General features: G+C 42.0%; 1 protein-coding gene across 1 annotated transcript; it reads left to right on the top strand.

The window, feature by feature from the left end:
* Positions 1-36,455: 36,455 nt before the first annotated feature.
* LOC126253021 (UDP-glucosyltransferase 2-like) lies at positions 36,456-100,659 on the top strand. The gene is made up of 6 exons (XM_049954082.1): positions 36,456-36,633; positions 42,317-42,495; positions 51,885-52,344; positions 52,425-52,647; positions 80,552-80,771; positions 99,709-100,659. Exons 1-6 carry the CDS (start codon positions 36,460-36,462, stop codon positions 99,983-99,985), a joined length of 1,533 nt encoding a protein of 510 aa, XP_049810039.1. The 5' UTR covers positions 36,456-36,459; the 3' UTR covers positions 99,986-100,659.
* Positions 100,660-144,179: the final 43,520 nt, after the last annotated feature.

Below are 144,179 nucleotides of genomic sequence, written 5' to 3'. Positions count from 1 at the left end.
ACCGGAGGTACAACCACAACGGAGGGGTATCTGTTGAGAGGCCAGACAAACGTGTGGTTCCTGAAGAGGGGCAGCAGCCTTTTCAATAGTTGCAAGGGCAACAGTCTGGATGATTGACTGATCTGGCCTTGTAACAATAACCAAAACGGCCTTGCTGTGCTGGTACTGCGAACGGCTGAAAGCAAGGGGAAACTACGGCCGTAACTTTTCCCGAGGGCATGCAGCTTTACTGTATGATTAAATGATGATGGCGTCCTCTTGGGTAAAATATTCCGGAGGTAAAACAGTCCCCCATTCGGATCTCCGGGCGGGGACTACTCAAGAGGATGTCGTTATCAGGAGAAAGAAAACTGGCATTCTACGAATCGGAGCGTGGAATGTCAGATCCCTTAATCGCGCAGGTAGGTTAGAAAATTTAAAAAGGGAAATGGATAGGTTAAAGTTAGATATAGTGGGAATTAGAGAAGTTCGGTGGCAGGAGGAACAAGACTTCTGGTCAGGTGACTACAGGGTTATCAACACAAAGTCAAATAGGGGTAATGCAGGAGTAGGTTTAATAATGAATAGGAAAATAGGAATGCGGGTAAGCTACTACAAACAGCATAGTGAACGCATTATTGTGGCCAAGATAGATACGAAGCCCACACCTACTACAGTAGTACAAGTTTATATGCCAACTAGCTCTGCAGATGACGAAGAAATTGAAGAAATTTATGATGAAATAAAAGAAATTTAATTGTCATGGGCGACTGGAATTCGAGTGTAGGAAAAGGGAGAGAAGGAAACGTAGTAGGTGAATATGGATTGGGGATAAGAAATGAAAGAGGAAGCCGCCTGGTAGAATTTTGCACAGAGCACAACTTAATCATAGCTAACACTTGGTTTAAGAATCATGATAGAAGGTTGTATACATGGAAGAACCCTGGAGATACTAAAAGGTATCAGATAGATTATATAATGGTAAGACAGAGATTTAGGAACCAGGTTTTAAATTGTAAGACATTTCCAGGGGCAGATGTGGACTCTGACCACAATCTATTGGTTATGACCTGTAGATTAAAACTGAAGAAACTGCAAAAAGGTGGGAATTTAAGGAGATGGGACCTGGATAAACTGAAAGAACCAGAGGTTGTAGAGAGTTTCAGGGAGATCATAAGGGAACAATTGACAGGAATGGGGGAAAGAAATAGAATAGAAGAGGAATAGGTAGCTTTCAGGGATGAAGTAGTGGAGGCAGCAGAGGATCAAATAGGTAAAAAGACGAGGGCTAGTAGACATCCTTGGGTAACAGTAGAAATATTGAATTTAATTGATGAAAGGAGAAAATATAAAAATGCAGTAAATGAAGCAGGCAAAAAGGAATACAAACGTCTCAAAAATGAGATCGACAGGAAGTGCAAAATGGCTAAGCAGGGATGGCTAGAGGACAAATGTAAGGATGTAGAGGCTTTTCTCACTAGGGGTAAGATAGATACTGCCTACAGGAAAATTAAAGAGACCTTTGGAGATAAGAGAACCACTTGTATGAACATCAAGAGCTCAGATGAAAACCCAGTTCTAAGCAAAGAAGGGAAAGCAGAAAGGTGGAAGGAGTATATAGAGGGTCTATACAAGGGCGATGTACTTGAGGACAATATTATGGAAATGGAAGAGGATGTAGATGAAGATGAAATGGGAGATAAGATACTGCGTGAAGAGTTTGACAGAGCACTGAAAGACCTGAGTCGAAACAAGGCCCCCGGAGTAGACAACATTCCATTGGAACTACTGATGGCCTTGGGAGAGCCAGTCCTGACAAAACTCTACCATCTGGTGAGCAAGATGTATGAAACAGGTGAAATACCCTCAGACTTCAAGAATAATATAATAATTCCAATCCCAAAGAAAGCAGGTGTTGACAGATGTGAAAATTACTGGACAATCAGTTTAATAAGCCACAGCTGCAAAATACTAACACGAATTCTTTACAGACGAATGGAAAAACTAGTAGGAGCCGTCCTCGGGGAAGATCAGTTTGGATTCCGTAGAAATACTGGAACACGTGAGGCAATACTGACCTTACGACTTACCTTAGAAGAAAGATTAAGGAAAGGCAAACCTACGTTTCTAGCATTTGTAGACTTAGAGAAAGCTTTTGACAATGTTGACTGGAATACTCTCTTTCAAATTCTAAAGGTGGCAGGGGTAAAATACAGGGAGCGAAAGGCTATTTACAATTTGTACAGAAACCAGATGGCAGTTATAAGAGTCGAGGGACATGAAAGGGAAGCAGCGTTTGGGAAGGGAGTAAGACAGGGTTGTAGCCTCTCCCCGATGTTATTCAATCTGTATATTGAGCAAGCAGTAAAGGAAACAAAAGAAAAAATCGGAGTAGGTATTAAAATCCATGGAGAAGATATAAAAACTTTGAGGTTTGCCGATGACATTGTAATTCTGTCAGAGACAGCAAAGGACTTGGAAGAGCAGTTGAACGCAATGGATGGTGTCTTGAAGGGAGGATATAAGATGAACATCAACAAAAGCAAAACGAGGATATTGGAATGTAGTCGAATTAAGTCGGGTGATGTTGAGGGTATTAGGTTAGGAAATGAGACACTTAAAGTAAAAAAAGGAGTTTTGCTATTTGGGGAGCAAAATAACCGATGATGGTCGAAGTAGAGAGGATATAAAATGTAGACTGGCAATGGCAAGGAAAGCGTTTCTGAAGAAGAGAAATTTGTTAACATCGAGTCATTTCTGAAAGTATTTGTAAGGAGTGTAGCCATGTATGGAAGTGAAACATGGACGGTAAATAGTTTGGACAAGAAGAGAGTAGAAGCTTTCGAAATGTGGTGCTACAGAAGAATGCTGAAGATTAGATGGGTAGATCACATAACTAATGAGGAGGTACTGAATGGGATTGGGGAGACGAGGAGTTTGTGGCACAACTTGACCAGAAGAAGGGATCGTTTGGTAGGACATGTTCTGAGGCATCAAGGGATCACCAATTTAGTATTGGAGGGCATCGTGGAGGGTAAAAATCGTAGGGGGAGACCAAGAGATGAATACACTAAGCAGATTCAGAAGGATGTAGGTTGCAGTAGGTACTGGGAGATGAAGAAGCTTGCACAGGATAGAGTAGCATGGAGAGCTGCATCAAACGAGTCCAAAGTCCATCGTTAAATATGTATGTCACTAAAAACTTGTTCGCTGATGTTACAAGACTGTCATTGTGCATCACGGAGAGGTTTACTCTTGAAATTTCTAGCTAGGACTTCCCGGGGAGGGCCGGAAAAGATACCAAGTACATCTCCGGCAATAAACACGACGAAAAAATTTCGGAAATTAAAGCTTTGCGAAGGTCATTCTTCCCATTTGCCATTTGCTAGTGCAAAAGTGTAGAGTGGATATGTAAGTGGTACCAGGAGTACCCTAAGTGATGCACCATTAGGTCGCTTGCGGAGCATGATGTAGATGCAGAAGTATTGCAAGCCTCCCGATTTAGGAACATAAAAACGATATTGAAAATTATTAGAGAAACTAATGCGAATTTACTAATGAGGAGGTATTGAATAGGATTGGGGAGAAGAGAAGTTTGTGGCACAACTTGACTAGAGGAAGGGATCGGTTGGTAGGACATGTTTTGAGGCATCAAAGGATCACAAATTTAGCATTGGAGGGCAGCGTGGAGGGTAAAAATTGTAGAGGGAGACCAAGAGATGAATACACTAACATTCAGAAGGATGTAGGTTGCAGTAGGTACTGGGAGATGAAGAAGCTTGCACAGGATAGAGTAGCATGGAGAGCTGCATCAAACCAGTCTCAGGACTGAAGACCACAACAACAACAACAATGTGATTGTATGAATACTGTAGTGGACTGACAAGGCAGCCAGTCCATAGTGCCGGGTAGCCGAAAGGGCACACGTACACACACGCCGACTGGCGCGAAGTCTGGAACAGGATTCGTAATTGTGATAAAGAAAAGAACGTAGCTACTAGAACACTTAACTTTTATATCGCCCTTTGGTATACAGCATTCTTGATGATACAAGTGAGACTATCTTGAGATACATGCAATGGTACAAATGGCGCCTTGCTAGGTCGTAGCCATAAACTTAGCTGAAGGCTATTCTAACTGTCTCTCGGCAAATGAGAGAAAGGCTTCGTCATTGTAGTCGCTAGCAACGTCGTCCTACAACTGGGGGCGAGTGCTAGTAAGTCTCTCGAGACCTGCCTTGTGGTGGCGCTCGGTCTGCGATCACACAGTGGCGACACGCGGGTCCGACATGTACTAATGGACCGCGGCTGATTTAAAGCTACCACCTAGCAACACCTAGCGGTGACACCACAAATACCAACACAATGGATTGTTTTTAGCAAGTAAACTAATAAACAGCATGTAAGACCAGTTTGATATAAACTTGCCATTGTTAATTAAAGGGTTAACTACATGGAGAGAATATTGTAGGTAATAGCAGATTTTACTATCAAACCACAATGACAGCCAACGAGAACATCTCTATTGTTGAGAAAAACGGGTTGAGACCAACACAAATAGCTGAAACTGGTTTGAAATGATAGTGCGATAGTAACTTCTGTTCATTCTGTAATGTAATTCTGTTGAGTTCGCCATACCTTTCATCAATTCAAGATCAATTGCGATCAATAGATGTACTCATATTTCGAAACTGAATGCTTCAAATGAAAACTATTATGTAAACTATAACTTAATATTCTACGCAATAATGTTGGTTCTGATGTAACTTATCAGACACCTTCGGCCCCTATATAAAATGTCTTCAAATCATCGGTCTGTTTCCATATAGACCTGTTATCTAGTATTTACCCTATCAGTTATCTTCGCATTGTTCCAATTTCCGTTTTATTGGAAGTCAGAACATCGATGAACTAACCCTGTAAGTACGTTATGAGAGCACACTCCAACTTAGTTTCGAGACTTTTTTAGGAAAGCCTTTTGAGGCGATAGAGCTGTAGTAATCAAAGTATGCCACAATAACTCGGTTGCGATAATTAGTTTTGCGTAAAAGGCGGTTCTATGATTACTGTTAATTAATTGATAGATCGATAAAGACACTTCGAAAGCCCTCATAATACTATGCCCAGAAAAATCCCATCTACAGTTTAGCAATCCTCAGATCGAGCGTACTAGTTTGAAACATATCACAAATACACTCCATTTGATATTCATTTTGTTATTTTTCTAGAAATTTTTTTGTACTCTCTAAGACTGTCCATCCCTTTGCAACCTGGTTTATATTAAAATTATGATTTGCATGAAACAGAACCGACAGTTTGCGATGAACATAAAATATTTTGATTCACTAAATCATGTAAAAAATTGGTCTTAGCCACAATTGGAAAGTGTAGATATGAATTTGACTGATGAAACACTAAGATGGGGCCATGAGAATGACGTCACAGCCTCAGCTTTAGGCGGTGTGGGCGGTTTTGGAGCGTCTCGAGTTCAAATGGTTCAAATGGCTCTGAGCACTATGGGAATTAACATCTGAGGTCATCAGTCTGCTAGAACTAAGAACTACTTAAGCCAAACTAACCTAAGGACATCACACACATCCATGCTCGAGGCAGGATACTAACCTGCGACTGTAGCAGTCGCTCGGTTCCGGACTGAATTGCCTAGAACCGCTCGGCCACCCGGGCCGGCGCGTGTCGAGTAATATGGGCTAAATTCTTCTACTGTATGGAATAATGTGTGGGTAACTGTGACTATCAGGGAAACATCAACAACCTTACCTCGTATATGCAGCAGAAAAAAGCACATGTGCAAGACTCAGCCTCGGCAATTGATCACGCTTGAAGATATTCTGTTTGCGCTTAGTTATGTTCTTCTGAATCTACAGCTTCAGAACATTCTCTCTCACCGATTGTCCCAATCCCCCCTCCCAGTGGAGCCGCTTAATGCCCGTACGCGAAGTACCATGCACTGGAATGTCTAAGAGGTTCGTGTTCATTGTCTCAACGGAACAATAAGCGATAATTCTCTGTTCATTGCATCGAAGTGTGCGTTTCCATCATGGATTTTGAACAGTTTTATGCAGGATTTACAAATGCAGTATAAGTTATCTCTTGTTGAGCGTTATTTTCATTGCTTTAAAAATCTGTCACTGTTGAAGCACACCTGCTAGCCAGAACATTATGACCATCTACCTATCAGACGGTACCTCCACTTTTGGCACGGATGACACCGGCGACGCGTCGTGGCATGAAAGCGGTGATGCCTTGATAGGTCGCTGGAGGGAACTGACAAATCTGTACACACAACTGAGCTAATTACCGTAAATTCCGGGTAGGGGAGCGATGAACTCTGACGCCACGTTCAGTCGCATCCTAGATGTGTTCGATCGAGTTCAGATTTGGCGAGTTGGGGCTGGTTATCTCGTTGAAAAATCCCATTGCCTGCGGGAAACATGATCGTCATGATCTGCAACCACTGTACGATACTCCTTGGTCGTCATGGAATGTCGAACCAGTTCCATTGGACCCGTGGTCGCCCAGGTGAATGTTTTCCAGAGCATAATGTAGCCGTCGACAGCCTGTCTCCGACTCGTAGTACGGGTGTCTAGGAGCTGTTCCCCTGGAAGTTGACGACGGGTTCCTGCCCTTCCATCAGTATGATGAACCAGGTATCGGGAATCATCAGACGGTGCAGCGCTCTGCCACTGCGCCAACGTCAGACGCGATGGTCACATGTCCATTTCAATCGCAGTTACCAAAAATTCAAATGTGTGTGAAATCTTATGGGATTTAACTGCTAAGGTCATCAGTCCCTAAGCTTACACACTACTTACACACTACTTAACCTGCCGCAAAGTCCATGACTGAAGCGCATGAGACCGCTCGGCTAATCCCGCGAGTCAATCGTAGTTACCGATATCATGGTGTTAACATTGGCACATGCGTGGGTCTGCGGCTGTGGAGGCCTCGTTTGGAATTCAGATACACCTGTACTCTGCCAATCATTAAAGTGTAATGTTACTTCTGCCACAGTTGGCCGCCTGTCCTGCTTTACCAGTCTGCACAGCCTAAGACGTCCGACAATTATAATGAGGGGTAGCCGCCAAACCCCATGACGTCTGGACCTGGTTTCATCTTGATTGTGTTGAAGACACTAGTACAGCACTCCTCGACAACCCGAAAAGTCGAACATTTTCCGAAATAATCGTCCCTAGTCTCCGGGCCGTCACCATGTGCCCTCGGTCAAACTTAGATAGACGGCGCGACTTCCCCATTCAACACAAGGACAGCACGCTCACTGATACTCAATGCACCGTGCGAGTGTATGAATAGCAGTCGTTCTTCGCACTCGTTCCTACTATCGCCTGGACTGGTTTATAGCGGATCGGTGGTCGTAATGTCTTGGCTAATAAACGTATAATATTCCACCCGAACAGTGCATGTACGCTGACAGAATTACGGAAGATCTAACGCAGTCTGGAAACACACAGGACAGAATATTCGACAGGACCACATACAGAGGCTATATTCAGAAATGGGTGGTATAGAAAGGGAACACGCGAAAGAAGAAAGTCTCCGAAAAACATAGACAGCAGATAAGCCAGCGCATGAAAATTTTGTTTTATATGTTCTTGACATGGTCAGTCTGCGGGCGATCTGCAGCGTATGGTAACAGAAGAAAACTTCAGATGAAGAGTTTGCTTATAATAATTGTATTGAAAGATAGAGCTGTGCTGTCATCATCGGATCTTATCTTAGCATAAGATTAGGGTTGTGGCACAAACATTCTCCTGGGATTTCTGAAGCTGATATCTTGCTAGTGGTATACTTCGTCATTAAAATATGAGGCCAAGTTGGTCATGTATTCTTGTAAAGATAGCGCAAGTTGACTTTGTTGTTGCACTATACCATAAAAAACAAGATGCACTCAGTGATTATGTACGTTATTTATGAAGTAAAAAACATTCAATCAAAAACTGAAACCGTGGATCTGAAACCCTGGACATTCAACAACCAAAAGGTAATTGCATCTGTAGAAACTGCTGGTAGGAGCTTGCTTCTCGTAAACAATGGAACATACTTACATCTCAATATGTTTTACTCAATTTCTTCATTCCATGCATTACACAGGATGTCCGAGGAGGAACGGTCAATATTCAGGGATGTGACCGAAACGATCATTGGAAGCAACATGTCAGGTAAACAGGGACTCTAAGATTAATTAAGAGTCATGAGCACTCCTTCATCTTCGATACTCTGAAACAAACCTCTTCTAGTGCAGCTCTTTGTTTCCATATTTTGAGAGGTAGTGATATACAAAACGAGAAGAAAATGTGTGGACTTGTTCATCGCTGCTATTGTGAAACACATCTATTTTATTAAACAATTATTCATAGCTCTTAAGGTATTCATTTTAGAGTCCATGCTTTCAAGACTTTTTTTTCTTTTTTTGGTTCATACTTCCTCCTCCCAAAATATGGAAATCAAAGATCTTGCAGTAGAAGAAATTTACTGCATAGTATCAAGGCTGAAGAAGTGCTCATAGCTCTTGATATATGAACATTTGAGCCCATGGTTACAAGACTTAGAATGATGTGCCTCGTCACATACCTGAATACTGAACATTCGTCCTAGGACACCCCGTGTATGGTCGGCTATATAACACGATAAGTATGTGGTTACCTTCCTTCGCTTCCCGCTGGCAGGAAGTACAAATACATCATGATTTTTGTGTAGAGTAAATTTCGCAAATTTCCACGTTCTAGTCGCCCGGGCTCCTCCTGTTTTATTTCATAAGAAGTACTCCGCTGTCCGTTGTAATGGGAGGATGCTGAGGGACTACAGTGTAATTAATCAGCCAGGTATTACAATGATCCTGTTCAGTCCTAGCTGCCTGTCGTACTAGTGATCTCATATGGGGGCACTACTTTTGTGTAACTACAGACATGTTATGAGAGTATGTCCGTTCTTCTAGGATCGTATGGCTAAAGGAGGTGCATCGTTGATCAGTACCTGACAGTTTTTAACGATTGAGATATTTTACTTTCAAAAGTTAGGGAATGGGTACCGAGCTTAAAATGCTTCTGTAATGATGTTCATTGACGTGAACGGTGTCGCAATACTGAGACTGAGAGGAGTGTGATACTTACACACGTTTATGTAAGGTATTTCAAGAAGTAAAATTAAAGCAATAACAATCCTCGGTCTCAAAAACGAAGTCTTTTGACCTAGGTTTCGGCAACTACTAAGAGTGCCTGCATCAGAAGTAAAACACTCCAAGCCACGCGGGGTAGCCCTTAGCCTAAGTTAGTTTAAGTTAGATTAAGTAGTGTGTAAGCCTATGGACCGATGACTTCAGGAGTTTGGTCCCATAGGAACGTACCACAAATTTCCAAATTTTCTAAAACATTCAAACTGACGTCACGTGTGAAACAAATATCAAGCGATAAAGCTTTAGTCACAAAATTTTAAAATAGAAGGCAAGCCACTATGGGTTGCTTACACATGTCGAGCTGGAGTAGCAACAGACTGAGACGTCCGCGTTAGCAGTTGCGGGCAGGTGAGCATTACACCAAAAGTGCCATCTAGTAGCCGCAAATACAAACAGGCACTAAAAAGAAAATTATAGTCTGACCTAACGTGCCGTGAGACACTTACATTAGTAAAATATTAAAATCAGACTATAATAATCCTTAGACCAACGACGAGCGGATGTACAAGGACTTGCCCCATATTATAAAGTGTGGCGGTGAACATTTCACATATAACGCCTGTTTGTTTGATCTGACTCCTTTCCTAGAAAAGTATGCTGATTCAGAATTATATTCCAGTGACAGCGGTTGGAAGCAAAAAACTGTACTGAACCAGTTTTATCTGACAAAATCAGGAGGTTCTTCGCAGAATCGGCGAAGACACGAAATGCGGAAAACATTAGAAGAAGAGGAGAAGGGTCGATATAACTCTTGTTAAGACGTCAGGAAATTACTCGCACACTATTAGAGGGAGTTTTAGATGATGTAAACTGCATAGGAAGACAGATCGGTATACGTCCAACAAATAATTGAGGACTTAGGTTGCAAGTACTACTCCCCTGTGGGGTAATTCGAAGAGGACGCAATATATCATATGTCTGATAACTAAAAAAAAGGTGATAAGAACTCTGTGGCTCTGCATGCTGCTGCTGCCTGCCCCACAGAAGTCTATAAATTAAGTAGTACACCATGCTATCTAAATAGCTAACAGCCCGAAGCTCAACCGTAGTCACTTATCTATGAATATATGGCGCCAGTACAGCAGTGTCTTCATGGTATCTCGCTTCCCACGCCCGGGTTCCCGGGTTCGTTTCCCGGCAGGGTCAGGGATTTTCTCTGCCTCGTGATGCCTGTGTATTGTGTGATGTCCTTAGGTTAGTTAGGTTTAAGTAGTTCTAAGTCCCATAGTGCTCAGAGCCATTTGAACCATATGAACCTTCGTGGTAGAAATTAACCGAGCATTAATTCGTTCAAGATGACAGAATGTGAAACATGATATTTCTTCTTGTTGTCACTATTTTAGTTATGTTCGTGTCTTCGCCGATTCTGTGAAGTACGTCCTTATTCCTTATTTTGTCAGTAAACCTAATTTTCATCATCCTTTTCTTGCACCACATCTCAAATTCTTAGAATTTCTTCTTTTCTGGTTTTCCCACAGTCCATGAATCACTACAACACACCAGCAACAATCTCAAAGATAATGGAATTCACTGAGCCTCAATTCGTTCAAGATGTAAGGAGGTGAGAGATGATAAAAGAAGAGATACAAGAAACTATTTTTAAAGCTAGTAATTAAAATTTCAACAAAACGCAGATTTCTATGTTCCTCGGTGATCGATTGAAGCTGTGTGCAATAACTCATGCTCTATGCCTATTTGAAAAAAGTGTATGGTAAATTTTCACGAGCAAACAATATGAGGAACTTCAAATATTCTTCGTAAACTTGCCGCGTCAAATTCGAATATAATACCAAGCTATTGTTGCATCAATGACAGCTAAAGATTTTATCCGAATCTGATGTGGTAAATTAAGCGATAACTTTGTATCCAAGGACTGCGTCGCGAAAGACTTCGTAGCTATATGAGAAAGAATGGGTGCCTTATCTGTTCGAATATTCAGACACATTTCGATCATATCATGAATAACCGATTTTTGAGGGACATCATATTCGCTGTCGACTATACGGATTATTTACTTCACAACTGCCATTTCCGCCTCTTGGGCTTTTCAAGCGGTGCTGCAAAAGGTTTTGCTTCAGCAGATTTTTCAGTACCACATGAAAATGCCCCAAAGATCGAAACTGCAGTCGTGAAATAAGTAATTAATTCGCTCATCCCTAATAGCCTAAAAAAAGTTCTATGTGACTGAGATACCCGATCATATGATGTTAACCAGTTTCTTTTGCATTACTTGCAACATGACGGATGTGAGGTCCCTCACTTCTTCACATCAGAAATGAGTTCACAATGACAGTAGTTTCTGGCAGGTAGTGACATAGCACAAAACTGTGCTGACGTAAGTCTGTCTCATCTGCCAGACCCTCACTTCTTCACATCACAAATGAGTTCACAATGACAGTAGTTGCTGGCAGATAGTGACATAGCACAAAACTGTGCTGACGTAAGTCTGTCTCATCTGCCAGACCTGTTCTCGAATCAATATTATGGATTACGTAAGGAATTCCGTTCTGTAGCAGAGCTTATAAAATACAAGAACCTAAATTGAGCAATTATTATGGATGAAACGGAACAGATAACAGTGTGAGAAGGTGCTAGTGTAACAGAAGAACGCTGACATGAGGGAAATGGAATGGTCGATCATCTGTTACGTATCGGACATTGACTATCACTGAAAGAAACACTGCCTAGTGCATCGAAAACATCTCATAATGTTGTTTGATTCCTTAGCGTCATGTGTTCATTCACACGTTCTTGAGGCCTTGCCTTCCTAGGCTTCTATCTGTCTTTCATCTGTTTCGTGGGCTTTATTGTGTACCTTCATGAAGTCGACATGATAGTTTCCGGTTTTGGCCACGTAAAAGAGGCAGGACGTGGGTTCCACCCATGCATTCACCTAGTCGGACGTGGAAATTCGCCTTAAATTCACATTCATGCTGCCCGACGCACCGGGTTCGGTTCTTAATCATCCAAGCAGATTCGATTCGGGGCGGGCGTACCACCCCGAATCCCGGAAACGTCGTGCTTGGGACGTTCCTTACCCCTCTCCTCTTGATTAGATTTGGCGAGATGTGGTGGGAAACTCCTCCCTCCCCCTCAAGTGAGGATTACCCTTCAATTTTCAAATAATCATTCTCATTTTATACGCTCATGATTTTATTTCATACCACTAAAAATAGCTAAAACATATCTTCCAAGTACTACATTGCTTTTCTGTGACAATAATAACTACGTCTAAGGTGCTCTGTGACGAGTTTAATGAAATTAAATACCTTGTTCACTGACAAATGGTTCTCCACATATCGCGGTTTTTGCAAATATCATTCGCAAGTAAACAAATGCAAAATAGACAGTGACAGTACCTTCCCTAATTTTTCACTGACGTCACGCAAATTTATGTACTTCCTCGATTATAATGACTGAACACATGACATAAATTTGTCATGGTGGTAGGCAAGAAAGTCATTAGACGTATCCACTGCACATCCACCTCGTGCAGCCGCTCCAGTCTATTGCAAAAGCGCAAAGCAGCCCCTCAGCCCGACCGGTGAGCACACGCGCTGGGCAAACCCTGACCACAAGTGCTCGCGGGGTTGCCTAAAGCACCGATCTATGTTTCTGCAGCTTCACGCACGAAACAAAATATACGCCTCTATTCTACATGCTTCAAATCTTGCAGCGTATGTTATGGATAGTTCGATCTTTCGTCAAAAGTGATGGGTATAATAATTGTACGGCACTTCGTAATAAAAAAAATGGTTCAAATGGCTCTGAGCACTATGGGACTTAACTTCTGAGGTCATCAGTTCCCTAGAACTTAGAACTACTTAAACCTAACTAACCTAAGGACATCACACACATCCATGCCCGAGGCAGGATTCGAACCTGCGACCGTAGCGATCGCGCGGAACCACACTGTAGCGCCTAGAACTGCTCGGCCACTCCGGCCGGCACTTGGTAGTAGCCCATACGTTTGGGATATACCGTGAGTAATTGTAGCAACAGTACGAATGTCTTCTCATTCTGTTTTCCAGCCTCCGGCACAGTCACTTGGAAGTTCAGATAAGATGATGCATGACACGCTCGCACTCCTAATGGCCTGCAGCAGTCATGATTTTCACACTTGATCACAAATTAAAATACAAATTAAAATATGACTAAGAATTCGAAATTTGCAGATGCGAAATTGATAGTCATTTTAGATGTGGCCGAGCGCTTCTAGGCCCTTTAGTCTCGAACCGCGTGACCGCTGCGGTCGCAGGTTCGAAACATGCCTCTGGCATGGATGTGTGATGTCCTTAGCTTAGTTAGGTTTAAGTAGTTCTAAGTTCTAGGGGACGCATGAGGTCCGATGTTAAGTCCCATAGTGCTCAGAGCCATCTGAACCATTTTGAACATGTATAACACCTTCAGCAGATACTGGCTCTCTATGACATGATTTGCATAACAGTGTTATGAACCGGGAACAATAGAAGTGCTCTCCTCCGGCCTTGTGTATACGGCAGCGACTCCGTCCCCGTCCGTTAATACCAAGCGCCATATTTCTCCCAGAATATCGCCTGCTTTCTGAAAGTTCTCCAGGTTTAAGGTGGGATTCGCTGGTCTGCCGTTCTTATTTACATGTGATTCTTATGGGTCGTGAGGAAGAATCATGCTTGGCAATTACCGGCTCACAGACGGCACTCGAATTCTTACTTTGTTAGAGCTTCCAGGGGCACCGTTCATCAAGAGTTTGGAGTCTAAGTCGTTCTTTTTGAAGCGATTTACAGCATGTGCTATTACATTAGGGAACCCCGTATTTTCGTTAAATATTAAGAACAGGTTTTACTTTGCCTCATTGTCCATCATAGATGCTGTAAAAGCCGCACAAGACACAACCCAATAAAGTTTTAAGTGTGAGATGTCGCCGGAGACGAAGAGTCCTTGGCAATGCGCATAGAGACACACGTATGCCGACTGTAACTAACAGCCCGCCGTTGTGACCGAGAGGTTCTAGGCGCTTCAGTCCGGAACCGCACTGCTGCTACGCTCGCGGGTTCGAATCCTGCCTCGGGCATGGATGTGTGTCATGTCCTTAGGTTAGTTAGGTTTAAGTAGTTGTAAGCTCTAGGGGACTGATGACCTCAGATGTTAAGTCCCATAGTGCTCAGAGCCATTTGAACCATTTGTAACTTACAGCTTCAGGGCGCCTCATTCCATTACATTTTTTTCACACATAGCGTACACACTTTAAAATAATTTATTTTAAGAAGCAATCACAAAATCGTGTTACGGTCGAAGAACTCGGTATTCTACGTGCATGAACAATGGTGCCAGTTTGGTTGCTGCTTTTAGTCCAACCGAAACACTCGCTTTATCGCCCTGCGATAAATAAATATCTCTACCAGGACTCAGAAGTGAAGCCACCGTCTCCAGACTGAAGAGACACAAAAATGCAGGTCTGGGTGTGAAACATGATGTTCGGCTTGGGGAAGGCTGACCTTTACGGCGACGGTCATGTGATTCTCCGCCTCGGAGTCTTAACTTTCCTGACGAACAATCGCGTGTATGTGCGATTTATTGATATTTTTAATCTGAGTTCTAGGAGCTCGTGTGTATATCTGCTAAGGTGAGGCAGGTGCGAGCAACATCACTAACGTCCCCGTTTTTTGGCAGGAGCATCGAACATACCTATGTCTACGAAGGTGTTAACAAGATCTGAATGTTGCTCCTCCAAGCGCTGACGTCCTGGGGCAGATCATAGTTCAGTGCTTTAGCTGCTTCCAGATTATGAGAGCAAAATTGTTGCAGTTTAATTCTACGAGATTCCCTCTTCCTTATTGAATAAATGGATTTGTTTCTTTTGAACCGTTTTCTTCACGCTAATCATTTTTCTGTCGTTGCTCTACTGCATTTTATGTTCCCTACTGTCAGCAGTTAAAGACATCTTGCGACGCTCTGTAACATCAAGTTTAGTGCGATCCTCAGAATTTTTTTTTCAGCACGTCTTGCACGAGAGTATGACGTTTGAGAGCTTTGGAAGAGATCCTGATTGCATTTTCGTCATCATTAATTTGAATAAATCGCATTTTGCGTTTGTAGAAACTTAAAATTTAAAATTTTGTTTAAATATGGAATATTTGGACACTGATTTATTTGTAATGACAGAATGGTAAGAGTACGTAGGCACCCCAGCCAGCCTCCGGGTGTTAAACGTTACCGTAGACATGTATAAAGAGACAATGAAGAAGCATCTTCACTATCATTATCTAGTTACATAACATCAACTGGCGCAGATGTTAAGGGATTTTCTTTAGTAGAAGATGACGTAGAGGTCCTAGCCTGATCTCAAACTTCGTGAGAAATATTTTTCCTGTTATCGAAAATCGTAAAACGACAGTGACAAAAATTATTCCTTTGGTTGTTACTTCTTTAGTTCGTTTTATATGCAAATATATATACGAGAGCTGTACAGTAGGCATATTTCTGTGAAATAATATTATTTTATTGACGTTGTACAACGCAAGTTCAGAATATTTTCCTTTCATGGTGGCTCGCAGATTCCGCGCGATATTACAGTACCTGTCTACTTTCACTGGGATGTTGTGGCAGGTTGTGAACGGGAAAAACTGCCTCACCGTCCTAAAAGCTTGTTGCCATAAACTTCCCTGCCGAATGTGTGACCATAGCCATATTTGTACCACTTTCGCCAGTTCGCCTGTATATTTTAATCCTTGTTTAAACTATTTATTTAAAGCACTCTACTAACTAACTAACATAGTTCATTTAGAAATAAACGTTACACAAAAATAAGAGATTAAAAACTAAAAACACGATATGCGTATTTCTTGTGAAGTATTTTCCGTGATACGCGGTGCGGCAGAAAACTGGGCCAACGTAGATATAGGGAAACAGTCCGAGGATCGTACTGTAAAACATTATCAAACACAACAATGAAACCTGTGCATATTTCCATCATTCAGTTCACTGCTTAACTGTTGAAAATGATCTCCTGCAGGTAGTTAGCAATGGTATGCTGACTCAGACAGTGTCCAATGTAAATCGTTGACGACACGCTCAAGCATCAGTATAGGAATATTTCTGATTTCTGCACTAATGCTCTCTTTCATTCTTGCAATGGTGTGTAGACTCCAGGCACGGCCAAATGAAGTAATCACAGACCGATAAGAGGGAGACCTGGTTGCCAGAAGCTCTTCGCACTGCGGCCATTAAAATCTGAGCGCAGTGGGATGTAGCACCATCAAGCTGAAACCAGTACTCATTTGCAGGAAACTGTTCAAGCTCAGGCGCGAGGATGTTAAAGCCATTGCAGCGTATAACTGAGATATGACAGTGGATGCTCGCCCATCCTCATCTTAAAAAAAGTATAGGGCTGATTGTGCATTATGCTCACTGAGAAAACAGGTCACCGCAATGCAACATTATGACTGTTTAATAAATGAAGACTGAGTTCGTGAGGATTTAGTGACGTAACCACTGAGACGAAAACGTGCTTCGTCATTCATTCATGAAATTTTATTTTTCTAAGGCGTCATCACTGTCACAAAGTTTAGGCAACTATTCAACAGACATACTCATTCAGTTTTCATAATTGCTCTAATTTAATTGTTGCGTAGCCTGCATTTTGTACGATTGAAACTTTAAATCATCTCGTAAAATTCTGTGCACATTACGACTGGACATTAAGAGGACTGCCGCAATTTCTCACACAGAACGATTTCGACTGTTGGTCACTACATTTTGCACCTTCTTTTTTCGCTTCCGTGAGCGGCAATTTCCATGCCATCCTGGCAATTTCAGCTTAAGTGCATCGCCTTTTGCTTCAAAGTATTTCGCCCATAACACGGTTGCCTGTGTCGATGGTACGGGATCATTCCGTCGGAAGTGACTGGCTTCAGGAGAAGGGTGTTGATGAGGGCTGAGCAGGGGAAGGGGTGGTGGAAGGTCGTTCGGGCTTGTCACGTGATGATGTTATTGATATAAAGGGTATGACTTCGCCACAGAATGTGAATAAACTGCGCCAGGATGACCAAAGTATACAAAATGTGTTAAGAGTCTCCACAATCAGTATTACTCACTACATTGCGCGTTACGACAGTTGTTTATTTTATACCTCGGAAAAAATATATTATGTTAACGTGGCACACAGATTATACACCATGGCAGTTATATTCATTTCCTGAGATAAATTAACGCTCTACCCAGGTCGCCCAGCAGGGGTCTCAGGGCTATGCAACATACTAGTGCACGGAAATGTGGCATGGCCATAACTTGAATAATAAGTAAAAATTAGTATTAACAGGTCAAAAGTTACAAATGCAGTGTGTATGTTCAGATAAAAACCAAATAAAAAAATAGATGTATAACATACAAGGAACACGGATAGTGTACTCAAAATGAAACCCAAAGTAAGTGCTGATCCAGTAAATTTGGAATAGGATTCCAACTGTAGTTGCCTTTTTTTTCCTTAAGCGACAGGAGGTTTCTGCCCCAATACCCATTATCTAGTATATGTCAGTTATGGTGGGAGAACACAGAACATCTCAATTAATACCCATCCATTACAAAAAGTTAAAAATTTCGTTCATTTCGATATTTGTGCTATAGTGTAAAGCAATTTTGCCCCTAGAGAAGTAGCAAAGACGCCATTTGAAATTTAAAAATGACATGAAATGCTACTTAGTCACAGTGAAGATCCTAGATTTTAAATCTGTAGCACTTAAAAGTGGTTTTGATGCACCATCTTTTGTAACTTATCTGTTTTCTTTAAGAGGAAAGAATAATTTTTACAGTCAAAGACCCGTTTATACCCTACAAATTGAAACAATTTCTATTCATATTTCAGCGCTAATTCATATTTAAAACAATTATTTCTACATTACGTCACTTTTGTTGTTGTTACATGAGTTGCCGGTCTACGTCTGCGCGCTTCCAGAACCAATACCGCGCGCTTCGACTTGTGTAAAATTTACTTCCTAATTTTCCTCGAGCGTAATTATTTTATAGTCACCCTGCAAAATACTGCATATGGCGTTGTTCACGTGATTGTACTTTTCTGAGCAAAGGAAAGTACTAAGTTGAATGTTGTGAACCGTAGCTGTCCTATCTTTCACTTCGTGGGTGTCTATATTGTGATCCTGAGTAATCAGTTTGTGTAATTACGGAACTTCTGTCTCCATAATATATGTCGCCAATAATATGTGAACTGCATTTGAGTAAACCCCTTACCAAGTTAACCAGAAAACCTAAAACGTTATGCTAAAGAAACTGTCCTGTGAAATCTGTGTTGTGCAGTGGAGGGAGCAGTATTGCAATTCGTGACGTCACAGTTCATGACTTGTAATTTCAACAAACAAATACATTCGTGAGGACGATAATGGTAAAGTTTCTTAGTCAGAATCCAGCTGTGTTCTGCAGACGACGAAGGGCAATGTTTTATGCAAGTTTCTACTGAGACTCTTATGTTGTGCTACATCCTTATTATGCCTTGGTTGGGAATTAATGTTCTTCCCACAACATCTGCATCAAAGTTAACAGCGAACAAAGCGCCACAGAGATGAAGCACACTGGACGTGCATCTGTGAAGAGGACAGGTCAGATCCCCATCCGGTCGTTAACGGTGAAGGTGTCCCATGAAAACCTCCAGAAAAATACCGTGAAGGTTACTGTGAAAAGACACTGTCGAATTCTTTCTCCATATTTCTCCACAAGATTTAGTGTTTGCACTCCAGTGACCTCAATGTCGACAGGTCTTTAAACCCGAATATTCCTTCCTTTAGAAAATTTACGCTGTCATGGAAACTTCTGAAGATCTTCGTGTCCGATGGAAAATATGAACACGTGCCACCAGAAGTATTTGAACTGTTGGATGATAGAGTTAATAAGATGGATGAAGTATGACTCAAAGTAATGATATGCGTAAGTGATAGGGATGAAATTTCAGTGAAAATTGCTAATAGGACTTGCAACGTGGTATAGTGTTAAAAGCAGAAACAGTAAACAGGAAAACCGTTCAAATCGACAAACAAAGAGACTATCGACAAATATTATTGACGAATTAGCGTCCAGTAGTTAAAAAACAATACAGTGATTTGAGAAATTCAGAATTTGTTATTGCAGTTGAAGAGCAAATTAGTTTCCTTACAGATTTCGTTTCCTAACAAAACTGTTAACAAATCCATTCACGCTTTATAATGATGCTGTATTTACATTAACATTTAGCATGAACTCATTTTTCTATTTAACATCAGCTTACAGGAATATCTCCATCCTGAAGTCTCCATTCAATTACAGACTGAGAGTTGCGTTGGAATTTGATCAGAAGAGAACACTGAGTAATTTCAATGTATTACGATACGATGCGTCAGAGAAAGAGAACATCTGTAAGTCGCCCTTTGACAAGAGATGGACGTTAAGATCGTAGTGTCACACATGGTAAATCCTATCGAGAATTCAACATATTGCATCATCTCCTTTGATAAGAGACGCACTTTAAGATTAGAGTGCTACAAATGATAAGGTCTTACGATAGTACTACGTATTGTATCATCAGCCTTGAACCCAAGGCTGATGGTGCGATATGCAATATTCAGTTCCATATCGATGAGTGTCCACAGTTAAAGGAGAGTGAATGAGTCTAACTTAAGCTAACGTGTACCAAGACAACTGAATTTGCTGTTTTAAGTAATTATCCTGATCGTGTACAATGAGATATAACGGCGTTTATTCAGGTGTTTCGAATGTTTCCATGCTGTAGATACACGATATTCTTTATTGCTAAGACTAGAAACACATATTTGGCTGTTAGTTTACTGCCTAAATCATGTGAAGGGCTATGTTGCGTGTTGAAATAATAGAAGAATAGATAATAGCATGCATAAGAGTATCACTGATGCGTAACGCCTTCCCATACGCCATAAACTCATTACACTTGCAGTTCTGAAATAATGACCAATAGAAAAGAAAACACATTGGGTACCACAAACGTCAATGTTAAGTAGTAATCATCGAACTTCTGAGGAGTGTACAATAATAGAGCTCAGAGGCTAAACTGCACAAAGTTAGAAAATCGTTGGTTAAAATACGTTAATTTAGAATTTAATTAAGTTGGACCTGAATCTGCTAAGCTATCGTTACCGCTTGGTATAAGTTATTTCATTTATGAATCATATTAACGTTTTTTGGCATTTAGTTTAGTGTGCGCTATTTTTGGGAAAATATGTGCGCGATCAAAGGGAAACATTGTACCAAATGATATCACCTGAAATTACACAGATAATCCTGAAATGACACGCCATATGTCTGACCATTGGTGTTACCTTAATTCTGAATTCCGGTGGTATTATGAAATTAGGAATTTAAGAGGTGAAAGTGTTGGATGCTGTTAAATACATATTTTGGGTGAACTGTAATTAAGGACACATGATGTACATCATTTCGAGGAGTAAAGTCTGCCGAATGATTAAGCAATGTCGAAAATACATGCAGCATAATAAAGTATTGTTTAATTGCAGCTTTTGAGGGTATAAAATGTATTTCAATCGGTAATATTAATATCGAACGTTCTTAGAGATATCTTCAAATAATTCAGCAACGTATTAATTCTGTTCATGCTGTACTAACAGAATACATTTCTCCTCTTAGTCATCGGTGTAATGTGATACACATGTTGTGGTAGGTTCTCCATATAATGTACCTGGCGTCAGTGTTTCCACTATTTCAGATTCACATTGTATCCACTTGGCTAATACAAGGCTGTGATGTCTCTGGCTCACAGTTCACAAGCGTAGTGCTGCACCATCCCCATGATATTACACACCCGCTTTGTTCACAAGCAAATTTGTGTGTATGTATATAAGTTGTATATCTTTTGCTCTCCCAATTACGGACCAGTATTATACCACCATAAAAATGAAAAAATCAACCAGTATGTAGCCCATAGCCACAATCGTGTTCTCGTAATTCGATCTCTGTGCCTCAGAGCCGCTATCACGATCTGATAGCTCTGTCGCCGTTCCCAAGAGATATTACAATGGTTATACTACTCTGACCCACTAATACACCATCTAAGTTCTCGCAGCTCGATATCCAGGTCCCATGCTCTGCCACCTATGCTCTATTAGCCTTCCTCCGTGATCTCGTAGTTTGATCTATGTAACCAATGAATGTACACTACGTCAATTTGTGAGCAGCAGTTGTCTAGTTTTAGAGGCCCACAAATTTACGCATACCATTCTTATTGTGCTCGCTTTTTCACGATGTATGAAGTGCTTATCAATATAATTTGATCCCTAATATAACTGCTAAATGATGCGCCGATGTTTTTGTGTTCCTATTCAATCACATATCTAACTTGTCTTTGATCTGATAAAGCCATTACGGCACCTTCCAAAGACCAATGATCAGGGTAGAGCGTATGCAAAGATAGTGGAAGTTGCATGCTGTACTGTAACCTATAGTAAACTTGTGTAATCCTTATACAACACAAGTCTACCAGAATCCGATGATCAGGCCAACTGCATATATTATTATAGACCCTACCTCCTTGCTACGTTTACTATTTAAATGCAGACGTTGTGAGTTGCATGTACTGAAACACATGTGTATCAACCTTGTAGCTATTCCATGTAGATGGTAACTTTGTTACGTACTACCTGAGTATCCGGCATTGTCCGAGTATGCATTTATTCCAGTTTTCTAATAGTCCATCCCCTCGTTATCCCTTTCTCTGTCCATAGCCTTCTTCATACCCATTGTCCATCATTTCTATACCCTATCTGTGTCCATCTCCTCCACCCCTGCATTCTCTCTCTGTATCCTCCTGCCCCTTTCTATCTCCCTCACCCCATCTCTCTGCCCACCTCTGCCCACCCCCATCTCTATGTCAATCTGTCTTCCTCTCTTTCTCTGCAAATTTCCTACTCCTCTCTCTCTCCATATCCACCTCCACTAACACTCTGCCTACCTCTTTCCCCTATTTCTCTCTATCGCCTCCTTTTCCTTCTCCGTCCATCTCCTCTTCTCCCCTCGCACTGTCCATCTTTTCTTCACCCTCTCTGTGTCGATCTGCTCCTCCCCCCTCGTTATCTGACCATCTACCCCTTCCTTCTTTTCGTGATATCACGCTCACCGCTGTAACAGGGTGGTGGTTCTTATCACCACGGTCTTTCTGTCTCCATCGTAAGTAATATGCGTATCACATTTCATTGAAATCGTTCCAGGGGCTCAGGATGAACTCTTTACCCACATTCTACTCTCATTTCACATGTATCTCTAGCGAATTTCGCCACTCAGTTTCATTTTCATAAAGCTCAATGTTTATAATGTCGTATCTCCTTATCTATGTGCTGTCCAGTGATACAAATTTTCAGCTACATCCCGTGGTATGTGTAGCCACTGTCTGTGAAATCTGTTGTGATTAGAGACAGTAGTAAAGGAGTAATAAATTAAAACGTCTTGCATGATGCTGGAGGTTCTCACGCATCGCAGTCTTTATGATGTCATATCTCCAGTACTGTGACTCGTACAGTGATATACTTTCCTTGGTACATTCAGCGGCATTCGTGCACATTATCACCGTAATGTATTGCAAGCAGAGTTAGTAGAAAGAAGTAATAAATTAAAACATCATAAATGGTGCCGCAGATTCTCACGAATCTCCGTGTTTATGACGAGTCATATCTTCTGAACAATGTGTCGTGCGATTACACATTTTGTAGGTACATTTCACGACGTGCATGGATACAGTCTGGAGTGAGGATGAAAGAGCAGGGTAGCTCACAACACGTGAATTTCCGGACTCAAGTCCTCCATTATTTGAAAGTGAGAGCACTTAGTGACTTCCATCAATTTCATATACAACATTTTTCGAAACTTTTTCTCTGAAAGATAGAAAGTTTAGGGATTATTACTTTTTCGCTGTTGATGCAGTAAAACCGACATATGGATCATGACGTTTTAATTTATTTTTTGCAAACTGTATTCACTATAAATTTTTCACACAATATTCACATATACCACTAAATGCACCAGCAAAATTGTGTCAATGGACAATATATGTCAGGAGATATTAGGCATTATAAACACTAAGATGCGTTGAATACTGCCGCATTGTACATGTCTTTGAAATTTATTACTTGTTTGCTGCTAGCTCTCTTCGCAACACATTTCGCAGACAGTACTCACATATGCCGCTGAATGTACCTACGCAATTATATCACAGTATGACACATAGATCAGGAGATATACGTCACAAACACTTAGTTGCGCGAAAAACTGTGGTATCGTGCATGAAGTTCAAATTCATTTCTTTTTGCTATTTATAGTACTCACAACATGTTTCGCAGACAGTATTCACATGTGCTGCTGAATGTACATACATAAATAAATCATTGTACGACACATAGTTCCAGAAATATGACTTTATACAGGGTGTTTCAAAAATGACCGGTATATTTGAAACGGCAATAAAAACTAAACGAGCAGCGATAGAAATACACCGTTTGTTGCAATATGCTTGGGACAACAGTACATTTTCAGGCAGACAAACTTTCGAAATTACAGTAGTTACAATTTTCAACAACAGATGGCGCTGCGGTCTAAGAAACTCTATAGTACGATATTTTCCACATATCCACCATGCGTAGCAATAATATGGCGTAGTCTCTGAATGAAATTACCCCAAACCTTTGACAACGTGTCTGGCGGAATGGCTTCACATGCAGATGAGATGTACTGCTTCAGCTGTTCAATTGTTTCTGGATTCTGGCGGTACTCCTGGTCTTTCAAGTGTCCCTACAGAAAGAAGACACAGGGGTTCATGTCTGGCGAATAGGGAGGCCAATCCACGCCGCCTCCTGTATGTTTCGGATAGCCCAAAGCAATCACACGATCATCGAAATATTCATTCAGGAAATTAAAGACGTCGGCCGTGCGATGTGGCCGGGCACCATCTTGCATAAACCACGAGGTGTTCGCAGTGTCGTCTAAGGCAGTTTATACCGCCACAAATTCACGAAGAATGTCCAGATAGCGTGATGCAGTAACCGTTTCGGATCTGAAAAATGGGCCAATGATTCCTGTGGAAGAAATGGCGGCCCAGACCAGTACTTTTTGAGGATGCAGGGACGATGGGACTGCAACATGGGGCTTTTCGGTTCCCCATATGCGCCAGTTCTGTTTATTGACCAAATGCTGCCCACATGCATATCGCCGTCATCAATCCTGTGCACTATATCGTTAGCGAATGTATCTCGTGTAGCAATGGTAGCGGCGCTGAGGGGTTGCCGCGTTTGAATTTTGTATGGATAGAGGTGTAAACTCTGGCGCATGAGACGATACGTGGAAGTTGGCGTCATTTGGACCGCAGCTGCAACACGGCGAACGGAAACCCGAGGCCGCTGTTGGATCACCTGCTGCACTAGCTGCGCGTTGCCCTCTGTGGTTGCCGTACGCGGTCGCCCTACCTTTCCAGCACGTTCATCCGTCACGTTCCCAGTCCGTTGAAATTTTTCAAACAGATCCTTTATTGTATCGCTTTTCGGTCCTTTGGTTACATTAAATCTCCGTCTTGTTGCAACAACACTGTGTTCTAGGCGGTGGAAATCCAACACCAGAAAAATCCTCTGTTCTAAGGAATAAACCATATTGTCTACAGCACACTTGCACGTTGTGAACAGCACACGCTTACAGCAGAAAGACGACGTAAGAATGGCGCACCCACAGACTGCGTTGTCTTCTACACTCCTGGAAATGGAAAAAAGAACACATTGACACCGGTGTGTCAGACCCACCATACTTGCTCCGGACACTGCGAGAGGGCTGTACAAGCAATGGTCACACGCACGGCACAGCGGACACACCAGGAACCGCGGTGTTGGCCGTCGAATGGCGCTAGCTGCGCAGCATTTGTGCACCGCCGCCGTCAGTGTCAGCCAGTTTGCCGTGGCATACGGAGCTCCATCGCAGTCTTTAACACTGGTAGCATGCCGCGACAGCGTGGACGTGAACCGTATGTGCAGTTGACGGACTTTGAGCGAGGGCGTATAGTGGGCATGCGGGAGGCCGGGTGGACGTACCGCCGAATTGCTCAACACGTGGGGCGTGAGGTCTCCACAGTACATCGATGTTGTCGCCAGTGGTCGGAGGAAGGTGCACGTGCCCGTCGACCTGGGACTGGACCGCAGCGACGCACGGATGCATGCCAAGACCGTAGGATCCTACGCAGTGCCGTAGGGGACCGCACCGCCACTTCCCAGCAAATTAGGGACACTGTTGCTCCTGGGGTATCGGCGAGGACCATTCGCAACCGTCTCCATGAAGCTGGGCTACGGTCCCGCACACCGTTAGGCCGTCTTCCGCTCACGCCCCAACATCGTGCAGCCCGCCTCCAGTGGTGTCACGACAGGCGTGAATGGAGAGACGAATGGAGACGTGTCGTCTTCAGCGATGAGAGTCGCTTCTGCCGTGGTGCCAATGATGGTCGTATGCGTGTTTGGCGCCGTGCAGGTGAGCGCCACAATCTGGACTGCATACGACCGAGGCACACAGGGCCAACACCCGGCATCATGGTGTGGGGAGCGATCTCGTACACTGGCCGTACACCACTGGTGATCGTCGAGGGGACACTGAATAGTGCACGGTACATCCAAACCGTCATCGAACCCATCGTTCTACCATGGTTCTGTCAGTGTGATCATGTGATGTATCTGACCCCAGGAATGTGACAATAAAGTTTCCCCTTCCTGGGACAATGAATTCACGGTGTTCTTATTTCAATTTCCAGGAGTGTATATCTTTCACATCACTTGCAGCGCCATCTGTTGTTGAAAACTGTAACTATTGTGATTTCGAAAGTTTGTCCGCCTGAAAATGTACTGTTGTCCCAAGCATATTGCAACAAACGGTGTATTTCTATCGCTGCTCGTTTAGTTTTTATTGCCGTTTCAAATATACCGGTCATTTTTGAAACACCCTGTAAATACTGAGATGTATGAATTTTTAATACATCTGTTCTTTATTACTAGGATATTCCTACAGCAGGATCAACTTAAGGAAATCCTTAGGACTTCGTAGCGCTTTTGACACCTTTCAACTGCGAAGCACAGACGTCTATAGGCGAGAACTCTACAGAGCTCTGAAGAGGTATTACCATAGAGAAGTTTACTAAATCGCGTTGTAGCTCCTGGACATGTAACTAGAGATATTGTATAACTAAGTTCTGAGTTAAATTCACTTTGGAAAGAATATTTGTTTTTATAGTATGTTTATTACTTTGATACCGTACTTGTACATTCGTACATTATGTGTATATATCTTGTACTACGTTTCCTAATTTCAAAGGTTCCTTCACGAATCCATGGATATGAAATTTTTTCGGTATTGGCCAACAAACAAAGTTCATTTTTCGCTTTCGCTTCTAGTAGAAAATTAGCAAAATGAGTACCAGGGCAATGCTGGGCTTGTCAGCCTATTAATATCATCTTTTTATAATAAGTATGAATTTTAACTTTTATTATAAAGAGGTTTTAAAGCTACAGCCATTCCAAATTTTAAAGTATTGTAAAATGTACAATAGCTTATTTACTTAATATGTTCTACGGTTTTGTGCAATTCCAAGCAGACCTGCTAAATTTTTGTAGTAGTATTCCCCCTGTAATGTAAGCGGTGGGAAATGGGGGAGGGTAAGGGCTTCCATTACTGCAGATAATGGTTCAAAAATGGTTCAAATGGCTCTGAGCACTATGGGACTTAACATCTGAGGACATCAGTCCCCTAGAACTTAGAACTACTTAAACCTAACTAACCTAAGGACATCACACACATCCATGCCCGAGGGAGGATTCGAATCTGCGACCGTAACAGTCACGCGGTTCCGGACTGAAGCGCCTAGAACCGCTCGGCCACCGCGGTCGGCTGCAGATAATGTCCTAGGACATTCCATTTCTTTGAAACGGCCAGCTGGACTGAAATTCCGATTTGTTCCAGTTTTAAAACAGCCTGTATGAATGAAATTCTATTTTTTATCGTTTTTGTGGGCAAGTAACTGTTTCTTTCCGTATTCATAAACTGAATGAGTGAACGAAGTTATGAGTTGTTTTGAAGCAGTATATGTGAATGAGATTTCGAACCGTTCCATCTATTTAAACAGTGTGGATGAAATTTCGAACTCTTCCATTTTTTAAATAGTCTGTGTGAATGGAATTACCAACAGCTCCATTTTTCCAAACGGTCTTTGCAAATGAAATTCAAACGTCGACAAGTTCTGTTTCTTCAGATGGTCTGTGTGGTAAAAATTTCGATCCGACCCGTTTCTTAAATTGTGTGTGTGAGTGTAATTCTGAACCACTTAGTTTTTAAACTGTGTGAAAGGAATTCCGATTCATTCTGTATTTTCTTGTAAACGGTCTGTGTGAATGAAACTCCGAGCTCTAACGACATTTAGGTGGCTTGTGGGAATGAAACTCCCACGTCTTCTATTTGTCTGAATAATTTGTGTGATAGGAATTCCAATCCACTTCATTTCTCTTAAACGGTCTGTCTGATTGATATTTCCACTCGTTTTGTTTTTTATTTATTTATTTTTTATTTTTTAAATCGGTCTGTGTGAATGAAGTCCCGAGAATATCCAATTTTTTCAAAAGTGTAAATGGCACTCTGACCTGTGTCGCTTTTAGGCTTCCGTACGTCTGTCGGCAAAAGCAGTTGCTACATAAGATCATTTCATTTCCTTTCTGTCTGATTGTCCGACTCTTTAAGAAGCATTTTTCTCGTGAAATTGTAGTATGAGTTTGAAATTTATGTTACTTACTAAAATATGCAGCCCCTTGACAGTGCAAAAATGACATCATCTAAGGCGCTTCAATAAAGAGATATGGCCATGACATGTTTCGATGAAATATTTCGATAATCGCAAACTCACTCTATGTGGCTTATAGGACACATGCCGTTGAACTTGAATCATGTGATTTGACAAATGAAGGAAAAATATCTGGAAACTGGCAATTTGTAGTCATATTACACAAAATATAAAATTTTTGTCATTTGTTGTCCATATGTTTGTACGTTTGTCTGTTAAGGCCCCTTTTCTTAGGAATGAGTAAAAGTATTAAGTTGAAATATATAAATAGTAAGGTCTGCGGCCCCTTGACGGTGTAAAAAATTTAACATTCTACGTCAATGCAGTCAGAAGATACGGCGATGTATGTCACGTATTTTGAGACTTACAATCTCCCTCTGTGACACCTATAGATGAACTACACACATACATGTTGGACCTGGTGATCTATCCGTGAAGTGTGCGCCTGGAAACCGACAGGGCACGGGATCGAATCTCAGCTGGACCACTTCTTACCGATGTGAAGAATTGCTAAAAATACGATGTTGTTCAGATTCCTCGCTAAACTCTAGGCCCCCTTTCACCGTTATGAAAACTGGGCTAGATTAGGGACATGCAGGTTGCCGATGTGGAGTTGAATAGAAAGTCTTGCACCAGCGCATATGCTTTTGTGCATATCATAATGTGTGTAAGACCTATAGTGTTATCTCTACCTGTAAGAACATCTTTTTAACTGTTTTGTTTATGTAAGATATTTTCGATGTTTGATGTGTACAACAAGTAGTGTGTGATGCTTTGTGTGTGCGAGACTCCGCACAAATAGACCATTAGAAAATTGTAAATACAATTTCTTCTAAATTTCGCCACCAACTTCACCAAAAGAATTCGTAACCAACTATAAAACGCGTGTTCCTTATATTTGCAGTAAGAGTCAACGAAATGAAGCAGACTCTCAGAGATTGACAACATCAATTGAAATGGCTTAATACACACAATAAACGCGCTTGAAAAAGGGAATCATTTCCCGAAACGCGCTCTTGTTAAAAGTTAATCTTGACCGGTAGCAGAAGATTTATTTATAAACAAACGTACAGTTTTCACAGTCGCAGGTTTTCAAAATCCATTTATACTGGATCAAATCAGATCTCTGTGAATGAATTTCGGATTGTTCCTGTGACGCCCTGCTAATCCCACAGGACAGGACAAGTAGTTTAAATTTTGGAAAGGGGCCGAAATAAGCGGTTGTCAGTTACACTCGAACATACAACTTCATTTATTTGGCCAAACATTACAAGAGCTAAGAAAATTTAAGAAAAGAAACACAGAATTACTTTTTGGAACTTAATAACTGGCTGAATACGCCATACAATCTCATGCCTTAAGGCCAAGACCACTTTAATTTAAAATCGGCTGAAAGCCAATAACTTAAAACTGAAACCAAAATCAGAAACTTAAAACGCAGAAGGTCTCATTTTAAATCAGTTCTTTTAATTAGGCTGAAGGCCAAAACAATCTGACACCTTAAGAGCAAAACAAATTTAATTTAAAAATCGACTGAAGGCCCATCAGAATAAATTTTTAAAAGAGCAAAGGCATTATCTTAAAACAGTTATTTATTTAGGCTGAAGGCCCCAACAATCTAACACCTTAAGAGCAAAACAACTTTAATTTAAAAATCGGCTTGAAGCCGTACAAATACAAACAACAAGAACAATAAGAAAAGGCAGTGCACCCAACGGCGCTCACAAGTTCCGAGGGCCAGGTAAGTCAGGCAGTCGACCCAACCATGCTCGATCCGACGACAACCCAACCGACAGACGGTCAACGGACACACCCACATAACAACTTCCGCTCCACCTGACCAGCACACAACAGGTAGTTCAATGGAACAAGGTAGGAGGTACTGGTGCCCACAACCAATTATACATTGAGCAGTCAAACTACACACCGTGCTGGACAGCGACAACATGATGAGGAAAATACACTGCCTGAATTTACGTCAACAGCCAGGGCAGGTAACCGGAACGTTAACGGCCACGAGGCAGAAGATTCCGCTGGTGCAATTCAATTCAAAATAACCAAGTACAGTTAAACTCCACCGGAGGATGGCTAAAATTTGCGAACTTGAAGACACACGTTGTTCCTCGCGGGAATGTCCCAACAGCCGACAACGAAATCCAAACGACACAAAGTGAACAGTCTTGACTTGCTGGTAGATTAAGTCAAAACTCAACTTTCGTGTCCAGGATCGCTGAGCCACGGACCTCGTACAACGGGAATAGCACTCCACACTCCGCTCGCGGGTGGACGCAGCCAGCGGCCTCGGCAAAACTATGCGTCGCGGAGATTTCCTCGCTGTTCCACGCCAACCGACCAACTGCTGGCACACAGCACAGCTGGAAACTACAAGCGCCAGGCCAAAGATAGTACTAGGAGCGAATATCGATGCACACCACTTCTGCCACTCTCGGAGAGGCAGGATAACAGCATAATCACGATAACTGCGGGTGACTAAACACAGAATAGCAACAAAGGTTTAATCCAATGCATAACATGAGCCAGCCACGGCTCAGTCCCTTTCTCTTGTAAAAGGCTTGCGTGAATGAAATTCTGAGCGTTTCAGTTTCTTTAAACAATCTGTATGGTTAAAAATTCGACTGGAATGGTAATCTGACCTATCCAAATTTCTTAAATATATGCACATGAAATTCTGATTGGTATCTTTTTTTAGGTGTATGTGGAATGACGACGTTGTAACTGCGATAGCTGTGTTTGTACCAGGTGGTTGTAGTTAATCTGACAGTGCTCTATGTGATGCGCCGGCCAGTGTGGCCGAGCGTTGCTAGGCGCTTCAATCTGGAACCGCGCGACCGCTACGGTTTCAGGTTCGAATCCTGCCTCGGGCATGGATGTGTGTTATGCCCTTAGATTAGTTAGGTTTAAGTAGTTCTACGGGACTGCTGACCAGAGCTGTTAAGTCCCATAGTGCTCTGAGCCATTTTTTCTATGTGCTGCAGTATTGCCTATACACATCTGGCGACGCTGAAAAATCGTAATACGATCATTAATCGGTACGTACAGGGAGTGTGCTGAAAATGTTAATATTTCCACTCTCTGCCACTAGGCAAAAATATAGTACTATAAGCAGTCAGAATATGTTGTTGGTTTAGGAGATGGGGAGGAAAGGGCAAACACATAATAACGGTAGTTGGTTCTGGCTCGTTTATTATGATATTGTCAAAGTTTGAACATCAATATCGTTTCACAACACAACAAGACATGCCATCGTGTGCTGTATTTCAGATTAGGAAGAATTCGGATGCATCCCTGATAGACACGTTCTTTCAGATATTCACACAAATATTTTCTTTTTTTAAAAAAAAGAAGGTGGAGCCCCTCCACGCCCACACCGGCATGATGGCCAACATAAAAGGTGTACTGCCATCTCTGTATAAGGATTAATTTTCACTAAAGTGAGGTCTCGCAGTATTTGGGTACTGCGATTTTTGCGTGTGTCCGTTTAGGCTAAACCATTACTATGCACTCATCAGGAGATAGATTGGGTCGGAAATAGATTGGATCTCTCCCCACAACCAGATGCCACATGGATTTATGTCCAGGTTAAAAAATGTTTCCAATGGCCCTGAGCACTATGGAACTCCTGAGGTCATCAGTCCCCTAGAACGTAGAACTACTGAAACCTAACTAACCTAAGGACATCACACACATCCATGCCCGAGGCAGGATTCGAACCTGCGAACGTAGCGGTCAGGCGGTTCCAGACTGTAGCGCCTAGAACCGCTCGGCCACCCCGACCGGCTTATGTCCAGGGATCAGGAAGGCCAAACATCTCGAAAGAAATCTTTCATCTGGAAAGTGTTGTGAGGTGTTGTCGAATCTTGCATGAAAATAGTGGTCTGAACACAGTTGCGTTCTTCCAAAGTGAAATCACGTGTTGTGCGAGGAGGTCCACATAAAACTCGGATGTCTATATATCTGACAGGCCCGAGAGGTGTCATCTAATCCATGCAAAATGGGCAGAGATTGGAGGAGCTTGTGAAACTACATTACTTAGTCACATAAGCAGCGGCATTGGACGTTTCCGCACAACACGTGGCGGAGTAGAAGCCGTATGCGACAGTTATGTGCATTCACGGCAACAAACAGAGTAAACTGTGCCTTTTCCGACCAATGAATATATCCCGACCACATTTCATCAATTTCCATATGTGCCAAAAAATGCGAAGCTTAAAATCACGGCGTTGTAATCTATCTGCGGGCTTCATCTGGTGCACATTCTGGATATTGTAGGTAAAACTGTAAAATACTCCACAAAGTGGTTTGAAACGTTGACCAGACGAGAGCCAATCCTGTGGACAGTTCGAGCACTGGCTGCATAATTTGATGCGTTTGCTCCACGGTCGGCTGTAGCTATAACTTATCCTCTACTGCGGTTGGAAAGGGCCGCCTCACTCTCCCTTCTTCACCAGCTAATTCTCCCGCTCCCTGTATTTCTTGATCATATTCTCTAGATTATTTGTTACCATTGGGCTTCTTCGCAGCTCTTTATGTCATCCACATTCCTGCAATTCAGCTATGTATTGCTGAAGAAACATCTTTACCACCACCGCACTTTCTTTCTTCTAAGCAGCCTTCACGTTTCGTACTTAAAATATAAAACTTCTTAATCCTTAAAACAGCACTCCGACGTCAAAACATGAAACATTTCACATCCTGTGCACCTCAGTTTCATTGCACGAATGAATTGTCTTTAAAGTCATGTGTTGAAATATGAGTGAATTACAGGAAAGCGGCGTTGCTGCAAAAAAGGCAAGCAAAACCAGAGTCTGTATTGGAAAATTTATCAAAACCCTTTTCTCAAAAGCTACAGATATTCATTCAAGAAAGACAGCTCTTCAAAAAGAAGATATGCCCAGACAAAGAAGTTGTTAAAAGGAAAGAATACATATTTATGAAAGTAGACCGTGTAGAACAAGAAGAAAAATAGAAGAAGATGAGGAGGAAAATGGCGACGATGATCAGCAGGAGTCGCGAAAAACTATTAGAGCAGAGACTGGCGGGGCTACACTGTCAGACTACTTTTTAGTAAACCAAGATACTTAATGCGTGACACTCTATGAGATTTTAACCGTCAGCAAGAGTGTAGATGATTTTTATTCGTTGGATACAACGTTTATAATTCACAATGTAACATATCCGGAAACCAGAGGATTATATATTGCTTACATCATCTTCAAAATATTCATATTTTACATTATATTCATATAATAATATTCAAAATATTCTCAGGGCTATTAAAGCTCATCAGAAAGTATACCTCTCCTACAGACGAATGAATTCCAGCACGTGGATCCTTACGCCTGATGGAGATAAAACAGGCAGGCCAACATTGAGAGGTGATGTACATATTGTCATGGGAGAGAACGCGGTTTCATGCCTTAATCTTGCTGAACCTAAGAATGGATACAATAAATCTCGCCAGGTTTTATCAGAGGACAAGAGACAATTCAAGAATATCCATTTCGACATTCCATCAGACCCGTGTTTGCTGAGGTTGATTCAAAAAACGGCTATTCTAAAAGGAAAATGAGAGGGACAAGAAGTAAATAAAACGAAGACAAGAATAAGAGGAAGATGAAGAAGGAAAATACATTAAATCAAAAGAAAACACCATATTTATTAAAGCAGATGGTGGAAGTACTGGGGAAGAAGAAAAGGATGCTTAGGCTGATAATGATAAAGTAGAAGAGGAGTAACAACACTATTACGCTAAGGAGAATGATGTTCACAACTGGAAGAGAGTAACCAACGACTCAGAAACATATATTATCTATTTTCAAACAACTTACCGAAATTCTGCCAGGTAATATTTACAGCGACCGCCGATGTTTCGACGAGAGTACACCCAGCCATTTTCAAGGCACAAACTGCAAAATTAGAGTGCTTTGCTAAGCATGATCTGTTTGATGATGGTTTGTGTAAGGCGAGTGTATATCGCATTTCTTGTAGCTGTGGAATGGCATATATTGGTCGGACTATCAGGACCGTGAAGGACGGATGTACTGAGCACAAACGGCACACATGATTACAGCAGCTAAGTAGATCTGCTGTCGCCGAACATTGTTTGGACACTGGTCACCCTATGTTACATAACATTACCGAGACATTGGCATGCGCATCCAGCTAGTGGGACAGTGTTATTTACGAAGCTGTTGAGATTAAATTAGCGAGCAACCTTATAAACAGGGATGGAGGTTTTTGTTTAAACTCTGCTAGGAATCTTGCTCTCTCCCTTTTAATAAAGAGAAGGACAGAGTCAATGTTAGCTCACCTGCTAGTTCGTAGTCTTTCACTATCGATGCCTCGGACTTCGGTCATCCTTGGTGGCACTAGAGTAGAGTGTGTGTGTGTTAGCTTTCCTGAATTACTTTAAGAACCAAGGTTTTAAATATGCTTGTAGATCGCCTATCCGTTGCAGTTTGTGCCTTGAAAATGGCGGTGTGTACTCCCGCCGAAATATCGGCGGTCGCTGTAAATATTACATGGCAGAATTTCTGTAAGCGTTTGAAAATTGTATACGCCAGGAGAAACGCAGATCTCACTATATTGACTACGTCCACTGGTATAAACCTGATGAATTGGTGGAGAAGGTATATCGCTACATTTGAAGTTAGTAGGGGATAATTCACGAGACCATTACATACCGTCTGAAGAAGAATTTGATATATAGTGATTTTTGCTTGACGATTATAATACCACTCTGAAATAATAAAGTGAAACACTTAGTTGCAAAATGGGAAACTGCATATGACAACGTTCGTTCAGTTGAAAGGCATTCACAAAAGGTGCATTTCTCAAACTCCAAAATACGGAAACTTGTAATTATTAGGTGTGATTTTGTTTAGGGAACAGCGCACTTTGGAAACAGATAGTGAGAGATTGTATTCCCTTTGAAAGAAGAGTTGAATGTAGAAGCACAATTATAGTGACAATATTTCAGACTGGTCATCACAGAAGGCGAGAGTTTAGCAGATACACATGTGTTAATGTAACGATCTGTATCTGCTACAGATGGCAGTCTGGCAACATGCGTTGAAGATAAATAACTGTGTATACTAATTTTTTTTATGCAACTGTCTTACAACATAAGGTATCAAATGATTTCTGCTACAAAACAAAGATAACTAATTTTAGTGTATGAATGGAAAGTAAAAAGAAAAACATTAAATCGGTTTTATTATGTGAAAATGTAAAAATATTATAATAACAGTTTCATGTGGAGTATTTTTCTCCCTTCATTCGCTCTGTGATGTATCATAAAGTTAATGCCTAACTCAAGCAAGCATTGATGTCTATGACACATAAACATTTTTAATAGAGAATAAAAGAGAAATTTATGTTTGGTAAATAATTCAGATATGCGTGAGAACAGGTATAGTATTTGACATAAACATTTCTGTTGATGTATAAAACAGAGAGAGAGAGATGTGTAAAATAAAGTGATGAGGCAGAATTTTAGATGTTTACGTATTTTTGACATTAGAAATACTGCTAGAGAGAACACTATGAACACAGTTCAAAAGGCGAGAAAGCGTATCTGAGACCCCCACCCCCCCTTTCCCTATCGGTCTCTCTCTCTCTCTCTCTGTGTGTGTGTGTGTGTGTGTGTGTGTGTGAGTGTGAGCTTAAGTGACGTGACTGCCTGTTTCATTTTGAATAGTGGCCAAAAATTTTTAAAAAGTATCCCACTAGTGCCAATTTAAAAAAAGTATCCCAGTAGTGGCATCTTGTAGTTTTTAAGTCTTCCACAAATACCATCATACAGTTGTTATAAATTGTCTCGCCAACGCCTTCTAGCAGTTTTAAATGTCCCTCACACCATCAGCTTCCATTTTATAAATTTCTCACCCTCCACCTTCTTGATGACATCATTTTTTTAAGGTAAATGGTTACATCAAGGGGGTGTCTGATAAACAGCTGATTATATATTTTCTAAAACTTACATAGTGAGACCGTGGCTGTGTACAATTAATGTAGGTTGATTCTTAATAAGAAGATAACAGCAACCAGCCACTATTAATACTGCTATTTATTTAAGTAAATAATTAAGTAAATAATTAATACTGCTATTTATTTAAGTAAATAGCAGTATTAACAGTGGCTGGTTGCTGTTATCGTCTTTGTAAGAATCAACCTACATTAACACCTGGTGATCTTCAGCAGTCGCTTGAACATCAGAGTGGATCAAAGGCGCTATAGATGCATTACTTACTCTCACTGTGGTATCAGTGTTATCACCTCAGGAACAGGTCTAGTGTCTTACCATGTCCTCTGTGTTTTACATTAAATGTGTTCAGCACTGTAAAAGTTTCTCGCAACTGACGCTGTGCTATTTGTGTCATCTGCAGTGCTCCACCATGAAGCTCAGACTATTGCTGCTACCACTGCTGGTCCACGTGTGCTCATGTGCGAGAATCCTGGGCATCAACCCGACGCCCTCCATCAGCCACCAGCTGCCCTTCCTCATCATCATGCGAGCTCTTGCTGAAAAGGGACACCAGGTCACCATCATCACCACTAATCCTATGAAGGTAACTAAATCTTCCTTCCACTGATCAGTAGTCGAAAAAACACAGCCTGCCAGAGATTTAAGACAGCCTACCCGATCTAGCAGTTAAGTCGTCTGTCATTAACATTTATTTATTTTATTTGTGTTTGGGACTGAAAATTCGTGTAATCAAAAATTGCACATCTTGACCTCATGGGTTTCAAATCCATATCATACGAGGATTTTCCAGAAAGAAAAGCACCACATTTTTTTTCCTCAGCCGAAAACAATGCTACGAATGCCAAACGTTACGTATGTGTTATTTGAAGTCTCCTGAGTAAGCGCTCCAAGTTTCCACCACTTCCGACAGATAGCGTAGCTGCAGGACAGTTTTAGAATGACGCCTGTAGGTGCTGAACGTTACAAGCAACGTGCCGTCATAGAATTTCACACTGCAGGGGAAGAAACTGTGGGGAATATTCACAAACACCTGTGCAAAGTCTACGGAGCATATGTTGTCAACAGAAGTACAGTTAGTCGCTGGGCACGGAGGGTGACGTCATCAGAAGGTGGTTAGGCGGAGCTCCACAATTGGCGGCGGTTGGGGAGACCATTGACGGCTGTCACACTTGATATGTTGCGGTGAACTGATTTGGTCATTCGCGATGACAGACGCATTCGTGGAAGACATTTTGAGGACGACGAGGAGATGATTTACACAGTGAAGCACAAGACAAGGACTGGTACCCTTGGAGGAATACCATAGAATGGGATGGAGATTTCGTGGAAAAGTAGGGTGCGTAGATGAAACAACATTATTTCGTATGTGTAATTCTCGTTATGTTTGATAAAGAATTCTTGTAGAAAAAAATGCGGTGCATTACATTCTGGACAACCCTCGTAACTAAAATTTATAGCAGATCGCATATCTTCTGGTTCAGAATGTCAACAACGTGTTTACATGTATGTCAAATGAAAACTTCCCTGATATGATTTTTCATGTCCGCAGTCCGGAAGTTTTGGGTGATATTCACTGGTTTCTGCTGTTTTCATCAAAGAATTCTTTAAGAAAAAAAATCCGTCTTCAAACCCAGAAGACATTGGAAGCTTACTCTGTGAAACTGAGCCCCCGTCCCCCCCGTCCCTCCTATACATTGCAGAATAAGAAAGAAAACTCAGGTGTGTGGCCAAAGAATGAGCGAAAGTGGCTTGTTTCATTACATACGCAGCTGCCTACTGAAATAAAACACATGCCTGAATCAAATTATCCATTGTATCCTACATATATCGGTGACGATATTTAACGATTGTTATGGAGTCTTAAGTCACTCAGTCTAAATACAATTATATTTCACATACAGCAAATTTATGGGCCCCGATCACTCTCTCTCTCACTCCCATATCCCTGCCGCTGCCTAGGCATTTGTCTGTTTCTTTCATCTTGTTCATTTTAAGAAAGTTGTAGTTACTTAGTTACGTGACACTCTAATGTTTGAGACTCCTTCGGACATCCATCTTTTGTACTCGACCGCCTATAACGGAGTTAGTTTGCCATGTACTACTCATGGTTGCCGTAAACATATCACTCCACAATCATCCAAATGTTCACAGCTGACGAATGTTCACAGTTAACTTTACAAAACTGTTTCCCATGAATATTCAGTCACTGTCATGACTCCAAAACATCTTATTCTATCAGTTTGTATTTAATAATGAAAGTTAATCTTTTGTATGCACTTTCGGGCAGCAGTCCGAATGTCATTCTTGGCCGTTTGCCACTGACTGACTCACTCCAACGCGAAACCGTAGCGGCAAGGATCTTTCAGCTTTTCAGCGATACAGTAGACAACGGCACTAAGCCTCTAAACTCGATCTTCAGTAAGGGCAGCGATAATGATAGATATATCTGACTTCCTTAAAAATGAAGTAAAAACAGTATTGGCCATAATAAAATAATTCTTTGCAATGACAACATTTCGATGAGAATGTGACGATCTTGAAACCGTTTATATTGAAATATACACACCAAATGTATGTCAGTAAAGATAGAGTTTATCCGTTTTATCCTTTTCTGTGGCCATGACGCATACTATCGCTCATAGCCAGCACAGTATCAGTGGTTTCGTTGGATGTATGCGTCTGCTACCTTCTGTGGCTTGTATCTTACGATAATGATGAGTTTGAGGCCGGAGAGTGTTATGATGCTGTTAGATAATGCCTCATCCACTAAATGGTACCTCTCATCTGCAAATATCATGTACTTCATTAATTGTGTGAAAGCTGTTGTGGATATAATATATGGAACCTTATAGTTAATACTGACATGGACACGTACTATGACTGTCTGTCCTGAAAAGACTGTAAGCCTCGAATACTTTTGGACTTTTCTCGTGAACTTGATGGAAACGGATGCTCTGTTTAGCTCGACAGATTGTAGCAACACCGAATTTCCTGGCATAACGCGGTAAACCACAAAGGACTTCCGTGAAATTGGGGAACGGGTTGGTTCAAATGGCTCTGAGCACTATGGGACTTAACTTCTAAGGTCATCAGTCTCCTAGAACTTAGAACTACTTAAACCTAACTAACCTAAGGACATCAAACACATCCATGCCCGAGGCAGGATTCGAACCTGCGACCGCAGCGGTCGCGCGACTCCAGACTGCAGGGCTAGAACCGCTCGGCCACTCCGGACGGCTGGGGAACGGGCATTACCTAAAGGCGTACAGAAAGAAACACATCGAGTTGAAATGGAAGGAAAAGAGTGATGTCATGATGGACAGTACGATCAGTGACGATACGTTTCAAGAAGTAAATCCAAATAATGGTATCGTGCGAAAGCCAAGTGTAGTCACGTATTACACCAAGAAAATGGAAGGTGTGGACGAGAGCGATTCCTAGTTGAAAAGCTGTCAGATAAACATAAGACTACCGGAAAAATATTATCGGAAGGTTTTTTGACATTTATTCCACAGTTCATGTCGGAATACAGACGTCCTGTACAAAAACATGGTGGCGAATATGGTAGACTGACATTCATAATTATTCTCGGAGAACAGTTGGCCACATCGTGTCCCCCACAGGTATCATTAGTTCGAAGAGCAGCTACTACACCAAATGCGGCTTGCCTTATAACAAGGAATTTTCCAAACCTTTTTCCAAGGACAACGGAAAGAAAGTTCAACAACAGGCAGTAGAGTAAGCGCGATAAGGCGTGAATTCGTTCTGTGGAGCAACATGTTTAAAACCAGGATTTATGTGAATGTAAAATTTCATTCTCTCCTTTAATAGATCCTATTCCTTCTAAATTCCGATAACAGAAAGAAATGCTTAAATCAGAAGGCAACGCACGTGACGCGTCTGCGCCAGCCTAAGGGGTTAAACGACTTAAATGATCCCTAAGCGTACGGCATAGACGTAACGATATGCGCCATCCAACGGAAGAGAATTTCAGAGCTGTTACGTCGACTGGATGTTAAAAACGTATTAGCATGAGGACAGGCATGTAGAAACGTATTTCAAATATTTGAGACAGCTTCTAGACCGCAGTGCAAGTGAAAATACTGCCAAAGACAACTGTAGCACTGTATATCACGTCCCCGAGATAAATGTGACTAATTTATCAACCTGATAATAAGTAAAATAGGCGTTGGAAAATAATAGGTTACATCATTGTAACACTGCGATACAAAACATCAAACCCATCATGGTACTCTCCAATATAAAATAAATAGGATAAACAGTCCAAATTTAATAGATAGTATGAACATAGTTCTCTGCAGTCATGAATCCCTTTTTGCTATTAAGACTAATTTTCATGCAATTTTAAAGTATTTTACCTAGACCACTGATGTTTTCCTGGAGAAATTACCTACCTGACTTCACCTGACACAGTGCAGGCTCACTGAACGCCACCTACTGCTTTGACTGCTGTTTCGTCTTCGACGTCACATCCTTAACTCACCCTTCAGCCACAGCAACACATCACCCAGAATCAGATGCATTGTTTCTAAATGCTAGAGTGAGGTGGCGCTATGGCTGAGACACTGAACTCTTATGTGGAAGGACGATGGTTCAAATTGCCGCACCACCATCTGATTTAGTGGTTTCTTTTACGTCCTCATAACTCCTAAGGCTAATGCTTGGATGTTTGCTTTGAAAAGGCACTGCTGATGTCCTTGCCCATCTTCCACCAGGCCAAGCTTTCAGTCCTTTCTTAACGACGACGACGTCATAGGACGTTAAATCCCAGTACTCCTACTTCCCAAAAACCTCGTATATAGCTGTATTATATTGTTAAATTTACCAGCTTTTCATTCGTATTTACGGTTTCGAGATATATTTCATGAAGATCGTCTTCAAAAGTACTCAATGTTTTTTTTTCGGTGACGTTTTCTTTCGGTGACCTACTTCTTAACAATTGAATACGAAAGAACACCCGCTTCATAAGCTTACATGAATTTAGGATGAATTTCAGCGGGCTAGTGACCGTGTGTAATACAGAAATCCATCCCTCAACGGAATTCCAATTTACAGCGAAATATATATAACATTAATTCTTCATAAATCCGTTGAAGCAACATTACTATTCTGCATATCAAGTTGACACATATTTTACTTTATTCCACAACCTGTACTAAGAAAATATTAAAATATCTTTAGTGATACCTTGCGAACCTCTGTGACAACATAACAAAATTTCCCTTTGCGCTCGTGCATACTTGAATCCGTGTCACTTGCTGTAGTACTGAATAGGCTCTTTAAGTTACTAATGAATCGCTAATGGGTTGCCTCAACTCAACAACAAATAATTTCATCAGCGCATAAAATTTTATCATAAGTATCCCTTACGCTTTCACTACCAGTCTTTGTCCACTTTACCTCTGTGTGGTCCTTGATATTTATTTCATTCGTTATTTTTCTAAGCATATAAGAATCGGTCCGTTTTCAAGTTATTTCGTTTGCTTATCAGAGTAGGTATTTTTTCTGACGTCGAGCTTCCGTAGCTTCTGTTGTACTTGTACATTCTGCCGCTACAGTGACACATTTCCACATTCCTTCTCAGGTTACGGCTTCATGACTTACACTGTATATCTCAGGTCACAATATTTCAGTTTTAGTTATTTTGTTCAACCGACGTGAATGTCCACAAGGAGACTGATTATTCATAATCAACACTGCAGTACTGCCTTCAGTTGGTGTAGGTTTGGAGGTTTAAGGAAGACATTGTTTGCTGCGCTATAGTTCATGATATTCACCACAATATACACCGGCTCTGATTCGAGCACTACCATGCCATTGCGTGGAGGTCATTTTATTCATAGAAGCGGTATTGTCGAAAGGAGACCAGTACTGAGCTTTGTAAGAATCAGATGGCTCAACGAATATGAAATGTGTTTGTGTTTTGTTACATAATTGATGCAGAGGTTGTGACTAACCTTTACTACTATTGGGTAAGTCTTTATCACAACTTAATCTAATTTTTGTGTATGCAAACCAATCACGATGGCGTGAAGGAAATAACGAAACACCTTCTGTGAGCACCAAGAGATAATACAGAAAAAATGGTGTTCCCTAAAATAGTATCACCTGTGATCTAGATATGCAGTACGTGGCTTTAAAAAGCGTCAGCGTGAAGTATATTATTTTAGTTGTTGTCTTCGAAATAACAATCTCGTCTTAAGATATTCCTTTAAAGAAGGTTATGTACAGTTTTTGTGTTGCAGGATCCTCCACCAAACGTAACTCAGATAGATATGTCATTTATGTACGACAAATGGAAGAAAGACATCAACTTCTACCAAATGTCTCAACTGTCTAGACATGAAATGATGGAAATGATGATAAAACTTGGTAAGACGGATTGTGACGCACAGCTCAAAACTCCAAGCATAAAAGAACTTCAGTAAGTAATATAACTTTTTTTACAGAAATACTCTATTGCTGATGGTATAACGTAACATAAGGCATTTAAGATTTACTCATCGTTAAAGCGCGATCGTTAAATGCTTAGAGATATCAAAAATTTGATGATTTTTTAGTCTTCAGAGTGACTGCCTCCACACAGAACACTTGCAATCGTGAAAGGTTATGTCTTTCTCTGCGGTAACATTACAGTTCTGAAATTTATTTTCCAATGTGGTTCAAAATAGTTCCTTATAGTTTCACATTAGTGGCACAGTCTGAGAAAGCAACCTGTTTCCTTTTATGTATTATAGTTATCCTAGTCACATCGAGGTACTTTCAGTAGTACTCAGCGGCTGGCTGTCCGCTGTTCTCCACTTCTTCTTGCCCTGTAACAGTGTTCTGCTCTGTTTAACTTGTATCATCCCACATCATCCGCAAACTCTGTTTCAGAGGCAACAAAAGTGAAAGACAGTAACCCTAACCCAATGCCGATACAAAATGTTTACCTCTTTTTTACATGCATTGCAGCGCACATTCCACAAAAGGCAGAAAATTTAACATGCGTCCATTTTTCAATGTAATTGCCTTCTTCGATTTTCTTATTTACTACTCAATTCACTTTCATATACAATCGTACTGTATCAGTACTGGCACGACACTTTTTTACCTAAATGTCAGTGATATGCTCCTAACACTAGCATCCTTGAAATGAGAACATTCCCTTCATATGTGCCAAACCCTTTCCAAAATCTCTCCTTCTCCAGTTGTCATGTTATATGTATACTCTCATTTTCGTATTAGTCTTTAGTTTGACGTAGCTCTCCACCATATTTCATCCTGTAATAGGCTCTCCACGTCCACACAACTGTACAAACATACTTCCAGTTGACCTTGCTTTTATAGTGAAGCCCTTGCCTCCCTATAAACACTTGCTTCCATTATCAGACTGGAGGTTCCTTAATACCTTAGCATGCTTCGCGTCAACTGACTCTTTTTTTTAGTCAAGTTGTGGCATGAATTGCTTCTTTACCTCCTCATTCGATTGCTAGAATATCCACCTAGTCGTCAGCAGTCCTTCGAAGCACAGCATTTCAAAGGCTCTCTTTCTTTTTGAGGTGTTTATCGTCCGCATTTCGCATCCGTACAAAGCTACACTCCTGAGAACTATTCTTACCTTTAGGAACGAGTTACTGGTACATATATTGCTGACTGATTGTATCAAATTTCGGTTACTGTGATTGTGAATGTAATACCCTCTCTGTTCTATCCATGATCAATTATTTTGATGTCTAAACAACAAAACCCGTTTACTGTATTTAGTACATCACCCTTGACTGATTACACTAGTTTTATTTTTGTTAATGCTAATCTTATAAACCCATTCCCTTCAGCTGCTATTCCAAGGCGTTTGCGGTTCTGACAGATTCACAGTATCATCGGTAAGCCTCGAACCTTTAATATTCTCGCGGTGAAAATTATTTTCTTTTCTTTCAACATGTTTTCAGTATATACAGTGAATACTGTTAGCGTTCACAACTACTCTTTCCGTTTCATGTCTTACGATTAGTTGTAACTATAGCCTGGTTTTGTAAGAGTCTTAGCTTACCTTTCGCGTCTGTATTTCATCTCTGCTTGTTTCGGAATCTTCCATGTCCTATTCCTATGTCTTTTGCCTCTTCAGCAAACTTAGAATATTTTAAAATGGTTACAATTGCGTGTACGTTCCACCTGGCTGCTAGATGCTAACCGTTACAACTCCGCCATGCCATGTCACTGTTTGTCGCTTCCATTCACAAACACACCGTTAATTGGAAAAAAATCTGTCTTAATCACTTTTCCTCGATGACTGATAATCACTGTCGTCCTACTTCCCACACTATGCACAGGCATGCAAGTGCTGACACCTTTCCCATTCACGCATGTATGGCCATGTTGTATCTACCCAATATCCTTCCAAATACGTTCACCATATTCAGCGGGTGCCAGCACAGGATGTTTTGTAGTACCTATCACTCGAAACTTGGGGACTCATTCCTTAATTATAGAACCAATGCGATACAACTAGACTTAAAATTTTATCAATAATTTTAGGTCAAACGATTCCAAGTCATGCAAGAAAAGCACCTTTTCTACGAAAGAGCGTGCTACAAAGAGTGATTCGGACATGGAAACAAGAGAATGCTAGGCCAACACAACAGTCGGTGAAAGTGTAGGGGATGAAAATGCACAAACCGAAGCAGAGTCTGTACTACCACCATCTCCTCATTGTCGACATTGTACGAGGGCTGTTCAATAAAGAATAATCATAATTTTTTGACAGCATATCTTTATTCATAATTTTGATGGTCCTTCTCAAAGTATTCTCCCACGAATGCGATGCACTTGTCCCCATTTTTCCGCCAGTCATCAAAAACCATGCTGGAAACCATTTTTTGATAGGTCCTTCAAAATTTCCTCCGCAGCGTACACCACTGCTTCTGATGATTGATAATGCCTCCCATGAAGCCGTTTCTTCATGTTGGGGAATAGAAAAGAGTCACATGGGGCTAAACCCGGACTATAGGGAGCGTGAGGGATGCACTTCACGTTGATTTTTGCAAGATACTCAGTTACAACATTGGCAATATGTGGCCGTATATTATAGTGGTGCAGCATACAGCCTGTTTCACGGAAATATGGTCTTTTGCGCCTGATACGGACTTGCAATGTTTTCAGGACATCCCTGTATTATTGTCCAGTTACTGATGTGTGTGCAGGTACAACATGCTGACAAATTATTCCATGAATATCAATGAATGAGATGACCATAACTTGTCCCGCAGAAGCAACCACTTTTGCTCTTCTGGCAGTTGGTGATGAAGGAGATTGCCACGCTGAGCTTTGTTATTTGCTCTCAGTATCAAAATGATGCAGCAAAGTTTCATCAGCAGTGATTACATTTGAAAGAAACTCCGGATCTTCCTCTCACATCAACTGTAACTGCATGCAGACCTGCACGCGAATGTCCTTTTGCTCTGGAATCAACAGTTGTGGAGCCCATCACACACAAACACGTGTCATGTATACGGTTTGTGGCACCAAAGTGTAGGTGGCACCCAATGAAATGTTCAGTATTTCAGAAAGTGATCTTAAGGTAATTCTTTGATCCTCTCTCACAATGACAGCAGCAGTGTTGATGTTTTCTTCCGTAAGAGCTGTAATTGGAGCAGCGGGTCCACTTTCCTTTGGAATTGATTGTCTCCCCTCTTTAAACATTTCAAACCACCTTCGAGTTGTGCTGTAGGGAAGAACAGACCATCCATAGGCCTCCTGTAACACTGCATAGGCCTCAAGATTTGTTACCTTCTCCATTGCAGCGGTAGGCGATACTGAACATGTCTGACCTTGCCTGCCTCTCATAGGCAGGAACCAGGAGTTCTAACAAGGACACTACTAGGGCGTGTTTGTTGTACATTAAGCTAAGAAAATATCACAGGATTAAATTTTAGCCTGAGAAATTATGACCACAGAAAAAGTTATGATCATTCTTTAATGAACAGCTCTCGTAGTACAGTGGCTAATCTGCAGACACGAATTCCAGGTGTGGAACTGGACAAGGAAAAAATATCGCAAAGATTACTAGGACTACAGCGACTGCAGTAACAAGTAAAGATTTATTTCAGGCAGACTCTTTAGTGTCTCTTAAGAGGAGGGGACAGAAAGAGGAACTTGCCCACTCCTGGAATCTGGATGTACATTAATTCTCTAGAATTTCTAGCAGCCATTGTTTCCGAATCCACTAAACTACGATGGAAAATACTACAACTTTAGCAGTCACTATGTATCTTGCGTTTTCTTATTAGTCACTGTACTCACTGGAATTATTGCGATTCCTTGGAACGGCTGTGGATTAGCAATTTTTCTGCACTGAAGGTGGACGCGAACTTTTGCAGAACAGAATGAAGTTTCTCTCGTTCAGCCTTCACTGTGCCGCAGAAAGGACTCGGTTCAGGAGCACCTTGGTGCAGAAATTCCGTCGCCATTCCTCAAAACATCATAAACATGGCAGCTACCTATGTGCCAGCCATCCATTACAGACTCTCACAAGAGCTGCTTGATGGCGTTGCAATCATGACAGTAGTTGGCATTTGTCTGTGGACTAGGAAACACATGCTGGCTTACTGACTCGGAGTTACGCATTATAAAGCGAACGGGAGAACACATCCATGCTGCACTGTATGCGTGTACGTCTATACTTCATCACAAGCTCATCAGTCGTAAAAGGAAAATTCCGTTTTCGCGCTAGAAGAGGGGGAAAAATATGCTCACCAGGATAGGGACCTTCTCAAAGTCTGTGGACATCACAGCACGATACGCAGTCACAGAGCTACGAATTCTGCTCTCCCAGATGGCATGCTGCATAGTAAGGTGACAAACTGGAGAGACGAGGAATACCTTAGTGCTGTCCTAGGGTGCTGGAAGTCGATTATATCAGCCAATTTGAACAACGTTACGTACGATTTGCCACATTCACTGTCGCATATTGTCCACGTACTACGCTTTATGTTTCACACACACAGATGAAGATCCTACGAGCAGCAATGCCTTCATGACTATATAGCCCTCCTAAGGTACGCAAGGATAGAATTCCTGTACGACTTGTAGTTAATAACATTGGCGCACCTATATGCAGACGTCAATATACCTGAAACCCATTCTCAGCGATTACTTGGGGAAATACGAACGTCACATTCGCAACTCCACCTCAATTAATTGCGGCTCCTCTATAGGAGGGTACTTTCTCCTCTTTAGGAGAATTACACTTTCTGATTCCTCGAACCCATCGCAGAAAGTTCGACGATTGTTTCACAGAATTTTTCTGGTATTAACTTATATCCTGTTTGGCGGAAAATATGATGAACAAACCGATGGTTCGTTATCGCCTGTCGTGGTGAATCTATTCGTGGAACGTTTTGAAGCAGAGACACTACAATGAGTGAAGCTGAGACCTACTTGTTTCCATCGGTATTGCACGACACCATTAGGATGTGAAGACATCGAGTGGAAAAGTTTCCAGACTTACTTTAACATTTGAATTCTTTGCATCGATTCACGGGGAAATCTGAAAGAGATGATCCTCGATGTGTTAGTCAAGAGCAGAAAGGATGAATACCAAGGTCACAGTGTATAATGAACATTTACACACAGTAATCTTTATCTCCACCCCTGGAGCCATCAACATCAGACACAAAGAAATTCGGTGCTAAGGTTCAAATGGCTCTGAGCACTATGGGGCTTAACATCTATGGTCATCAGTCCCCTAGAACTTAGAACTACTTAAACCTAACTAACCTAAGGACAGCACACAACACCCAGTCATCACGAGGCAGAGAAAATCCCTGACTCCGCCGGGAATCGAACCCGGGAACCCGGGCGTGGGAAGCGAGAACGCTACCGCACGACCACGAGCTGCGGACCGGTGCTAAGGGCTCTGGTCCATAGAGGTCGAACACTTTCAGACAAGGATATTCTCGCCCTATAATTATAACACGTGCGACTGGTTTTATGACGCAGTGGGTACTCAGAGCGTCAAAATGAACAGGGGATGCATTTAAAATCAAGAACATTTGAGAAAGAGGTTGAGACTGAGACAGAGAAAAAGCAGCCACCGTCACATGTCTGCCTTATGTTGGCCCAACACCCTGAAAATATCGATAGACTCGTACCGAAACGTGACATCCAGTTTATCTCCCTCCCTTCAACTACGGTAAGAAGTATTACTCGTAATGTTAAAGACGATCTGAGTCTCCGAAAACCTAACTAACCTACACACATCCATGCCCGAGGGAGGATTCGAAACTCCGACCGTCGCGGTCGTGCGGTTCCAGACTGAAGCGCCTAGAGCGGCTCGGCCACATCGGCCGGCTGGAGGAGAGAGGCCAAGAATATCAGCGACACACACGATTATAACAACAAAGCAAGCCAGCTGTCTCCGAGCAGTGCCTCGAATATAATGATGAAATGAAATACGACGAGACCATTATCGTGGTGCAAACAACAACTTTTTGGGATAACATAACTGAGGAGTCTATCGAAATAAAGACATCAGAAAATCTAATAAATGAGGATGGAGATTTCAATGGAAATAACACTTGGGTCCAAAACATAATTTATTAAAATATCGCCGAAGATCTCATCCATCAGAGTTAGAATACGCAGAGGGAATGGGCGTTTCGCGCAGTATCAGTGCGTGCTCCACAAAACGTAAGAGCATCAGAGGGCGCAGTGGACAACGTCAATCTAACTCGGCTTTAAATAGTGCCGTGAGCCCAACAATAGCTCAGTCTGGCTGGATGAGGTAGCGAGCAAACACAATAACAAAACTCGCAGCACCTGAAGAAGGACGCTGAGTTGACCGTCTAAATATTGTGCAGAAAATGTAAACAATAGCTCAGCTGAACAACCGGCTTCTCACTATTTCGGTGGCATCCATGTTCGTGTTAATAACATGAAGGACTTACTTCGCATGTACTGTTGAAATATGCTTTCCGTTCAGGTAGCTAAGTAATAAATTTTCAGTCTTTTGACCTCCAAAAAGTTTTGTGCACTTTTATCAAATTTAGTTTTTGGGGCGCGACATGTTTTTAGATTCATCGATTCAGCTATGTCAAAAATGGCAGTTTCGAATCTTGCCAATTCGTAGAAAAATTTCTGTGAATGGCTATGGGGAGACGCGTAACACTTTTATGAAACAAAGAACCACAGTTACGCTTGGATTATTGTCCAGTTCGGATATTTTGCAATGATGACCGAAATTTGAGCATATGAGGGTGTACAACATGTGATGGAAGAAAATCATAATCTTAGAAATACTCGTAAATACAAACATTGGTACAAATCGTTTTACTTGAAACTTGTTTTTACTGAAGAGAGTTGCCAAAATTTCTTTATATTAAAAGATTTTAGTATCTAAGGAGAACTCAGATTTCGAAATAAGTTCAAAAATTTTGAAGAAGTATTGGAATTATTTTTTGTCATAAGGTCTTTCGGGCATTTTTTAAGAAAAGAAAATCCACTATTACAGCTTGGAAGAACGCTGACAATAAGAAGGGACAGGATGATAGGATATGTTTTAAGACAACAGAAAGAAACTTCAAGGTAGTATGGGGAGCTGAAGAGGGTAAAATCTGTAGAGGAAGAAAGAAATTGGATTATATCAAACTAATAATTGATGACTTTGATGCAAATGTTATTCTAAGATGAAGAGGGTGGTTCACGATATAAAGTCGTGGTGGGTTGTAGCAAACCTGTCAGAAGACTGATGATCCAAAACAGAGAATATGATTCCCTGAATCGGCATCACGAGGCTGAGTGTACCCCGTTCAGATTTTCCTTCAAGAAGAAATCCTTGGTAGCGCTCGGAACTGAACGAGGGTTCCCTGTACATCAATTATATGCGTACGCCACTCAGTTACAGATGAAATCTTGATGGGTGTAGTAATACCGTATATTAGAGGTAAACATAACGCTATTCGCCCATAACTAGCCACTACTATGAAATACACGTAATATACACTGCAGTGCCAAAGAAACTGATATGAGCCTGTGTATTCAAATACAGAGAAATGTAAAGAGGCAGAATACGGCACTGCGATCGGCAACGCCTATATAAGACAAGAAGTGTCTGGCGCAGTTGTTAGATCGTTTACTGCTGCTACAACGGCAGATAATCAGGATTTACGTGAGTTCGAACGTGATGTTATACTCGGCGCACGAGCGGTGGGACACAGCATCTCCGAGGTAGCGATGAAGTGAGATTTTCCCATGCGACCATTTCGCGAGTGTACCGTGAATATGAGGAATCCGGTAAAACACCAAATCTCGGTCATTGCTGCGGCCGGAAACAGATCCTGAAAGAACGGGACAAACGACCAGAGCGAGAGAGAAGGAGAATCGTTCAACGCGACAGAAGTGCAACCCTTCCGCAAATTGTTGCACATTTCAGTGCTGGGCCGTCAACAAGCGTCAGTGTGCGAACCATTGAACGAAACATCATCTACATGGGCTTTCGGAGCCGAAGGCCTATTGGTGTAACCTTGATAATTGCGTGACACAAATCTTTATGCCTCGCCTGGGCTCGCCGACACCGACATTGGACTTTTGGAAATATGCTCGCGGGTCAGACGAGTCTGTAACAAATTGTAGCTAACGGATGGATGCGTACGGCTACGGAGTGAACCTCATCAATCCACGGTCCCTCCATGTCAGCAGGGGACTGTTCAAGATGGTGGAGGCTCTGTAATGGTGTGGGGCGTGTGCAGTGGGAGTGATATGGGACCTCTGATAAGTCTAAATACGCCTCTGACAGGTAAGACGCACGTAAGCATCCTGTCTGATCAGTGGAATCCAGTCATGTCCATTGTGCGTTCCGACGGACTTGTCCAATTCCAACAGTACAATGCCACAACCCACACGTCCAGAATTGCTACAATGTGGCTCCAGGAACACTTTTATTTGTTTAAACACTTCCACTGGCCACAAAACTCACCAGAAGTGGACATTATTGAGCTTATGTGGGATGCCTTGCAGCGTGCTGTTCAGTAGAGGTCTCCATATCCTCGTACTCTTACGGATTTATGGACAGCCCTGCAGGATTCATGGCGTCAGTTCCCTCCAGAACTGATTCAGACATTAATCGAATTCATGCCACGTTGTGTTGTGGCTCTTCTGCGTGCTCGCGGGGGCCCTACATGATATTAGGGAGGTGTACCAATTTCTTTGCCTCTTCAGTGAATATTCTGCTTTATTTGTAAAATTAGAAACCTCTGGAGACACGGTTTCGATTTCCTGTTCACTCAACGCTATGCTTTGACAGGTATTTTCCACTCGCAATATCACCATCCTCATTTCATGGTTACATGCGTCCGTCAATGAACTACTGCAAACTTTTGCATTTCAATAACATAAAAAGTGCTGAGTGATCGATGTTTCCTAAAACGATGTACTGACGTTTCTGCGAGTATGACTTGAATTATCCTGTCTGTCATTCGCCGAATCCAAAAGTCAAGATACCTATGAGGCATAGGTATACCAAACCAAGGTACATAAAACTCAGTGAAAGGAAATGTTATAATGATTTACATCAGTAATTGAGGCTATTGTAGTTGACTTTCCTGATTCGATGTGCGAAGCCTCTATGGCTTAGTTTTCATGTTTCGGACATTAGAAACTTTTTCCTAAATGGAATTTACACAACAGGTGTTTCATGTTGATCTCACCATCTGCGTGTGTTTTGGCCTCTGATTTCTGATACTTAGGGTACACATTACTTTACAGAATACCATGTTTATTACTGATAAAACTTTATAATAATTGCATGGCGCTTTGATTTCTTATGTTCTGTTGTAGATTTCAACGGGAATTCGATGTGGTGATAATGGAAATGTTCTTGTACATGTGTTACTTCGGCCTTGTTCATATACTGGGACACCCACCAGTGGTAGGTTTCTGGTCAGCAGAGTTATTCCCACAGCTGCATCGAATGATGGGCAACCCTATTAATCCAGCATACTTCCCGGATATTGGGGATAGCTACACGGATCACATGACATTCTGGGAAAGAGCTACCAATGCGTATCACGTACTGGATGATATTAGAATAACATCCGTATCACTGGTAGCGTCTCAAGACGAAGTAATGAGAGCTCATTTCGGGAGTGATTGTCCTAGCACAGGCATAATGCAGTACAACCTTAGCCTTTTACTCGCTAACAGTCATTTCTGTTCTGGCTATCCGCTACCTATGCAGCCTAATGTGATACAGATGACAGGACTTCATATCAAAGGAGCACAAAACCCGCTGCCGAAGGTACGTACCTACCTGGACTTCATTCCTTTGCGATTGTAGAATGACTAAATTCAGCAGTAATGGTGTGACTGGTATTACAGGATATACAATCTTTCCTGGATGGAGCGAAACATGGATTCATATACTTCAGTCTCGGTTCCAACGTAAAGAGCAACACCCTTCCTGAAGTCACACGTAAAGCCTTGATGGCGGCTTTTTCGGAACTGCCTCAGAGGGTCCTTTGGAAATTCGAAGATGATACTCTGCCGGGAAAACCAAGCAACGTAATGATTTCAAAGTGGCTCCCACAAGAAGAGGTATTGGGTAAGTGATTCTCTCAAATTTTAACTTTTTTAATGGGTTATTACAGATACAAACAAGTATATAAATGAGCAAGAACGGTCCAAAGGGCTAGTGAATTGGGTTTCGTGTTCGTGACCACATTCAGTGTAATTAAGATGAAAAACGAAATGGATCATAAGCGTTTCATTATGAAGCACCAGTCGTATAATTATCAACATTAATAGAGATGATCATCACATTATAGGTATTAAACTTTCATTCCTTTCGGAAATAATGTGCGTCATCAATATCTGTACGACGTGTAACTCACAGGGATACAAATACACATTTCTATTCGTTGTGGTGCCTTTACCTTTCTGGAGGCCAGACGTCACTTTGTTGAAATATGCCATGAAGGGTATGCAAAAGGGTTTACCATGACTGCCACAAACAAGCGGATACTCAACCTCATTCCAGTAATTATCAAGTTACTCCCCTCGTTACATCCAGTACATCTCCACACCACTATTATGTATCTCGAGTACCGTTGCTTACTGTGATCATCCACACGGACGTCTACAGTTAAGTTGGCGTTCACGTGACGGCCACAGACAGAAGCGATAGTAGTCACTGAACACCACAGGATACCACTCGTTCTCACAGACGAATCTAGCTCTACACCACTCATGTTGCCATTGACTGTGCTACTGCGTCAGAGGCAAATCGCGCATGGAAATTCTGAATGTCAACCCGCTTCTAGTAATCCGCTTCCGACACTCCGTGATGATATAGTGTAATATACGCTGGATTTTGACTCTTGTCATACCTCTCTTCGTTATAGCCAGTCGAACAATTCCAAGACTTTGTCGTGGAGTTGTGTATGTGGAAGAAAACATGACTACTATGTTTACCTAACTTTTGCCCATCATCTCAGCGCTCAGTGTGCAGTCACTGAATTACGGCAGTCTGTCTGCGCAAACTGTCGACGTGATACTCCAATGCCTCTCATGCCAACAATTCGACCTCTATCAAATCCCAAAAGGTACATGTACATGTTCTCCGGTCTTGCTGTGTTCGACTCCCACCCCAAGAATTCCAGGAACGTCCCACTTTAATCAACACTTGTACGATCCGAAACTCATGAAGTTATTTCATTCGTCATTTATATGCTTCGAAACAGAAGTACCAGTGACCTATGCCGGAATTATTTTACTTTATTTACTCACGAACTCCCTTCACATTATTTACTGACGAGCTTCCTTCACATTTCCTTTAGTGTTCTTATTTGTTTGATTCATCAGCTAATTCCTGATCAGTTTGCATGGCTGAAGGACGGCATGGTGAGAGTCGTCTCCTTGGAAATTGTGATCTTTCATAGAATCTTCGTGAGAAATCCCAGGAAGTTCCCAACGTGAGTTTCTGTCTTTCTAGGAAAATAGAGAAGAACGGGAAAAGATGTGAAAGAGGCAGAGTACCACAATATGGTTGACCAGAATGGCATGTCCGTTCACCCTTCCACAAACCGGATGGATGAGTGGTCTTTGGAGTCACCATGTTTAGACACTCGCACACTGCCTGTGGTACTGTATGGTTACAGTTAGAGTGGGTGCCGTAAATTTCGTCGTAATGAGAGGACTGAAATAGTTAAGTAGAATATTGAATTACGCTGTTCTTCTGCAGGTAGTAATTGAAAATTGGGATATCTACAAGGGCTGTTCGGAAAGTAAGGAACGGTTTGTCCCCAAGTGGAAACTGTTGTGGCGTAGTAAGACAACCACGCCACTTTGAAGTAGCCGAAAGGCACGCGTTACTGACGCAGGCTAGAGATAGGTCTGAAACAGGATACGTAATGAATGCTATAAAGAAAAGTACGTAGCTCCTGGAATACTTAACTTTTAATCCATCCTTGTTGTATACATCGTTCTCGATGAGACATGCTTTATACGATAAGTATCAATTGCTATTTAAGGCTAATGGCGCCTTGCTAGGTCGTAGCCATGGACTTAGCTGAAGGCTATTCTAACTATCTGCTCGGCAAATGAGCGAGGCTTCGTCCGTGTAGTCGCTAGCAACGTCGTCCGTACAACTGGGGCGAGTGCTAGTAAGTCTCTCGAGACCTGCCGTGTGGTGGCGCTCGGTCTGCGATCCTGACAGTGGCGACACGCGGGTCCGACATATACTAATGGACCGCGGCCGATTTAAAGCTACCACCTAGCAAGTGTGGTGTCCGGCGGTGACACCACAGAAACCACAGTGAAAATCCGATCTCGTGATTAATCTACTACCATGAAAGGTATCACGTGTGTACTGATTAATCTGAAATGCTTTCCTGTGAAAATATAAAACTGCTCAAGAAAGTTATTAATGGTTAGTAAGCTGTATGGTCATTGTCTCCTCAACCCACGAAGCATGGCAGCGCTGTTGATGAACCAAATTGTTCTTTAGTGTGTTTGTAATACGAAAGAGCTTATGTCGGAACTAATTAAAAAAAAAACTCTGCGTGTGAACTTATTAATGCATAAGAACATCACATAGTGCTATGCCCTTCCTATTGAATGGTTGAGATATGAAGTGTGCGCGTGTTAAATTTGATCAGCAACTCATCGTGTGAAGTTTATTCAGTCAAGGTAAGCATATGGCTAGTAGGAAATGCAAAAATTGTCTTTTGGTTAACGCACCAGGGACTAAGGTGGAGGAAATGATACTAACGACGGCTTTGATTGCTTCCAGTGGTGGGATACTTGTGTGTGGACGGGTTCAGTCAAGATGCGGATAGTTCCAGTTTGATGTGCTAATTTTTGTACCTATGGAAGGAGGCAACTCTCTGTCCACTACGAGTGGAGCGAATGATTTTGCACCTTTTGGATGGGATCAATACCTGCTCTCCCTACCCAGATCGAGTTAGTTACAGTTGATGAGTACTCCCCACGTTAATCTTAAGGGCATTTATATGAAAGGGAATTAATGCAGAATTGAATAAAAGGTACCCTTCCGGTACTCAACAGTTAATGATATTTCCTTTCCCCGTCACATTCTCAAATGTCAAAATCAATAGGAGCATAGTAAAGTCATGAGCTAGTGTACTGTGGGCGCCACTCGCTACACGCAGTATTCATATGTGAAAAGAAGCTCTCAAAATTCTGTTTCCCGCCAAGCTTGCGATAGACAGAATAATAAATTTAAAATGAGTTTAAACTTGGAATCCATTTGTTCTTAACCGAGATTCGAAATTTATCCTAGATACCAATCCATCCGCCATTATAGGCTGTTATATAGAGTCAATGTAGAGTACGATCGCTGTGGTGAAAATGTGGCTGAAGTGAGATAAGGGGCCAGTGGCGCGAAAGAAGAGGTTCACTGTGCGTCGTCTTCTCATTTGCAGATTTATAAAGCGTTCTCTGTGTTTTCATTAAACAGAGATGACCACAGACTGGATGTGGTACTTTTATTAGTTCAGGCTTGAACATTCTTACAATTAGAACAAAAACTCACTGAGAACGTGTTAGTCAGCGGGCCTATGCACCTGTCACACCCTCACTCGTCCAATTCCTCTACCTAAGGGACCTGCCTTAGATACAAGAAATGTAGGGGAAAGTAACGGAAAAAAGTAAGACAATCAAAATTTTTACTAAAACGCTCCCGTGGCAACGATTTGTTTGTATTGAATTTTTTTGATCTCTGGCTGCCAACTATTGACAAATACATATACATTTCTAATGATAATAGCGAATTTTCGAGACACCTGTCGTATTTTATTTTATCACTCCAAAAAAGAAATTTTCGTATGACTATGCTGACGGGGTTTATAATTGTCAATAATATTTCTCTCGAGTAAGATTTCTGGGTTGCATCATTGGAAACTGATAACTAATCTCATAAGAAACTAACGCTGTACAAAAATAACCATGCATGAAATGAATGGAGATGGATCTTTATCTGGTATCAGCCACCGGGTGTGGACCTCTGGAGTGAGTAGTGTATTACGATAGCTGTAGCTCGGTGTCTTCACATCTTAGAATATGGGGATGAATGTCCGTCTCTTGAAATTAGCATTCGATGTGGACGTAAATTTACAGCTGTCAGGTAGTTTGTGACTCTTGAGCGTAGGAAAATTCTGAGTTTGGCCTGATGTCTGGCTCAATGGGAATACCAGGCAGTAGGTGATATAGATCTGCCACGTCAGAGGGATGATCTACGCGCTACGCAGAGGTTAAAACTTTCATTCTGTGGACATGATCGGGATAACACCCGTGAGCATTTCGCATTCTTATGATTGAGGTGTTATGTCATCTTGAAGGTTTCGACATGGATTACGATGTTATCTTGGAAACGTTAGTTTCAGTTCTTCCAATGTTGTGTTCTCACGTCATATGTGAGGTTTCCCAGAATCGGTACCATATATCACATGCGTCTTTCGTCACAAATTTTACGAAGTCTGTAGAAAGTTAAGGTATGAAGAAAGGTATTCCATCAGTGATACTACTCTGTCCTAACTGGTCGGCTGTTTCTGTCATTCCAGAATAACTTTTTATCAAGGGATGTTACAGTCATACGTAATGTAAGGTACACGATAAATTAATTTCTGTTAATCCTGGAGAGAATACTTAGTTTTCTGGTTACAGCACAGTTGTTCTACCTTTTTTCGCGATCGATTCTCGAATCTGTCGTTATCAGGATATTATTTTGAAACTATGCAGAGTATATATCTATGTCTCACTTATTGCTAAAACCTGGACCGTAAATCAGCTGGTTTTAGGGGGAAGATGGTTCACGGCTGCAGTTTCTTTAGTGGTAGAGAAGCATGCACATCCAGTTCCTTGAATCGACTGATGTCAATACATGTCGCATTGTCGAGCACTCGGACAAAAATCTAAATAATACTCTATGTGATCAAAAGTATTCGGACAACCCGGAAACATACGTTCTTCATATTAGGTGCATTGTGGTGCCACCTACTGATAGGTACTCTATATCAGAGACCTCAGTAGTCATTAGACGTCGTGAGAGAGGAGAATGGGGCGCTCCGGGTAACTTACGGACTTCGAACGTGGTCAGGTGATTGGTTGTCACTTGGGTCATACGTCTGTACGCGAGATTTCCACACTCCTATTCATCCCTAGATCCACTGTTTCCCATGTGACAGTGAAGTGGAAACGAGAAAGGACACGTGCAGCACAAAAGCGTACAGGCCGACATCGTCTGTTGAGTGACAGAGACCGCCGACAGTTCAAGACGTTCGTAATGTGTAATAGGCAGACATATTTCCAGGCCATCACTCAGGAATTACAAACTGCATCAGGATCCACTGCAAGTACTATGACAGTTAGGCGGAAGGTGAGAAAACGTGGATTTCATGGTCGAGCGGTTGCTGATACGAGTGGCTACTGGTAAACCACACATCACGCCGGTAAATGTCAAACGACGACTCGCTTGGAGTAAGGATCGTAAACATCGGACGATTGAACAGTGGAAAAACGTTGTGTGGAGTGACGAATCACGGTAGACAATGAGGCGATCCGATGGCAGGGTGTGGATATGGCGAACGCCCGGTGAACGTCATCTGCCAGCGTGTGTAATGACAACAGTCAAGCTTAGAGGCGGTGGTATTATGGTGTGGTCGTGTTTTTCATGGAGGGGGCTTGCACCCCTGTTGTGCTATCACAACACAGGCCTACATCGGTGTTTCAAGCACCTTCTTGCTTCCCACTGTTGAAGAGCAATTCGCTGATGGCGATTGCATCTTTCAACACGATCGAGCACCTGTTCATAACGCACGGCCTGTGTCGGAGTGGATACACGACAAAAACACCCCTGTAATGGACTGGCCTGCACAGAGTCCTGACCTGAATCCAACGGAACACCTTTGGGACGTTTCGGGAAGCAGAATTCGTGCCAGGCCTCACCGACTGATATCGATACCTCTTCTGAGTGCAGCACTAGGTGAAGAATGGGCTGCCATTACCCAAGAAACCTTTCAGCACCTGATGGAACGTGTGCCTGCATTAGTGGAAGCTGTCATCAAGGACAACACCATATTGAATTCCAGCATTACTGATAGAGGGCGCCACGAACATGTAAATAATTTAGAAGCAGGTGTACTGATATTTTTGATCACATAGTGTATTTAGTTCGTCGCTGGAGAAGTTGATAAGTGCTTTTCTTGATACTGTATGGATGGTTTGTAACAGAGAATCTTGTACCCAAGTCTGTGCCGAATGATGCATTCTACCTGACGGTAGCTGAAGACTAACTGAAGTTTTTATTTTCTCTGTTGTGTGTCCCTGACGCTGAACATTTATCTGAACATACTGAATCCCTGAGGAAGTTAGTATGTTGATTTAGCTGCTCTTCAATTTCTGGGTTAATAAATACCTAGGAATTTTGAAAGGCATTCATCAGCAACATATTTCTCGGGATGGATTTCATAGTGCCCGGACCAACTATAATAGAACGGGTCTGCAGGTGTCAGTTTTGTTCAGGATTAGTTTTGTTCAGGACATAGCCATACATTTCAGAATTGCTATACATAACGGTATCATAGTGCAGCTCCGATCGAAAGAGGCCTCAGCACAGTGAGAGTAATACCGTTGCGTCAGCTTCCAGCCACATTCGACCCACAGCACGTTATATGTTGAGTGCTTTCCTGTCACATATTTCATTTATTTATTTAACCTGATCTTATTAGGTCCATAAGTTCTTCTCTTACATCGGGCCAAGGTTTCACACATGAAGTGCTTTTTTACATTATAGCTAAGTAAGAAATAACAATTTTAATATGACAGACAATATTAAAATCAGTTGAGGCAAGTGTTTAACTCATCTCATTCTGTCCAAGCCTAGACTAACTTTTCACAAGAACGTTATGTGACCCTATGTAAAGTGAGAGCATTATTTCTTCCACTGACATCTTGAGAAGAGGAAGCAGATGATATCATGTTCGGTTCGTATGAACAGACATAACCAATTACAAACTTGTACTCACACCACTCTTCATTTTCAGCAAAAGCTCTTTTCTGCATCGAAAATAAGCTCGTAATAGGATGCAGTTTTAATCAGCACGCAGAGAAATACTCGAGTATTATTTTGGTAACATTGGCTCAAGGTGGTTATGATGTAATATATTTCATTTCGATCAGTGCGACATTTGTCTAAAACTAGAGCATCATGAAGAAGATAAATGACACAGATATCCCACAATACTCACGGTTCAAGGGTATTATCGACGAAGGTATACCATCTGGCATGCATCAGAAAATAGTGCAATGCCACCAGAATTGTGAATGGCCAACAAAATGGCGTGGTCCTTCAGTTTGGCAGTTCCTCTCTCCTCCTTTCCAAACGTCACGGATGCTCTCCACCGCACCTTGTGCGATTAACACTAACGCTGCATATTGTGGCCCGCTTCTGCGTGTTACTGCACCTATTAGCTTAACGTGGCAGTTACAGTTAAACATAATACTGTGGCTTGAGTCCTATTTTCCGTATTGGCATCTCTATCGACACCTCTCAATTAAAATCTTTCTCGAGCGGCCAGATTTAAAATAAAAAGCCGGACAGTTGCGGATGTGACTCCTCCTCTGAGGGTTCCGTGCAAACTTAATCATTATATACGTAACTATAATACTTTCGTATGGCTCATTGGCATTATACAGGGTGTCAATTTTAAGTTGACAAACGAGAATATCTCCAAAATTAAGGTTCACACGAAAAAATGTGTAGAATCCCAAGTTTATTATTTTCGATGGGGACAGCTGCTGGTGCTAAAATTAGCTCGCCACCTTAGGCCCCTGGGGGTGGGGCGGGAGGCAACTTTAAAATTTCAAATAGGAACCAAATTTTTAATTGCAAAATCGAATTATGCATAAAAACTACTTACATTTTTATTAAACATTTCTTTTGATTCATTGTAGTTGGCGCTGTAATTCAATAAAACTCATGTTCTTGTTTTTGCGTGGAAAACGGTTGCAGATAAATAAAAAATACTTATTTACTTCGTAAATTTTGATTCACTAAAACTAAAAGTCTCCCTCTCATCCCATAGGGTGGGATCTGAGAGAGAGGAATTAGAGTTTTACAAATGTTGACCCAAATATTAATTTTTGCCGGAGATTCGTTTAAGTTTTCTTTGTTTCGTGGTCATGAGGCTTTTAATTATCAAACAAATCATCTGACTAGCTAACTACCCAACCAAACATCCTACTTACTAACGAGTGAACTCATTAACTAAAAAGCTAACTGATTCAAGAACCTATTTTTTTATAATAAATATTAATATCTGGGTCACCATTTGTAAAACCCGAATGCCTCTCTCTCGAACCCCACCGTATGGAGAGAGAGAGAGAGAGAGAGAGAGAGTTGTAGTTTAAGTGAATCAATATTTACGAAGTAAATAAGCATTTTTTATTTGTCCGTAACCATTTTACACGCAAGAATGAGAACATGGATTTTCTTGAAATACAGCGCCAACTACCAAGAATCAAAACAAGTGCTTAAGACAAATTGTACGTAATTTACTATGTAGAATCTGATTATGCAATAAAAATGGGGTTTCCCACTTGAAATTTTGAAGTTGCCTCCCGCCCCATACACAGGGGCCTGGGATGGCGGGCTAAGTTTAGCACCAGCAGATGTTCCTCTCAAAAATAATTAACTTTGTGTTGTACACATATTTTCGTGTGAAGCTTCTTTTTTCGAGTTAATCTGGTTTGTCAACTTAAAATTTACACCCAGTATAAGTCTTTCTATTTGATACCACTTCAGCGACTTCAATGTCGTTCAACTACGGCAGTTTCCGAACTTGGAAAAAGGGATTTTAAGTTTAAAGTGGAATCCGAAGAACGTGTGTTTCTGGAGAATTTTCACATTGTTGAGGGTTGAATGCTGGTTTAGAAGTACGAGGTGCATACAAGTTCTAAGGCCTCCGATTTTTTTTTTGTCCGGGCTGGAAAGAGATAGAAACATGCGCATTGTTTTAAAATGAGGCCGCGTTCATTGTCAATACGTCCCAGAGATGGCAGCACCGTACGGAAGATGGAATTTTACCGCCAGCGGCGAGAATTAGAACTGTTTTAATACTTAAAATGGCGACGTTTTCCTTACTTGAACAGCATGCAATCATTCGTTTTCTGAATTTGTGTGTTGTCAAACCAATTGAAATTCATCGACAGTTGAAGGAGACATGTGGTGATGGAGTTATGGATGTTTCGAAAGTGCGTTCGTGGGTGCGACAGTTTAATGACGGCAGAACATCATGTGATAACAAACCGAAACAACCTCGGGCTCGCACAAGCCGGTCTGACGACATGATCAAGAAAGTGAAGAGAATTCTTTTGGGGGATCGCCGAATGACTGTTGAACAGATCGCTCCAGAGTTGGCATTTCTGTGTATTCTGTGCACACAATCCTGCATGACGACCTGAAAATGCGAAAAGTGTCATCCAGGTGGGTGCCACGAATCCTGACGGACGACCACATGGCTGCCCGTGTGGCATGTTGCCAAGCAATGTTGACGCGCAACGACAGCATGAATGTGACTTTCTATTCGTCGGTTGTGACAATGGGTGAGACGTGGATGCCATTTTTCAATCCAGAAACAAAGCGCCAGTCAGCTCAATGGAAGCACACGGATTCACCGCCACCAAAAAAATTTCGGGTAACCGCCAGTGCTGAAAAAATGATGGTGTCCATGTTGTGGGACAGCGAGGGCGTAATCCTTACACATTGCGTTCCAAAGGGCACTACGGTAACAGGGGCATCCTACGAAAATGTTTTGAAGAACAAATTCCTTCCTGCACTGCAACAAAAACGTCCGGGATGGGCTGCGCGTGTGCTGTTTCACCAAGACAACGCACCCGCACATCGAGCTAACGTTACGCAACAGTTTCTTCGTGATAACAACTCTGAACTGATTCCTCATGCTCCCTACTCACCTGACCTGGCTCCTAGTGACTTTTGGCTTTTTCCAACAATGAAAGACACTCTCCGTGGCCGCACATTCACCAGCCGTGCTGCTATTACCTCAGCGATTTTCCAGTGGTCAAAACAGACTCCTAAAGAAGCCTTCGCCGCTGCCATGGAATCATGGCGCCAGCATTGTGAAAAATGTGTACGTCTGCAGGGCGATTACGTCGAGAAGTAACGCCAGTTTCATCGATTTCGGGTGAGTAGTTAATGAGAAAAAAAATCGGAGGCCTTAGAACTTGAATGCAGCTCGTAAGAGTGAGCCATTCTTGCTCCGACCGAGATCCGATCCCGCGGCCTTTAGGTTTCCAGGCATGCACTTTATCTCTAGACCTACCGGTCCGACATTATATATATATATATATATATATATATATATATATATATATATATATATATATATATATATATATATATTTCTTATTCTTACCATTTCGTCAATATTACTTTCGATCGTTGTCGTCCAGAAGTAGTCGTGCTATAATTATTCGGTTATAACTGTATAGGCACTTATCCGAATGTTCAATATTCTTCGGTACAGATGTCTTCCCCAAAACAACGGGGAATATTAGGTGCATGAGTCATTTAGAACTCTTAATTAACTGGAATCGTAGTTTCGTATATATAAAGAAATAGTTAGCACAGTTTGAAATAAATAAACTGTATCTGACATAAATTTCGATACCAAATCACGTAAGAACGGCCGACAGCTCATTATGTGAAGTAAAGTTACTGTATGATTATTAACTGTTATAAACTGTAATTACGAACTAATTGTTAAACTGTAATTAGGTGAGAACCAAACCAAGGTCACTGACTTGAGCTCAGATGCAAGAACATAGTAATACCAGGAATTAAAGTCAATCAGAAAACGAGCAGAATAATTTGTACTGGAATCATACACGTAAAAGTTAATCGGTTGCTAAACAGTTCGCCTGATGGATAGCTTTGCGTTACTCGCTGTAATACCAACCGTCACAGATTTCAGAAATGGAGATGTTCGTAAGTACTTCTTTTCTATTATAGTAAGTTATTTCTGGAAAGTTCAAAATGATTCATTTACCCACGCAATAAGCAATTGCTAGCAGAGTTTGAAATGAACACAAAAATCATAAACTGCATTATTCATAAGTAATGTTTCTCCAATAATCATTTAAATTATGATTTTACTCGTTTAGTGTAATACTCTTTTTATAATCACTTTCTCATAATTTCTTTCTCCTGAAAATAGAAAAGGATTAGTGGTGCACTGCCTGGTATCATTTGCAGATCAGCTTTCACTTTTGGCATGCATGTGGTCTATGTGCATGGTCACACATTTACATATGTAATTTATTTCATTTTTCTATTCGTCTCGTAAGGTAAAAAACACCATTTTGTGCTCTAACAAACGTCCACCTATGTCTGTTTCACCTGAACTTAAATGGCAAGTCTACGCTCATCTGAAGTCACTAATTAGATATACAATATATCTTCTAAAACTAATTTCTACACATTCAATGACAGCAAAAATAAAAATAGAAACGAAAATAAAACTGATTACAAAAAACGATCATTTGCCAATATTATAAACATTAATTATTCCAGCACTGGTGTTTCAAGTCCAAAATGTTATGCCCATCTTATCTTTTACTGCGTGGGTATATAGGGCAGAAAACATTAGGGTGTAGAATGTTTTCAATTTCTTACAGTTCATAACAAATAAATTTGTATTTAGAGATTTCATTGTCCATTTCATTAGCTTTTTCGTGAGTTTTCATGAGGACACTCTTCCATATCCTGAATTTTACCTATTTTGAATTAGAATCACGTCTGTTAATTCGTGCCTCAGCAGGTTTCAGTAAAGTGTCAACCTAGATTGTAATTCAGGTACTATGCTCTTCCCCTAACACTCCATCCAGGCTCGAATGAATTCTGAGATTGAAGTATTTGAACCGAACAGTATAACTCTATATTGATAGCATTTTCCTGCAAAAATGAATGCTGTCCATTTTCTTGATTCCTTTAAAAAGAGATATCTGACAACATCCAGCAGTGAGACTGAGACTATGCCGCACATTGTGAAACTTTTGCAAAACTTCATCTAAACATTCAGGACGATCCGTTCCACGCTTCACAACCTTATTAACATCACGTCATCTGTCCAGTTTCCAACACCATTATCTTTTTTCTCTACGAAAACGAGTGGATTATTGTATTCATTCTTAGATCGTGCTACAACGCCCCATCCCTCTATGTGGTTTGACTCTTTCTCCACTGCTTCTTTCCTAGCTAATGATACCTGGTAACTGATCGAACAAACACCTCCTTGGGTAACGTTCCCATACCTGACAGCGTTTCTCTGCAAATATCTCCGTGTCATTAATCAGAAAATTACACAACTCCTCTATCTGCTCCGTAGAAATACGCTAAACGTTTAACACTACAGTGGCAAATCCATCATGGGAGGGAGTTATCATGTTCACATTTCTGACATGATAACACTCGGGCTCTACACTCACCATTAATTCAAAGGGAACATAATTAGATTTAACACTGTATCTTAATCGTCAGCCGTCCTTTCAACTTCATCGATTGTTATTTCTAATTTACTTTCTCACAAGACATTCTTATCCTAGTGAATAATCACCTTGTGTTTCATCATCGAGTCCATGCAGTCAATAATTGTACGCTTGCTCAAAGAAGATGCTCTTAATAGACAATTATACCAAGACTTCAGTCTTGACTCATTTACTACAGACACTAGTGGCACATATTACTTTTACTTCCATAACAGGCATTTCAGCTATATCTGTTACAGTTTCAATATGCTCATAAACGGGCTGAGTCAGAACACTAAATTGGCTACCACTACCCATTAACACCGGTGTTTCTGTTCCACATACTCCGCTAGGTATACTAATTTGATCGCGTCAATTCGACTTGCTGCCTTTACCTTCAGTTAAAAGATCTTACTTCACTTCCAAATCAGTCCACAAAACGTCATCTCATTTAAACATTTTATGTGTTTTTTCCTACCATCTCCTGTTCCCACCCTTCTTTTGATGCAAAACCCGTTTAAATTTCGACGTATTTAAATGATTGGCAGGCTCACTGTCCTCATCACTGTTGTCTGAGCGAACAACTTCAACTTCACTTCGCATACATTGCAGTAACTCGCTTCGCTCAAAAAATTTCATTTGGCTTTCAGAACCTACATAATCTTGCCGTATGCTACAGTTTCTGGCTCTCCATTCACATCGGTCGATTTCGGCTTTATTGCAAATGGCATCAACAAAACTTCTATACATGTGCACTTCACGTGCCCCATCCTTCTTGTTGTGTCTAGACCATACAGCCCAGACACAATGCTGTAGCCGATAGGGCACGCAAGGCTAACGCAGACGGGCGTGAAGTCTGGAACATGAGACTTATAAATGCACTAAAGAAAAATACGTAGCCTTTTTAATACTTAACTTTATTCTCTTGTTGGAATACATCTCTCCTGCATACTCGTAAGCTATTGGCACTGATACAAATGGCGCCTTGCTAGGTGGTCGCCATTTAACTTAGCAGAGGGCTATTCTACTGTCTATCTCTCGGCAAATGAGAGCAAGGCTTAGCACGTCCAATCGCTAGCTATGTTGTCCGTACAACTGGGGGCGAGGTCTCCTCAGTCTCTCGAGACCTGCCTTGTGGTGGCGCTAGGTTTGCGATCCCACAGTGGCGACACGCGGGTCCGACATGTACTACAGGACCGCGGCCGATTTAAATTACCACCTAGTAAGTGTGGTGTCTAGCGGTGACACCACATTCCTCCCCCGCAAATCGGCGAACGGTCGTGAGATAAGGCTTCCGCCCGCCGTGGGGAGGACCGCATGTTGACGTATGCGATGAGGTGGGGAGCCTAACAACAGGCGAGGCTGTGCCACCCGCACCCGGCCATTCGGTCCGAGGGGAGCTAGGAAACGCCTGAAAACCTAGTCCAGGGTGCACGTCAACATGCGGTGTATGCGCACGTAATGAGACAGGAGGGGCCGAAGGGTCGACCTCCATTGCGTCGGGGAATCCGACGCGCGATGACGACATCTGGTCTGGAGCGGGCAAGAGGTCCATGGCGGAGGACGGCTGGTCACGGGAAGCGAGCGGCGGCGCGTGACCCAGGGAGGCGCCGGGCGGTTGCAGCGAAGCGTCCACTGCGGGCGGCGCCGGCGGCGGCTGCGGAGGCGGCGCGACGCCATGAGGCAAAAGGGAAGGCAGCGTCGGTAACACCTGGGGATGAGACGAGCCAGTAGATGGGTCCCCAAGGCGCTGACCGGACGGCTCCGTCGCTGAAAGCAGACGGGGAGCGGCAGAACCCAGGCGACGACAGAGGCGCAGCTGATTGAGATGCCGACGCACCTCACCAGAGGCCCCCAAAACCAAATACATCGCGCGGCCGAGGCAGCGAAGAATGCGCCCTGCGAGCCAACGCTGTGAACCGCGATAATTGCGATAATAGACAACGTCGCCAGGAGCAAAAGCAGGAGTCTGCCGCTGCACAGGAACCTGATGTGGCGGATGCAGCAAAGACATCAAGGTGCGATGAGAACGACCATGGAGCAATTCAGCCGGCGAGCGACCATCGCGGGGCTGAGAGCGATACGAAGACAAAAAGAGCAACAAAGCGTCCTCCCGAGAATGCGACTCTTTCAATTTCAAAATCTGTGACTTGAAAGTCCGGACCAATCGTTCAGCGGCACCGTTTGACTGAGGCGAAAACGGTGCAGATGTCAGATGTTGAATACCATTGGCCTCGCAGAAGGACTGAAATTCTGCGGACATGAATTGTGGGCCATTGTTGGAAACAATAGTCTGCGGAAGACCTTCAATGCAAAAGATAGCAGACAAGGCTTGGATTGTGGCAGAAGACGTCGTGGAAGACATCCGGACAACAAAAGGAAAATCACTGAAAGCATCGACCACAACCAACCATCGAGCATTCCAGAATGGACCAGCAAAATCGATGTGCAAGCGTTGCCAAGGGGAAGTGGCTTTCGGCCATGCAAAGAATTGCCGCGGCGGTGCGGATTGCTGTTCGGCACACGCCACGCAAGAGGAGCACATATTCGTAATCGCAGCATCGATTCCAAACCAAGTACAGTGCTGACGAGCAAGTTGTTTCGTACGCACTATACCCCAATGTCCTTGGTGAAGAAGCTTTAAGACAGAGGACTGTAACGAACGTGGGACCACGACTCTGGATTGATCATTATCGGAACGCAACAACAAAACACCACGTCGTACAAAAAGTCTCTCCTTGTGAGCAAAAAAACGGCGAACCAAAGGCTCCTCGAACCGTGACTTTGACAAGGGCCATTGCGTAGCAACAAAACGCAAAACAGTAGCAAGGACAGGGTCAGAAGCTGTGGCTGTAGCTACACGACGAAAATCAATCGGAAACGATTCGACCACGTCATCGGTTTCCGAATCAATGAACATGCAAGCAAGTTCGGAAGAATCGAATGCTTTATCCTCAGCAACAGGCAAACGGGACAACGCATCAGCGTTTCCGTGCTTAGCAGTGGACCGATACAAGATATCATAGCGGTACTGCGAGAGAAAAAGAGACCAGCGAATGAATTTCTGCGCTGTACGTGGAGGTACAGGCGTGTTCGGATGAAAAAGCGATGTCAAAGGTTTGTGGTCCGTGATGATTGTAAAGTGACGACCATACAAGAAATCATGAAACTTTGTAACACCAAACACGAGAGCTAAAGCTTCTTTCTCTATCTGGGAATAATTTCTTTGCACAGATGAGAGCAATTTGGACGCAAAGGCAATAGGGCGATCATGCAAGCCATCCTTGTGCGCAAGCACAGCACCGATCCCGAAATCCGATGCATCCACCATCAACAAAAGGGGTTTCTGGGGATCGAATGGCGTAAGGCACGTATTTGAAAGTAACGCCGATTTCAACTGGCGAAAAGCGCGTTCGCATTCCGTCGTCCATACGAACGGAACACCTTTACGGCGTAAGCGATGAAGCGGAGCTGAAATGGAAGAAGCATGGCGCACAAACTTTGCATAATAATTAATTTTACCCAGCACACTCTGTAGTTGTTTAACATCCCGTTGCGAAGGCAACTCCTGTATGGCACGGAGGTGCTCTGGACTCGGATGTATACCTTGGGCATATATGACATGCCCCAGGTAGGGTAAGTCCCGAGCAAAAAACACACATTTGTCCTTCCTCAAGCGAAGACCATTCTGATGCAAGACCTGAAATAATGTTCGGAGATTTTGCAAATGTTCGGCTTCTGTCTTTCCTGAGATCACAATATCGTCCAGATAGTTCACAGCAGTAGGGACCGACGCAGAAACAGTTTGTAAATATTGCTGAAACAAAGCAGGGGCGGATGCACACCCGAATGGCAGTCTTTTGAAGCGATACAAGCCAAGATGCGTGTTTACCACCAAGACGCGCTGGGATTCCGCGTCCACAGGTATTTGCAAGTACGCATCTGCTAGGTCCAATTTTGAAAAATATTTTCCCGGGCACAGTTTGTCAAAAAGATCTTCCGGGCGGGGCAAAGGAAAAGTGGCAGTCACAAGTTGTGGATTCACTGTTGCCTTGAAGTCCACACAAAGTCTCAGTTTACCGGAAGTTTTTGGCAAAATTACTAAGGGTGAGGCCCAGAGAGAAGCCTGCACACGTTCAATTACACCTTGAGATTCTAAATCGGCTAATGTTCTGGCGACCTCATCACGCAATGCGTGGGGAACATTGCGCGCTCTGAAAAATTTCGGTTGCGCGTTTTCTTGCAGTTCCAAATGCGCTTCATAGTTCTTAGCGCAACCAAGGCCCGGTGCAAAAATGTCTGCAAATTCTTCACAAAGACTAGAAACACTGGCGGAAGGCACAGTCTGATTCACTGATAGGACCTGATTTACTATAGACATATTAAACAGTTGAAATAAATCTAAACCAAACAAGTTCACTGCAGTAGAAGAACGAAGAACGTAAAATGAAACAAGTTTCGTTTGTCCCTTGTATGTTGCAAGAAGGCTGCACTGTCCTAACACAGGTATATGCTGTCCAGAGTAACTATGTAACTTAACATTTGCGGCACGCAATGGCGGTTTGCCCAGTTGTTTGTACGTGTCGTGATTGAGCAATGAAACTGCAGCTCCGGTATCTCGCTGGAAGGGTATCACTTTGCCTTCAAAGTCTAAGTCCACAAAAAGTTTATTGTCCTGCTGACGACAAGAGCGACTGTCACGTGCAATTTGAACTGATACAGGTACAGAAGCACTTGCGACTTCACGGGATTTTCGGCGACGTCGACGCACACTGTTTGTGGGACGAACACAGTCACCGTTAGCTAAAGTGTCACTGGACGGGTGGGAATGAACTACATGAATGTCCAAGGGCGAAGGTCCACGAGCCTGATTGTCCTGGGTTCGATTCCGGCGCGAAACAAAGGGCCTGGAATTATTGTAATTGTCTGATCTAAGCTTTTTCTGGCAAACACTTTGAACATGTCCTTTCTTTTGACAGTAAAAGCAAATAGCTTGGCGTGACGGGCAATTTTCACGCGAATGTCTAGCTGCACACCGCGGGCATGATTTCACTACAGTTGCTTGCTTACGCGGCGCACGTGTTTGCAAGGTAGGCTGCCGCCGCTGTGACGGGCGCGAGGGCCGCGCAGCGTCCCGTGCAGCGGGCCCGGCGGGCCGGTTAATGTGACACACTGCTGGCGAAGTTTCAAATGAGTCCTGAGCAGAGTCAAGTGTGTCTTGCCTATCCAATATGTCTATCACTTGTTGAAGGGAGGGATTTACTAGTTTCAAAATCTGTTCCCGTATGCGAACATCAGAAACGTTCTGTGCAATTGCATCACGCACCATAGTATCTGAATAAGGGAGGCCACATTCACATTCAAACGCACACTCCCTAGTAAGTCCTTGCAATGTCGCAACCCACTCCCTATTAGTCTGACCGGCTGTACGTTTTGTACGAAAGAACGTATACCGTTTTGCAACAACATTTACTGTTTCTTTGAAATAGGCATCTAACGCCGACAAAATTTCTTCGTAGGACAGAGTTGCTACGTCGCGCCGGGGAAACAACTTCACTATCACACGGTAGGTAGACACACCGACACAAGAAAGCAAAAACGGCTGCCGCTCGATACCTTGAATTCTGTAGGCTGCTAGATGAAAGTGGAACTGGCGAGACCATTCCGGCCAGGACTCAAAGGATGAGTCAAAATGACGGAAGGGCGGTGCAATGGCGTGTTGTGGCTGCGGTAGCGATGAAGCGGCGGCTGCCGCATCGTGTTGCAGCACACGTTGACCCTGGACGAGCTGTCCCAGGGCATCCAATAACGCCTGCGACTGCTGATGCTGCAAGCGAAAAAATTCGGACAGTACATCCGGAGATTGTGGCGAAGCCATGACACAAACGAATTAATACAACTCTTTTCCTCGTCGCCAATAATGTTGTGTCTAGACCATACAGCCCAGACACAATGCTGTAGTCGATAGGGCACGCAAGGCTAACGCAGACGGGCGTGAAGTCTGGAACATGAGACTTATAAATGCACTAAAGAAAAATACGTAGCCTTTTTAATACTTAACTTTATTCTCTTGTTGGAATACATCTCTCCTGCATACTCGTAAGCTATTGGCACTGATACAAATGGCGCCTTGCTAGGTGGTCGCCATTTAACTTAGCAGAGGGCTATTCTACTGTCTATCTCTCGGCAAATGAGAGCAAGGCTTAGCACGTCCAATCGCTAGCTATGTTGTCCGTACAACTGGGGGCGAGGTCTCCTCAGTCTCTCGAGACCTGCCTTGTGGTGGCGCTAGGTTTGCGATCCCACAGTGGCGACACGCGGGTCCGACATGTACTACAGGACCGCGGCCGATTTAAGTTACCACCTAGTAAGTGTGGTGTCTAGCGGTGACACCACACTTCTCATTATACTCATATTCAGAAATCTCAGCAATATAACTCATTATACGCTTATTAACTTTACCTACGAGGGTGAGTCAAATGAAAATCTTAAATCTGTAATAACAAATAGAAATTTCGCGCAGTTATACTGTAAGTTGGTAACCGTGCTACAAACAGCGTGTAGAATGGCCTGTATGTCGCAGCATAGTGCAGATCCACACATACCGTCGCAGTATCACTATAAAGATGGCCGCCCCACTTGCGACTTGCACCAGGGAAGAACAGCGTTCTATTATTCGGTTTTTGCGTGGTGAAGGTGTGAAACCAATTGAAATTCATCGACGAATGTTGGTTCAGTACGGTGATGCATGTTTGTCACAGCAGCAAGTCTACGGATGGATTAGGAAGTTCGCAAATGGTGTGACTTCAGTGGAAGATGCTCCTCGTCCAAGTCAGGCACAACGAGTTGTGACTCCACAGAACATTGCAGCGGTTGAAGCCATAGTGAAGGAAAACCGCCGATTGACACTGAATGACACTGCAGCATGTTCACAGATTAGTCAAGAGTCAGCACACCACATTGTGCATGACGTGCTCCAGTGTCACAAAGTGTCTGCAAGATGGGTGCCACGGGCGCTGACTCCTGAAATGGGAGAACGACATGTTGATGCTTGTCAAGAACTTCTTCGGCGCTTTGAACTACAAAGTGATGGCTTCTTTGCAAGAATCGTTACTCGGGACGAAACCTGGGTTCACTTCCACCAACCGGAAACGAAGAGAGCGAGCAAGGAATGGCGCCATTCCTCATCACCAAATCTAAAGAAGTTTCGAACAGAACCTTCAGCAGGAAAGGTTATGCTGACTCTTATGGGACGAAAAAGGTGTCATTTTATAGCATTACATGCCTAGAAGGACCACTGTCACCATTGCATCATACACAGATCTCTTAAAAAATCTTCTGCGGCCTGCAGTCAAATCAGAGCGACGTGGATTGCTGTCAGCAGGTGTCCATTTGCAACATGACAATGCAAGGCCACGCACTGCCTGTACAACAGTTACAACAATCACAGACCTGCATTCTAAGTGTCTTCCTCATCCAGCATACTCACCAGTGATTTCCCTATGTTTGGACCACTCAAAGACGCAGTGGGAGGAAAGAAGTTCCGTTCTGATGAAGAGGTACGCCAGGTGGTGCGTGAGTGGTTGCGCGGACTACTAAAAGAATTTTTTTCTAAAGGAATGTATACACTTTGTAAGAGCTGGAGGATTTGCATTAAGCGTGAGGGACATTATGTTGAAAAGTGAGACAGCTTTGTACCACTTCTGCACAATAAATAATATTCAAAAAATATTTAAGGTTTTAATTTGACTCACCGTCGTATATTGCACAGATTGCTCACTCCATTCGTCTCACACATTTCGTGATTATCATTACTCTTCGTATTCTGAACTCTCTTCCCACCAAAACTAATTTTCACATTTCTTTTCCATTCTTCTAACCCATCATACATTTTACCTAATTACATCAGCCGTTTCCTGTCATTACCTACAGTTTCGAGTTTATTAACAGAGACAATAGTCTTCTTTGCATCCGAACACCGGGCTATTATTGGCGCCGCCTAATTACCCGTACGCACCGGACCGGGTGTTGTTTCGATAATTCTCACAATTTCATTCGCTACCACATCTGATTTATCATGTATACGAACGTCAACGTGGTAACGAATATTTTTACTCTCTCTAGGCTTTTCAGCTGACATTCTTTTATTTTCCAGACGTCAAATTCACTATCGCCTTACCTACTTGCTTTTGTACTTCACAAATTTATGATTCAAGCTAATTTATAACTTTCAGGTTTTACGTTGTACATCAGTGTTGAACATAGTTACTGCCTCCTTAACGTAGTTTCCGTTTTGTTCAGAATCTTCACGATCTGTCCCTTCAAGCTCTTAGCACATCGATCGAGTTCATTACCGATTTATTCCTGTATATCATTGACTGCATTAATACCCTAGTCTACTTTCCCCTGAAAACCCCCGTGAATAGAAATGACATTCTGAGTTACTTTACTACTCAGTGCACCGGAAAAATCCTCCGTCTGCTATCTTCTTTCACGCTTTAGTAATTCCTTTAATGGCTCCAGTTTACTCTTAAATTTACCATCTAGCTCATTTATCTTATCAGTTGGTTTACCGTCCATTTGTTGGGTTAAAGATTTTATCTGCTCACCGACTCTGATATCCAAAGACCATATTTTATTATCCAACTGACTACGTACTTACTGACACAAACAACTTATTTTATTGCTCAGTGATTGGTCTGAAGCAGGTATTTAATTTCTTAACTAACACGTATCACTGATGAAAGATTTGGCTGAAGAAGATATTGCGTCAATTATAATTTGAGCGAAAGCTTTCAAACAGTTTGGTTCCGAACCATATGACTGACCTAATGTTGGTTTCGTTTTACTTTCTAATTTTTCCGTATGATATGTCTCGTTGGAATTCTCATGATAAGAATCGTCAATCTCTTGTATTATGGTTACATTATTTACATCAACCATATCTCCTGCACTACTTATTCTACTATCCTAAGTCAGCTCGCCGTCAAACAATTGTAAGCTCGGCTCAATAATTTTTAGTTACCGCCCCGCCTGCATTATGGGATTCAGCATCTTTGCTTCCTGTGTTGTTCGAACAGAATCTTCACTGACTAGCATTAAATTCAAAATCAGATTTTAATTTTGCTAGGCTCAGGACAATGTACGAGCGATTATTATTCTAGTCACTAAGTTCGTCACGTATAGTGGACCGAAACTTCTGGCTAATTAAAATTTTTAAAGACACGTGCCCCAATTATTTCCTGTTGTTTGGGAAAGGTATCTGTTACGAAGAATAATGGAAATCTTGATAAATGCATATACAGCCACAACAGCATCATAACTACATGACCACTTTTGAACGACAACGATCGAAGGTAAAAATAAGAAATAATTAGTGCAATCTGGAATAAATAAACTGAATCTGTTATAATTTTAGATACCAAATTGTTTAAGAACTCCCGCAAGCTCGTTGTGAAAGCAAAAAATTACTGTATGATGATTAACTGTTTACAAATTTTAATTATGAACTAATCACTGAATTATAATTAGGTGAGAACTGAATCAAAAGCATTGACTTGAACTCGGATGTAAAACCACATTTAATACCAGAAATTGAAGCTAATCAGAAAATGAGCAAAACAATTTTTGCTGAACTCATCCATGTAAAAGTTAATTGTTTGCAAAACACTTTTGTTAATAAATAACTTTGCATTACTCACTGTTATGCTGTTACAGATTTTAGAAATGCAGATGTTCATAAATAATTGTTTTTTATTATGGTAAGCTATTTCTGGAAAGTTCGTAATGTTTTATCTAGCGAAGAATAAGTAATATTACACTACACTGTTACGTAATATCAATGAATACGAAAACATTAAAAGAATTATTTTGAAATAATGTTTTGTTAATATTAATTTAATTTATGCTTTTACTCTTTTATTGTCAGGCATTATAGTTCAACTAGTTGTTCTAGCAAGCACCAAACTTCAGTGCTATTAAATAACAATTTTGGATTATATTTTGTTTCGGTAATAGCACTTCTTTGTCTACGTACCGAAATTGATAAAAGCACATCACTTTCCCTGTTTTACTGTTCTTGTAGTGGTAACAGTTTCGGAGTCAGTAATGATGACAGTGCAGGACCCTGTTAGTTAAATGATTGAGATAACGGTCATTAACACTGTAACAGTTGCTGTTACTCAGATTATAATGCTGACTAGCCTTGTACACTCTAAAGATGAAACTGGTCTGATCTTACATTGAATAGTTGCTTTTGGTGCGATGGAAGGCATTATACGTCGACAATATGTGGCATCAGGCTCTCCTTTATCGTCGCTCCACATAACTCTTTTTGAATATTAATTTCGCATGTTGACAATGTCTTGTGCCCATTTACAACAACATAATATGTCTTGCCACATACACGAAATTTTACATTTTATTTCTTACACACCCTCGCATCGCTTCTGCACTTGACCACTTGTCGCTAGCGACTGTCTCTGAGGACTGCGTCTGCCCGACGAACCCAGAGACAGTATTCCTTATTTGGAACGGATTCTTTGGCTCTATACAATAGCAAATATCCCAGACTAGGCCACCGATTTTACTGCATCTTAGTTGGAACATTCTTTTTTATCTAGTTTGTTTGAATTAATTCTTTAACGTTTAGTTATACAACATTAATATAATAATGAAAGGTATGTATGATAGAATTTACTTCGCAGTTACGTTATTGTTACAAAAACTATAAAAAAATTGTATTAGGCACTGTGTTCTTGTGTTTCTACTTAATCTACACGTTCTAATGACTGACTTTGCGAGTACGAGATATGTGACATAAATAACCTAAATTTTGATTACATTCACTTACAATAACACGTGTTTTACACAGCCAGGGAGACGTAGACCCTAGTAACCGGCCAAATTTCAACTTTATACTTGCAGCTGTTCAGAGGAAACGGTGTCTTAAGAGATGGACGAACAACAAATGGCAAAAATACACTTTAATGGGGCATGATTACAGATTAACAGTTTTCGGATTTTTGTCTCTTCTCTTGTAGCGTGAAATCATGCTTCTTGTCAAATTCCATAATTTTAGGCCAACGGGAAATATCGTACTGTTCTGATGAGTGAGTTCACAAATATCGAATTACTTGACTTAAATTGCCATTTCTTTTGAGTGCCTTAATTTAGGACCTCCACGATTTCATTCCGCCAAGAGACCACAGACCTTAATATGCAACATAAATCTTAACTTGATACCTTCGTGAGTTCCTCGCCAAAGATAGGGTCTTACGAGACAGGCAGAGTGATCCTTTAACTGATCTGTCTCTACCGACTGACGTACGGACGATAAAACAGACACGTCACATTTAGGTATCTTCGCTGTGTAATATATGAAAAAAAAGACGTCAAATAATCCTTCCACATGGTAGAAAAATGGTGCTGAGGACGAGCACTTCGTCTAGAGGCATATTGCTGACAATGAAGTACTTATGCCACAGTCATCACAGGAAATACACACACCTAAAAAAAGGTTTGCGTCACCTCGGTTCCGCGAGTTACGGAACCTGTACAGAAAAATGGAATAGAGATCAACATAAACATCATTTACGCTCTTTTTATTGCTCACGAAAACCACACTTGCATGTTGTACCACCATACAGCAAGATCTTCAGAGGTGATGGTCCAGATTGCTGTACACACTCATACCTCTAACACCCAGTAGCACGTCCTCTTGCATTGATGCATACCTGCATTCGTGGCATACTATCCGCAGGTTCATCAAGGCACTGTTTTCCCAGATTGTCCCACTCCTCAACGGCGATTCGGAGTAGATCCCTCAGAGTGGCTGGTGGGCCACGTCGTCCTTAAACGGCCCTTTTCAATCTATCCCAAGCTTCCTCGATAGGGTTCATGCTTGGAGAACATGATGGCCACTCTAGTCAAGCGTTGTTATCGTGAAGGAAGTTATTCACAAGATGTTCACGATGGGGGCGCCAATTGTCGTCCGTGAATACGAATGTCTAGCCAGTATTCTGCCGATATGGTTGCACTATCTGTCGGGGAATCGCATTCACGTATCGTACAACCATTACGGCGCCTCCCATGACCACCAGCGGCGTACGTCGGCCCCACATAATGCCACTCCAAAACAGCAGGGAACCTCCACCTTGCTGCAATCGCTGCACAGTGTGTCTAAGGCGTTCAGCCTGACCAGGTTGCCTCCAAACACTTGTCCGACGATCGTCTGGCTTAAGGCAAATGCGACACTCATCGGTAAAGAGAACGTGATGCCAATCCTGAGCGGTCCATTCAGCACGTTGTTGGGCCCATCGGTATGTTCTTTGTACCACGCTACATGGATCGTGGTTGCACCGATGGACCTCGCTATGGACGTCGGGAGTAAAGTTGCGCATCATACAGGCTACTGCCCACAGATTGAGTCGTAACACGACATCCTGCACGAAAAGCATTACTCAACATTGTGGCCTTGCTGTCAGTGTTCCTTCGAGCCATAATTCGTAGGTAGCGGTCATCCACTGCAGTAGTAGCCCTTGGGCGGCTTGAGTGAAGCATGTCATCGACAGTTCCTGTTGTCTCAGTATTTCCTCGGTGTCCAAACAACATCGCTTTGGTTCACTCCGATACGAATGGGCACTTCCCTTGTTGAGAGCCCTTCCTGGCACAAACTAATAATGCGGACGCCATCGAACCGCGGTAATGACCGTCTAGGCATGGTTGAACTACAGACAACAAGAGCCATCTACCACCTTCCTGGAGGAATGACTGGATCTGATCGGCTGTCCGAGCCCCCCCCCCCACACACACACACACACCTCCCACCCCGTCTAATAGGCGCTGCTCATGCATGGTTGTTTATATCTTTCGGAGGGTTTATTGACATCTCCGAACAGTCAAAGGGACTGTGTCTGTGATCCAGTATACACAGGCAACGTCTGTCTTCAGGAGTTCTTGGAACTGGGGTGATGCAAATATGTTTTTGATGTTTGTACCTTATTAGCAGGCCACCGTATCACTTTTACTTCTATATATCCAAAACTGTTTGTATAAGTGGCCCAACTATACTTATTCTGTTAAGCACTGATATGTTGTGTCTGCGCTTGCTGCATCCAAATGAAGGTTAAATGATTTAAAATTGCTTTACCGAGTATACTAAATTCTGTCATAAAGGAAGCAACTGATTTGGTACCTTGAATTCTCATGCTGCAAAGTAATTATCTCGACAACGATGTGACAAGTAAACCTGAATTGCCTTGCTCTAACCACTTCCTGCAGCCCCACTAAAACATGTCAATTAATGAGTATGGTGCTTCGTGACGGCATATACTACCTTAGTCTAAAAAAAAAAAAAAAACCCTTCAGGATGGTGAACCGACCGCGCCACGATCCAGGTCACATAAATACTATCTATGAGTGTCGTCTTTTGTTTTTCATGGACGACTATGCGGATTCCAGTTCCTCATAAGACGCAAATTTCTTAATTTCTAAATCGGATTTAGTAGAATGAATGTTTCAGCGCTCGGCACATTTCATTCAGTAAATTACATTAAACTGAGTTTCTGCTTGCATATATTTGTAGTGAGATAGATATGGTATGCATTGCCTTACTAAAGAATGATCATTAGTTTGGTTGCTATTTTAACTGGTTTCTCAAGCTTACCTTTTCATACTTACCAGTGCAATATATTGCAGAGAGACAATCGATTAAATCCATTTCTATGCGCAAGAATGGATACATTATCGAGCGACATGGTGCATTACGTAAAAGCACTTGACTCAAACTGAGATGACTTTAGATTAAACTACCTGAGCCCGATTTAGATGCTGGCTCTCGTGTTTTCTCCGAACCATTTCAGACGTAGTGGCAATACTTTCTTTAGAAACGCTCGCTTACGAGTTCCTATGTCCAATTTGTGGTTCAGTCTTGGACCAGTATAGGTTTTTTTGCCATCACGAATGAACATGTAGTCGCTCCCTTTCCTCCTACTAGTCAGGCATAACGTCGGATTCATATGAAGCCCGCCGTAATGATATTTGTGCAGGACTGTGCGTTTCGACAGTTCACCTCCCCGACTACACTACGTTACGAAATTTAGTAACATTTGTTACGTCGGTGCCATTTGTTACGTTATATATATGAAAAAATTATTACTTATATATATTTTTACATTCAATTTATCTGGTGAATTTTTCTTTTGTTAGCGCATGATTCTCTAAGGGATATTATCTTTTCTTATCACTTTTACTTATGAGCATAAGTAAATATGAAACGGGTTCTTGAAGGGCCGCTGTTATTCATGTACCAGCTTTAGATTTTGAACGTGATGACTAAAATATAGTAACCGTTAACTGAATTGAATGTAATTTTGTTAATTTATATGTATTGTTTGCGAAGCAAGGCTCGAGAGAATTTCGATTGTTGCCGTGGAGCGGCCAAGATAAAACTTACTGAAGTCATGGAATCTGTATAATTAAAAAAAATGAGCTTTAATGTAAATTAATTAACTGTTGCAATTTGAAAATGTTCTTACAACGAAATCTCTCGCATTTACAGTTACTGTTAACACTGAAAAATAAATTAATACTTCGGCGCGTAATGGCCGACCAGAGGCTGCATCGGAAGATGAGCTTCCCGCAGCGCAAATTACTGAAAAACTGCTTATTAAAAATAATTAGCCGCTGTGAGCATTTGAGGTGGCCACTATTAAAAAGAAATTCATTTTTTGATAACAATAATTAGTTTATTTTAGCAGAATACAGAATAACTTACATAAATATGTGTAGCCTCTCAATGCCTGCCTTCCGTAACGCGAAACAAAATAGTGTGTGTATGAAAGAACGTCCTTCCTCCTCGGCCGTACAGTCGCGTCTCTTTTCGATCCTTTTCTATTTTCATAGACATATTTTAAATAAAGATGTTACTTTTAAATTATTGCTTCAAATCAGTATTAACTACGGTTTACAACCGATAAAAATGTCAATATTTATGTGACTTACCGTCACACATTCTCCCTCTTTGCAGAACTTAAGCTTTTAATGTTACTGTGCACTGGTCAGAAGAATATCATTCTGAAAGTCAACGTTTCGTCCTCATCTGGGAAGGATATCTTGAAGGGTGCATAATAGCCCGGAATGCTGTTACATTTGTGTATCCTCGTCTTCATCCTACTCGTAATAATGTGCACAGCTCTACAGTTCTGACTGATAACAGCAAGCAGTTCTTATTCATTAACCATGTCAAGGTTCATGGATTCAATCATATTAGTGGCATTCGTATCAAAACGGCCATACGTTTAAAATACTCTGTATTGTGGTTACTATTTAAAGATCTACCCTTTCAATACTGATTATTACGCAAGTTATTTGTGCATTGTAGCAATCTAAGCTACGTTTTTGTGTATGCTACACCAACAACATGTTTCGTCATCCTTCTGTTCCAGCTCACCCAAGAATTCGACTTTTTATCACTCAGGGAGGACTTCAAAGCTTCAATGAGGCATCATATTACGGCGTACCTCTCATCGGAATACCTTTTTTTGGTGACCAGGGGTACAACGTGGCCAAAATGGTCAGTGCAGGAATTGGAGTGAAACTGGATTTTAAGGTTATTACCAAAGAGTCTACCTTAGAAGCAGTGAAGACAGTTTTGGAAAATCCGAGGTAAGTCACAAAGAACATTCCATGACGGAACTTTCTCTTTTCTGGGATAAATTATTGGCTCCTTTGCTGGGTGTAAGTATGACACGAACATTGGAAACGTATAGTACACCAGTAAATAGACTATACCAATGAATTCAGAACAATGTTTAAAGCTAACAACACAATGGATTGTGAGGGTACAGAACAGCATGTGCACCTGCAGTAATAAGGGCACCAGGTGGATATGAGTACAGTCTTCAGCGCTCCCATATTTGTTCAAGATGGCGTCAAAAGATGTGGCAGCATCACACTGATGAGATCACCAGACGGTGTTTAGGGATTTCCCCTCCACACGCCTCCTCCCCCCCCTCCCCCTCCTGTCCTGAGTCTCGTTCTTCTTCACCCTCCACTCCCTTCCCCCTTACACATCTGGGAATTGGTGAGAAATGGTCAGTCTGAGTTGCCAGTGTGGAAAGCCATCGGGTGTTTCTTTATCTTTATTTAGAGAACATTTGGTGCATCCTGTTGGAAAATTTTCCTGTGCCACCATAAATTGGTAGGAGAAACTTAAAGGACATTTCGAAACTGCACTGCAACACCTGATACTGTGAAAAATGTAGCCCCATCCAGAACGTCCCAGGCGATTTGCAATAGTGGCAGCTTATTTTGATGAGAGACATCTGCTTTGTGACATGTGGATCAAAGACATTCCTAGAAAGGCTGGCTGCTTAGCAATATGTTTCCTGTCTTCCCATCTCTGTTCTGCATGATGGCAGTCATGAAGGATATGAAAAATACCTGACATAATATAATAATATCATACCAACGGACGTTAGATTCATATTGTTTTATTAGGCAACCAGTTTCGACGTTCCAGTCGTGAAATCTTCAAGCTTGTCGTATGAGTGTCACCAAGAACCACGTGTGCATATATAAGACAAGGCATAAATACTTATATCTGGTTCTGTAGATATCTGAACCTCAAGAGCATGAGTGCTCTTCAAACAAGTGACAGTAGCTGTCAAATAAAAAATCCTAACTTGTCTGTACCTGCAGACCTAGTTTCTACACATGTAGAAGCCATCCTATTGGTTCCTTCCCAAATTCAGGCCTGGCTTTTTCCCCTGTATAAGCATTCCTACAGGTTCCCGCCAAATTAGCGGGCACAGATAGAACATGTGTAAATCCTACCACCTCCACACTCATTGTCATTTTGGTCTAATCTGTGGTTACAGCCGTGTGTATGTGTGTGTGTTACTTTTTCTTGTGGGCTCGTCATCTGTATCTGTGGAAGTTTCGTAATGAAACGTTCATCGACATCAAAGAGCAGCATTGGCAGTGACAGCAAACGCCTGAGGCTGTCAGAGCAGGAACTGCCATGTAAGTGCATGCTTTATTTCACAGTATGAGTTCAGATTTCGTAGTTAAACCGAACTTTGAAGAATGTGCCTATGAAATCGATGTGTTAATGTAATACTTTTAGTATATTTTCACATGGTAGCCATCCCTACATCCCGGATGTTGTTTTTGGCCTGAAACAGCATCTCCTTCTTCTTGTCCAAACTAATGACCTCGCAACGTGAGCTCACCATGACGTACCTCCTTGCTCTTCCCCACAGCCAACTTTGTCGACTGGAAGGTTTAGTCATCCTCGTCTAGCAGTAGTAGTATTATTGATTTTATGGCTAGCAGCAGTTTTCTCTTCTATCTTACTAGTGAAAGACTCCAGATCAGTAACTTAATGCTGCAGTTAAACTGAGGTGATTGAGGATGCGTTTGAGGATCATCCCATTTTCTCACATACATAATCCAGCAGAAGGTCACAGTTATTCAACTAGTGTTCTTAAAGCGCACTTCTCTGTTCTGGAAACAGAGCTCCTTAAAACTGCGGTACTCTATGTTGTAATCTCATGCATCCCGCCCAAACAGAACTCTGCCGTTGAAAAGACGGGTATTGCGTATATTTGTGGGGAAAATGGCGTGGTATCCGGAGTACCTCAATCACTAAGTGGTCTCATGAATTCACCTAGAGTGCTACAAAGGCCAAGTTTTCCAACATAGAAGTTAGAAGCTCAGGTAAAGCACTAGGGTGAGTACTACATCTCGACATCCAGACACATGTCTTTGGCTCGATAAATGTTTGGTCGAGCTATATCCCAATTCCTAAGGGGATAGTCTGTAAGCCGGCATGAATTAGTGTTCAAAAAATAAAAATATGAGTTTTGTTTTATATGGTGAATTCTCGATTGCGAGAGGAGTTACAAGAAAGAACCGCAGCTTATTATTGACAAGGCAGAGATATTGACGTTCTTGAATTTCTTAACTTTGATGGTATCGAGTTCCCCGTTAAGGTCCTGGACATTCCTAAATTTTAGGCTCAGAATACTCAGATAACCGCTCATGTTTATGCTCTGAAGGAGTGCAAATCAGATAGCAGTAATGTTACAAACGAAATTTTGGAGACGGCTTCATTATTCTTAATTTAATGGTCAATGAACTCTGCATAAAAACATAGTGCTATTCTGCAAGGGGAATAGTAATAATAATATTAGCTATGTGTGGGTCAAAGGTATGTCCTTACTCCTTTCATCCCAATTCAGCATAAACAACATATTTGCTTAAGATGCCTCCATGATTTTTCCAAAAGCGAGATATTGGAAAACCATCTTGTGAATCGTTCAACCAAGAAACCGGTAGGCGTCGTCATGCCGACAGAGGGAAACAGGTTCTGAAAGTTTAAGAATGCTGGCCATTAGATTAGGTGTCCTTTGTAGTGTTTACTGACATTGCGTGCCTCCTTGATCCTGTAACACCTTGTGATGGCAACGCTACAGCCTCACGTAGTTCACAGAAAAATACGTACCATGTGTGCATGTGTACCAGATTGTGCGTACGTATGGTTCTAGCCTTAATCACCACAAAGCAGCCGGCCGCGGTGGTCTAGCGGTTCTAGGCGCTCAGTCCGTAACCGCGCTACTGCTACGGTCGCAGGTTCGAATCCTGCCTCAGGCATGGATATGTGTGATGTCCTTAGGTTAGTTAGGTTTAAGTAGTTCTAAGTTCTAGGGGACTGATGACCACAGATGTTAAGTCCCATAGTGCTCAGAGCCATTTTTGAACCACAAAGCATTTGTCGCAGATAATCCTGTGGCTTGGCTGTTCACTGAGCTCGAAAAATTTTCACTGGAGGTTGATAAGCTCCACAGCAGCAATGTTCTCAAATACAAGTAGCAGGAAAATGATGATCTGTACAATACTGAGATTGACTTTAATATTTGAAAGTTCCGTGGTCCAGCTCACAACGCATGAAACCTGAAGTATAGCATACCGCGACACATGTTCGTTTTCTTTCACGATATCAGTGGGTATGCATCTCACTTTCTTGTTGAACTCTTGGCTGAATTTGGTATGGGGAATGATGAGGTTGATGTCCTTCCTGAGAGTGTAGAAAAATATATGTAATTCTCTAAACGAATGACGCCAAGAATTACCCTCCACTTCCTAGACTCGCTTCGTTTTATGCAAACGCCACTCCATAAACTTGCTGAAACACTGCACCAGAACGCAAAGTTTCAGCTCGTACAAGGAAGTGGGTTTTCCCATACAGGTGACAGGACTGCATGGAAAAACTCGAGGAAACCGGTCTATCTGACATAGCTGCATTCACCAGTAATCTTACAGGCAATGCCTATTGAATGCAGAGTATAAGCATGCTGTGAATGTATGTCTGGAGTTCAACATCTTAATATAGGGGAGTATTCAGAAGTTTAACTTGACAGAGAAGAGCGGTTGCTTGCTGATGTTTTTGAGAGCTGTTGGAGTGTATGCATCTCATATACTCTGGATCCTGCCTTTTATTACACAGCACCTGGATTGTCTTGGGACACTATGCTCCAGGAATCGAAAGTCAACATCGAATTTTTGATATGCCAATTGCTGCGAATGGCGGGATTCGATGACTGTCTGAAGAATACGCCGGACTAGGTGAAAAAGTCCATTGTTTGGGGCTAATTCTGGTGTAGGGTATGTTGTGGAAGCAGAACTCACATACGCTCTTAGTTTGCATGATGTACACAGCTATTTGGCGCTATGTCCAGAGCAAGTAGTTCCATGAGGAGGCTGTATCCACAAATTGATGACAGTCCTATGTACTTCACTATTGTGGTCTCTAACAGTGTCTCATCTTGGGGATAGAGCTGACTAGAATCACCCACACTATACATTCAAGCAATCACCAGGTTTTTAAATTTAATAATGATGCAATTTTCAACAAAACAATGGAGAATTAGAGATAACCCTACGAAAGTCATGTGAGATCAAAATGGGACGGGTGTTATAAGTAAGTGTATCGCCAGGAAAAATTTCAAATGGAACACAATCATGAAAAAGAACATTGTTGCCATACGGATAACGAAGGTCGCAGTACAGTTCATGATCTATGTGGCTATGTGCATGTCAGACCTGTCCTAAACCCACATGTGCCGATTTCATTATGAGTTTGTGGAAACCTATTTCACTGATTCGGAGTTATTAGTTACTTTAAATGAATACAGATAGCTTCGTTTATAGAGTGAATTTCTGTGATCCATATGAAGTAATGATTGGCCAGGCCAATTCCACTGATACGTATTCATAAGTGGCAAATAATCTTTATAGAATTATTCTACAGAAGAAGACGTTTATTGGCCTTAGGAAAGGCGGGACAACAGTATTGCCGTCTGTGGAATTTGTCGGATTCAGATAGAAGACGTGGGCATATCGTACATTGGGACCTGTTTATCATACGTAATAAATTTCTCAGTCAGTACTCGGATATGATTGTGAGAAAAACGTCGCGTAAGATCAAGAAAAGCGTAGCCGTACATGATGGTACACTCCTGGAAATTGAAATAAGAACACCGTGAATTCATTGTCCAAGGAAGGGGAAACTTTATTGACACATTCCTGGGGTCAGATACATCACATGATCACACTGACAGAACCACAGGCACATAGACACAGGCAACAGAGCATGTACAATGTCGGCACTAGTACAGTGTATATCCACCTTTCGCAGCAATGCAGGCTGCTATTCTCCCATGGAGACGATCGTAGAGATGCTGGATGTAGTCCTGTGGAACGGCTTGCCATGCCATTTCCACCTGGCGCCTCAGTTGGACCAGCGTTCGTGCTGGACGTGCAGACCGCGTGAGACGACGCTTCATCCAGTCCCAAACATGCTCAATGGGGGACAGATCCGGAGATCTTGCTGGCCAGGGTAGTTGACTTACACCTTCTAGAGCACGTTGGGTGGCACGGGATACATGCGGACGTGCATTGTCCTGTTGGAACAGCAAGTTCCCTTGTCGGTCTAGGAATGGTAGAACGATGGGTTCGATGACGGTTTGGATGTACCGTGCACTATTCAGTGTCCCCTCGACGATCACCAGTGGTGTACGGCCAGTGTAGGAGATCGCTCCCCACACCATGATGCCGGGTGTTGGCCCTGTGTGCCTCGGTCGTATGCAGTCCTGATTGTGGCGCTCACCTGCACGGCGCCAAACACGCATACGACCATCATTGGCACCAAGGCAGAAGCGACTCTCATCGCTCAAGACGATAAGTCTTCATTCGTCCCTCCATTCACGCCTGTCGCGACACCACTGGAGGCGGGCTGCACGATGTTGGGGCGTGAGCGGAAGACGGCCTAACGGTGTGCGGGACCGTAGCCCAGCTTCATGGAGACGGTTGCGAATGGTCCTCGCCGATACCCCAGGAGCAACAGTGTCCCTAATTTGCTGGGAAGTGGCGGTGCGGTCCCCTACGGCACTGCGTAGGATCCTACGGTCTTGGCGTGCATCCGTGCGTCGCTGCGGTCCGGTCCCAGGTCGACGGGCACGTGCACCTTCCGCCGACCACTGGCGACAACATCGATGTACTGTGGAGACCTCACGCCCCACGTGTTGAGCAATTCGGCGGTACGTCCACCCGGCCTCCCGCATGCCCACTATACGCCCTCGCTCAAAGTCCGTCAACTGCACATACGGTTCACGTCCACGCTGTTGCGGCATGCTACCAGTGTTAAAGACTGCGATGGAGCTCCGTATGCCACGGCAAACTGGCTGACACTGACGGCGGCGGTGCACAAATGCTGCGCAGCTAGCGCCATTGGACGGCCAACACCGCGGTTCCTGGTGTGTCCGCTGTGCCGTGCGTGTGATCATTGCTTGTACAGCCCTCTCGCAGTGTCCGGAGCAAGTATGGTGGGTCTGACACACCGGTGTCAATGTGTTCTTTTTTCCATTTCCAGGAGTGTATTTGATAATGGCAGGATCGTAATTAGGAATGTGTGTAATAAATTTGCGATATTGCTGCTCGCATTTTTCACGACCCTATTAATGTCACATGAATGTGGAACCATTGTTAATTAAGCCGTATTAAACGATATGCAGTAGTTATTATTTGTGACTAACGACAGTGTAAACATCTACGCTGATAAATTGCGCAATCGCGTTTTAACGTTGATGGAGTGCAGAGGGAAAGAAGTCGTGAATTGCTAAAACGTGATTTTCAACCGCAACAAACAGCAGCTAAAAACAGCAGTCACCGAATAGTGCCATTCACAGATATCACAGACATCAACATGTCATAGTTTAATTCATTCACACTACGCAGGATCTCAGCAACCCAACGCGAGTAGCACCTGAGAGGAAAAACGTGCGCTCGTGCTTCCAGGAACACACTCTCACGTTACGCAATCTGAATTGGGAAATTGGCTCTTTTGCTGGAAGATAAGTATAAACATGGACAATGTGATGACGTCTGTCACACCTTGGTCACAACAGATAGTATCGGCTTCCCTTACGCGTCAGCACAAGAAAGCGCGCACACAACAGTGCGTGCAACGATAGCATTGAACACATATAAATAAAGGTTTTGCGCCTTGAAGCATGATGGCCGTACAGGATGTGAATAAAAATATGGAAACACCAAAAATCACAACACGTTACCGTGCATGACAAGGTGTAGGAAAACTGTTGACTTTGGAAACACTTTTCAGGCGTCTTGGAATAGTTAAATGCAGATCCTGTACTGTTTACAAGGAAAAGTATACCACACTTCCTGTAAAATAGTGCTAACTTCAGGTCGGTTATGGAGGTGTACAGCGATTCCTCAAACCTTTCTTCCAAGAAGACCACAAAGTATCAATAATATTGAGATCTAGTGACTGTGTTACCAAGGGATGATCCAAAAATTCGTCCTCGCGCTTGAAAAACCGACCTTGGACTATGCGAGTTGTGTTTACTGAGGCCCGTCGTTTTGGCACGAAACATCATGACTGGGGAACACACATTACACCATGGGATTGATCTGTTCAGCCAAAATCGTCACTCAGTCCTCGGCTGTAATGTGTTCTTGCAGAGTTCCATTCTTCCGTTGCTCCACGGTCCCAGCGCCAAGTTTCCCTTTTATGCGCATTTGTATTACTGTTGTTGTTGTTGTTGTGGTCTTCAGACCAGCGCCTGGTTTGATGCAGCTCTCCATGCTACTCTATCTTGTGCCAGCTGCATCTCCCAGTACGTACTGCAGCCTACATCCTTCTGAATCTGCTTAGTGTATTCATCTCTTGGTCTCCCTCTACGATTTAAACCCTCCACGCTGCCCTCCAATACTAAATTGGTGATCACTTGATGCCTCGTAACATGTCCCACCAATCGATCCATTCTTCTAGTCAAGGTGTGCCACAAACTCCACCCCAATTCTTTTCAACACCTCCTCATTAGTTATGTGATCTACCCATCTAATCTTCAGCATTCTTCTGTAGCACCACATTTTGAAGGCTTCTATTCTCTTCTTGTCCAAACTATTTATCGTCCATCTTTCACTTGCATACATGGCTGCACTCCATACAAATACTTTCAGAACCGACTTTCTGACACTGAAATCTAAACTCGATGTTAACAAATTTCTCTTCATCAGAGACGCTTTCCTTGCCATTGCCAGTCTACATTTTATGTCGTCTCTACTTCGACCATTATCAGTTACTTTGCTCCCCAATTAGCAAAACTCATTTACTACATTAAGAGTCTCATTTCCTAATCTAATTCCCTCAGCATCACCCGAGTTAACTCGACTATATTCCATTATCGTCGTTTTGCTTTTGTTGATGTTCATCATATATCCTCCTTTCAAGACACTGTCCAATCCGTCCAGCTGCTCTTCCAAGTCCTTTGCCTCTCCATTTTCTGCGATCCATTGCTTCCTTCTTAAGGCTGCTGTATGTTGTCCCGTTCATCATGTGATCCAGTATCTGGAATCTCTTCCTTCCTCGCTTCCTTTTCCCTTCTACATAACCTTCTAAAACTGTTTTTATCAGTCCGTCATTCTTTCTTAATATATGCCCAATCCAATTTCTTTTTCTTCTCTTTATTACATCCAGTAACTGTCTTTTCTCTCCCGCTCTTCTCAGTACCTCTTCATTTCTTACTCTGTCCATCCAACTTATTCTTTCCATCTTCCGCCATGTCCAGATCTCAAATGCCTCCATCGTTTCTCTGTCTTTTTTCCTCATAGTCAATGTGTCATGTTTTTTAATACCTAATCTGCGTTTTTCTTTTGTTTCCTTTACTGCTCGCTCAATATATATATTGAATAACATCGGGGAGAGGCTAAAAACTTGTCTCATTCCCTTCCCAAACACTGTATCCCTTTCATGTCCATCGCCTCTTATAACAGAAATCTGGTTTCTGTGCCAATTGTAAATAGCCTTTCGCTCCCAGTATTTTACCCCTGCCACCTGCACAATTTGAAAGAGAGTATTCCAGTCAACATTGTCAAAAGCTTTCTCTAAGTCTACAAATGCTAGAAACGTAGGTTTGCCTTTTCTTCATCTAGCTCCTAAGATAGCCGTAGGGTCAGTATTGCCTCACGTGTTCCTACATTTCTGCGGAATCCTAACTGATCTTCCCCGAGGTCGGCTTCTACCAGTTTTTCCATTCGTCTGTAAGGAATTCACTTTAGTATTTTGCAGCCGTGACTTATTAAACTGATAGTTCAATAATTTTCACATCTGTCAACACCTGCTTTCTTTGGGATTGGAATTATTATATTCTTCTTGAAGTCTGAGGGTATTTGTCTCTCTCATACATTTTGCTCACCAGATTGTAGAGTTTTGTCAGGACTGGCTCTCCCAAGGCTGTCAGGAGTCCTAATGGATGTTATCTACTCCCGGGGCCTTATTTCGACATAGGTCTTCCAGTGCTCTATCAAACTCTTCACGCAGTATCATATCTCCCATTTCATCTTCATCTTCATCTACATCCTCTTCCATTTCCATTATATTGCCCTCAAGTACATCGCCATTGTATAGACCCTTTATATACACCTTCCACCTTTGTGATTTCCCTTCTTTGCTTAGAACTGGGTTTCCATCTGAGCTCTTGATATTCATACAAGTGCTTCTCTTTTCTCCAAAGGTCTCTCCAATTTTCCTGTAGGCAATATCTATCTTACCCCTAGTGAGTTAAGCCTGTACATCCTTACATTTGTCCTCTAGCCATCCCTGCTTAGCCATTTTGCACTTCCTGTCAATCTCATTTTTGAGACGTTTGTATTCCTTTTCACCTGCTTCATTTACTGCATTTTATATTTTCTCTTTTCATCAATTAAATTCAATATTTCTACTAGCCCTCGTTCAAAAATGGCTCAAATGGCTCTGAGCACTATGGGACTCAACATCTGTGGTCATAAGTCCCCTAGAACTTAGAACTACTTAAACCTAACTAACCTAAGGACATCACACACATCCATGCCCGAGGCAGGATTCGAACCTGCGACCGTAGCAGTCGCGCGGTTCCTGACTGAGCGCCTAGAACCGCTAGACCACCGCGGCCGGCGTACTAGCCCTCGTCTTTTTACCTACTTGATCCTTGATGCCTTCACTACTTCATCCCTCAAAGCCACCCATTCTTCATCTACTGTATTTCTTTCCCCCATTCTTGTCAATTGTTCCCTTATGCTCTCCCTGAAACTCTGTACAATCTCTGGTTTTTTCCCTTTTATCCAGGCCCCATCTCCTTAAATTGCCACCTTTTTTCAGTTTCTTCAGTTTTAATCTGGAGTTCATAACCAATATATTGTGGTCAGAGTCCACATCTGCCCCTGGAAATGTCTTACAATTTAAAACCTGGTTCCTAAATCTCTGTCTTACCATTATATAATCTATCTGAATCCTGTCAGTATCTCCAGGCTTTAATTCCTGCTCGCCCTTCGGTTCTCTGCTTATGGCGCTCCATTCCTGTTATCTTGGTGCTTATACAGTGTGCGAGTGTCACCTTCAGCTCCGCATTGACATTTTCATTTATCGTCCTCTTATTTTACATCTCAATCTTCATTAACGACCGTCTGCCATGCTCAGTGAACATGCACTTTCATCCGCGTTGTGGCTTTCTGGATGATGTTTCCGCCGTTCCCCTGCACGCTGTATAAATTTTCGACGCGGTGGCACTTGAAACGCCAAACACTTTAGCTTCGATGCACCCACCATAAGGTCACTAACAATTTGCCCATATTCGGAATCACTTATCCCCGACATAATACACATGCAACTGTCAGAATACATCTCCGACCACGACTGACACTTGTAACGTATTTAGGAGACTGCACAGGTGCGTCAAACCCGCAGGATAAGCTAGGGTCTGCTTTATGTTCGAGCGTTCATTTGGCTGGTTGTTTTCCTATTTTTTGCCCAGTCCCTCCAACTGCCTAACGAGCTTCCTGGCAGAATGACTGCTGTCAAAGTACATTAGTTGTCGTCAAACACTTGCAGGACTGCCGTAATGATCTGAGGTGTCTGGGGTGTACAACATGGTCATCTCAGATTTCTATAGGTTTCAGTGTGGACAGCAGCCGTTACATTTCGGTCTTGTTACAGATGATGACTGTGCCTTATCTTCCTCGTCTCTGATACATCATATTTCAACAACATAATGCTGCACCACCTGTACCCTAAGATTCTCATCTTCAGAACCTTTCCGACAGTTTACCTGGCCAGATATCTCTCAGATATCGCAGCTTCCCCATGTATCAGTCATCCACAATCCTGTTGATCACCCCTACGAAAAAGGTACCATCTACTATTGGTGCCTCACAGCACTGGTTACGTCATGTGCGTAGCGCAGCTAGTACTACTGCTCCGAGGAAAGAATCTTGAAGCTAGAAAAGATGGCCACTAAGGCCAGAGTTATCGCAAGAGCCGTACAAGCTTCGTCAATAAGTTAGAGATTCGGAGTACTACGGACATCATTACACCATACATGTTCACACTACAAAGAAACGAAGTATGCTGCCTTGCAGCAACGAGTGGCGTTTCTACATTCTGGCATTATGTGAAATGACATGCAGCAGTGACATCTAGAGTGTTCAGTGAAATTTTAATCTCTCCTTGTTTCAGGCATTTTTTAGTTGTTGTTGTTTTTGTTGTAGTTCTCATTTATTAAACACAGTGGAGTGCAACTAGGACTGGTGTATTCTGTTCCTGATATTTGCCTTCTTCTTAATTGTTGTTTGATGATCATTTGAGTGACGGTTTTTGCTTGAGTATATTTTAGGTGTTAGTGTTCTCGGACAAGCTTGATTGTTGTGTGTATACCCAATGCACTGTTGAGTTATTATCTTTGGTAACTGGTTTCTTGCCTGTCATTGTTATAATGTGGTAAAATTGAACATAAAGACTATTTCACTGTGTGCTTCATTGTGTTTTTGCATTTTGGCAAAATTTACACAGAATGCCTTGCTTGAGTAACCTCGTACATGTGATAGGATTTCTTGATACTAATTAACAAATACGTTTAAATATAGCTATTTACAACCACCCAACTCCCAGACACTTTCTGCTTATATTGTTTCCTGCACCTTGCCAGAAAAGACACCAAAAAATTTTAACAAAGGAAATAGTCTATTACATATTTGGAGGCATAGGAAAGGCACAGAATGTAGTACTTTGATAAAAAATTTTACTGATCAGGAGTAATGCTGTCCTCATATCCAATAGAAATGCTGTTGGAGCCATATATTCAGGTGTAGGATCTTAAGAAATTTTGTTAATGTGTTTTGAGAGGAATTCAAAATTAGGAAACGGATACGACAGGTTTCATAAGGGATGGAAGAAGTATTAGCGACATGGAGGAGTAAATACGGCACACTAGGAATGACAATGCAAGGAAATAAACTATGTTATCTCTTACTGCTGATGACCAGGTGATAATTGTTGAAAATGGTGAGATGGATTAAGTAATTCATTCGAGAGGTTTAAAAATAAACGCAGACAAAATTGAGTGTGCAGAAGTATTTGGTTACGAGCAGTATCATTAAATGCAGGTAATTTTAAAATTCTGGTAATTTTATTAGTTAATGTTGTTTTAAGTACTCTGGTCAGCCAAGATATCTGCAACTGGGAAAAATGTGGAAGATATTAAATAAGACTGGACAAAACAAACATGTTATTCGACAACTGAAGTCAATCCTTTCCAATAATGAGATAAGAAACCAAACATAAAATTCAATTCGATGGCAGAAAGCGTGTCGAAACGGAGCAAAAGATTGGCTAGCGATGGAAACTGTTAACTGTAAACGAAGTACTGTAGTCTCATGATTAGAGAATATCAGAAATAAAGAAAACATGAAAATGATGTAAATGGAAAAAAAGTGTATCAGAGCTACTGAGAAAAAGTGATTACTATATTTTGGCAATTTGAAATGAAATGATGATGATAGATGGTCAGGAAACGTATGGATGTGAACTAAGAGTACTTTTTAGTAATAATAGCTGAGTACTCATCCTAGTACAGGTATGAATTAATTCAAAATCTATTGGTTCGATACCTCTTTTCTCTGTCCATCTTTTCCACTCCACTCTTTTCATCTCCTCCTGTCACTCCTTCTGCCCTCTGTCCATCTGCTATTCAGCCTCAGTCTGTCCATCTGTAGCTACCCACACTCTCTGTCATTCTTCTCCTCCTCACTCTCTTTGATAATCTGCACATTCTTCTTCGGTTAATCTGCTCTTTCTACCTCCTTCTTTCCCATTTTCTCCTTTCTCTTCTGTCTCATCCTCACTCTCTTTACCTGCTTCACCACATCTCTCTGCCCATCTCTTTCTCCCTGTATCCATGTATTCCTAGCATCACTCTCTGTCCATCTCTTCTTCGCTCACTCTATCCATCTCATTCTCCCCATCTCTCCTCATATCCTGTTTCCATCCTCTACTTCCTCCTCCCATTCTTTCTTTGTACCTCCACATCATCGCTTCATCTGTCCATTTCCCCTCCCCCTTCTCCATGTCCTCCTTGTTCACATCTGTGTCCATGTCCTCCTTCACTCTCTCTTGTCCATCTCTTCCTTCCACCATCTCTCTCCACATTATCACCCCCACCCAGAGAGGTGGTACGCTGGTTTTTAGCCCAACAATATTTCTTTCCCGATAGTAAACAATACGTGTACCAAGTTTGGTTGAAATCAATCCAGAGATTTAGGAGGAGTTTTCTACCAGTGTATTTGTATTTTATACATTTCACACCATTTGCACATATATTTCACCTGCCTCTGTAGCGAATTTCGCCCTGTCTTTTTGTTTTCACACAGCTGAATATTTATGACGTCATATCTCCAGAAGTTTTTGTCCTATAATGACAGAACTTTGTAGTTATACTTGGACATATGGGGATACTGATTCCGAAATTTGTTGCAAAGGAGTAATAACTTTAAACGTACCAGTTGCGAATGATGGGACAATTAGCTTTCGCATTATTTACAACGTCATATGTCCCAATATATAACGTTGTAGGTACATTCAGTGTCATATGTACACACTACTGGCCATTAAAATTGCTACACCAAGAAGAAATGCAGATGATAAACGGGTATTCATTGGACAAATATATTATACTAGAACTGACACGTGATTACATTTTCACGCAATTTGGGTGCATAGATCCTGTGAAATGAGTACCCAGAACAACCACCTCTGGCCGTAATAATGGCCTTCATACGCCTGGCCATTGAGTCAAACAGAACTTGGATGGCGTGTACAGGTACAGCTGCCCATGCAGCTTTCAACACGATACCACAGTTCATCAAGAGTAGTGACTGGCGTGTCGTGACGAGCAAGTTTGCTCGGCCACCATTGAGCAGACGTTTTAAATTGGTGAAAGATCTGGAGAATGTGCTGGTCAGGGCAGCAGTCGAACATTTTTTTTGTATCCAGAAAGGTCCGTACAGGACCTGATAAATGCGGTCGTGCATTATCCTGCTGAAATGTAGGGTATCGCAGGGATCGAATAAAGGGTAGAGCCACAGGTCGTAACACATCTGAAATGTAACGTCCTCTGTTCAAACTGCGAACAGGAGGTGACTGAGACGTGTAACCAATGGTACCCCATAATATCACGCCGGGTGATACGCCAGTGTAGCGATGATGAATACACGCTTCCAATGTGCGTTCACCGCGATGTCGCCAAACACGGATGCGACTATCACGATACTGTAAACAGAACCTAGATTCTTCCGAAAAAATGACGCTCTGCCATACGTGCACCCAGGTTCGTCGTTGAGTACACAATCGCAGGCACTCTTGTCTGTAATGTAGCGTCAAGGGTAACCACAGCCATGGTCTCCGAGCTGACAGTCCATGCTGCTGCAAACGTCGTGGAACTATTCGTGCAGATGATTGTTGTCTTGCAAACGTCCCCATCTGTTGACTCAGGGATCGAGACGTGGCTCCACGATCCGTTACAGCCATGCGGATAAGATGCCTGACATCTCGACTGCTAGTGATACAGCCCATAGGGATCCAGGACGGCGTTCCATATTGCTCTCCTGAACCCACCGATTCCATATTCTGCTAACAGTCATTGGATCTCGACCAACACGAGCAGCAATGTCGCGATACGATAAACCGCAATCGCGATAGGCTATAATCCGACCTTTATCAAAGTCCGAAAGGTGATGGTACACATTACTCCTCCTTACACGAGGTATCACAACAGCGTTTCACCAGGCAACGCCGGTCAACTTCTGTTTGTGTATGAGAAATCGGTTGGAAAGTTTGCTCATGTCAGCACGTTGTAGGTGTCACCACCGGCGCCAAACTTTTGTGAATGCTCGGAAAAGCTTATCATTTGCATATAACAACATCTTCTTCCTGTCGGTTAAATTTCGCGTCTGTAGCACGTCATCTTCGTGGGGTAGCAATTTTAATGACCAGTAGTGTATTTTGTGTATGATAAATGTGTTGCGAATTAGTCTTAAGGAAGGAAAGGAAGCAACAAATTGAAATTTCATGCTTGATGCTGCAGTTTTACTGCAGGAATAGCGTAAATGTAAGAGTGACCCCACCTCTTTCATAGTTAGCAATTGTTTCCACGTAGTAAGTGTTGCATATACCCAGTGGTCTAGGTGCAGCCGGCACGGCAGCTCAGCGTGTTCGGTCAGAGGGTTAGCAGCCCTCTGTAATAAAAAAAACTGAGCCAATCGATCACCAACGAACTTCAACGGATGTCTTACGACGTCCGCAACGACCAATCACAACGATTAAAAAAAAGAAAAGAAAAGTGTAGCGTCTTTGATTCATAATCAAAACGTCTTCGGTCCCGGATTCGATCCCCGCCACTGCCTTAATTTTGATAAATAATCAGCATTGGCGGCCGAAGACTTCCGGCATAAGAAGTCAGCTTCATTCTGCCAAAGGCCTTGTCAAAGAGGGCGGAGGAGCGGATAGAGGTTCAGGGCACTCTCTTGTCCTAGGGGTGGGAAATTGCCCCTAAAGGCGGAAGAATCAGTAATGATCAACGACATGAGGATGCAGAAGGCAATGGAAACCACTGCATTAAAGACACGTAACGTGTATCCACATGACATGTGGCCTGTAATTGAAGAAGTGTCATGATGATCTCTCCATTGGCAAAAGATTCCGGAATCGTCCCCCATTCGGATCTCCGGGAGGGGACTGCCAAGGGGGAGGTTACCATGAGAAAAAGATTGAATAATCAACGAAAGGATAACGTTCTACGAGTCGGGGCGTGGAATGTCAGAAGCTTGAACGTGGTAGGGAAACTAGAAAATCTAAAAAGGGAAATGCAAAGGCTCAATCTAGATATAGTAGGGGTCAGTGAAGTGAAGTGGAAGGAAGACAAGGATTTCTGGTCAGATGGGTATCGAGTAATATCAACAGCAGCAGAAAATGGTATAACAGGTGTAGGATTCGTTATGAATAGAAAGGTAGGGCAGGGGGGTGTGTTACTGTGAACAGTTCAGTGACCGGGTTGTACTAATCAGAATCGACAGCAGACCAACACCGACAACGATAGTTCAGGTATACATGCCGACGTCGCAAGCTGAAGATGAACAGATAGAGAAAGTGTATGAGGATATTGAAAGGGTAATGCAGTATGTAAAGGGGGACGAAAATCTAATAGTCATGGGCGACTGGAATGCAGTTGTAGGGGAAGAAGTAGAAGAAAAGGTTACAGGAGAATATGGGCTTGGGACGAGGAGTGAAAGACGAGAAAGACTAATTGAGTTCTGTAACAAGTCAGCTAGTAATAGCGAATGCCCTGTTCAAGGATCACAAGAGGAGGAAGTATACTTGTAAAAGGCCGGGAGATACGGGAAGATTTCAATTAGATTACATCATGGTCAGACAGAGATTCCGAAATCAGATACTGGATTGTAAGGCGTACCCAGGAGCAGATGTAGACTCAGGTCACAATATAGTAGTGATGAAGAGTAGGCTAAAGCTCAAGACATTAGTCAGGAGGAATCAATACGCAAAGAAGTGGGATACGGAAGTACTAAGGAATGACGAGATACGTCTGAAGTTCTCTAACGCTATAGATACAGCAATAAGGAATAGCGCAGTAGGCAGTACAGTTGAAGAGGAATGGACATCTCTAAAAAGGGCCATCACAGAAGTTGGGAAGGAAAACATAGGTACAAAGAAGGTAGCTGCGAAGAAACCATGGCTAACAGAAGAAATACTTCAGTTGATTGATGAAAGGAAGAAGTACAAACATGTTCCGGGAAAATCAGGAATACAGAAATACAAGTCGCTGAGGAATGAAATAAATAGGAAGTGCAGGGAAGCTAAGACGAAATGGATGCAGGAAAAATGTGAAGACATCGAAAATGATATGATTGTCGGAAGGACAGACTCAGCATACAGAAAAGTCGAAACAACCTTTGGTGACATTAAAAGCAACGGTGGTAACATTAAGAGTGCAACGGGAATTCCACTGTTAAATGCAGAGGAGAGTGCAGATAGGTGGAAAGAATACATTGAAAGCCTCTATGAGGGTGAAGATTTGTCTGATGTGATAGAAGAAGAAACAGGAGTCGATTTAGAAGAGATAGGGGATCCAGTATTAGAATCGGAATTTAAAAGAGCTTTGGAGGACTTACGGTCGAATAAGGCAGAAGGGATAGATAACATTCCATTTCTAAAATCATTGGGGGAAGTGGCAACAAAACGACTATTCACGTTGGTGTGTAGAATATATGAGTCTGGCGACATACCATCTGACTTTCGGAAAAGCAGCATCCACACAATTCCGAAGACGGCAAGAGCTGACAAGTGCGAGAATTATCGCACAATCAGCTTAACAGCCCATGCATCGAAGCTGCTTACAAGAATAATATACAGAAGACTGGAAAAGGAAATTTTGAATGCGCTAGGTGACGATCTGTTTGGCTTTAGGAAAAGTAAAGGGACGAGAGAGGCAATTCTGACGTTACGGCTAATAATGGAAGCAAGGCTAAAGAAAAATCAAGACACTTTCATAGGATTTGTCGACCTAGAAAAAGCGTTCGACAATATGAAATGGTGCAAGCTGTTCGAGATTCTGAAAAAAAGTAGGGGTAAGCTATAGGAAGAGACGGGTCATATACAATATGTACAACAACCAAGAGGGAATAATAAGAGTGGACGATCAAGAACGAAGTGCTCGTATTAAGAAGGGTGTAAGACAAGGCTGTAGCCTTTCGCCCCTACTCTTCAATCTGTACATCGAGGAAGCAATGATGGAAATAAAATAAAGGTTCAGGAGTGGAATTAAAATACAAGGTGAAAGGATATCAATGATACGATTCGCTGATGACATTGACATCCTGAGTGAAAGTGAAGAAGAATTAAATGATCCGCTGAACGGAATGAACAGTCTAATGAGTACACAGTATGGTTTGAGAGTGAATCGGAGGAAGACGAAGGTAATGAGAAGTAGTAGAAATGAGAACAGCGAGAAACTTAACATCAGGATTGATGTTACCTATGCAGTAAAATAACCAATGACGGACGGAGCAAGGAGGACATCAAAAGCAGACTCGCTATGGCAAAAAAAGGCATTTGTGGCCAAGAGAAATCTACTAATATCAAATACCGGCCTTAATGTGAGGAAGAAATTTCTGAGGATGTACGTCTGGAGTACAGCATTGTATGGTAGTGAAACATGGACTGTGGGAAAACCGGAACAGAAGAGAATTGAAGCATTTGTGATGTGGTGCTATAGACGAATGTTGAAAATTAGGTGGACTGATAAGGTAAGGAATGAGGAGGTTCTACGCAGAATCGGAGAGGAAAGGAATATGTGGAAAACGCTGATAAGGAGAACGGACAGGATGATAGGACATCTGCTAAGACATGAGGGAATGACTTCCATGGTACTAGAGGGAGCTGTAGAGGGCAAAAACTGTAGAGGAAGACAGAAGAGGTTAGCGCAGGAAGGGAATTCGTGGCGGGCCGCATCAAACCAGTCAGTAGACTGATGATAAAAAAAAAAAAAAATACCATGTTCGGCTATTATAGGTCCAGTGGTGGAGGAGGGCATATGGAACATTCATCCATACATACTTACATCTTTCTAACACGTGTGGATGTGTGTGCATATGTTGCGTGAACTTCTCTGTGTATAATTTCCGTTTCCTGTTGCAGCTACCGCGAGAACATGAAGCGCTTTTCCGCCATCTACCGGGAGCACCAGTCGACGTCACTGGAGAACGCGCTGTGGTGGGTGGAGTACGTGATCCGCCACAGAGGCGCCCCGCACCTGCGGCCCGCGGCCCTGGACCTCCACTGGTGGCAGCTGCTGCTGCTCGACGTCGTCGGCTTCGTCGTCGCGGCAGCGGCGGCGGTCACGTTTGTGCTCTACAAGCTGACGCGCCGTCTGCTGGCACTCATCTGCAGGCCCAGCAAACAGAAGAAACAGTGACGCAGCTGCCATGGGACTGGCGCAATCATCACGCTGTGCTTCGAACGTATTTTGTCGCAGTCTGGCACCCCTTCCGAGTTTTACTCGTACTGTGAAACAAACGACGCTCCAGAGGAGTGTGCTGTGACGTAGCAGATCTTTGTGACTTTCATCATGCACGCAAAATGTGAGACTCAGATGTTGGTGCATCATACGTATGAACTAGCACAGCATACGTAAGGGAGTTAGGAACCATCTCTGGGAGACTGTCCATAGTAATGAATGTGCGCAGCATACCTGAATGCGTATTTATCCAACTGGAAACTACTACGAGGAAAGTGCTCGATGTGTCCAGTTCCTGTTACCATTCTTCTAGTCTACATCATTTTTATTATACCTTAGTTTCAGTACTTACTGTTATATGATAAGAGAGTACCGCTCTGCCCATAGCTTCAGTTGTGTGTATCTCCAGTCACCGCATTAGTATCATCATTGCAGCCGTAATATAACACTTCATCTCTCATCTGCGCATGTCTGAAATGTGTTTGGTTAATTTATCAAGGTATAATTTCATTTCTGCTGCGTTAAATGATTTTCTTTATTTGTAAGTTCTTGTTTTTCTCGTCACATAGGCACCAGAGTGCATCTTGCACTGCTCACGAAAGCGAGTAATACAGAAAGAAAGTTTGTTGTGATCATTTTGTGTGAATTATGTCGTAACGTTAACATATCTATACTAACTACATTTACCATGACATTACAGTTGAATAATCTGCGTTCGTCACTCCTTACACTGTTACTCTTACACTCACAGCACGCAAAACAGTTACCACGAAGAAACAGTATGGTGTCGTCCTACACAAATCTGATTTCATCTAAGTAGAAGACTTCCTCGAATATTTTTCGTTACATTTACGCATTTACAGTATTCAGTTTATATTTCATGCCTTAAACAAAATCTGGTCAGTCTGTTGCTGTTATGCTATAAGGCCACATTCTTCACAAGGCTGTTAAAAACACATTGTAAATGTGACTAACTTTGCGGTGACTAGTTTCTATTTAATTTTCACTGTTTCTCAGTAACTTAAAATGTCACACTTTTATCCTGTGCCGTAATGACACTGTTCATGAAAATACATGCAAATGACCAAAAAGACAACTTTTTATTTATGAAAGTTTAAGAATGCGTCAGTGTGGAGACGATCTGAAAGTTATACTATTCTGGAAGAATCAAGTTAACCTAGTTCTCTAGCAATTCCTTTTAGTACTATGACCGAACAAGCATTAACAAGTTGTTTCATGGCCAGGAGATTAACACCATAGTTCTCCCTGTCCTTTGTAGAATTTTGTTAGTTAAAATCGTGCATAAAATGAAATGCTTCGACATAAAAAATGTTGTAATTAAGAAATGGCTTAAATGGCTCTGAGAACTATGGGAATTAAAATCTGATGTCATCAGTCCCCTGGAACTTAGAACTACTTAAACCTAACTAATCTAAGGACATCACACACATCCATGCCCGAGACAGCATTCGAACATGCGACATTAGCAGTCCAGCGGCTCCGGACTGAAGGGCTAGGACCGCTCGGCCACTGTGGTTGGTTTTGTAATTAAGAACTTATAACAATATACTGTAATGGTGATTACAATGGAAAAGCTGTTTGCCACTTTGTTACTATATATCCTGCTCATTAGCAACAACTGTGACATAAACATTGACTATAAATTGTGTAAGGTTTCTTATTTAGTCTGTTCGCTTTCTACGTGGCAGTGAATTTATGATATTTCGTCAAAAGGTGACTTTATATCATTGCGAAATAGGCCAAGACACTTTCTGTGAGCTCATAAGAAAAGTATCACTGTAAGCCTATCCACTTTGGAAGCTTACTCCCGTAAAAACATAGTATGCAGCTAACAAGAGTCAGAAGGTAATCCTCTTGCTGTCAGGGTATGCCATCTTCAATTGCTGAACCTTGAAATATCAGTGATACACAATTTCTTTTGTAATTTGTTGATGCTGTGAATATAAGTGTATTCTTCATATCACTGAGCCCTCTGAACTGATAGTGGACAGCCGAATTATAAATTTATAGTTTGATGAAAAATATTAATAAAAAGGAACTAATAAGTTACGAGAGTGCACCCAAATCATCTCGTCGACAACAGCCAATATTTCTACAGGAACATACTCTCGCATTTTCAAGGTGTAACTGCATCATATAAGTTCTGTGCAAAGGAAACACTAGCACCATCACACAAACCAAACATGACCGGCATTGGAACTTACTGACAGTGGAATTAATAATCAGTACATGAGACAATAGTAATACAGTCCCTGTGATTTTTGACAACGAAGAGAGAGCAGGATTTCACGCAGAACCTGTTTTCTTAGTAACACTATTCCAATGGCTGGAAGTGGATGCCAACGCCAAATCTCCGTGTTGATATATTCTATAGGGTGACCGGTGCCAAGACGATGTTATGCATTAGAGGATTCGCTCGGCCGTTGTAAGCATATGTGCTGCTTATGGTCAGTACACCGTTCCTCCATACTCCTGATAGCTTGACCAGTATATGACATGCCACAACTGCAACTGAGTATTAAGTAATCATATATACAGAAATGCTACTTTTTCTGTTTTAAAATCGGCATCGTTGGTTTGTGTGATGGCGCTAGTGTTTACAATGTGTGTGTGTGTGTGTGTGTGTGTGTGTGTGTGTGTGTGTGTGTGTGTGTGTGCGCCTTCGCGTGGGTATTATCATTCTTGAGTTTCCCCGCTAACTGGGCTTTTGAAATTCACTTGCACAGCGCTTACTAGCTGCAGTTATGCCTTGCAAATTGCATGGAGTGCTCCTCTTGAAATTTCGGCGGATGTCGACGATGTCACCCGGGTGCATTCCCGTAAATAGTCCAGGAGAAACTAAGGTATCACAATAAGACACTAATTTATCATAGTGTATTTCCTACTGGTGTTTCTCGGTTTCACTATAAAATAAATAGGCTGTGGTAATGCAAGTGCACTCCTCGACTGGGTTACTCATAAGAGAGTTAAACTTAGCATCACACCTTGTGCTCCTGTGGAAAAATGTATGTTTTTCGCTGTACGTGTCTAATAATAAAAGAATTCTTTACTGTTTCTTACATTTTCCATGTTGATTGCATCTTAAAAGCTGTATAGCTTCAGTCACATACGTTCCTTAGGCGTACAATTATTATCAGATAAAAGTTCGTGTTCATTAGCTAGCTTTCCATCAATTCTATACGGTCTATACTACAAAAGAACGGCAGTGTTTTGCATCTGACACTATGAGACTATTTATTGAACTGTGACTTTCATCTAGCCTGAACTAACCTCTATCGCTAAACACGTTATGTCATTAATATAAATTATATGAAAGATGTAACTGATATGGAAGCCAGAGTAAAAAATTCAGAATTGATAACGAAACCTATTTCTTTTTTCTTCTTCTTCTTCTTCTTCGCGGATGGATCACTTAGGTCCACGCGTAATCAACATTTGTTGGCCTTCCTTTTTTCCCAGTATTCCTTCATAAGCAACGAATGAGCTTGCTTTCGTTGCGTAGACCACGTACGTCGGTTAGTTTTTCTCTCTTCTTCCTCAAAACCCCGTGTGTTTGTGACTTTTCTGATTTAATTTCTGCCATGTAGATTTGGAGACCTTAGTCCTCTCAGGTTTATTTTTTCGTCTGTTTGTACCAGTCCGGTCTTGTAGTTTTGTTCTTTAAAAATGTATGGATTTTGTGCTTTTTGAGTCCATTCTTTCTAAATGCCCCATGAATTGGATTCTTCTCATGCGCATTGTGTCTGTTATTTTGTAGAAATTTTTATATATTTCTGCATTGGGTTTTGGATAATACACACCATCTTTAGTTCTTGGTCCGACGATTTTCCTCATTATTTTACGTTCTTTCACTTCTAATTCGCGTTTTAGTGTTATGTGTTGAAGGTTTAGTGTCTCAGATGCGTAGAGAGCTTCGGGTTTAATTACTGTTGTGTAGTGTCGCATTTTAGAGTTGCACGAGAGACTCTTTTTGTTGTAAACGTTTTTTGTTAACTGAAAAGCCGGCTCCATTTTCTGGACTCTTGATCTGACAGATTTCTTTTCATTACAATTTTCTGCAATCCTTTCAACGAAATATTTAAATTCTTTTACTTGAGGGGTGTAGTTATTACCAATTTTGAGATCAGAAGGTGCATCTTCGATGCCAGTCATAAATTTTGTTTTTCCAAACTAAATTTGTAATCCTATTTTTGCTACCTGCTCTTATAATAATTCTAGCTGTTTCTGTGCATCGGTAATGTCTTGTGCGATCAGTGCCATGTCACCAGCAAACGCTAAAGAGACTAATTCTATGCCCTCACATCTTCGTCCCAGTCTGTGTGCTGGTGCACGTGCTTTTCTCCATTCTCCAACAGCTTTTTCAAGAGAACAATTGAAGAGCACTGCGGACAGTACAAACATTCCCTTGTCGTACTTCTGTGTCTATTTAAGATTCAGTGCTCAAGTCTCCCATAAATTTTCTTTGGATTTGGTCTCTGTGAGTGTTTCTTTTATGATTCTTGTTGTCTTTTGTTCTACTCCAAATTCTGCTAATACTTCAAAAAGGGATTCTCGGCCTATACTGTCATATGCTTTTTTAAAGTAGACAGACGTGGTGACACAACTTTTGTTTGAAGTACTATGCAAATATTTCATCGAGATTTTCTAGTTAAGCGTTTGTTCTACGTGTGATCGACGTTTTTGAATCCACCTTGGTATTCGACTAGTTTTTAATCCAGCTGAGGTTCTGCTCGGTTTAGTAGGGCTTTAGACAAAATTTTGTATGTTATTGACAATAAAGAGATTCCACGATAGTTGTTGGGGCCTGTTTTACTTCCTTTGTTTGCTGTCTTCCCCTCTGAGGGGATTTTTTCAGTTTTCCAGGTATAATGTATAATTTCTGTGAGTTTTGGAATAAGATTTTCTCCTGCATTTTTTTCCATAATTCTGCGATGATTTGGTCTTCTCCTGATGCTTTGTTGTTTTTGAGTCACTGAATTATCTCTTTAACCCATTACTAGCCATTGTCCCTTTTTTGGGACGCGTATATTTTACTTATTTGTACGTAAGCAATGGAGCTTTTAGCCTTGATTGTTGCACCTGTAGGTTCAACTAACTGCTATAATGCCTGTAAATGTAAAATAAATAACTTTTTTCGAAGTACTTCACGTCAGGAAAATTATAAAGTTTCCGATTTTTTGTTCTCGAACTTGGCGGCACTGTATGTCTGCTGGTAGTTCCTGTACGACAATGAGCTGTGATTTAGTTGTCTGGTCGTGTTTGCTATGAACATATGGATGTCCATGTAAGATCAAGTATACTTCAAATTTTTTCAGGTAAGTGCAATTGCGATATATTTTATGTGTCCCAATAATGGGACAATGACATGTTACACTATCATTTCTTGTTGATGTGCCCTATTCTTGTATACACGTATTATACAGAGAAGAATTGCATTTTACGTTCATTATATCTGCTTTTTTTTCATGTTCTATTCGAATTTTAAGATTCCATCAGGATAAAAACGTGCCGCTTGGACTTAACACTTGAAGACATTGTAGCAGAACCAGCGAACCATCAAGAGCGTGACGATGAAGATGATGACGTAGAACTGGAGATTATTCCACCAAATGCAGATGTAATAGTAGATGAAGAAGACATTGACGAAAATGTATTGAAAAACGAGTCTGTTGCACAAGATGTAGCCGGTACGTTAGAGAGAAGCTCTCACTTTTGGATGTCCGACAGAGAATAGTGATGTTTTACCTACCAAAGAAAACAGGATCAGTACCAAAACGCAGAGGACCACAATTGATGGGAGGACGAGTGAGCACAGATGTACGACTAGATTCAGGAAATCATTTCATTGTGCCAAGTAAAACACAGAAGAGAGTAAAACACAAAAGAGATGTGCTTACTGCAAGAAAAAAACAACTAAAATTTGTGATAGGTGCAATGTTGGTGTACAAGAAATATGTTTTGCTTCATTTCATACTGAATAGACATTCAATAATATTGAAACATTCTTTATTTATTGCTTGTGTTATTTCTTACAATATTATGCATGGAGAATAAGGCTGTGAATTTGGATAGCGCACTTGGCCGATGTCCCAAAAATGGGACGGTCTGTAGTTTTTGTTCTAATAAACTGAAAATTTTCAAAACAACTTTTTATTCAATTCATCACTCAATGTAACGCATTTATGTATAAAAGTTTGCAAGAAATGATCCGATAGAGTTTTGGCCAGTAATGGGTTAATCTCCTGTAAACTTGTTGGCTTTAAGTCTGGGTTTCGTTGTGTGTGATGGAACTCAAATTCTTCTGCAGGCTTTTCACAATTCAGTAATTTAGAAAGTATTTTGCAAGAATTTCACAGTTTTCGGTGTTGGTATGGCAATTTCCCCATGTTCATTTTTTAATTGGAGTGTTGGAGGAGAGTACTTTGATAATTTTTGTTTGAATACTCTGTAGAAATTTCGAGAACTGTTTTTCTTCAAATCATTTTCTATGTCTTGTAATTTTTTGTCTTCGTGTTGTTTATCGACTGTACGTATTGCTTTTGTGACTGTTTTCCTGGTATCTTTGAGATCTTCCAGGGTCTTTAGATTTTTGTTGCACAACCAATTTTGCCACTCTAGATGTCTGAGATTTATCAGTTGGTCAAACATCTGTCAACCATGGGTTTTTACGTGTTCTTGTTTGCGGTGCTACAGTTTCAGCGGCTTTTGAAAGTCCTGCTTGCAGTTGTTGCCAATTTTGTGGTTTTAAATTTTGTGTTTCTTTTGTAAATTGTTAATTACCATTTATCTTTTGTACATCATATTTACGGTGTGGAGATTTCTTAGTGAATTTTCTTTTTTCTGGAATCGCATCTAGGGAGAATTTTGTTGGGTAATGTTCGGAAACTAGGTCTAGTCCCTTAACGACTTTAATTTGTTTCTACGGGAATACGAGAATTATTTACAGCATTTATTTTTAACACACAACAGCAAAATTACACGTATTTAAAAATAAGTTGAACCTATACTGATGAAGCACTCATCTGTTTCAATACGCTAACGTTGCGAAGTAATGTGGTTTGTTTTACTCTGTGAGGTACAGATGCAGTTTTCACCGTACTTGTAACATTTTTGCTAATTGTAGATATACGAAGTCTGACGCATTCGTAACACATCACCTACAGGGTATGCTTAATCATCACACAGTATAACATAGCTATTAAACTTTCATTAAATGAGTAATATTTTGAATGTAAGGCAAATACATTTTTCACTTCTTATCACTAGACAATATAAATAATCTGAGAGATAAGATGATCTGCAGTAAACTGTTACACATAGCATCTAAAAGAGCACTGATAATCAGGTTGCAAGAGATAAATCCATCTACGCACATTTAAAGAAATTATATATATAGTACGATATTTTCCACATATCCACCATGCGTAGCAATAATATGGCGTAGTCTCCGAATGAAATTACCCGAAACCTTTGACAACGTGTCTGGCGGAATGGCTTCACATGCAGATGAGACGTACTGCTTCAGCTGTTTAATTGTTTCTGGATTCTGGCGGTACACCTGGTCTTTCAAGTGTCCCCACAGAAAGAAGTCACAGGGGTTCATGTCTGGCGAATAGGGAGGCCAATCCACGCCGCCTCCTGTATGTTTCGGATAGCCCAAAGCAATCACACGATCATCGAAATATTCATTCAGGAAATTAAAGACGTCGGCCGTGCGATGTGGATGGGCACCATCTTGCATAAACCACGAGGTGTTAGCAGTGTCGTCTAAGGCAGTTTGTACCGCCACAAATTCACGAAGAATGTCCAGATAGCGTGATGCAGTAATAGTTTCGGATCTGAAAAATGGGCCAATGATTCCTTTGGAAGAAATGGCGGCCCAGACCAGTACTTTTTGAGGATGCAGGGACGATGGGAGTGCAACATGGGGCTTTTCTGTTCCCCATATGCGCCAGTTCTGTTTATTGACGAAGCCGTCCAGGTAAAAATAAGCTTTGTCAGTAAACCAAATGCTGCCCACATGCATATCGCCGTCATCAATCCTGTGCACTATATCGTTAGCGAATGTCTCTCGTGCAGCAATGGTAGCGGCGCTGAGGGGTTGCCGCGTTTGAATTTTGTATGGATAGAGGTGTAAACTCTGGCGCATGAGACGATACGTGTACGTTGGCGTCATTTGGACCGCAGCTGCAACACGGCGAACGGAAACCCGAGGCCGCTGTTGGATCACCTGCTGCACTAGCTGCACGTTGCCCTCTGTGGTTGCCGTAGGCGGTCGCCCTACCTTTCCAGCACGTTCATCCGTCACGTTCCCAGTCCGTTGAAATTTTTCAAACAGATCCTTTATTGTATCGCTTTTCGGTCCTTTGGTTACATTAAACCTCCGTTGAAAACTTCGTCTTGTTGCAACAACACTGTGGTCTAGGCGGTGGAATTCCAACACCAGAAAAATCCTCTGTTCTAAGGAATAAACCATGTTGTCTACAGCACACTTGCACGTTGTGAACAGCACACGCTTACAGCAGAAAGACAACGTACAGAATGGCGCACCCACAGACTGCGATGTCTTCTATATCTTTCACATCACTTGCAGCGCCATCTGTTGTTGAAAATTGTAACTACTGTAATTTCGAAAGTTTGTCCACCTGAAAATGTACTGTTGTCCCAAGCATATTGCAACAAACGGTGTATTTCTATCGCTGCTCGTTTAGTTTTTATTGCCGTTTCAAATATACCGGTCATTTTTGAAACACCCTGTAGTATATGAAGTAAAAGGCTCTGTCTTACTTGACAGCGGCAGACATGGTAACTTTTTGTCTACGTAAGAGCTTAGAAATGCAGTTTTAAGACTGAAAACTGACTAACAGTGCAAAAAAGAAACAGTACTTACATGTCAAGTATAAAATAATTATCAATCGATAAAGCTTTGGACACTAAGGAAAAAAAATCAAGCGATGTTCAATATCAAACGATAATCACTACAGCATTATCGCTTGAAAAAAGTGACTTGCTTAAGTGACTTACCTCTTGCCTTCCACCATTAGTAGCTCCATGATCATCGATAGACACTCTAATCAACTTAATATCATCATTTTCTTTAAAAGGTATTGATGAGGTGATAAACCTGACCCATTTAAAGAGTTCAAGAACTCTGTGGGCACATTAGTCGCTGGTCAGAATCAGAACTGCGGTAAACCTATGATTATCCAGGTAAAAAACTAGAAATGACGAATTAATTAAGTGTTGTACACTCACCATTTCTTGAAAGAACTTCAAAAAAGTTTTGTTCATTAACTTATGTGACATTGGCGGTAATAAAACTATCGTAATTATACTAATAATGTTTAGGAATTTTAATCGCTTCATTGAAGTAATCTCCTTGAGGCCCTAAATTACCTTTACCCAGTTTAAGTCAACGTTCAGTGGAAACGGGATCACCATTTGGCCTCGTAGTTTGAGACAACTTATGATTTTTAACATGAGGGGATTAGACTGATCGTTTAACTTTAGCTTTTACAACGACATTTCTGATGACGTGTCTACCGACGGCTGATGGAAATTTCCACCAGACAGAGTTATTTATCCTACATACGTGATATTATTATTCATTATGACCTGTAAAAATCGGACGATCCAGATTAGCGCGTCTCTGGTAGCCACTGCTATATCTTCCCTATAAATAATACCAGTCACTTAGAGGCTGTTCATCCCTGGCGCGAGTGCTAATCGATGAGACCTATGTGCTCAAGATGGGTACAGACGGTTTGAAAACAGAGTATGATGGTCGTTCCCCTGGTAGGAGATGGCATCAATCCATGTTCATGCAAATGTTGAAAAAACCTCGTTTTCACCTTGTGATAGACCCATGTGATACGAAGTTTTGTAGATAAATATTTTTCCGCAGATTTCAGGTCCGTCACTGAATAAAAATTTGGAATCTTATTTATTACTGAAAGTAAGAATTCCTCAGCATTTGACTTCTTTTGTTCGTTTAGCTTTTCGTAAGCTGTCTTGTCGTTCCTACATTCTTCCTCCACGCAGTAGGGGTATGTTGTGTGTTTCGCGACCATCACAAGCAACGTCGGCAGGTTTAAATGCTGGCAAGATTTGTCATGGTAGTTAAAAACATTCCCAGATTTTAGCAGTGTGAGGTTGTAGGCTTTAGGTGGGGTGTGATGTCTCTCGGAATGTATGTCTTGAAATGTAGCTCAAGTCCCATGTATATGTATATTGGCAGGAGAACAGAATATACAGATGATGGCGAAAAGCCATCTCAACTGGGTTGTCATTTGGTGTCGGCAACCTCCTCCGAACATTCTTTCCAACCGGTTTCATTAACTACTGAATGTAATTTTTCTACAGTTTGATGGAAAGAATTCCACGGTATTTCACCATCTGAGGTTACGTCGTGAAATGACTGCGGGCCTTTGACTTTCAGAAATATTGCTAGGAGGTAATTTCCTTTCACATTGGCTGGATTGACAATACAGATGTGCCCAAAACACTTGGTGCTTTTCTTGCGAATAATTTATTGTTAGTTGATCAAACAAAACATTCTGGAATTTCGTGGTGACGGTAGTTGCTTGTGGTGGTATCATATTTGCACGATTACAAAAAATAACGTCAGTTTTGGGTCTCTACAAACGTTAGAGGCAGCTTAATATACCGCCTGAAAGTACACAATGATTTTTTTCCTGCTAAGTCGACAGGCAGTCGCTCGATCGTGTAAAATCGGTGTAAAAATCGGCGTTCGTTTAATCGCTATATAGCCTCTGGTGGACTCACATAACGACAGCTGAAGTAAATGTTCATTTCGTCAATGATGAGTTGTTGTTGTCTTCATATCCTAAACACAGTGGTAAGACCGAGCAGTCCTTTCCTTTATACACTCATTTCTACAGATATTAAACAGATGTGATTGAAGAACAAGGCTCGAAACTGATATGAGACAGATATTTTCTACGGAGAAACCTGCAGTGTGGTACGCTCTACCGATTATGAATGACAAATGATCGAACTGTTATTGTAACGCTGTTATTGTGTCGTCTGTAAGGAAGATAGCCATTATAACTTGAATTAGTTTCTTTCTGAAAATATTTTCGATAATTTTTTTGGAACATTTATTTATTTGTTGCATGCGTGGTGTGTCTGGATAAATAGTACTGAAAAATCCGGGTCATTTATTGGGAATATCTGCACAAACTGAAGATTCTAAATCTTCTACTGAAACTACTTTATCTTCATTTAACACAATGAACAGAATGTGTGCGTGACGGAGACATTTCTTTTTAAATTAAATGACTCAAACATAACGAATGATTACGTAACATATATACATATGTCTTGGTTTTATGGACTGCCCCATGTTAGTGTTTTGTCAAAAAATATCTTTCTCAGTGATGGTGAGCGGTTTCGAAAAAAATCTTCCCTTTCATTCAAATGAAATTACGAAACGAACTTCGATGCTGAAATCTATGTAATGAAACACGTTACTTCACATTGATTTTAATCAACGCCATATGGAGAATGCGATATTATTAATGCATAAACTGGCGCTGGACACCACACATTGTATTCAATTTAAAATGGTAAACAGGATGAAAATTCTATGAAGCTGAAGTATTATTCATACAGGTATGTATTTGAGACTACTGTACAGGATTATTCGCTGTTCCAGCCATCGACAAATCCAGGAACTTCCTCGCGATTTCGTCCCCTTTTCTTTGACAATCTCTAACAAAGTTATTGCAGCTATTTTACGAACGTCCATTTCGTAAAGAAGATCTGTGACTTACGCATCTGATGTAGCAGAAGGCTGAGGTTTCAAACGACGGTGAGGAGCACGTTCCGTGAGATGCAGCAGGTCGTTTCAGGGCGTGCAGCAACCACGAAGGACCCGACGTCTGGTACGCTTCGCGGTGAGAAACACATCCCGTGTGAGACGGCTCTATGAAATTTCTAACATACATACAAAGAACTGCTGCAGTGTAATACAACAGAAATCTCAAAGAAATACGCAATGAGCCTAAGTGAAATGAGTCTTTTATTCAAAAACTATAATTACACTTAAACAGTTGTGGCTTTACAGCCATCGTATTCAGGTAGTAGAAGCTCATTCTGGAGCAGATGAGAAGGCAGCTGTGGGAAAATGACGTAATGTGGTGTGACGTACAGATGACAGATGGTTTTTTTTCTTGTTTTTTGATACGGGTAAATTGTGGCCATCCTCCGCGATTGGTTGCTGCTTTCGAAACTAACGCGCCACAACGACACTTCTGCTACCAACATTAGAGAAACTAAACAGCGTATTCACTTGCATTCATGTTAAAGCATACCTCAACAGCGTACTATCATTCTATTATTTGACAAGTATTAATAACCACCAGAATAATAAACAATTGCTAAACGAAAAAGCAGGCGAAGCACTTCGGTGATTTTGGGATCGCGCCTAACTTGGATGGCGGGCGAAGTGTTCCGGCTGTAATATTTAGCTGATACGATGTGTGGGAGGACAGACACGTCTGCCACGGTAGGTGTCAGTTGAGAGACTCTATAAGGAAACTCATGTTCCAGAATGAAATATTTCACTCTGCAGCGGAGTGTGCGCTGATATGAAACTAAGTGCTGGACCGAGACTCGAACAAGGGGCCTTTGCCTTTCGCATGCAAGTGCTCTACCACCTTCTTTTTGGGCGGACGTCACATGACATCCGTTGAAGTTGATCATTGATTCCTTTATCAAGTTTTTTTATTACAGAGGACAATCGGCTCTCTGACCGAACACGCAGAACCGTGCCGTGCCGGCAGCATCTGAGCTACCCCAGCACAACCTACGCACCGTCCTCACAGCTTTACATCTGCCAGTACTTTACTTACAGCTTTACTTCCAAACTTCACAGAAGCTCTCCTGCGAACCCTGCAGAACTAGCACTCCTGGAAGAAAGGCTATTGCGGAGACATGGCTTAGCCCCAGCCTGGCATCACGTATAGAGAAACTGAATGGAAACGTAATTATTTCTAAAATATCAGGTCCTCGCTAAGAGTTTATTACAGCCTCAAGATAACGGATTCACGACATACGTGCTGTTTTCCGTGCTGGGGACAGCAACTATCGAAGAATGAAGGTTGGTGAACGTTAATTGAAACTTAAGCATTCCACTCAGGGCAGTGGAAGCAAACAGGCACCTCACGTGTACTCCAATCTTAGTACAAATGAGCCCATTGACACGACATCTCTGGTAAAACAGATGTGCTGTACACTGGAGTCAAATTTATTTATGAATATTTCTCTGGACGTTGGAAAAGGTGGGATGTGATTCTTGGAAGAGTGCGTAATCATCACGGACGGCAATGCGTGTTCTGCAACGTGCTCATGCTGCAATAAATTCCCCGAACGCATCCCATACGTGCTGGATGGGATTGAAGTGGGGGGAAACGCAGTCTAGTTCATTCGCCAAATACCCTCTCGTTCTCCACCTGTGCAGTCTGAGGTGGCCACACATTGACTGAAATCATGCGCCATGGTAAGAAGTACACAGTCTCAAAAGCGTTGATCGTGAGCGTTAAGTGTTCACAGATTTGGTGGTCACTACACCCATGCAGCATAATGCCTCCCCACATCATAACACCTGGACCACAAAAACGACCATGATCGGCACTTTCTCTTTGGTGCATTTCAGGTTTCCAATTCTAGCCAGATGAAGGTAAAAGGTAATGTTAATACCAAGTTCTAAAATTATGCTGCACATCTAGACTCTTGTGTATTACACAAGACTCAATGTGTTTTAGATGATTACATTACTTTGCGGAATAGGTAGATATAACCATAACTGTGGAAGAAACACCTTCTCAAGGTGAATACGTGGAGAATTTCCTGTCGTGTGGCAGTGAAAATCAGTTAGTATTCTAACGTGTTGGCGACCACATTAATTACGTCCTAATTAATGGGCTTGTACTGCCGTGGACTAGAACTTCGAGCACTTCCTCGTCGTTCTCTGTGCAAGTTTGTCGTTCCAGAAACGGATAATTACCTTCTGCCACAGCGGTCTCTGAATTACAGAGTGAATGGCTGCGAGAGGGAAGTTACCAACCGAGAGAGTCAACCTAATTACTCGTAACTAAGGAATGCTAACGTTCACCTGTTTCCTTGAAGATACTAAAGAATCACACCTGAGCTGCTACAGGAAAGCCTTATCTAATGATTAAACATGTTACTCTACAGGTAACACGAATTGTCTCCAGCAGTATTGGGCGGTTAGAAACTTTTCTTGATTTACAACGGACTCTTTCATATAACTCTCTGAACAACGCGTAGTTAACAGTTCAATCATTTGTGTAAATCTTGGTTTCCGGGATCATTGTCATCTTCAATAAAGTATTTCGAATTTTATGACAGCATTCGCATATAGATTTTTAGACTAATGTTTCAGTTCGTTTAACAAGTGACATTCATCAGGATGATTAGTTACTACTCAAATATTACTGCGTTCAGATAGTATATAGTTTAATTACATCCTGCTCGTAGAATCTGTCAAGAATATCACTAAAACAGCAGTACTTTGATTGGATGGCAGGACTGGGGAGGCGCGGATGGAAACATTTTTTGTGCTTACGGCCAATTAGAATACCAATATGTAGAACAGACTCAACAACACACTAACGAAGAACTGACGGGAGATCTGATAAGCATGTTATTCTGAAAGGTCACAGGCACTTCTGCTAACAGAGTGTAGAATAGGAGACAACTCAGCTAGAGGAGTCACACCGCATATTACGAACCGCAGTTATATTATACGGAATAATCAGGGCATGAAGAGAAACGTACCCACTTGGGCCAAAAGCAAATAATACAAATTCAGAAGGTGCATCATTTGGTAGAAAATTCCGAGTCGTTCGTACCTAGTGTAAGGTTTAACTTCGAGCCATCAGCGGAGGAGGCCATCTAAATTCCTCAGGTGGGTATGGCACTTAACGCCTGCGAGCTGATGCATCATTTTGTTACAAACACCTCTTTCTGGTACAATAGTGAGTGTCAGAAACAGACAGATGTAGCAGGAATCGTTCTGCCGGCACTCGAAGCCTCTGTTATCCATTCCATACAGATGGACCACAACTGCTGTCAGACTACGGCTTTGCATGCGCACCAACTACATAGTTGCTCCGCGGCTCGAGCACCCACAAAGAATGTTGTAGATTCAGTTTGCAGTTTGAGTAGAAAGAAAATAAAAGTTTCTCAATTGCCACTAGTAAAAATAATAACCAAATAAAACTTCTGGATGGAAGATAAAATCTCTAACCTCTAAAACATGACTGTTTCAAATGTGTTCGTCCAAAAGCAACCAGGTAACCCACTTCCCCCTTTCTTTCCTACCTGTGTTCATGTCACAGGTAGGCCTCACAATAACGACGGAAGTGGTTGTGAATTGCGCAGCGCCTTTGCAGCTTGTGTTCGCGTTTCCTTACAACTGACACACTGCAGTATACCCACTCAATTCGTCAACAGTTGCTTTAAAATTACTGATTGCTAATACTGAGCATTAATAAAGAATAAATGAAAACTTAAGAAAGGCGATTGTCAGTTGATTTTTTTCTTCTTGTGTAGGATACGACCAAGTAAGAGAGGCGTGGTTTTCGATTTCAGTGAAGTATTGTTCATGTAATCTGAATTGTCATTGTTTCGTTTTCTCTGCAAGACACAGTCGCCATGAAGGAGGCGGAAGCTTAATCTAGATATACTCGTCCGAGTTTTCACCCACGAAAAGCCATTGTGAGGAATAATTGTCGCTGGCTAAGGGAAGAGGATTCGACTAGTGACAAAAACGCCCTCAGTTCCGGATTCGAATACCGACACCGCTCAAAATGTGATTTAAAATCATTAGTATTGGCGACTGACGACTTAAGTCATAAGAGGTCACTTTCATTCTGCCAACGGCCGTCTCAAAGAAAGCGGCGGAGCCGACACAGGATCAGGGAACTCTCGTGCTGGGTATCTGCCCCTGAAGATGGAAGGACCATCAGTGTTCAACGTCATGAGTAAGAAAACGGCAATGGAAATCACTGCATTAAAGACATGTAATGTGTAATCACATGACATGTGGCCTAGGATGAAGTTTATGATGATTTGTCCGTTGGCAAAAGATTCCGGAATAGTATCCCATTCGGATCGCCGGCGGGGGACTGCACAGGCGGAGGAGACAACAAGAAAGACATTGAACACCAACGAAAGGATAACGCTCTACGAGTCGGGACATGGAATGTCAGAAGTTTTAATGTGGCAGGGAAGCTCGAAAATCTGAAAAGGGAAATGAAAAGGATCAATCTAAACATAGAGGGGGTCGGTGAAGTTAAATGAAAAGAGGACAAGAAGTACTGGTCTGATGAGGATGGGCTATTGTCAACAGCAGCAGAAAATGGTGTAACAGTAGTATGATTCGTTATGAATAGAAAGATACGACATAGAGCGTGTTACTGTAAACAGTTCATAAAAATGAGTTGATCTCATCGGAATCGACGAAAACTAAAACCGAAAACGATACCTCCGGTATACATGCCGACGGCGTAAAATGAAGACGAAGAGATAGAGAAAATATATGAGGATATCGAACGGGTAATTCAGTACCTAAAGGGTGACTGGAATGTGGTGGCAGAGGAAAGAGTAGAGGAAGGGGTTACGGGAGAATATGGGCTTGGTACGAGGAATGAGGGAGGAGGAGGACTGATTGAGTTCTGCAGTATTTTTCGGCTAGTTGTAGCGAACACTCTGTTCAAGAATCACAATAGGAGGAGGTACACTCGGAAAAGGCAGGGAGATCCAGGCAGATTTCAGTTACATAACATCATGGCCACCCAGATTCCGAAACCAGGTACTATACTGTGAGACACACGTAGGAGAAGATATAGACTCAGAAAACCGTTTAGTGGAGATGAAGAGTAGCACAAAGTTGACCAGACTAGTCGGGGAGAATCAATACGAACGAAGTGGAATACGGAGGTACTACGAATGAAGTGATGTGGAACAGTTCAGTAGCCAGTTCAGTTGAAGAAGAATGGGAATTTCTAAAAAGGGCAATCACAGAAATTTGAAAGAAAAACCTTAGTACCAAGAAAGTAACTCCGAAGAAATCATGGGTATCATAAGAAGTACGAGTAGATCAGCTGATCGGTGAAAGAAGTACAAAAATGCTCTCGGAAATTGAGAAACACAGATGTACAGATCGCTGAGGAATGAAATAAACAGGAAGTTCAGGGAAGCTAAAATTAAATGGCTGCGTGAAAGATTTGAAGAAATCGAAAAAGAAATGGTAGTCAGCATATAGGAAAGTCAAAACAATCTTCGGTGAAATGGAAAAATGGTTCAAATGGCTCTGAGCACTATGGGACTTAACGTCTCAGGTTACCAGTCCCCTAGAACCTAGAACTACTTAAACCTAACCTAAGGACATCACTCGCATCCATGCTCGAGGCAGGATTCGAACCTGTGACCGTAGCAGTCGCGTGGTTCCTGACTGAAGCGCCTAGAACCTGTCGGCCACACCAGCTGGCCGACTATTCACGTTTGTGTGTAAAGTGTATGATTCTGACGACATAACATATGACATTCCGAAATATATAATTACACAATTCCGAATACTGGAAGAGCTGTCAAGGGCTAGAAATATTGCACGGTCAGCATAACAGCCCATCCATCCAAGCTTTTAAAAGAACAGAAGAATCTAAAAAAAAAAATTGACACTGTGTTAGATGATGATCAATTTGGCTTTAGGAAAGGTCATGGAACTAGAGAAGCAGTTGATAATAGAAGGAAAAGTAAAAAAAAGAAAAAACCAGTGACACGTGCGTGGGACTTCTCGACCTGGAAAAAGCGTACGAGACTATCAAATGGTGGAAGATACTGGAATTCTGAGAAAACTGGGGGTTACGTATTGGCAAACATCGGTGATATACAATGTGCACCAGATCCAGGAGCAAAAAATAAAAGTCAAAGAGCAACAAAGAAGTGCTCGGATTAAAAAGTGTGTCAGTCAGGAACGTAAACATTCGCCCCTACTGTCCGATTTACGTATCGAAGAAGAAATTAAGGAAATTAACGAAATGTTCAAGAAAGGAATTAAAATTCGAGGTGAAGCACATCAATGATAAGATTCGCTGATGACATTGCTGACCTCAGTGAAAGTGAAGAAGAATTACAGGATCTACTATATGCAACCTTCAGTCTAGTGAGTATAGAATCTGGATTCAGAATAACACGAAGTAAGACGAAAATATTTATGAGCATCCGAAAGGCAACAGCCAGAAATTTAACATGAGGAAGTAGGTAAAGTTAAGGCATTCTGATACCTAGACAGCAAAATAAACAATTACGTACGGAGCAAGGAGGCCATCAAAGGCAGACTAGCGCCGGAGAAAAGATAATTCCTGGCCAAGAGACGTCTACTGATATCACGCGTAGGCCTTGATTTGAGGAAGACAGAACAGAGAATGTATGCTTGGAGCACAACGTTGTATGGCAGTGAACATGGACTGTAAGAAAAAAGATGGGAATCGAAACATTTGAGATATGGTGCTGCAAACGAATGTTGAAAATTAGGTGCATAATGAAGAGGTAATGCCGGCCAGAGTGGCCTAGCTACAGTCTGGAAGCGCGCGACCTCTACGGTCGCAGATTCGAATCCTGCCTCGACCATGGATGTGTGTGATGTCCTTAGGTTAGTTAGGTTTAAGTAGTTCTACGTTCTAGGGGACTGATGACCTCAGAAGTTAAGTCCCATAGTGCTCAGAGCCATTTGAACTATTTTTTTGAAGAGGTATTCCACAGAGTAGGCGAGGAAAGAACGTATGGGAAACTTAGTAAAGTAAAAGTGAGAGAATGGTAGAGCAACTATTAAAACCTCATGGTACGAGAGGTAGTGGTAGAGGGAAACAGAGACTGGAATACATCCAGCAGATAATTGAAGCCGTAGGTTGCCAGTGCTACTCTGAGATGAAGAGACTGGCACTGGGGAGGAATTAGCGGAAGGCTACATCGAACCAGGCACAAGACTGATGGATAAAAAAGAAAGAAAAAGCCGTGTAAACAATGCCGAGAGTCAACTCGCCAGCACTGTCCGAGCGAGAGCACTGCGGCACTGCGAGCTGTCACATAGCCAGGCCCTGCGAGTTTAGACCTCTCGTGTCACGTAGACGGCTACCTACATCTCTAGAGAACTGCTCGCCGTGGCCCTCAGACAAAAAAATCTACACCCTTTTGTTGGGAGAGCTGGGAGGCCATATTGTGTCCCTGTAGTGAGAAGCGATATTCCGTCCCAGATTTGTACACCGCCACAGCTTGTAATATACACTCCTGGGAATTGAAATAAGAACACCGCGAATTCATTGTCCCAGGAAGGGGAAACTTTATTGACACATTCCTGCGGTCAGATACATCACATGATCACACTGACAGAACCACAGGCACATAGACACAGGCAACAGAGCATGCACAATGTCGGCACTAGTACAGTGTATATCCACCTTTCGCAGCAATGCAGCCTGCAATTCTCCCATGGAGACGATCGTAGAGATGCTGGATGTAGTCCTGTGGAACGGCTTGCCATGCCATTTCCACCTGGCGCCTCAGTTGGACCAGCGTTCGTGCTGGACGTGCAGACCGCGTGAGACGACGCTTCATCCAGTCCCAAACATGCTCAATGGGGGACAGATCCGGAGATCTTGCTGGCCAGGGTAGTTGACTTACACCTTCTAGAGCACGTTGGGTGGCACGAGATACATGCGGACGTGCATTGTCCTGTTGGAACAGCAAGTTCCCTTGCCGGTCTAGGAATGGTAGAACGATGGGTTCGATGACGGTTTGGATGTACCGTGCACTATTCAGTGTCCCCTCGACGATCACCAGTGGTGTACGGCCAGTGTAGGAGGTCGCTCCCCACACCATGATGCCGGGTGTTGGCCCTGTGTGCCTCGGTCGTATGCAGTCCTGATTGTGGCGCTCACCTGCACGGCGCCAAACACGCATACGACCATCATTGGCACCAAGGCAGAAGCGACTCTCATCGCTGAAGACGACACGTCTCCATTCGTCCCTCCATTCACGCCTGTCGCGACACCACTGGAGGCGGGCTGCACGATGTTGGGGCGTGAGCGGAAGACGGCCTAACGGTGTGCGGGACCGTAGCCCAGCTTCATGGAGACGGTTGCGAATGGTCCTCGCCGATACCCCAGGAGCAACAGTGTCCCTAATTTGCTGGGAAGTGGCGGTGCGGTCCCCTACGGCACTGCGTAGGATCCTACGGTCTTGGCGTGCATCCGTGCGTCGCTGCGGTCCGGTCCCAGGTCGACGGGCACGTGCACCTTCCGCCGACCACTGGCGACAACATCGATGTACTGTGGAGACCTCACGCCCCACGTGGTGAGCAATTCGGCGGTACGTCCACCCGGCCTCCCGCATGCCCACTATACGCCCTCGCTCAAAGTCCGTCAACTGCACATACGGTTCACGTCCACGCTGTCGCGGCATGCTACCAGTGTTAAAGACTGCGATGGAGCTCCGTATGCCACGGCAAACTGGCTGACACTGACGGCGGCGGTGCACAAATGCTGCGCAGCTAGCGCCATTCGACGGCCAACACCGCGGTTCCTGGTGTGTCCGCTGTGCCGTGCGTGTGATCATTGCTTGTACAGCCCTCTCGCAGTGTCCGGAGCAAGTATGGTGGGTCTGACACACCGGTGTCAATGTGTTCTTTTTTCCATTTCCAGGAGTGTATTTTGACGAATTCATTCATTCATAAACCTACCCACGAAACTACTTATTTTGAGCCATGATATGTGACCGTGACATGTTTCAGAACGAAGAAATGTCCATTTTACCTCCTAAATCAACAGAACAAACAATTAGCCCATTTCGAAAGTTCCATACTTGACATGACATATAAACGTATCATACTATTAACAAACGAAAATTTTAAAAAAATGTCACTGTAGGCACTTGATCCCAGATTTATATGAAAATGTGAATAACATACTAGCGCACTACACTTAGCGCCACAGGAAGACTGGAACGTGCCGTGCTATAAACGTGTACCGGCATTTTTGCGGCGGGGCAGATGGGGGTACCACCCCGATCGATACACTCAGTGAGTGAATATCAGCGATGTGTTGCCGAAAAGGTAAAGAAGAAAGCTTCTAGGTAATAAGCTCAGGAAGCAGTTACGCATTTCGTTAGTTTGTACGTGCAAAGGCGAGCTTTATGGATTATGTGGCCTGAAATGACTACAGTTTAAGACCTCCACAGGAAACAATTTTCCGTGACATCCACAACTCAAGGAATCAAACCAAGTAGTTTTATAACGAAGATTAATTGATTCAGAGGAAAAACTGAAGTTATGTTCGAATGTAATCGTTTTGGAACTCAGAATATGGCCATTTAACTTCTCGTAATAGAGTGCTCAGGAAAATCTAAGAGAATTCTTCAGCTTATGTTAACATCGGCGAATCAACTCAAGAATTCCGCATCATGAGGGGTGGCAAGCAAGGCGATCCCATCTCCCCAAAACAGTTCTCTGCTGTATTGGAAATGGCTATGTCAAATCTGAGCTGGGAAGGTAAGGGAATTAGAATTAATGGAAGGCTTACCAACTTCAGATATGCTGATGATATTGTCTTACTGGCCAAAGACTTCGCAGAGCTCCAAAACTTAGTTACAGATCTTGCATCGGAATGTCAGCTGGTTGGCTTGAACATGAACCTTTCCAAAACAAAAGTAATATCCAACAAATGGGTCCCAGCTGGAGATGTGAAAGTCAAGAACAGTCTACTAGAAGAGGTCAGTGAATATGTCTACCTTGGCCAGATTATAATTATGGAGGGAGACATAAAGCCAGAAATCTATAGACGCATCAAGCTTGGCTGGCAAGCATTTGGGAAGAATTCAAAAGTATTCAGATCAAAAATGCCAGTAAATCTGAAGAAAGCAGTATTTGATCAATGCATTCTTCCTGTGATGACGTATGGCTGCGAGACATGGACACTGAACTCATTCACAAAAGGGAAACTTAGGACAGCACAGAGAGCCATGCAGAGATCAACGCTGGGCTATACAAGAAAGGACAGGAAAAGGGCAGATGACATCCGGTCTGTGACGAAGGTTATTCACATCTTAGAGAGAGTAGGTTCCTTGAAATGGCAGTGGGCTGGCCACGTTGCAAGAAGGAAAGACAACAGATGGAAGAAGCTGGTACTGGAGTGGAGTCCGAGAGAGCACCGGAGGCCTAGAGGAAGACCACCAGACAGATGGGACAAAGACATCAAGAAGATCGCTGGTAACACCTGGCAGAGAACTGCCCAAGACCGTCCCACTTGGAGAACACTTCTGCAAGGCTACCTGAATCCACGACTCGAAGAGGCCACATCATCTAATGATTGAATTGGCTGATGATGATGATGATGATGAATAGAGCTGCGTCTATAATTCTATGTGACATCGCATTTATTGATTATATGTTTATATTGGGTGTCGAAGAACAGACCTTCAGTAATTTGGAAGTGATTTCGTAAGTCAACACGAGTAACAACGTTCTAATAAACGTATGTCCTAAAATCCTTCAAATATCGGATATCTGTCCTATTCAACTTTTGAACGTCTTTGGTTAGCAAGATGGTGTAATGTTAATTCATCGTAATTATTACTGCCTCAGATATTAAATAAAATAAACGTAGCTGTACCTAGAAATATTAGTGTCACAACCATGCTCAATTTATCATTAATTGATTTTCGCACAGTAGTATCTAGATTGCTCATTTTAAATCCATTTACAAAGATTATTTCTTCCATCTCCGTCGCTGTCATTCTCATAAAATATCGATTTTATTGTGGATTCTCCACCACAAGCTTTACAGCAAGATTTTTCCATGCTCTAAAATCACCCCTCCACCTAATACGCTCTCTTATCAAACACGAACCCAGTCGTTCACGTTTCTAGTTAGCCACTACCTGTATTATAAACGTAGCTGCAGCGCGATGCTCTTCCGGCGCAACCCCTTCCTTCACGCACAGAGCTACGACAGAAAATTCGCACGGGAGTCATCTATCAGATCTCACACTCTCACGCTGCTTCGTGTGGACGCTTCCGACATCTGATTTGACCTGACTTTCAAATACTTACAGAAGGTACTCACGGGGAACTATCAGACTCGTCACTGTCGGTGAAAAGTCGACACTAGTGTAAACAAGTCTTCGAGTACTGTCGGAGAGTAAGAAGCTTCCTGAGTGTAGCCCTTGGATTACAGACTAGGAAATTCTTATTTTCAGAAAGAAGAGGTAATAGTTAATAGACTATAAAGAAGATATTCTACTGACCGGATGTGTGGAGCAAAAGCTATTTGCCGGGCAAGAAGTTTCGCAAGTTTCTAACGTGGCACGATTACCGGACATGTTTGGAGAGCTGAAACGTAATATTGAGTATTGCTTTTTTACATATTTTCGAATTCCAGCTGCAAGTTTGCTGTTCGCTACAGATAGTACCATCATACGATTTTCATCGTCTTCACATGTGGACATTGCTGACAGTGAAGATAGCGAACTGCTTGTTCCGCCAAAAAAAAGGAACCCGACAACGCATCTTCTGCCAGTTATTGGCATACATTAACAACGAATGTCAAAAAGGTGACAGGCAGATTGTACCAAGGAAGATGGAAAAAGAAATTTCCTCGGATTGATTGCTACAAATATCTGACCAAAGCGTTCTGTATGGTGTGAAAAAATGGTTTTGATTCCAGTATAGCGCTACCATCAGTAAATGCTACTTTCGCAGAATGGATGCATGTGTTCGAAATAGATTTTGACTGTGACAAAAGGCAATTAAACACTTCAGGGTTCACGAAAAATGATTAATTCATCATTTCTCTATGATTGCTCTGGCAACTACAAAACAAGGAACCAATATGTCATCTCATATCTCAACACATAAATTAGGAGATATGAAAAACACATGCTGGGCGGTTTTAAAGATAATAAAGTACCTCCAATTAAAAAAAATAGAAATTCCGGGTCACACTGATGAAGCGTCAAGTATTCACTAATCGCTGCTTCTCATAGCATAAGATGCTCTTGAGTTGAAACCTCAGCTGCACAAGTGAGTTTCTCACGATACATTTAATGAAATTGTCTCTTTACTATCCAGAGATTTACGGCATAATATTGTGAAATATATTATGACGACATAATATTATACTCTCATTTTAGGGGAGACTTCCGGCGTATCAGTGAAGGAGCAAATATTGATATATTTCATATTTTTTCGTAAAGTGTAGCAAATTGAAGATGTGGGATTCTACAAAGTAGCTTCAGCAGGTTCTAGGACATTGATGACGTCCAGCATCTCTTGAAATAAAAAACTTTCATGGTCAATGTAAAGACGACGGGACATTTATTAACATTACGAAGTAGCATTACTCGGAGCCGAGAGCTATATTTGTTAATTGTGTGGTTCGTAATTGGCATTTGGTGGTGAAAGAGGTAATGCAAGGTGTTGATCTCTCGTATGTGCAAGATCTTCTGGTGATACATAGTGACTTTATATCATTTGTAAGTTTTTAGCCTAAGAGGCTAGCAGCGTTTCAATCGCTACAAGAAGACAATAAAGATGGTGGTGTAAAACACATTCCCGGACTGACTTTGCGACCATTGTGTTCCACAAGGTAGTATTTGAGGGTATTATCGCTAAAATCGTTAAAAGTAATTACAACATATTTTGACATTTACTAAATATCGCCGGCCGAAGTGGCCGTGCGGTTAAAGGCGCTGCAGTCTGGAACCGCAAGACCGCTCCGGTCGCAGGTTCGAATCCTGCCTAGGGCATGGATGTTTGTGATGTCCTTAGGTTAGTTAGGTTTAACTAGTTCTAAGTTCTAGGGGACTAATGACCTCAGCAGTTGAGTCCCATAGTGCTCAGAGCCATTTGCACCATTACTAAATATCTGTCAGAAGAAACAGTCCGGAACCGCGCGACTGCTACGGTCGCCGGTTCGAATCCTGCCTCGGGCATGGATGTGTGTGATGTCCTTAGGTTAGTTAGGTTTAAGTAGTTCTAAGTTCCGGGGGACTGATGACCACAGATGTTAAGTCCCATAGTGCTCAGAGCCATTTGAACCATTTCTGTCAGAAGAAAGAAGTAAAGTCAGTGGGAAAGCTAGTGGATATTTTTCAAACCTACATGAACTGAAATATCTTATCCTCCTGATAATGTTAACTTCATTTTCAGATATGACTTAAAAACTTCTCTCTTCTTTTCAGAAGGAATTATTATCATAACAGGAAATCAAAATTTCGCTGGAAACTTTGCAACTTTATCTTCACGAAGGGATACAATTTTTTAGTTGTGGAATGGAACCACGAGGAAAACGTATGAACTGAACATTACTGAATCAGTTTCACCTAGAGGAAGGAACATGTCATTACGCTATAACGGAGGCAGTGATTCTCACGTCACGGTAAATGTACAGAGAACTTTTTTTCGAAATAATTGATGTGGCTGTTGATTTGCAAAGTAGCAGTTCTCTGACACAGGTTTAGCACCTCTCATCAAAACATGCTGATCGAATTATGCGGTTGTATGGGACAGAATTTGGTAAAGACAAGCTAACATTGCATAGGGACACGTTTCTAAATTGGGCTGAACGAAGAAAGAGAAGTGGTCAATCTGTCAGGCATTCAATGTATTTTAAGCAGAGGTACCAATGGTCCTATGCTTGAAACACTCATAGAGTTTGTGTAATATTTTACGGATGACTTTAAATATAACCATTACTTCTTGTACCCCTGAGCAATCATTTTCACTCTTAGACTGTTGACAACTTTTTTATCGGTCAAGAACGGCCCAAGACACATTGAATGTTTTGGAAAATTTTCATGTTCATAGAAGAATGACTAAAAATATTGACATTACCAAAGTTTCAATCAAATTCGTAAGAGAAAATGCAGTAAGAAGTAAGATGTTTCATACTGAAAGTCGAGACGTCGTTAATATTGTTATTAATCTTAATATTTTTACTATTGTCACTATTCGGTGCATAAAGTGAATAATTTTGTAGTTTCTTTTCGCATCAAAATCCTTGGACAGTTCATTCTACAGTACAATAAAAGTTATTATTTATGAAGATTTTTCCATTTTAATTTGTATGAATTTGGTAGTTTCTTTTAGTAACGTTCTCATAGCTTCATTGTCTCTTGCAATCACGGTACATGTAAGTTGTTTAAAGTATAAAATACTAGATAATTGGATATGAAACAGCCATTTTGTTACTGAATTAAAACTTGAAAAGCAGACTAGTTATTTAATACAGAAAGAATCAAGTAATGGTACGATTACATAAGTTGAGAGTATTCATTGTAGGTACTTACCCTTAACACCCAAAACCCACTACCACGACAGCCCTTAATCGCCAGAGCATTTTACATAGGCCTTCGTGTGGGTGGACACATGGTCAGTGCGTTGCTTTGTTCGCAGGATGGTTCCCGGTACTCATTTCAGACATAGCCTACCTCGGACACGTGCCTAGGACACGTGTGGCCTGTGGGTCCATCCAAGTACATCTGGAGCCGCGTTAGAATCTGTTCCTCATGCGTTTAAGATAGCTGAGATACCGACTGAACAAGGGAAGCCCCAATAATAGTTGTTGTACCGATAAGTTCCACTTTATCACAGCGCAGCCATTTATGACACGGGCAGAATTCAGTAAGGATTACCAATAAAATATCGAGAACATTCTCACACCATTTAAACCACGTTCCGTCACTGATATGCAACCACAGAAAATCTGAAGAATCGATTCCCATGTTGTTGTGGTCTTCAGTCCTGAGACTGGTTTGATGCAGCTCTCCATGCTACTCTATCCTGTGCAAGCTTCTTCACCTCCCAGTACCTACTGCAACCTACATCCTTCTGAATCTGCTTAGTGTATTGATCTCTTGGTCTCCCTCTACGATTTATACCCTCCACGCTGCCCTCCAATGCTAAATTTGTGATCCCTTGATGCCTCAAAACATGTCCTACCAACCGATCCCTTCTTCTAGTCAAGTTGTGCCTCAAACTTCTCTTCTCCCCAATCCTATTCAATACCTCCTCATTAGTTACGTGATCTATCCACCTTATCTTCAGCATTCTTCTGTAGCACCACACTTCGAAAGCTTCTATTCTCTTCTTGTCCAAACTGGTTATCGTCCATGTTTCACTTCTATACATGGCTACGCTCCATACAAATACTTTCAGAAACGACTTCCTGACACTTCAATCTATACTAGATGTTAACAAATTTCTCTTCTTCAGAAACGATTTCCTTGCCATTGCCAGTCTACATTTTATATCCTCTCTACTTCGACCATCATTAGTTATTTTACTCCCTAAATAGCAAAACTCCTTTACTACTTTAAGTGTCTCATTTCCTAATCTAATCCCCTCAGCATCACCCGATTTAATTTGACTACATTCCATTATCCTCGTTTTGCTTTTGTTGATGTTCATCTTATATCCTCCTTTCAAGACACTGGCCATTCCGTTCAACTGCTCTTCCAAGTCCTTTGCTGTCTCTGACAGAATTACAATGTCATCGGCGAACCTCAAAGTTTTTACTTCTTCTCCATGAATTTTAATACCTACTCCGAATTTTTCTTTTGTTTCCTTTACTGCTTGCTCAATATACAGATTGAATAACATCGTGGAGAGGCTACAACCCTGTCTCACTCCTTTCCCAACCACTGCTTCCCTTTCATGCCCCTCGACTCTTATAGCTGCCATCTGGTTTCTGTACAAATTGTAAATAGCCTTTCGCTCCTTGCATTTTACCCCTGCCACCTTCAGAATTTGAAAGAGAGTATTCCAGTTAACGTTGTCAAAAGCTTTCTCTAAGTCTACAAATGCTAGAAATGTAGGTTTGCCTTTTCTTAATCTTTCTTCTAAGATAGGTCGTAAGGTTAGTATTGCCTCACGTGTTCCAACATTTCTACGGAATCCAAACTGATCTTCTCCGAGGTCCACTTCTACCAGTTTTTCCATTCGTCTGTAAAGAATTCGCGTTAGTATTTTGCAGCTGTGACTTATTAAACTGATAGTTCGGTAATTTTCACATGTGTCAACACCTGCTTTCTTTGGGATTGGAATTATTATATTCTTCTTGAAGTCTGTGGGTATTTCGCCTGTCTCATACGTCTTGCTCACCAGATGGTAGAGTTTTGTCATGACTGGCTCTCCCAAGGCCATCAGTAGTTCTAATGGAATATTGTCTACTCCTGTGGCCTTGTTTTCACTCAGGTCTCTCAGTGCTCTGTCAAACTCTTCACGCAGTATCTTATCTCCCATTTCATCTTCATCTACATCCTCTTCCATTTCCATAATATTGTTCTCAAGTACATCGCCCTTGTATAAACCCTCTATATAATCCTTCCACCTTTCTGCCTTCCCTTCTTTGCTTAGAACTGGGTTGCCATCTGAGCACTTGATATTCATACAAGTGGTTCTCTTCTCTCCAAAGGTCTCTTTAATTTTCCTGTAGGCAGTATCTATCTTACGCCTAGTGAGACAAGCCTCTACATCCCTACATTTGTCCTCTAGCCATCCCTGCTTAGCCATTTTGCACTTCCTGTCGATCTCATTTTTGACACGTTTGAATTCCTTTTTGCCTGCTTCATTTACTGCATTTTTATATTTTCTCCTTTCATCAATTAAATTCAATATTTCTTCTGTTTTCAGGGATTTCTATTAGCCGTTGTCTTTTTACCTACTTGATCCTCTGCTGCCTTCACTACTTCATCCCTCAGAGCTACCCATTCTTCTTCTACTATATTTCTTTCCCCCATTCCTGTCAATTGTTCCCTTATGCTCTGCCTGAAACTCTCTACAACCTCTGGTTCTTTCAGTTTATTCGGGTCCCATCTCCTTAAATTCCCACCTTTTTGCAGTTTCTTCAGTTTCAATCTGCAGTTCATAACCAATAGATTGTGGTCAGAATCCACATCTGCCCCTGGAAATGTCTTACAATTTAAAACCTGGTTCCTAAATCTCTGTCTTACCGTTATATGATCTATCTGATACCTTTTAGTACCTCCAGGATCCTTCCAGGTATACAACCTTCTTTTATGATTCTTGAACCAAGTGTTAGCTATGATTAAGTTATGCTCTGTGCAAAATTCTACAAGGCGGCTTCCTCTTTCATTTCTTCCCCCCAATCCATATTCACCTGCTATGTTTCCTTCTCTCCCTTTTCCTACTGACGAATTCCAGTCACCCATGACTATTAAATATTCGTCTCCCTTCACTACCTGAATAATTTCTTTTATCTCGTCATACATTTCATCAATTTCTTCATCATCTGCAGAGCTAGTTGGCATATAAACTTGTACTACTGTAGTAGGCATGGGTTTTGTGTCTATCTTGGCCACAATAATGCGTTCACTATGCTGTTTGTAGTAGCTAACCCGCACTCCTATTTTTTTATTCATTATTAAACCTACTCCTGCATTACCCCTATTTGATTTTGTATTTATAACCCTGTAATCACCTGACCAAAAGTCTTGTTCCTCCTGCCACCGAACTTCACTAATTCCCACTATATCTAACTTTAACCTATCCATTTCCCTTTTTAAATTTTCTAACCTACCTGCCCGATTAAGGGATCTGACATTCCACGCTCCAATCCCTAAAATGCCAGTTTTCTTTCTCCTGATAACGATGTCCTCTTGAGTAGTCCCCGCCCGGAGATCCGAATGGGGGACTATTTTACCTCCGGAATATTATACCCAAGAGGACGCCATCATCATTTAACCATACAGTAAAGCTGGATGCCCTCGGGAAAAATCACGGCTGTAGTTTCCCATTGCTTTCTGCCGTTCGCAGTACCAGCACAGCAAGGCCGTTTTGGTTAATGTTACAAGGCCAGATCAGTCAATCATCCAGACTGTTGCCCCTGCAACTACTGAAAAGGCTGCTGCCCTTCTTCAGGAACCACATGTTTGTCTGGCCTCTCAACAGATACCCCTCCGTTGTGGTTGCACCTACGGTACGGCCATCTGTATCGCTGAGGCACGCAAGCCACCCCACCAACGGCAAGGTCCATGGTTCATGGGGGAAGTCGATTCCCATACAGTGAGCTTTATTATCTAACCCCGCAACAAAGAAGAACTGTATATTTTTCAGCACCATAAAAAGGTATGCCGATATCCAATTCCCTATGTAACTTGAAACGAACAGCTTTCCTTTTCCGATAGGGAAGTGTATTGGTAGCCATATAGCTCGCCGAAAGAGCGAAACTTAAACGCACTTTCAGACACTTCCACGCCACCTCCATTGTCACCGAAGAAATATTTTCGTCTCCAAGTAAGCATCAAGTGAATCTGTCGAAGCAGTTGAATTAAAATTTTGAAAGTGTTTAAAGGAGTCCTACGGACAACTCCGAACGCAATTTAGCATTGCGTTCCAAAATTTCATGCAAGTGCAATAGAAGCGATCACGGTATCGGGGCTTCTGCGGACGTTGCATCTTCCAATTTCTTCATAAAATACACGGTACGTAATGTTTTCATTTCCAGTAACTTCCTCCTTCTTTGCGTAATTAGTGTAACGCGTCTGAGAGAAAATGTGTCTCTTAAGAGCAATAAATGAAACTCAGAATCGCAAACTTATCGGGGCCAGGTCTGTGCATCTGAATCGTTTGATCACTACACCTGATTCAGCTTTTGTGAACCGTTGCGTAATTTAAAGATCTTCTTTCGGCAATTGGTGGGTTTCTGTTTCATCCCCTGTTGGGTTTGGGGTAAACACGGACAGTACCTGCTCGTACTACATGGCTGAAGGTTACCCATCATTAAGAGTAAGGAATTTATTTCCGTTTTGCCTCTATTCGGGTTCGATATTTCCGATTTTTATAGAGACCACTTGCATGTATTCTTTAACATTTTCATTCATTTCTGCGTGACTTGTGTTAAGCCAAATGAAATTTCTATCCATACTAAGTGTTTTAAGTGTTCTCTGTGCTTCTCTCCTTTCTGAAATCGCTGCCTGGAGTTTGTCCCACGGCTTCTTCGTCCTTCGCGTAGCGTGCGATGTACGAAGAAGATATACTATGTACCCTCGGCCCCTTCAATAGTCTGTATGAAGCCTCGGTTTTCCTACTCTATGTTTTCAGACTCAGAATGTGATGACATTCCTAGATCCGCTACACTGTGGCATTTTTCCCAACTACTCTATACTCCAAACGTACGGGGTGTCACTTCGAGAAGAGTTCCTGTCGCTGTCATACTGGGGATATCCTAACGGAAGCGGAAAGTGTTACAACAACGAAAATCTCGGTTAAATGTCACAAAACTGGATAATTTATATTGATTAATCTTTCATGCTTATACGGGATGTTTTCTCAGTATATTCGTTACAAATAACAATGTGAGTACGTGATGGCTGTTGGGTGTGTCTAATATTACTGTAAATTTTAAGTGGCGATCGTTCCACAAAATATGCAGAGGTCATACGCGTACAGATTATCACCATCCTTCGACTTTGTGAAATAGTGAGCCATTCGCACAAGGGATAGATCGCACACAAGGCTGACTGCAGCAAGAATAGACACGAGTCATCCCTGAAAGACTACCGTGTAGGATAGTTCGACTGACGGATCTCAGCAACTGAAACCTCGGAAGAAATTGCTTACAGAGTGTCACAATGAACCTTTGGCAATAGGTTACTAGACCCTGAGAGGAGATATGAAGTTGATAGCTGTCATTTACTGGGCAGGGAGGCTGGAGAATTGGAAAAAGGCAGGTCGGAGTAGCCGAGCGGTTATAGGCGCTAAACTCTGGAACCACGCGACCGCAACGGTAGCAAGTTCGAATCCTACCTCGGGCATGGATGTGTGTGATGTCCTTAGGTTAGTTAGGTTTAAGTAGTTCTAAGTTCTAGGGGACTGATGACCTCAGAAGTTAAGTCCCATAGTGCTCAGAGCCATTTGAACTATTTTTTTGAAGAGGTATTCCACAGAGTAGGCGAGGAAAGAACGTATGGGAAACTTAGTAAAGTAAAAGTGAGAGAATGGTAGAGCAACTATTAAAACCTCATGGTACGAGAGGTAGTGGTAGAGGGAAACACAGACTGGAATACATCCAGCAGATAATTGAAGCCGTAGGTTGCAAGTGCGACTCTGAGATGAAGAGACTGGCACTGGGGAGGAATTAGCGGAAGGCTACATCGAACCAGGCACAAGACTGATGGATAAAAAAGAAAGAAAAAGCCGTGTAAACAATGCCGAGAGTCAACTCGCCAGCACTGTCCGAGCGAGAGCACTGCGGCACTGCGAGTTGTCACATAGCCAGGCTCTGCGAGTTTAGACCTCTCGTGTCACGTAGACGGCTACCTCCATCTCTAGAGAACTGCTCGCCGTGGCCCTCAGACAAAAAAATCTACACCCTTTCGTTGGGAGAGCTGGGAGGCCATATTGTGTCCCTGTGGTGAGAAGCGATATTCCGTCCCAGATTTGTACACCGCCACAGCTTGTAATATATTTTGACGTATTCATTCATTCATAAACCTACCCACGAAACTACTTATTTTGAGCCATGTTATGTGACCGTGACATGTTTCGGAACGAAGAAATGTCCATTTTACCTCCTAAATCAACAGAACAAACAATTAGCCCATTTCGAAAGTTCCATACTTGACATGACATATAAACGTATCATATTATTAACAAACGAAAATTTTAAAAAAATGTCACTGAAGGCACTTGATCCCAGATTTATATGAAAATGTGAATAACATACTAGCGCACTACACTTAGCGCCACAGGAAGACTGGAACGTGCCGTGCTATAAACGTGTACCGGCATTTTTGCGGCGGGGCAGATGGGGGTACCACCCCGATCGATACACTCAGTGAGTGAATATCAGCGATGTGTTGCCGAAAAGGTAAAGAAGAAAGCTTCTAGGTAATAAGCTCAGGAAGCAGTTACGCATTTCGTTAGTTTGTACGTGCAAAGGCAAGCTTTATGGATTATGTGGCCTGAAATGACTACAGTTTAAGACCTCCACAGGAAACAATTTTCCGTGACATCCACAACTCAAGGACTCAAACCAAGTAGTTTTATAACGAAGATTAATTGATTCAGAGGAAAAACTGAAGTTATGTTCGAATGTAATCGTTTTGGAACTCAGAATATGGCCATTTAACTTCTCGTAATATAGTGCTCAGGAAAATCTACGAGAATTCTTCAGCTTATGTTAACATCGGCGAATCAACTCAAGAATTCCGCATCATGAGGGGTGGCAAGCAAGGCGATCCCATCTTCCCAAAACAGTTCTCTGCTGTATTGGAAATGGCTATGTCAAAGCTGAGCTGGGAAGGTAAGGGAATTAGGATTAATGGAAGACGGCTTACCAACTTCAGATTTGCTGATGATATTGTCTTACTGGCCAAAGACTTCGCAGAGCTCCAAAACTTAGTTACAGATCTTGCATCGGAATGTCAGCTGGTTGGCTTGAACATGAACCTTTCCAAAACAAAAGTAATATCCAACAAATGGGTCCCAGCTGGAGATGTGAAAGTCAAGGACAGTCTACTAGAAGAGGTCAGTGAATATGTCTACCTTGGCCAGATTATAATTATGGAGGGAGACATAAAGCCAGAAATCTATAGACGCATCAAGCTTGGCTGGCAAGCATTTGGGAAGAATTCAAAAGTATTCAGATCAAAAATTCCAGTAAATCTGAAGAAAGCAGTATTTGATCAATGCATTCTTCCTGTGATGACGTATGGCTGCGAGACATGGACACTGAACTCATTCAAAAAAGGGAAACTTAGGACAGCACAGAGAGCCATGCAGAGATCAACGCTGGGCTATACAAGAAAGGACAGGAATAAGGGCAGATGACATCCGGTCTGTGACGAAGGTTATTCACATCTTAGAGAGAGTAGGTTCCTTGAAATGGCAGTGGGCTGGCCACGTTGCAAGAAGGAAAGACAACAGATGGACGAAGCTGGTACTGGAGTGGAGTCCGAGAGAGCACCGGAGGCCTAGAGGAAGACCACCAAGCCGGCCGCGGTGGTCTCGCGGTTCTAGGCGCGCAGTCCGGAACCGTGCGACTGCTACGGTCGCAGGTTCGAATCCTGCCTCGGGCATGGATGTTTGTGATGTCTTTAGGTTAGTTAGGTTTAAGTAGTTCTAAGTTCTAGGGGACTAATGACCACAGCAGTTGAGTCCCATAGTGCTCAGAGCCATTTGAACCATTTGAAGACCACCAGACAGATGAGACAAAGACATCAAGAAGATCGCTGGTAACACCTGGCAGAGAACTGCCCAAGACCGTCCCACTTGGAGAACACTTCTGCAAGCCTACCTGAATCCACGGCTCGAAGAGGCCACATCATCTAATGATTGAAATGGCTGATGATGATGATGATGATGAATAGAGCTGCGTCTATAATTCTATGTGACATCGCATTTATTGATTATATGTTTATATTGGGTGTCGAAGAACAGACCTTCAGTAATTTGGAAGTGATTTCGTAAGTCAACACGAGTAACAACGTTCTAATAAACGTATGTCCTAAAATCCTTCAAATATCGGATATCTGTCCTATTCAACTTTTGAACGTCTTTGGTTAGCAAGATGGTGTAATGTTAATTCATCGTAATTATTACTGCCTCAGATATTAAATAAAATAAACGTAGCTGTACCTAGAAATATTAGTGTCACAACCATGCTCAATTTATCATTAATTGATTTTCGCACAGTAGTATCTAGATTGCTCACTTTAAATCCATTTACAAAGATTATTTCTTCCATCTCCGTCGCTGTCATTCTCATAAAATATCGATTTTATTGTGGATTCTCCACCACAAGCTTTACAGCAAGATTTTTCCATGCTCTAAAATCACCCCTCCACCCAATACGCTCTCTTATCAAACACGAACCCAGTCGTTCACGTTTCTAGATAGCCACTACCTGTATTATAAACGTAGCTGCAGCGCGATGCTCTTCCGGCGCAACCCCTTCCTTCACGCACAGAGCTACGACAGAAAATTCGCACGGGAGTCATCTATCAGATCTCACACTCTCACGCTGCTTCGTGTGGACGCTTCCGACATCTGATTTGACCTGACTTTCAAATACTTACAGAAGGTACTCACGAGGAACTATCAGACTCGTCACTATCGGTGAAAAGTCGACACTAGTGTAAACAAGTCTTCGAGTACTGTCGGAGAATAAGAGGCTGCCTGAGTGCTGCCCTTGGATTACAGACTAGGATATTCTTATTTTCAGAAAGAAGAGGTAATAGTTAATAGACTATAAAGAAGATATTCTACTGACCGGATGTGTGGAGCAAAAGCTATTTGCCGGGCAAGAAGTTTCGCAAGTTTTTAACGTGGCACGATTACCGGACATGTTTGGAGAGCTGAAACGTAATATTGAGTATTGCTTTTTTACATATTTTCGAATTCCAGCCGCAAGTTTGCTGTTCGCTACAGATAGTACCATCATACGATTTTCATCGTCTTCACATGTGGACATTGCTGACAGTGAAGATAGCGAACTGCTTGTTCCGCCAAAAAAAAGGAACCCGACAACGCATCTTCTGCCAGTTATTGGCATACATTAACAACGAATGTCAAAAAGGTGACAGGCAGATTGTACCAAGGAAGATGGAAAAAGAAATTTCCTCGGATTGATTGCTACAAATATCTGACCAAAGCGTTCTGTATGGTGTGAAAAAATGGTTTCGATTCCAGTATAGTGCTACCATCAGTAAATGCTACTTTCGCAGAATGGATGCATGTGTTCGAGATAGATTTTGACTGTGACAAAAGGCAATTAAACACTTCAGGGTTCACGAAAAATGATTAATTCATCATTTCTCTATGATTGCTCTGGCAACTACAAAACAAGGAACCAATATGTCATCTCATATCTCAACACATAAATTAGGAGATATGAAAAACACATGCTGGGCGGTTTTAAAGATAATAAAGTCCCTCCAATTAAAAAAAATAGAAATTCCGGGTCACACCGATGAAGCGTCAAGTATTCACTAATCGCTGCTTCTCATAGCATAAGATGCTCTTGAGTTGAAACCTCAGCTGCACAAGTGAGTTTCTCACGATACATTTAATGAAATTGTCTCTTTACTATCCAGAGATTTACGGCATAATATTGTGAAATATATTATGACGACATAATATTATACTCTCATTTTAGGGCAGACTTCCGGCGTATCAGTGAAAGTGCAAATATTGATATATTTCATATTTTTTCGTAAAGTGTAGCAAATTGAAGATGTGGGATTCTACAAAGTAGCTTCAGCAGGTTCTAGGACATTGATGACGTCCAGCATCTCTTGAAATAAAAAACTTTCATGGTCAATGTAAAGACGACGGGACATTTATTAACATTACGAAGTAGCATTACTCGGAGCCGAGAGCTATATTTGTTAATTGTGTGGTTCGTAATTGGCATTTGGTGGTGAAAGAGGTAATGCAAGGTGTTGATCTCTCGTATGTGCAAGATCTTCTGGTGATACATAGTGACTTTATATCATTTGTAAGTTTTTAGCCTAAGAGGCTAGCAGCGTTTCAATCGCTACAAGAAGACAATAAAGATGGTGGTGTAAAACACATTCCCGGACTGACTTTGCGACCATTGTGTTCCACAAGGTAGTATTTGAGGGTATTATCGCTAAAATCGTTAAAAGTAATTACAACATATTTTGACATTTACTAAATATCGCCGGCCGAAGTGGCCGTGCGGTTAAAGACGCTGCAGTCTGGAACCGCAAGACCGCTCCGGTCGCAGGTTCGAATCCTGCCTAGGGCATGGATGTTTGTGATGTCCTTAGGTTAGTTAGGTTTAACTAGTTCTAAGTTCTAGGGGACTAATGACCTCAGCAGTTGAGTCCCATAGTGCTCAGAGCCATTTGCACCATTACTAAATATCTGTCAGAAGAAACAGTCCGGAACCGCGCGACAGCTACGGTCGCCGGTTCGAATCCTGCCTCGGGCATGGATGTGTGTGATGTCCTTAGGTTAGTTAGGTTTAAGTAGTTCTAAGTTCCGGGGGACTGATGACCACAGATGTTAAGTCCCATAGTGCTCAGAGCCATTCGAACCATTTCTGTCAGAAGAAAGAAGTAAAGTCAATGGGAAAGCTAGGGGATATTTTTCAAACCTACATGAACTGAAATATCTTATTCTCCTGATAATGTTAACTTCATTTTCCGATATGACTTAAAAACTTCTCTCTTCTTTTCAGAAGGAATTATTATCATAACAGGAAATCAAAAATTTCGCTGGAAACTTTGCAACTTTATCTTCACGAAGGGATACAATTTTTTAGTTGTGGAATGGAACCACGGGGAAAACGTATGAACTGAACATTACTGAATCAGTTTCACCTAGAGGAAGGAACATGTCATTACGCTATAACGGAGGCAGTGATTCTCACGTCACGGTAAATGTACAGAGAACTTTTTTTCGAAATAATTGATGTGGCTGTTGATTTGCAAAGTAGCAGTTCTCTGACACAGGTTTAGCACCTCTCATCAAAACATGCTGATCGAATTCTGCGGTTGTATGGGACAGAATTTGGTAAAGACAAGCTAACATTGCATAGGGACACGTTTCTAAATTGGGCTGAACGAAGAAAGAGAAGTGGTCAATCTGTCAGGCATTCAATGTATTTTAAGCAGAGGTACCAATGGTCCTATGCTTGAAACACTCATAGAGTTTGTGTAATATTTTACGGATGATTTTAAATATAACCATTACTTCTTGTACCCCTCAGCAATCATTTTCACTCTTAGACTGTTGACAATTTTTTTATCGGTCAAGAACGGCCCAAGACACATTGAATGTTTTGGAAATTTTTCATGTTCATAGAAGAATGACTAAAAATATTGACATTACCAAAGTTTCAATCAAATTCGTAAGAGAAAATGCAGTAAGAAGTAACATGTTTCATACTGAAAGTCGAGACGTCGTTAATATTGTTATTAATATTAATATTTTTATTATTGTCATTATTCGGTGCATAAAGTGAATAATTTTGTAGTTTCTTTTCGCAACAAAATCCTTGGACAGTTCATTCTACAGTACAATAAAAGTTATTATTTATGAAGATTTTTCCATTTTAATTTATATGAATTTGGTAGTTTCTTTTAGTAACGTGCTCATAGCTTCATTGTCTCTTGCAATCACAGTACATGTAAGTTGTTTAAAGTATAAAATACTAGATAATTGGATATTGTTACTGAATTAAAACTTGAAAAGCAGACTAGTTATTTAATACAGAAAGAATCAAGTAATGGTACGATTACATAAGTTGAGAGTATTCATTGTAGGTACTTACCCTTAACACCCCAAACCCACTAGCACGACAGCCCTTAATCGCCAGAGCATTTTACATAGGCCTTCGTGTGGGTGGACACATGGTCAGTGCGTTGCTTTGTTCGCAGGATGGTTCCCGGTACTCATTTCAGACATAGCCTACCTCGGACACGTGCCTAGGACACGTGTGGCCTGTGGGTCCATCCAAGTACATCTGGAGCCGCGTTAGAATCTGTTCCTCATGCGTTTAAGATAGCTGAGATACCGACTGAACAAGGACAGCCCCAATAATCGTTGTAGTACCGATAAGTTCCACTTTATCACAGCGCAGCCATTTATGACACGCGCAGAATTCAGTAAGGATTACCAATAAAATATCGAGACCCTTCTCACACCATTTATACCACGTTCCGTCACTGATATGCAACCACAGAAAATCTGAAGAATCGATTCCCATGTTGTTGTGGTCTTCAGTCCTGAGACTGGTTTGATGCAGCTCTCCATGCTACTCTATCCTGTGCAAGCTTCTTCATCTCCCAGTACCTACTGCAACCTACATCCTTCTGAATCTGCTTAGTGTATTGATCTCTTGGTCTCCCTCTACGATTTTTACCCTCCACGCTGCCCTCCAAAGCTAAATTTGTGATCCCTTGATGCCTCAAAACATGTCCTACCAACCGATCCCTTCTTCTAGTCAAGTTGTGCCTCAAACTTCTCTTCTCCCCAATCCTATTCAATACCTCCTCATTAGTTACGTGATCTATCCACCTTATCTGCAGCATTCTTCTGTAGCACCACACTTCGAAAGCTTCTATTCTCTTCTTGTCCAAACTGGTTATCGTCCATGTTTCACTTCCATACATGGCTACACGCCATACAAATACTTTCAGAAACGACTTCCTGACACTTAAATCTATACTAGATTTTAACAAATTTCTCTTCTTCAGAAACGCTTTCCTTGCCATTGCCAGTCTACATTTTATATCCTCTCTACTTAGACCATCATCAGTTATTTTACTCCCTAAAGAGCAAAACTCCTTTACTACTTTAAGTGTCTCATTTCCTAATCTAATCCCCTCAGCATCACCCGATTTAATTTGACTACATTCCATTATCCTCGTTTTGCTTTTGTTGATGTTCATCTTATATCCTCCTTTCAAGACACTGGCCATTCCGTTCAACTGCTCTTCCAAGTCCTTTGCTGTCTCTGACAGAATTACAATGTCATCGGCGAACCTCAATGTTTTTACTTCTTCTCCATGAATTTTAATACCTACTCCGAATTTTTCTTTTGTTTCCTTTACTGCTTGCTCAATATACAGATTGAATAACATCGGGGAGAGGCTACAACCCTGTCTCACTCCTTTCCCAACCACTGCTTCCCTTTCATGCCCCTCGACTCTTATAACTGCCATCTGGTTTCTGTACAAATTGTAAATAGCTTTTTGCTCCTTGCATTTTACCCCTGCCACCTTCAGAATTTGAAAGAGAATATTCCAGTTAACGTTGTCAAAAGCTGTCTCTAAGTCTACAAATGCTAGAAACGTAGGTTAGCCTTTTCTTAATCTTTCTTCTAAGATAGGTCGTAAGGTTAGTATTGCCTCACGTGTTCCAACATTTCTACGGAATCCAAACTGATCTTCCCCGAGGTCCGCTTCTACCAGTTTTTCCATTCGTCTGTAAAGAATTCGCGTTAGTATTTTGCAGCTGTGACTTATTAAACTGATAGTTGGTTAATTTTCACATCTGTCAACACCTGCTTTCTTTGGGATTGGAATTATTATATTCTTCTTGAAGTCTGTGGGTATTTCGCCTGTCTCATACGTCTTGCTCACCAGATGGTAGAGTTTTGTCATGACTGGCTCTCCCAAGGCCATCAGTAGTTCTAATGGAATATTGTCTACTCCCGGGGCCTTGTTTTGACTCAGGTCTCTCAGTGGTCTGTAAAACTCTTCACGCAGTATCTTATCTCCCATTTCATCTTCATCCACATCCTCTTCCATTTCCATAATATTGTCCTCAAGTACATCGCCCTTGTATAAACCCTCTATATAATCCTTCCACCTTTCTGCCTTCCCTTCTTTGCTTAGAACTGGGTTGCCATCTGAGCTCTTGATATTCATACAAGTGGTTCTCTTTTCTCCAAAGGTCTCTTTAATTATCCTGTAGGCAGTATCTATCTTACCCCTAGTGAGACAAGATTCTACATCCTTACATTTGTCCTCTAGCCATCCCTGCTTAGCCATTTTGCACTTCCTGTCGATGTCATTTTTGAGACGTTTGTATTCCTTTTTGCCTGCTTCATTTACTGCATTTTTATATTTTCTCCTTTCATCAATTAAATTCAATATTTCTTCTGTTACCCAAGGATTTCTATTAGCCCTCGTCTTTTTACCTACTTGATCCTCTGCTGCCTTCACTACTTCATCCCTCAGAGCTACCCATTCTTCTTCTACTGTATTTCTTTCCCCAGTTCCTGTCAATTGTTCCCTTATGCTCTCCCTGAAACTCTCTACAACCTCTGGTTCTTTCAGTTTATCCAGGTCCCATCTCCTTAAATTCCCACCTTTTTGCAGTTTCTTCAGTTTCAATCTGCAGTTCATAACCAATAGATTGTGGTCAGAATCCACATCTGCCCCTGGAAATGTCTTACAATTTAAAACCTGGTTCCTAAATCTCTGTCTTACCATTATATAATCTATCTGATACCTTTTAGTATCTGCAGGATTCTTCCAGGTATACAACTTTCTTTTATGATTCTTGAACCAAGTGTTAGATATGATTAAGTTACGCTCTGTGCAAAATTCTACAAGGCGGCTTCCTCTTTCATTTCTTCCCCCCCCCCCCCCCCAAATCCATATTCACCTACTATGTTTCCTTCTCTCCCTTTTCCTACTGACGAATTCCAGTCACCCATGACTATTAAATTTTCGTCTCCCTTCACTACCTGAATAATTTCTTTTATCTCGTCATACATTTCATCAATTTCTTCATCATCTGCAGAGCTAGTTGGCATATAAACTTGTACTACTGTAGTAGGCATGGGCTTTGTGTCTATCTTGGCCACAATAATGCGTTCACTATGCTGTTTGTAGTAGCTAACCCGCACTCCTATTTTTTTATTCATTATGAAACCTACTCCTGCATTACCCCTATTTGATTTTGTATTTATAACCCTGTAATCACCTGACCAAAAGTCTTGTTCCTCCTGCCACCGAACTTCACTAATTCCCACTATATCTAAGTTTAACCTATCCATTTCCCTTTTTAAATTTTCTAACCTACCTGCCCGATTAAGGGATCTGACATCCCACGCTCCAATCCGTAGAATGCCAGTTTTCTTTCTCCTGATAACGATGTCCTCTTGAGTAGTCCCCGCCCGGAGATCCGAATGGGGGACTATTTTACCTCCGGAATATTATACCCAAGAGGACGCCATCATCATTTAACCATACAGTAAAGCTGCATGCCCTCGGGAAAAATTACGGCTGTAGTTTCCTATTGCTTTCTGCCGTTCGTAGTACCAGCACAGCAAGGCCGTTTTGGTTAATGTTACAAGGCCAGATCAGTCAATCATCCAGACTGTTGCCCCTGCAACTACTGAAAAGGCTGCTGCCCCTCTTCAGGAACGACATGTTTGTCTGGCCTCTCAACAGATACCCCTCCGTTGTGGTTGCACCTACGGTACCGCCATCTGTATCGCTGAGGCACGCAAGCCACCCCACCAGCGGCAAGGTCCATGGGTCATGGGGGAAGTCGATTCCCATACAGTGAGCTTTATTATCTAACCCCGCAACAAAGAAGAACTGTATATTTTTCAGCACCATAAAAAGGTATGCCGATATCCAATTCCCTATGTAACTTGAAACGAACAGCTTTCCTTTTCCGATAGGGAAGTGTATTGGTAGCCATATAGCTCGCCGAAAGAGCGAAACTTAAACGCACTTTCAGACACTTCCACGCCACCTCCATTGTCACCGAAGAAATATTTTCGTCTCCAAGTAAGCATCAAGTGAATCTGTCGAAGCAGCTGAATTAAAATTTTGAAAGTGTTTAAAGGAGTCCTACGGACAGCTCCGAACGCAATTTTCATGCAAGTACAATAGAAGCGATCACGGTATCGGGGCATCTGCGGACGTTGCATCTTCCAATCTCTTCATAAAATGCACGGTACGTAATGTTTTCATTTCCAGTAACTTCCTCCTTCTTTGCGTAATTAGTGTAACGCGTCTGAGAGAAAATGTGTCTCTTAAGAGCAATAAATGAAACTCAGAATCGCAAACTTATCGGGGCCAGGTCTGTGCATCTGAATCGTTTGATCACTACACCTGACTCAGCTTTTGTGAACGGTTGCGTAATTTAAAGATCTTCTTTCGGCAATTGGTGGGTTTCTGTTTCATCCCCTGTTGGGTTTGGGGTAAACACGGACAATACCTGCTCGTACTACATGGCTGAAGGTTACCCATCATTAAGAGTAAGGAATTTATTTCCGTTTTGTCTCTATTCGGGTTCGATATTTCAGATTATTATAGAGACCACTTGCATGTATTCTTTAACATTTTCATTCATTTCTGCGTGACTTGTGTTAAGCCAAATGAAATTTCTATCCATACTAAGTGTTTTACGTGTTCTTTGTGCTTCTCTCCTTTCTGAAATCGCTGCCTGGAATTTGTCCCACGGCTTCTTCATCCTTCGCGTAGCGTGCGATGTACGAAGAAGATATACTATGTACTCTCGGCCCCTTCAATAGTCTGTATGAAGCCTCGGTTTTCCTACTCTATGTTTTCAGACTCAGAATGTGATGACATTCCTAGATCCGCTACACTGTGGCATTTTTCCCAACTACTCTATACTCCAAACGTACGGGGTGTCACTTCGAGAAGAGTTCCTGTCGCTGTCATACTGGGGATATCCTAACGGAAGCGGAAAGTGTTACAACAACGAAAATCTCGGTTAAATGTCACAAAACTGGATAATTTATATTGATTAATCTTTCATGCTTATACGGGATGTTTTCTCAGTATATTCGTTACAAATAACAATGTGAGTACGTGATGGCTATTGGGTGTGTCTAATATTACTGTAAATTTTAAGTGGCGATCGTTCCAAAAAGTATGCAGAGGTCATACGCGTACAGATTATCACCATCCTTCGACTTTGTGAAATAGTGAGCCATTCGCACAAGGGATAGATCGCACACAAGGCTGACTGCAGCAAGAATAGACACGAGTCATCCCTGAAAGACTACCGTGTAGGATAGTTCGACTGGCTATAACAAGCAGACGGATCTCAGCAACTGAAACCTCGGAAGAAATGGCTTACAGAGTGTCACAATGAACCTTTGGCAACAGGTTACTAGACCCTGAGAGTAGATATGAAGTTGATAGCTGTCATTTACTGGGCAGGGAGGCTGGAGAATTGGAAAAAGGCCGGTCGGAGTAGCCGAGCGGTTATAGGCGCTAAACTCTGGAACCGCGCGACCGCAACGGTAGCAAGTTCGAATCCTACCTCGGGCATGGATGTGTGTGATGTCCTTAGGTTAGTTAGGTTTAAGTAGTTCTAAGTTCTAGAGGACTGATAACCTCAGAAGTTAAGTCCCATAGTGCTCAGAGCGATTTATACCATTTAATTGGCAAAAGGTAAACTACTGTAAGTAGTGTAGTAAGCGCATCATCGTGGCCAAGAAGCCACCACAGCACTACAAGTTTATATGCTAACTAGCTTCGCAGCTGTTGAACATATTGAATTAATACGTGATGATGATATAATAACAGATGGTTGGGGCAA

Source organism: Schistocerca nitens, chromosome 4 (assembly GCF_023898315.1).
Source record: "Schistocerca nitens isolate TAMUIC-IGC-003100 chromosome 4, iqSchNite1.1, whole genome shotgun sequence".
Classification (NCBI taxonomy): domain Eukaryota; kingdom Metazoa; phylum Arthropoda; class Insecta; order Orthoptera; family Acrididae; genus Schistocerca; species Schistocerca nitens.
The sequence above is the reverse complement of the archived record's forward strand: the minus strand, read 5'-3'. Positions and strand labels throughout refer to the sequence as shown.

Coding starts and splice junctions, on each gene's coding strand:
- LOC126253021 (XM_049954082.1), top strand. CDS start 36,460: ATGAAGCTCAGACTATTGCTGCTACCACTGCTGGTCCACGTGTGCTCA. Junction 36,634..42,316: donor TCACCACTAATCCTATGAAG/GTAACTAAATCT, acceptor TTTGTGTTGCAG/GATCCTCCACCAAACGTAAC. Junction 80,772..99,708: donor ACAGTTTTGGAAAATCCGAG/GTAAGTCACAAA, acceptor TTCCTGTTGCAG/CTACCGCGAGAACATGAAGC.